At 39.9% G+C, this 144,179-nt stretch overlaps 4 protein-coding genes across 9 annotated transcripts in view; all 4 read right to left on the bottom strand.

The window, feature by feature from the left end:
• Positions 1–15,035, bottom strand: part of LOC124130833 (serine/threonine-protein phosphatase 6 regulatory ankyrin repeat subunit B-like) — a 38,175-nt gene extending 23,140 nt beyond the window's left edge. For 2 of the 3 annotated variants that reach the window (XM_048388236.1, XM_048388250.1), the window contains exon 1: positions 15,004–15,035. The gene's annotated coding sequence lies outside the window, so the exon portion shown is untranslated. Of the gene's footprint in view, positions 1–9,172; positions 9,191–15,003 lie in introns of those variants that run through there. The other variant, XM_048388242.1, reaches the window with a different exon arrangement.
• A 10,777-nt stretch (positions 15,036–25,812) lies between these two features.
• LOC125374611 (serine/threonine-protein phosphatase 6 regulatory ankyrin repeat subunit B-like) lies at positions 25,813–43,874 on the bottom strand. Its single transcript, XM_048385566.1, has 3 exons — positions 43,801–43,874; positions 35,506–38,890; positions 25,813–25,842 (listed from the first exon to the last, which is right to left on the bottom strand). The coding sequence occupies exons 1-3, from the start codon at positions 43,872–43,874 to the stop codon at positions 25,813–25,815; spliced, it is 3,489 nt and encodes a 1,162-aa protein (XP_048241523.1).
• A 12,708-nt stretch (positions 43,875–56,582) lies between these two features.
• On the bottom strand, positions 56,583–99,252 carry LOC124127873 (serine/threonine-protein phosphatase 6 regulatory ankyrin repeat subunit C-like). 4 transcript variants are annotated; one of them, XM_048388229.1, is made up of 6 exons: positions 98,942–99,252; positions 87,572–87,975; positions 87,051–87,134; positions 85,441–85,950; positions 61,583–63,159; positions 56,583–61,387 (listed from the first exon to the last, which is right to left on the bottom strand). In XM_048388229.1, exons 2-6 carry the CDS (start codon positions 87,939–87,941, stop codon positions 59,405–59,407), a joined length of 4,524 nt encoding a protein of 1,507 aa, XP_048244186.1. In that variant the 5' UTR covers positions 87,942–87,975; positions 98,942–99,252; the 3' UTR covers positions 56,583–59,404. The 4 variants fall into 4 exon arrangements, with proteins under 4 accessions (XP_048244186.1, XP_048244173.1, XP_048244180.1 ...); XM_048388216.1 differs by lacking the exon at positions 98,942–99,252 and adding an exon at positions 96,012–96,333; XM_048388223.1 differs by lacking the exon at positions 98,942–99,252 and adding an exon at positions 91,266–91,461.
• Positions 99,253–106,004: 6,752 nt separating this feature from the next.
• Positions 106,005–143,846, bottom strand: LOC124130888. The gene is made up of 7 exons (XM_046493938.2): positions 143,660–143,846; positions 132,517–132,681; positions 131,156–131,298; positions 130,139–130,251; positions 128,968–129,144; positions 112,849–112,957; positions 106,005–111,444 (listed from the first exon to the last, which is right to left on the bottom strand). Exons 2-7 carry the CDS (start codon positions 132,678–132,680, stop codon positions 110,360–110,362), a joined length of 1,791 nt encoding a protein of 596 aa, XP_046349894.2. The 5' UTR covers position 132,681; positions 143,660–143,846; the 3' UTR covers positions 106,005–110,359.
• Between the last annotated feature and the right edge of the window lie 333 nt (positions 143,847–144,179).

Below are 144,179 nucleotides of genomic sequence, written 5' to 3'. Positions count from 1 at the left end.
TTACATTGCCATGTATTTCAGTGTTTTGTTGGTAAGTATGTATATTGTCCATGATCATACTTACATTGCCATGTATTTCAGTGTTTTGTTGGTAAGTATGTAAATTGTCCATGATCATACTTACATTGCCATGTATTTCAGTGTTTTGTTGGTAAGTATATATGTTGTCCATGATCATACTTACATTGCCATGTATTTCAGTGTATGTTGGTAAGTATATATATTGTCCATGATCATACTTACATTGCCATGTATTTCAGTGTTTTGTTGGTAAGTATGTAAATTGTCCATGATCATACTTACATTGCCATGTATTTCAGTGTTTTGTTGGTAAGTATGTATATTGTCCATGATCATACTTACATTGCCATGTATTTCAGAGTTTTGTTGGTAAGTATGTAAATTGTCCATGATCATACTTACATTGCCATGTATTTCAGTGAATGTTGGTATGTATGTAAATTGTCCATGATCATACTTACATTGCCATGTATTTCAGTGTTTTGTTGGTAAGTATGTATATTGTCCATGATCATACTTACATTGCCATGTATTTCAGTGAATGTTGGTAAGTATGTATATTGTCCATGATCATACTTACATTGCCATGTATTTCAGTGTTTTGTTGGTAAGTATGTATATTGTCCATGATCATACTTACATTGCCATGTATTTCAGTGAATGTTGGTATGTATGTAAATTGTCCATGATCATACTTACATTGCCATGTATTTCAGTGTTTTGTTGGTAAGTATATATGTTGTCCATGATCATACTTACATTGCCATGTATTTCAGTGTATGTTGGTAAGTATATATATTGTCCATGATCATACTTACATTGCCATGTATTTCAGTGTTTTGTTGGTAAGTATGTATATTGTCCATGATTATACTTACATTGCCATGTATTTCAGTGAATGTTGGTAAGTATGTATATTGTCCATGATCATACTTACATTGCCATGTATTTCAGTGTTTTGTTGGTAAGTATGTAAATTGTCCATGATCATACTTACATTGCCATGTATTTCAGTGAATGTTGGTAAGTATGTATATTGTCCATGATCATACTTACATTGCCATGTATTTCAGTGAATGTTGGTAAGTATGTATATTGTCCATGATCATACTTACATTGCCATGTATTTCAGTGTTTTGTTGGTAAGTATGTATATTGTCCATGATCATACTTACATTGCCATGTATTTCAGTGAATGTTGGTAAGTATGTATATTGTCCATGATCATACTTACATTGCCATGTATTTCAGTGTTTTGTTGGTAAGTATGTATATTGTCCATGATCATACTTACATTGCCATGTATTTCAGTGTTTTGTTGGTAAGTATGTATATTGTCCATGATCATACTTACATTGCCATGTATTTCAGTGAATGTTGGTAAGTATGTATATTGTCCATGATCATACTTACATTGCCATGTATTTCAGTGTTTTGTTGGTAAGTATGTATATTGTCCATGATCATACTTACATTGCCATGTATTTCAGTGAATGTTGGTAAGTATGTATATTGTCCATGATCATACTTACATTGCCATGTATTTCAGTGTTTTGTTGGTAAGTATGTATATTGTCCATGATCATACTTACATTGCCATGTATTTCAGTGTTTTGTTGGTAAGTATGTATATTGTCCATGATCATACTTACATTGCCATGTATTTCAGAGTTTTGTTGGTAAGTATGTAAATTGTCCATGATCATACTTACATTGCCATGTATTTCAGTGAATGTTGGTATGTATGTAAATTGTCCATGATCATACTTACATTGCCATGTATTTCAGTGTTTTGTTGGTAAGTATGTATATTGTCCATGATCATACTTACATTGCCATGTATTTCAGTGAATGTTGGTAAGTATGTATATTGTCCATGATCATACTTACATTGCCATGTATTTCAGTGTTTTGTTGGTAAGTATGTATATTGTCCATGATCATACTTACATTGCCATGTATTTCAGTGAATGTTGGTATGTATGTAAATTGTCCATGATCATACTTACATTGCCATGTATTTCAGTGTTTTGTTGGTAAGTATATATGTTGTCCATGATCATACTTACATTGCCATGTATTTCAGTGTATGTTGGTAAGTATATATATTGTCCATGATCATACTTACATTGCCATGTATATCAGTGTTTTGTTGGTAAGTATGTATATTGTCCATGATTATACTTACATTGCCATGTATTTCAGTGAATGTTGGTAAGTATGTATATTGTCCATGATCATACTTACATTGCCATGTATTTCAGTGTTTTGTTGGTAAGTATGTAAATTGTCCATGATCATACTTACATTGCCATGTATTTCAGTGAATGTTGGTAAGTATGTATATTGTCCATGATCATACTTACATTGCCATGTATTTCAGTGAATGTTGGTAAGTATGTATATTGTCCATGATCATACTTACATTGCCATGTATTTCAGTGTTTTGTTGGTAAGTATGTATATTGTCCATGATCATACTTACATTGCCATGTATTTCAGTGAATGTTGGTAAGTATGTATATTGTCCATGATCATACTTACATTGCCATGTATTTCAGTGTTTTGTTGGTAAGTATGTATATTGTCCATGATTATACTTACATTGCCATGTATTTCAGTGAATGTTGGTAAGTATGTATATTGTCCATGATCATACTTACATTGCCATGTATTTCAGTGTTTTGTTGGTAAGTATGTAAATTGTCCATGATCATACTTACATTGCCATGTATTTCAGTGAATGTTGGTAAGTATGTATATTGTCCATGATCATACTTACATTGCCATGTATTTCAGTGAATGTTGGTAAGTATGTATATTGTCCATGATCATACTTACATTGCCATGTATTTCAGTGTTTTGTTGGTAAGTATGTATATTGTCCATGATCATACTTACATTGCCATGTATTTCAGTGAATGTTGGTAAGTATGTATATTGTCCATGATCATACTTACATTGCCATGTATTTCAGTGTTTTGTTGGTAAGTATGTATATTGTCCATGATCATACTTACATTGCCATGTATTTCAGTGTTTTGTTGGTAAGTATGTATATTGTCCATGATCATACTTACATTGCCATGTATTTCAGTGAATGTTGGTAAGTATGTATATTGTCCATGATCATACTTACATTGCCATGTATTTCAGTGTTTTGTTGGTAAGTATGTATATTGTCCATGATCATACTTACATTGCCATGTATTTCAGTGAATGTTGGTATGTATGTAAATTGTCCATGATCATACTTACATTGCCATGTATTTCAGTGTTTTGTTGGTAAGTATATATGTTGTCCATGATCATACTTACATTGCCATGTATTTCAGTGTATGTTGGTAAGTATATATATTGTCCATGATCATACTTACATTGCCATGTATTTCAGTGTTTTGTTGGTAAGTATGTAAATTGTCCATGATCATACTTACATTGCCATGTATTTCAGTGTTTTGTTGGTAAGTATGTATATTGTCCATGATCATACTTACATTGCCATGTATTTCAGTGTTTTGTTGGTAAGTATGTAAATTGTCCATGATCATACTTACATTGCCATGTATTTCAGTGTTTTGTTGGTAAGTATATATGTTGTCCATGATCATACTTACATTGCCATGTATTTCAGTGTATGTTGGTAAGTATATATATTGTCCATGATCATACTTACATTGCCATGTATTTCAGTGTTTTGTTGGTAAGTATGTAAATTGTCCATGATCATACTTACATTGCCATGTATTTCAGTGTTTTGTTGGTAAGTATGTATATTGTCCATGATCATACTTACATTGCCATGTATTTCAGAGTTTTGTTGGTAAGTATGTAAATTGTCCATGATCATACTTACATTGCCATGTATTTCAGTGAATGTTGGTATGTATGTAAATTGTCCATGATCATACTTACATTGCCATGTATTTCAGTGTTTTGTTGGTAAGTATGTATATTGTCCATGATCATACTTACATTGCCATGTATTTCAGTGAATGTTGGTAAGTATGTATATTGTCCATGATCATACTTACATTGCCATGTATTTCAGTGTTTTGTTGGTAAGTATGTATATTGTCCATGATCATACTTACATTGCCATGTATTTCAGTGAATGTTGGTATGTATGTAAATTGTCCATGATCATACTTACATTGCCATGTATTTCAGTGTTTTGTTGGTAAGTATATATGTTGTCCATGATCATACTTACATTGCCATGTATTTCAGTGTATGTTGGTAAGTATATATATTGTCCATGATCATACTTACATTGCCATGTATTTCAGTGTTTTGTTGGTAAGTATGTAAATTGTCCATGATCATACTTACATTGCCATGTATTTCAGTGTTTTGTTGGTAAGTATGTATATTGTCCATGATCATACTTACATTGCCATGTATTTCAGAGTTTTGTTGGTAAGTATGTAAATTGTCCATGATCATACTTACATTGCCATGTATTTCAGTGAATGTTGGTATGTATGTATATTGTCCATGATCATACTTACATTGCCATGTATTTCAGTGTTTTGTTGGTAAGTATGTATATTGTCCATGATCATACTTACATTGCCATGTATTTCAGTGAATGTTGGTAAGTATGTATATTGTCCATGATCATACTTACATTGCCATGTATTTCAGTGTTTTGTTGGTAAGTATGTATATTGTCCATGATCATACTTACATTGCCATGTATTTCAGTGAATGTTGGTATGTATGTAAATTGTCCATGATCATACTTACATTGCCATGTATTTCAGTGTTTTGTTGGTAAGTATATATGTTGTCCATGATCATACTTACATTGCCATGTATTTCAGTGTATGTTGGTAAGTATATATATTGTCCATGATCATACTTACATTGCCATGTATTTCAGTGTTTTGTTGGTAAGTATGTAAATTGTCCATGATCATACTTACATTGCCATGTATTTCAGTGTTTTGTTGGTAAGTATATATATTGTCCATGATCATACTTACATTGCCATGTATTTCAGTGTATGTTGGTAAGTATATATGTTGTCCATGATCATACTTACAGTGCCATGTATTTCAGTGATTCAGTTAGTTGTTTGCTTTGCCTGTAATATATAGTATATATAGATATATAGTTGCCAGTAAACTGGCAAGAAAGGGGGTATGTTATGTTGAGAAGGTGTTCCTGGACAGGTTACCGGGACATCTTTCGAACGCACCTGCTTCGCGGAATCGACTCAACGTAACCTACTTCGCGGAATTCGTATGTCTCCTTGGCGGGTTGAATGAACATGTGACTACTTGAACGTGGGAGATGAGATTTAGGGCTGATAGGAGTAGGACGCATCGCGAGATACTTCTACTCATTGCTTGCGTGTTTTCAGAGCACTACTAGGGTTATACTTCCAAGTGCATACTTCCATACCAGGGAAGATCAATTTCTACATAATGTGTTTATTATCCCCCGCCACGAAGTGGAAGGGGGATATAGGAATGGGTGTCGTCCGTCCGTCCGTCCGTCCGTTACATTTCGTTTTCGGAGCAGATCTTGAAAACCGTACCATATTTCTTCACCAAACTTCACACATAGATATGTCTAGTGGTGAACTGGTGCCTTTTGATAGTTTGAGATTTAATTATTTTTTTTTCGAGTTTCCATGGCAACGACTTCGATTGAGACTGAAAATGACGGTAGTCCTCCTTTCCGGAGCAGATCTTGAAAACCGTACTATATTTCGTCACCATACTTGGCACATAATGTCATCTCACAGTATTGAATACATTTCATTTTTTGTTGGTAAGTTCTGCATTGCTTGAGTGTATGTTCCTCCAAAAGTGTCATGGACACAGTTGTTGCATTCACTGACTAACTTCATACAGAAACACAACTCATTACAAATACAACAGTGTAACTGATCTTAAACCTACTCAACTGTATAAACAATATATATTGTTGTCAACCATACTCTGTACTTCACGTGCTTGATAATGGTGTTAGAACCTACACCGAAACCATCGCTCCTAATTGTAATAAAGAAGTTGTTCGTCCATATGTCTCATCCTTACTCATTACAAATTCAGTATCATATTCTATCATAAACTGCAGATGGAAAAAACACCACCAGTAATAACTTTTTTTTAGTGCTGCAATAAGGCCATTTACAAAAAGGCCCATAGTTCACAGGAGCTAATGCATTGCACACACCCGACATGTCATATTGACGGGGGATGTGAGTATTTCATGCTTGTAAATATCTTGTGGGTTTATTAAAAAGGGTTGAACTTCCATTTTCAGTTATAGTTTTCATTTGAGGGGTTTCTTCTCAATTTTATATAAGTCAGGATTTCTGTGTCTTCCATCACTCAGCCCAGCCCAATCATGAAGAGTTCTCCCCTTAAGCTGTTTAGAAGCCATACCAGTTCTAGCAGTAACAGACACCAGTTTTCCATTTCTCCTCAATCTCTCCGTAGGGGCGGTCGGGTAGCCTAGTGGTTAAAGCGTCACGCCGAACACCCGGGTTCGATTCCCGACATGGGTACAATGTGTGAAGCCCATTTCTGGGGTCCCCCACCGTGATATTGCTGGAATATTGCTAAAAGCGGCGTAAAACCTTACTCACTCACTCTCCGTAATTTCCTTGTTAAGAACCGTATTTCTTGTGTGCCAGCCTGGCCAATGATCAGAGTGTTGTGTTCATCTTGGATCAAATTCCATGAAAATACTTGTTCTTCAGTCAAAACTATCATTTTGAACCCACGTGGGTTGCAAATGTGTTGTTGTTTTCACGCTGACTTGGCATAAGTAGGTCAGCCAATCAGGTGGCTCGCTCGTTTCCGCCCGCGTTTGAAATCTGCTTGCGCTCGGGGTTGGTAGCATTTTCCCAGCTCGCGAAATAAACTGTCGATATTTTTGCAAATCCTGCAGTCGACCGTAATCTGACGACAGTTTACGAACCGGATTTCTATTTCATTGCGAGATTTTGATTGGACCATACATAGACTCGTTAGTCCAGCCAAAATGTAACTCCATAATACCAGCCTAGTTCGTCAAGGGTGCAAACTGGACTGTTATAGTCAGTTAACTCGCTTGCCTCGGGAAGATGAAGTATGGGTTGCTGAAGACCTATTCTACCCCGGATCTTCACGGGTTTTGACAGCAGTGGGCTCTGTAGCTCACCTGCTTTATATCAAGGATGTCGGTCATCATTTCAGTGTCCCTGAAACTTGCATATAAATATGTATTTTTTTGTTTTAAGTTTACACAACATACGGCTCTTCTGTTGGACGAGAGGTCGGTCACATGACCGCGAAATTGACGTTCATAAGTGTATGGTTGACACAATTTGATGTTCATACGTTTTTCACGAGACCAAATTCATGAAATGACGTACACACTGACGGACTACATCCACATTCCTGGGGCAATCCCAGGGAATTCCCAAGCACGAATAGACACAAAATCAAACCGTGAGAGTTCAACAACATGCCAAGATTTACCTAAGTGTAAAGAAACAACGCTTGCAGGCAGGGGAATCCCGATCAGCTGTAGCCAGGGTTTTCAATGTAGCGCCCAGCGCCATCACACGGCTATGGGATCGGTTTCAACATCATGGGTCAACACGTGATCGGCCAAGGTCAGGACGACCAAGAGTAACCACTACTGCCCAAGATCGTTACATTCGACTGCGCCACCTACGCGTAAGGACGACTATAGCCGCATCCCAAATACCCGGACTGCGTAGAATCTCCGACCAGGCCGTACAAAACCGTTTAAGAGCAGCAGGTCTACGAATAAGACGGCCTGTTCGACGCGTCATATTGAGTCTACAACATCGTCAACGACGACTGCATTGATGTCATCAACACAGGGTATGGCCTCAACTGCGATGGGGGAGATGTCTGATCCAGGGACGAATCAAGATTTCACGTCCGTCGAGGGGATGGAAGAGCACGGGTCTACAGACGTCGGGGAGAACGTTACTCTGGAAACTGGGCACAGGAAGTAGACTGGTTTGGTGTGGGTAGCGATTCACTGTGCAGAGTTGCGTCCCTTGGGTACGCCAGAAACCTATGATTGTGGGTTCGAATACTGGTTCGCCAGGTTTGTCAGCACCATACCCGTGTTCGTGGGTTTCACCGAAGTGGTAAACTTCTAAGACCTTCTAAAACTAACTTCACATGAAACTTTCAATCAACATCCACCTAACAGGAAACTCACCCTAAATTCCCATTTTACAAGAAACTCCCCCTCACCACCAACTTCACATGAAACTTTCAATAAACATCCACCTAACAGAAAACTCACCCTAAATTCCCATTTTACCGGAAACTCCCCCTCACCACTAACTTGACAATCAACATCCACTTAACAGGAAACAATCCCCCCAACACCCAATTTACTGGAAACTGTTCTTCAACACCCAATTTACTGGAAACTCCCTGAACACCAAATTTATGGGAAACCGTCCCTCAGCATCCAAAATGCTGGAAACTATCCCTCAACATCGAAATTATAGGAAACTGTTCTTCAACGACCATTTTACAGGAAACCGTCCAAGAACACCAAATTTACAGGAAACTCTTCCTCGATACCAACTTTACGGGGAACTATCCATCAATCCCCACTTGACATGAAACTGTCAATCAACATCCACTTTAAGGAAACTATCCCTCGACACCCCATTTACTGGAAACTGTCTCTCAACACCAAATTTACATGAAACCGTTCCTCAACACCAAATTTACTGGAAACTGTCACTTAACACCAATTTTACTGGAAACTGTCCCTGAACACCAAATTTACTGGAAACTATCCCTCAAAACCCAATTTACTGGAAACTGTTTCTCAACACCCTATTTACATGAAACCGTTCCTCAACACCCAAATAATAGGAAACTGCCCAAGAACATCCACTTTACAAGAAACTCACCCTCAATTCCTTCTCTACATGCATCCATATGTTTTGCCAATACTAACACAAGTACACTGTCTTGACCGAAGTATACTCACCACACGTCGTATAATTTGAAACAGCTAGAGCAGCTACTTAAAACTTCATTCAGGATTTCGCCAAATAGAATATTTTCTATGCATACAAAGATCTAATTCGCATAAACATGAAATTTAACAAAATATTTAACCTTCAAAAATGGAAGAAAGGTCTTACGTTCTTCTCGCTGAGGGGTGTGGTTGGGCTATGAGATCAAGGTACAGACTGATCACCTGATGTAATATATTTTACCCCTCGTGACAAGCAAAGGGGCCTGATCAGGGTTGTTGTGACTCTTATTTATATAAAAGTTAACTGACTGTACGGAATGAGACATACTTGTGTGTACTTCATAGTTTTTATAAATCTTGTTTTTTGTGTGAAGCGCGTCCATGATTACCAAATACATAAGGATTTGATCACGTTTCTGTTGTCAATTACTTGCCGTCCCCATAATGGACCTCTTTATAAACGAGGACATTTTTAAGTTGTGAGATAAGATCTGGATATTTTCCGGGGTTTACACACCTTGTACAAAGTCCAACACAGTACACGGTGACACAAGTTATATCGTTGCCATGGCTACCAGTCCATTTCACTAATGTAAGATCATATTTGCATACATAACGACTTTCGACTTTAGTTTGTGTGTTGTTTTATGCCGCACTCAGCAATTTCATACAGTTGTCCTGTATTTTGTGTGTTGATGGTTAAAAAAGCAGTTTGTGAAGTTATTATTAGCATTTAGTGCTCAGAACGAAATGTCTGACTTGTGACCGTCACCATGTCATCTTGTGGCATGGCATCGGCATTTGCGCTCCAGCCTTCAGTCATACAACACGTATTTAATATTCATGCATTCATCTGCCGTTTGTAGCATCCAACCACCCTGTTGTCCCCAAATACTAGCTATTTAAGCTTTGCACATGGGATGTTTGGCAAGGGTAGCTGCTGCATTGGGTTTGCTAAGCATGAGCTGAGCTCGTTTTCTGCAGTCCACCAGTACCTCCACATCCGCGATAATTTCATCCTCCAAATAACCAAATATCTCCTGTATCTCTTGTCTTAATTTCAAGCTCGGCCTATCATGCAGGACAGCCGAGCCCGGCCTAATTGGGTCGTGTTCTTTTATAATGTTGACATATTTATTTATAAGAATTGACTTCAATATGGTTTTGCGTTAATATAGAGGTACAGCGCTCGTAGCTGTATTTGTATTGCATCATTTTCATGGCTTGCAGAGACAGGTACCACAATACGAGGTGTGGACAGGTACCACAATACGAGATGTGGACAGGTACCACAATACGAGATGTGGACAGGTACCACAATACGAAATGTGGACAGGTACCACAATACCAGATGTGGACAAATATCACAATACGAGATGTGGACAGGTATCACAATACGAAATGTGGACAGGTACCACAATACGAGGTGTGGACAGGTACCACAATACGAGATGTGGACAGGTACCACAATTCAAATTCATTTACTCCTTCGAACCATCCTATCATAAATAGCATTATATGATTGCAAAGATCATCCACTGCACAGTCTATGAAATAAACACGATACAAAATACTCTTCGCGAACAGATACGGTAGACAGCAACTGGTGGTAAAGAGGTCTAATCAGGTGTATTTTCTGACATGCTATCGACATGCAAATGGAATGTCTACTGATAAAGATATATAACGAGACGGGCAGAATATTTTTTTCATGACCTCGTGTGAATAGTGCTTACAAGCACGTGTTACTGACAGTACATGGAACATTGAGGACAATCACAGAACAAATGTCTCTTCCAGTAGTACACGATGCTTAGTATCCGATCGCCATCACGTGTGGAGAATGTGCCCCTTGATGGGTTTGTGAAACAGATTGGGCGAAGTTACCTTTTGTAGTATATGCATAATATGGGCATACCAAAAGAAAACTATATTCATGTTCAGTTAATTCGTTGGGGGTCGGGTAGCCTAGTGGTGACAGCATTCGCTCGTCACGCCGAAGTCCCTGTTTCGATTCCCGACATGGGTACAATGTGTGAAGCCCATTTCTGGTGTCCCCCGCCGGGATATTGCTATAAGCGGCATAAAAATCAAACTTTTCAAAATCTTAATAAACTGCGGGCAAAAGAATGCATGCACCCATGTTTGATAGGGACTAAGAATAAAACAAATAAGAATTGGTTATTCGATGGTGATGTATTTTATATGGGTATCATAGATGTGGTTTGGACCTCAAGTTTGCAGATATGGTGACTGTTTTAAGCCAAAGGACATTTTGATAACGTTTGTATAGGTAAAATCCATTTTTGTTTAAGTGTATGTTTTCTTTTGCCTGCAGTTTTTAGAAAGAAATATACAAACAGACAACTAGCGTAGCACCAGTGCTGATTCATGGCCAAGTAGTTATTATTATGACAATAACTGTATGCAAACAGTAACACGATGTACACACACTGACATTGATGCACGGACAACATATTCTGATTCAACCTGCTGCAATAACTTGTTATTGGACCACAGATTCCGAGAGATTCATCTTCCAGAGTCAAGGGAGTAAACTGACGTGGAAACTGGACTTTTATAGTCAGTTAACCTCCTTGCCTGGGGAAGAATGGAGAGATTTGACTTAGTTTATTCTAGGTCATGTTGTTGAATGCTTTTGATGTTGAGAAGTGAACATGAGTTAAATAATTTAATGTCAGGATGCTAAAAGCATTTAGAAAACAAAAACATTAATACAATACTCTTACACACAAGAAATAGTTTACATGTCATGACACACATATTCCAGCATTGAAAAAAGTAAACATAACACAACGCTGACTGATAAGGAGGTCAGCCAATCAGGTGGCTCGCTCGATTCCGCCCGCGTTTGAAATCTGCTTGCGCTCGGGGTTGGTAACATTTTCCCAGCTCGCGAAATAAACTGTCGATATTTCGGTAAGTAAGGGACATCAATCGAATGTAGATGACTTGTACACGTGTAGAAATGTGTTATCGATCAATCTACGGCCAGAAATGCGCTTGTCAATAAGCGTACGATATAAAAATAGCCTTGGATATCGAATGTAAACAAACCGGCTAGATGGCGAGTGACGCTCATTTTCTCTACTTCGTTATAGGGGGTATATACTAGTATTTTTATTTACTGACCAATAACGAGTTCCTGTGATCCGATTCCATCACTTGCACTTATTTCAAACAAAATGGCGGCGCCAAGTCAAGACGATCTGATCGTTAATCAAGATCTATATATATTGTGATAAAACGTGTCTTACATCGTGAAGTGCATCACATCACGCGAGCACCTTGATAAGGTTTGGAAAATATCTGTTGACAACGAGTTGCCGTTGCACATGCTTTGCAAACCCTGCAATCGACCGTAATCTGACGACAGATATCTATTTCATTGCGAGATTTTGATTGGACTATGCATCGACTCGTTAGTCCAGCCAAAATGTAACTCCATAATACCAGCCTAGTTCGGCAAGGGTGTAAACTGAACATTTATTGTCAGTTAACTACCTTGCCTCGGGAAGATGAAGTATGGGTTGCTGAAGACCTATTCTACCCCGGATCTTCACGGGTTTTGACAGTGGGCTCTGTAGCTCACCTGCTTTATATCAAGGATGTCGGTCATCATTTCAGTGTCCTTGAAACTTGCATATAAATATGTAATTTTTTTTGGAAGTTTACACAAAATACGGCTCTTCTGTTGGACGAGAGGTCGGTCACATGACCGCGAAATTTACGTTCATAAGTGTATGGATGACACAATTTGATGTTCATACGTTTTTCACGAGACCAAATTCATGAAATGACGTACCGTATTTTCTTGAGTATAGTGCGCACTTTTTTTCCGAAAAAAACAACTGTGTAGAAGGGGGTGCGCATTATACACGAATTATGAGTTTGGATGTTTTTTTCCCGCCATGGAAAGACATTACCATGAGCACGAAACACCGGAAATACCATGTTAACAAATCCATACTAAAGTACGCAAAATAATTATGTAATTGCACTGTCTGTCTATAAAAAGTACACACACTGACGGACTACATCCACATTCCTGGGGCAACCCCTGGGAATTCCCAAGCACGAATACACACAAAATCAAACAATGAGAGTTCAACAACATGCCAAGATTTACCTAAGTGTAAAGAAACAACGCCATAGGCCGCTTGCAGGCAGGGGACATCCCGATCAGCTGTAGCCAGGGTTTTCAATGTAGCGCCCAGCGCCATCACACGGCTATGGGATCGGTTTCAGCAGCATTGGTCAACACGTGATCGGCCAAGGTCAGGACGACCAAGAGTATCAATACTGCCCAAGATCGTTACATTCGACTGCGCCACCTACGTGAAAGGACGACTACAGCCGCATCCCAAATACCCGGACTGGGTAAAATCTCCAACCAGGCCGTACAAAACCGTTTAAGAGCAGCAGGTCTACGAGTAAGACGGCCTGTTCGACGCGTCATATTGAGTCAACAACATCGTCAACGACGACTGCATTGATGTCATCAACACAGGGTATAGCCTCAACTGCGATGGGGAGATGTCTGATCCAGCGACGAATCAAGATTTCACGTCCGTCGAGGGGATGGAAGAGCACGGGTCTACAGACGTCGGGGAGAACGTTACACCGGAAACTGCGCACAGGAAGTGGACTGGTTTGGTGTTTGTAGCGATTCGCTGTGCAGAGTTGCGTACCTTGGGTACGCCAGAAACCTATGATTGTGGGTTTGAATCCTGGTTCGCCCCGATTATGTTTCTAGGTTTGTCAGCACAATACCCGTGTTCGCGGGTTTCGCCGAAGTGGCAAACTTCTAAGACCTTCTAAAACTAACTTTACATGAAACTATCAATCAACATCCACTTTACAAGAAACTATCCCTAAATTCAGACTTTACAGGAAACTCTCCCTTGATCACTAACTTTACATGGAGCTCACTCTCAATCCCCACTTTACATGAAACTGGTAATCAACATCCACCTAACAGAAAACTCACCCTAAATTCCCATTTTACAGGAAATTCCCCCTCACCACTAACTTCACAATCAACATCCACTTAACAGGAAACAATCCCCCAACACCCAATTTACTGGAGTGAGTGAGTTAAGATTTAACGTCACATCGGCAGTATTTCAGCCATATCGTGACGAGAAGTACATTAATAATACAAAGATTTGGCTAAATAAAAAGCTGTCAACGAAGGACAGTACATAACTAGGATATCACAGATTCAATTTAAAACTAGTTGAGAATATATAAAAGCCATAAGTATCAACAACACAATATAAAAATGGGCTGGGGATCGTCAGTAACTAAAGGGAGATCACCATACTAGGGACCATGGGGACCAATTTACTGGAAACTGTCCCTGAACACCAAATGTATGGGAAACTATCCCTCAGCATCCAAAAAACAGGAAACTATCCCTCAACATCGAAATTATAGGAAACTGTTCTTCAACGACCATTTTTACAGGAAACCGTCCCAGAACACCAAATTTACAGGAAACTCTTCCTCGACACCAACTTTACGGGGAACTATCCATCAATCCCCAATTGACATGAAACTGTCAATCAACATCCACTTTAAGGAAACTATCCCTCGACACTCAATTTACTGGAAACTATCCCTCAATACCCAATTTACTGGAAACCGTCCCTCAACACCCTAATTATAGGAAACTGTCCCTCAACACCAATTTTACATGAAACTTTCCCAGAACATCCACTTTAGAAGAAACTCACCCTCAATACTTTCTTTACATGCATCGCATATGTTTTGCCAATACTAACAAAAGTACACTGTCTTCACCGAAGTATACTCACCACACGTCGTATAATTTGAAACAGCTAGAGCAGCTACTTAAAACTTCATGCAGGATTTCGCCAAATAGAATATTTTCTATGCATAGAAAGATATAATTCGCATAAACATGAAATTTAACAAAATATTTAACCTTCAAAAATGCAAGAAAGGTCTTACGTTCTTCTCGCTGACGGGTGTGGTTGGGCTATGAGATCAAGGTACAGACTGATCACCTGATGTAATATATATTCCCCCTCGTGACAAGCAAAGGGGCCTGATCAGGGTTGTTGTGAATCTTAATAAATCTTAACTGACTGTACGGAATGAGACATACTTGTGTGTACTTCATAGTTTCGTAAATCTTGTTTTGTGTGTGAAGCGCGTCCCTGATTACCAAATACGTAAAGATTTGATCTCGTTTCTGTTGTCAATTACTTGCCGTCCCCATAATGCGCCTCTTCATAAACGAGGACCTTTTTAAGTTGTGAGATAAGAACTGGATATTTGCCAGGGTTAACACACCTTGTGCAAAGTCCAACACAGTACACGGTGACACAAGTTATATCGTTGCCGTGGCTACCAGTCCATTTCACTATAGGTATTTACAATGTAAGATCATATTTGCATACATAACGACTTTCGACTTTAGTTTGTATGTTGTTTGATGCCGCACTCAGCAATTTCATATAGTTGTCCAGTATTTTGTGTGTTGATGGTTAAAAAAGCAGTTTGTGAAGTTATTATTAGCATTTAGTGCTCAGAACGAAATGTCAGACTTGTGACCGCCACTACACGTATGTCATCTTGTGGCGTGGCATCGGCATTTGCGCTCCAGCCTTCAGTCATACAACACGTATTTGATATTCATGCATTCATCTGCCGTTTGTAGCACCCAACCACCCTCTTGTCCTGAAATACTAGCTCTTCAAGCTTTGCACATGGGATGTTTGGCAAGGGTAGCTGCTGCATTGGGTTTGCTAAGCATGAGCTGAGCTCGATTTCTTCAGTCCACCACTACCTCCACATCCGCGATAATTTCATCCTCCAAATAACCAAATATCTCCTGTATCTCTTGTCTTAATTTCAAGCTCGGCCTATCATGCAGGACAGCCAAGCCCGGACAAATGGGGTCATGTTCTTTTATAATGTTGACATATTTATTTATAAGAATTGACTTCAATATGGTTTTGCGTTAATATAGTGGTACAGCGCTCGTAGCTGTATTTGCATTGCAACATTTTCATGGCTTGCAGAGACAGGTAGCACAATACGAGGTGTGGACAGGTACCACAATACGAGATGTGAACAGGTACCACAATACGAGATGTGGACAGCTACCGCAATACGAGATGTGGACAGCTACCGCAATACGAGGTGTGGACAGGTACCACAATACGAGATGTTAACAGGTACCACAATACGAGATGTGAACAGGTACCACATTACGAGATGTGGACAGGTATCACAATACGAGGTGTGGACAGGTACCACAATACGAGATGTGGACAGGTACCACAATACGAGGTGTGATTGGCTTTGAGTCCTAATTGTTTTAGATTTATTCGCATCAATAAAACCAACGTGTACTTTAATCCATCATAACCCATTTCACAAATCAAGAAATACATACATTAGGATCTTGCTCAGTAGCAATTCAAATTCATTTACTCCTTCGAACCATCCTATCATAAATAGCATTATATGATTGCAAAGATCATCCACTGCACAGTCTATGTAATAAACACGATACAAAATACTCTTCGCGAACAGATACGGTAGACAGCAACTGGTGGTAGAGAGGTCTAATCAGGTGTATTTTCTGACATGCTATCGACATGTAAATGGAATGTCTACTGATAAAGATATATAACGAGACGGGCAGAGTATTTTTTTCATGACCTCGTGTGAATAGTAGACTTTGCAGTCGATACTGACTGCAGCCTCAGGTTGAATTACGTGCTTACAAGCACGTTTTACTGACAGTACATGGAACATTGAGGACAATCACAGAACAAATGTCTCTTCCAGTAGTACACGATGCTTAGTATCCGATCGCCATCACGTGTGGAGAATGTGCCCCTTGATGGGTTTGTGAAGCAGATTGGGTGAAGTTACCTTTTGTAGTATATGCATAATATGGGCATACCAAAAGAAAACTATATTCATGTTCAGTTAATTCGTGGAGGGTCGGGTAGCCTAGTGGTGACAGCATTCGCTCGTCACGCCGAAGTCCTGGTTTCGATTCCCGACATGGGTACAATGTGTGAAGCCCATTTCTGGTGTCCCCCGCCGGGATATGGCTATAAGCGGCATAAAAATCAAACTTTTCAAAATCTTCATAAACTGCCGGGCAAAAGAATGCATGCACCCATGTTTGATAGGGACTAAGAATGAAACAAATAAGAATTGGTTATTCGATGGTGATGTATTTTATATGGGTATCATAGTTGTGTTTTGGACCTCAAGTTTGCAGATATGGTGACTGTTTTAAGCCAAAGGACATTTTGATAACGTTTGTAATTGATCAAATCCATTTTTGTTTAAGTGTATGTTTTCTTTTGACTGCAGTTTTTGGAAAGAAATATACAAACAGACAACTAGCGTAGCACAATTGCTGATTCATGGCCAAGTAGTAATTATTATGACAATAACTGTATGCAAACAGTAACACGATGTACACACATTGACAGTGATGCACGGACAACACATTCTGATTCAACCTGCTGCAATAACTTGTTATAGGACCACAGATTCCGAGAGATTCATCTTCCAGAGTCAAGGGAGTTAACTGACGTGGAAACTGGACTTTTATAGTCAGTTAACCTCCTTGCCTCGGGAAGATGGAGAGATTTGACTTAGTTTATTCTAGGTCATGTTGATGAATGCTTTTGATGTTGAGAAGTGAACATGAGTTAAATAATTTAATGTCAGGATGCTAAAAGCATTTAGAAAACAAAAACATTAATACAATACTCTTACACACAAGAAATAGTTTACATGTCATGACACACATATTCCAGCATTGAAAAAAGTAAACATAACACAACGCTGACTGATAAGGAGGTCAGCCAATCAGGTGGCTCGCTCGATTCCGCCCGCGTTTGAAATCTGCTTGCGCTCGGGGTTGGTAACATTTTCCCAGCTCGCGAAATAAACTGTCGATATTTCGGTAAGTAAGGGACATCAATCGAATGTAGATGACTTGTACATGTGTAGAAATGTGTTATCGATCAATCTACGGCCAGAAATGCGCTTGTCAATAAGCGTACGATATAAAAATAGCCTTGGATATCAAATGTAAACAAACCGGCAAGATGGCGAGTGACACTCATTTTCTCTACTTACATATAGGGGGTATATACTAGTATTTTTATTTACTGACCAATAACGACTTCCTGTGATCTGATTCCATCACTTGCACTTGTTTCAAACAAAATGGCGGCGCCCAGTCAAAACGATCTGATCGTTAACCAAGATCTATATATATTGTGATAAAACGTGTCTTACATCGCGAAGTGCATCACATCACGCGAGCACCTTGATTAAAAACATGAAAAGGTTTGGAAAATATCTGTTGACAACGAGTTGCCGTTGCACATGCTTTGCAAATCCTGCAATCGACCGTAATCTGACGACAGTTTACGAACCGGATTTCTATTTCATTGCGAGATTTTGATTGGACTATGCATCGACTCGTTAGTCCAGAGAAAATGTAACTCCATAATACCAGCCTGGTTCAGCAAGGGTGTAAACTGAACTCTTATAGTGAGTTAACTACCTTGCCTCGGGAAGATGAAGTATGTGTTGCTGAAGACCTATTCTACCCCGGATCTTCACGGGTTTTGACAGTGGGCTCTGTAGCTCACCTGCTTTATATCAAGGATGTCGGTCATCATTTCAGTGTCCCTGAAACTTGCATATAAACATGTAATTTTTGTTTGAAGTTTACACAACATACGGCTCTTCTGTTGGACGAGAGGTCGGTCACATGACCGCGAAATTGACGTTCATAAGTGTATGGATGACACAATTTGATGTTCATACGTTTTTCACGAGGCCAAATTCATGAAATGACGTACACACTGACGGACTACATCCACATTCCTGGGGCAACCCCTGGGAATTCCCAAGCACGAATACACACAAAATCAAACAGTGAGAGTTCAACAACATGCCAATATTTACCTAAGTGTAAAGAAACAACGCCATAGGCCGCTTGCAGGCAGGGGAATCCCGATCAGCTGTAGCCAGGGTTTTCAATGTAGCGCCCAGCGCCATCACACGGCTATGGGATCGGTTTCAACAGCATGGGTCAACACCTGATCGGCCAAGGTCAGGACGACCGAGAGTAACCACTACTGCCCAAGATCGCTACATTCGACTGCGCCATTTATTTGAAAGGACGACTACATCCGCATCCCAAATACCCGGATTGCGTAGAATCTCCGACCAGACCGTACGAAACCGTTTAAGAGCAGCAGGTCTACGAGTAAGACGTCCTTTTGACGCGTCATATTGAGTCGACAACATCGTCAACAACGACTGCATTGATGTCGTTAACACAGGGTATGGCCTCAACTACGATGGGGAGATGTCTGATCCAGCGACAAATCAAGATTTCTCGTCCGTCGAGGGGATGGAAGAGCACGGGTCTACAGACGTCGGGGAGAACGTTACTCTAGAAACTGCGCACAGGAAGTGGACTGGTTTGGTGTGGGTAGCGATTCACTGTGCAGAAATGCGTCCCTTGGGTACGCCAGAAACCTATGATTGTGGGTTCGAATCCCGGTTTGCCCCGATTATGTTTCCAGGTTTGTCAGCACCATACCCGAGTTTGTGGGTTTCACCGAAGTGGTAAAATTCTAAGACCTTCTAAAACTAACTTTACATGAAACTGTCAATCAACATCCACTTTACAAGAAACTATCCCTAAATTCAGACTTTACTGGAAACTCTCCCTTGAACACTAACTTTACATGGAGCTTACTTTCAATCCCCACTTTACATGAAACTTTCAATCAACATCCACCTAACAGGAAACTCACCCTAAATTCCCGTTTTACAGGAAACTCCCCCTCACCACTAACTTCACGTGAAACTTTCAATCAACATCCACTTAACGGAAAACTCACCCTAAATTCCCATTTTACAGGAAACTCCCCCTCACCCCTCACTTCACATGAAACTTTTAATCAACATCCACTTAACGGAAAACTCACCCTAAATTCCCATTTTACAGGAAACTCCCCCTCACCAATAACTTCACAATCAACATCCACTTAACAGGAGTCAATCCCCCCAACACCCAATTTACTGGAAACTGTCCCTGAACACCAAATTTATGGGAAACCGTCCCTCAGCATCCAAAATACAGGAAACTATTCCTCAACATCGAAATTATAGGAAACTGTTCTTCAACGACCATTTTACAGGAAACCGTCCCAGAACACCGAATTTACAGGAAACTCTTCCTCGACACCAGCTTTACGGGAAACTATCCATCAATCCCCACTTGACATGAAACTGTCAATCAACATCCACTTTAAGGAAACTATCCCTCGACACCCCATTTACTGGAAACTGTCTCTCAACACCAAATTTACATGATACCGTTCCTCAACACCCAATTTACTGGAAACTGTCACTGAACACCAAATTTACTGGAAACTGTCCCTGAACACCCAATTTACTGGAAACTATCCCTCAACACCCAATTTACTGGAAACCGTTCCTCAACACCCAAATAATAGGAAACTGCCCCAGAACATCCACTTTACAAGAAACTCACCCTCAATACCTTCTTTACATGCATCCATATGTTTTGCCAATACTAACACAAGTACACTGACTTGACCGAAGTATACTCACCACACGTCGTATAATTTGAAACAGCTAGAGCAGCTACTTAAAACTTCATTCAGGATTTCGCCAAACAGAATATTTTCTATGCATAAACATGAAATTTAACAAAATATTTAACCTTCAAAAATGCAAGAAAGGTCTTACGTTCTTCTCGCTGACGGGTGTGGATGGGCTATGAGATGAAGGTACAGACTGATCACCTGATGTAATATATATTCCCCCTCGTGACAAGCAAAGGGGCCTGATCAGGGTTGTTGTGAATCTTAATAAATCTTAACTGACTGTACGGAATGAGACATACTTGTGTGTACTTCATAGTTTCGTAAATGTTGATTTTGTGTGAAGCGCGTCCCTGATTACCAAATACTTACAGATTTGATCACGTTTCTGTTGTCAATTACTTGCCGTCACCTTAATGGGCCTCTTCATAAACGAGGCCCTTTTAAGTTGTGAGATAAGATCTGGATATTTGCCAGGGTTAACACACCTTGTGCAAAGTCCAACACAGTACATGGTGACAAAAGTTATATCCTTGCCGTGGCTACCAATCACTTTAGTTATTTACAATGTAAGATCATATTTGCATACACAACGATGTTTCGACATAAGTTTGTGTTTTGGTTTTTTCCGCTCTCAGCAATTTCATACAGTTGTCCAGTATTTTGTGTGTTAATGGTTAAAAAAGCAGTTTGTGAAGTTATTATCAGCATTTAGTGCTCAGAACGAAATGTCAGGCTTGTGACCGTCACTATGTCATCTTGTGGCGTGGCATCGGCATTTGCGCTCCCACCTTCAGTCATACAACACGTATTTGATATTCATGCATTCCTCTGCCGCTTGTAGCACCCAACCACCCTGTTGTCCCCAAATACTGGCTATTCAGGCTTCACACATGGGTGAGGTGAGGTGAAAGGGGTTTAACGTCGCGTCCAAGATTATTGCACTTATATAGCGACGCGCGCGCGCGTGCGTGGTGTGTGTTGGTGCTTGTACTAGTCCGGACTATATTTACTTCTTCCACGTTTTTAATAGTAGTATATGTGTTATTTTACTGTTTGGCTAAATTTGACAGTCATCGCCAACAACTGAAGGGATGATGTAAATCCGACTGGGGTCCATGCAGGTAGCAAAAGTACTGTAAGTCCCCATGGTCCCCAGCGCGGTGATCAACCTTCAGTTGGTGGCGATCTATAGCCTGTTTTTATAATGTGTTGTTAAATGATTAGTTAGTTATCTATTTTTACTTGTTCTCAAACTAGTTTTACGAATGTCTGTGATGTTCTAGTTATTATACTGCTCTTTGTCAGCAGAATTTTAAACAGTTTAATATATATTGTTCATATCAAATTTTGTTTCGTCACGATATGGCTGAAATATTGCCGATGTGACGTTAAACTTTAACTCACTCACTCACTACTAGTCCGGACTGATGCCGATTTATAGTGCTAGCTCACTGAGATACCATACCGCAGTTTAACATGAATAGGTGAAATGGGGTTTAATGTCGCGTCCAAGATTATTGCACTTGTATAGCGACGTGCATGTACGTGTGTGTGTTTGTGTGGCTGCTTGTACTAGTCCGGACTGATGCCGATTTATAGTGCTAGCTCACTGAGATACCATGCCGCAGTTTAACATGAATACCCCACTCAGGCACAGTAAACTGACTCCGAGCCCCTTTTAGCTGCCCATATTATGCATATACTACAAAAGGTAACTTCACCCAATCTGTTTCACAAACCCATTAAGGGACAAATTCTCCACAAGTGATGGCGATTGGATACTAAGTGTAGCCGGGTGGTGGTGCTAACTCTGAATGAGTTATAGCCACATAAGTACCACCCACTTATAACCCCCTAGTATTCATTCTATACATATATACATACATATATACATGTTCATCTATTATCACCATCACTTCATTCTGTGTTCATTATATGCTGTCCTTGTCTGCATTTGAATGGCAGCCAACTAACATCAACCCTGATACCCTTATGCAGCCTCTGTGATTTCTCCAGCTTCACCTGGACTTCCCCCTATCTATTTTTAGATATGTCCACCACTTCATGTGACTGAAGCATCTTGACTTCCTTTAATACCTGTCAGATGCTACCTTTCTTCTGATTGGCCCTTTGGTCCACTTCTTTCAACTTCCTTTCTCACCTGCCCTCCTCATGCATTCTGCATGAACTCTTTATGGAGGGAGGACTCTTCTTTACAGGTGAGAAACATTTCAATATTCTTATCTCTTTCCATCCTGCTTTGGAAACAAATATATTCATAGAAAGGGTATCACAGCTTTTCATTAAAGTAAAATATATTTAATTGCATTATTATTTTATTTGTTATATCTAAATATTTGCCAGTTCACACATTTTGTGTTACATTAATTGAGCACATGGTCATCAACCATGTGCTTCAACCATGTGTTACCCAACGTATCCTTATACATTAATCTGTTTCCTTTTTGGCTTAAATTAAATTATAACAACTCTGCATGAACTTTTTATGGAGGGAGGACTCTTCTTTACATCTTCCCTCCCACCATCTACTACAAAGAAATATATATCATCATCCAAGAACTGCCTCATGTTTTGACTAGCAGCCCAGTGGCTGGACACATTACACCACGCCCGGCTACATAAGCATCATGAACTACTGGAAGAGACATTCTGTGATTGTCCTCAATGTTCCATGTACTGCCTGTAACAAGTGCGTGGAAGCACGTGATGCAACCTGAGGCTGCAGTCAGTATCGACTGCAAAGTCTACTATTCACACGAGATCATGAAAAAAAGTCGGCCCGTCTCGTTATATCTCTGATAACCTTTATCAGTAGACATTCCATTTACATGTCACTAGCATGTCTGAATACACGTGATTAGACCTCTCTGCCACCAGTTGCTGTCTACCGTATCTGTTAGCAATGAATATTTTGTGTATCGTGTTTATTAGAGAGACTGTCCACTGATTAAGTTTTTGTTTCTATGTGTTTTATTCCATCTCATGGATGTGTATCTTTGCAAGAATGTAATGTTGTTTATAATAGGATGGTTCGCACGAGTAAATAAAAATATCTAAAACTCGGTCCTTTGAATTGCTACTGAACAAGATCCTAATGTATGTATTTCTTGATTTGTGAAATCGGTTAAGATGGATTAAAGTACACGTTGGTTATACTGATGCGAATGGTGTATATAAATCTAAAACAATCAGGACTCTAAGCCAATCACATCTCGTATTGTGGTACCTGTCCACTAGGGGTGTCACGATTAATCGAAATATCGATACATTGCTATTGGTAAGCACTTAAGGTCAATAAATAGATTGTTAAATCAGTGTCCGGTCAATAGTATCGATTTCAGTTAGGAATATCGATAGTTTCGATTGTATTTACCATATCAATAAAATGTATGCAATGCTGGTCAAATTTGTTCAAATTCTTTTGAACATGAGTGGTGGTTATTTACACATGGTAATGTGGAAGTGTCTTTTTCTTAAATTATAAGGGTAAAGAAAAAACAAATCAGTCATATCTGAAACTTTACTTTATATTTGTTGTTATGGTTATCACATTCAGTTCCAAGGTGTAATTCAATTCTAAAATTCATCTAAAATGATACACTGAAAACTATCGATATTTATCGCAATTCTTGCTTGCAATGTCAATAGTTATCGCAATAGTTTCTTCAATATCAATAGTTATTGGAATAGTGATTTCCAGACCAATAGTCACCCCTACTGTCGGCACTCGTGAAGAGCAACCTCCTCGTGGTGAGTGCTGGGTAACGCTAATCGCTCTTCCCCCGTGTGGAACCGGGGTAGAATATTTCCACAGCCTCCCATTGCTGGTCGTAAGAGGCGACTAAAATGGGCAGCCCGTTTGCCGTGGGTTGCGTCCCTGTGTCGGCAGAGGAAGGGAGTCTGGTGGTTGAGGGCGACGGAGCCGGCAATAGTGTTCCTTAGCCCAACACACCACTTTGACCCTAACTTTGCCTAGACGGGTGGTAGGATGGGCCCGATCCTATCAATCGGCTGGTCATGCCGAGCCCTGTGCATGCATTTTGTGTAGCATTTTTATGTTAAAATGTTGAACTATTGTGTATTGTCTTGGCCAAATGATTTTTGCATGCCTTTCAAATGTATACAACATGGCTGGAATATTGCCGTTGTGATTTATAATCTTAAATCACTCAAATGTATATTTCCAACTTCGTACATTGCCTAGAGTCCTATGCCCAGAAGGCGGTGGCTCATGGGCCAATCTGGTGGAAAAATTGATCTTTTCTTTTTTTTCTGCTTGAGTATCTCATCCGAGTATCCTTGGTGCTGTAAGTCGGAGGTCCACTTGCATTTAGCATTGTCTTTATGATACTCCATGGTGGGTGGGGAGCTCGGATGATGAAACTTACACACTAAACATGGATTATGAAACCCCCCTAAAAAAAACCAAACGTCCTCTTGATACTGATCAAGATGTTAACGACCATAGACCGTCCAAATCCATCGACTACTGGCCACGTTTCCTGGTTATTGAAACTCTGGACAAGACGCCTATCAAACTGAACCCGTTTGCAATATCAAAGGGTATTCAGGGCATTGCAGGTGAGGTTAAAAACATCAAACGTTTACGATCTGGCTCTATCTTAGTAGAATGTAACAGAAAACCTCAATCTACTAACCTCTTGTCAACTGAACGGTTTGTTGGAGTCCCGGTTTTGATCTCTGCTCACAGAACTCTGAACACGAGCAAAGGGATTGTGAGAGATAGAGACAGATTATTCACAGACATGACTGAGATTGAAATTGTTACTGAGATGAAAGATCAAGGCGTTATCTTCGTCAAAAGGTTTACCACCCGCAAGAACGACCAAACTCAACCAACTAACACATACCTCTTTTCTTTTTCCGCTCCGACTGCTCCAAAATCAATAAAAGCAGGGTACTGCAGTATCAATGTTGACACTTACATTCCAAATCCTTTGCGATGTTTTAAATGTCAAAAATATGGCCATGGTGTGAATACTTGCACATTGACTGTTACATGTGCTCACTGTAGTGAGAATACGCATGTAACAGAAGAATGTGACAGCAGCTTTAAGAAGTGTGCCAACTGTTTGGGAAATCACTCATCTTTCTCCAAAGAATGCCCTATCTGGAAAAAACAAATGGAGATCAACAAAATTAAATTCACACAAAACATCAGTTTTGCAGATGCAAAAAAACTTGTTCAAACTCATGAACCAAATGAATCTTATGCGTTCATTACCAGGTCACCAGCTGAACCAACCCCCAAAGTACCCACTTCATCTGTAACAACATCTTCGACATACTGCCAAACCGACTTGACATGGGTTACCTCGGATAATCCTGTAATATTCTCAAATGAACAGTCAACTCAAACTGCAGAATCTCAACTTCAATCACAATCATCTACTCCATCCCAGAAACAATCATCATCTCAGTCAGCATCAAACCATAAATCACAAACAAATATGAAACAAGCTGCTAAAACCAAGGTAAAACCTGGAACGGAACCGTCTAAAAATTTTAACACTGGCAGACCCACAAAAGGATCAAAGAACCAGATACAACTTTACAACAAGTTTGGTTCTCTTGAGGACATGGATGTGTCCGAAAACATCCAGCTTAGGACACACAGCTTGTCGCCCTCTAGAAAAGTGCGGGGCAGATCCCCGGTAAACCCTCCTAAGAGTTAGTTTCTTCACATGTTGTACAGTGGAATTGTAGGGGCCTGAAGAATAATTTTAATGAATTACTGCTTTTAGTACAGGACTTACAACCATCAGCATTCTGTCTACAAGAAACCTATCTAAAGCAGACAGATACTTTTAACCTACGTCAGTTCATTGCATACCATTCTTTTTCTCCTCCTGGTGATAGGGCCACTGGAGGATCCTCCATCATTGTGAAGCAAAATGTTATCCATAGCCCTGTTATACTTAATACCAATCTGCAAGCCGTTGCAGTACGTCTAACTTTGCACGTTGCATTTACTTTATGCTCGCTGTATATTCCGCCTTCTTCAACTCTCCATCAGTCTGATCTTCAAAGTCTTTATGATCAACTCCCAAAACCCTGTGTCATCATTGGTGATTTGAATGGCCACAACCCTTTATGGGGTGGTACAAATACTAACACAAAAGGTAAGATTCTTGAGGAGTTTGTATCTACTAATGAACTGTGTATCTTCAATGATGACTCCCACACCTATCTGCATCCTGCAACTGGCACTTACTCTTCTTTAGATTTGTCTCTAACCGATTCTAATCTACTCAACGAATTCGAATGGACAGTCCACAATGACCTTTGTGGAAGTGACCATTTCCCAACAATCCTATCAACTGTAAATCCGACTGATGTTCCTCCTTCTACAAGATGGAATTTTACAAAGGCCAACTGGCCTTTTTTTCAAACACTGTGCTTAAATAAAATAAAACCCGAATGTTTCAGTGATATTGCTGATCCTATTCAGGTTTTTTCTGACGTTTTAAAAGACATTGCTGATGAATGTATACCAAAGTCCTCTACAAATCCACATATACGAAAGCCATGGTTTAACTCCGATTGTAAACAAGCTAGGAAAGCTAGAAAAAAGGCAGAAAAATACTTCTGCCATCACCCAACTGTCCACAATCTAAATAAATTAAAAATTTTGAATGCAAAAGCACGTCGTACGTTCAAACAAAATAAACGCCAATCTTGGCGTAATTATGTTACTAAAATAAATTCAAGAACTCCAATATCTAAGGTTTGGAATATGGTGCAACGAATAAAAGGTAAAGGCTCCAAATCTAGTGTTCACCATCTTAAAGAGGGTGACACATTACTAACTGATAAAACTGATATAGCCAATAAATTAGGAGAAACTTTAGCTAAACATTCTTCATCATCTAATTATGTCCCAAAATTTCAGAAATTTAAAGAACAACAAGAAAGAAAGAAAATCAATTTTAACTCTGATAATGGTGAAGATTATAATGAAGTTTTCTCCATTCATGAGCTAAATACTGCCTTATGGCAAGCTCATGATACAGCTACAGGTGCTGATAATATCCACTATCAGTTACTTAAACATTTACCTGAATCCTGTTTAGAAACACTATTAAATATATTTGATAATATCTGGACAACTGGTAATTTCCCTTCGTCATGGCGGAATGCTATTATCATTCAAATCCCAAAACCTGGACGGGATCACACTGATCCTTCAAATTATAGGCCAATATCGCTTACTAGCTGTGTTTGTAAGACCATGGAAAGAATGGTCAATAATAGATTAATATGGTACTTAGAAACAAATAATCTAATAACGAATATTCAATGTGGTTTCAGGAAAAATAGAAGTACTATTGACCATTTAGTTAGATTAGAATCATTTGTAAAAAATGCTATCATCAATAAACAACACACCGTATCTATATTTTTCGATTTAGAAAAAGCATACGATACGACCTGGAAACATGGAATTTTAAAGGATCTTCATGAGATGGGGTTGAGAGGCCGTTTGCCTTCTTTTATATCACAGTTTTTAACAGATAGAAATTTCCAGGTACGTGTGGGATCCACTTTGTCTGATTTTTACGATCAAGATCAAGGTGTCCCCCAAGGTAGCATCTTATCAGTAACGTTGTTTAGTATCAAGATTAATAGTTTAGCTAAGGTTTTGAATGACTCTATTGATGGGTCGTTATTTGTTGACGATTTTAATATCTCATGTCGAGGTAAAAATATGAACACGATTGAAAGACAGTTGCAACTTTGTCTGAATAAAATCAATGTTTGGGCAGAGCAGAACGGCTTTAAATTTTCTAAATCTAAAACTAATTGTATCCATTTCTGTCGAAAGTATCAACCCCATAAGGACCCAGAATTACATCTAGCTGGATCTCCAATAAATGTCGTAAAAGAAGCTAAATTTTTAGGAATAATTTTTGATCATCACCTTACGTTTTTACCACATATTAAATATTTGAAAGCTAAATGTCTGAAGGCACTAGATTTATTGAAGGTAGTTTCTAATTCCAAGTGGGGAGGAGATCAAACGACCCTCCTTCACTTATATAGATCACTTGTCCGTTCTAAGCTCGATTATGGCTCCATCATATATGGTGGAGCCTGTAAAAGCAATCTTAAACTTTTAGATACAATCCATCATCACGGTCTAAGAGTTTGTCTTGGATCTTTCCGAACCTCCCCTATTGACAGTTTGTACATTGAGGCCGACGAACCATCTCTTCAACAGCGCCGTATTAAACTTTCATTGCAGTATATCACAAAGTTATATTCTAATGAGTCAAACCCCGCATACAGCTGTGTATTTAATCCCCTTTATGAGGAACTGTTTAGTAAAAAGTCATCTCTTATTCCGCCTCTCGGAATAAGAATTAAACCTTTTATTTCTGCTGCTGACATAAACCTTGAAAATATATCTCCTTTCCGTCTGTTTTCCTCTCCTCCTTGGCAATTGGTAAAGCCACAGGTGGATCTTACATTATCTACACTAAAGAAATCTGACACGAACCAACTACAATATCAACAAGAGTATAATCAGTTAAGAAGCGAATATAACACTTACAAATCAATATTTACAGATGGATCCAAGGATGGAGGTGCTGTTGCCAGCGCAACCATCATTGGATCCAGAACTCTATCAAACAGGTTACCAGATGACTCCTCAATTTTTACAGCAGAATCAAATGCCATATTAACTGCTCTCAACTATATCAATAGCCAGTCCAAACATAATGAATTTATCATTTTTTCAGACTCATTGTCCTGTCTTCAAGCCATAAAAAATATGTCGTGTCAGCATCCAGTTTTACTTGACATAATTGAATTACACAATAATCTTGCAACTGGCCAATACGACATCGTCTTTTGTTGGTTACCCAGCCATGTTGGGATCGTTGGTAACACTTTGGCTGATGCTGCTGCTAAGGCAGCACTCAACAAATCTGTGACACCACTTCTTATACCCTATAGTGATTATAAACCTGTCATTAGATCTTACATCAGAGATCTAATGCAGAAGAAGTGGGACACCCAAGTGGGTATAAATAAATTACATGCAATAAAAGCAAATATCGGTTATACTTACTTGGGTTGTCAGTCCAGATTTGAAGAGGTCGTCTTAAGACGATGTCGTATTGGTCATTCTCGATATACTCATGAATATCTACTTAAAGGTGAGGATCCTCCATTCTGCATCCCTTGTGATGAAAGAATCACGGTCAAGCATGTCCTGCTTGACTGTATTGATTTTTCCATCACAAGGGATAAATATTTCAAAGTTTCAGGAATCAAGGATCTTTTTAATCAGGTAAGTTCTCATTTTATTCTTGGTTTTTTAAAGGATATTGACTTGTTACAAAAATTTTGATTATGTTTTGTATATAAATAAATTAACTTTTACAATTGGTAAAATAAATCAGTGACTGAGATCGTTAGTGGCTATATCCTCAAAGGGGGTTGAAGTAGTGTAAAATTATTGTCCCCCTGAGAGGGTATGTAAGACCACGTCTTTCAAAGTATATTTATTTATACCACGGTTTTAATCGTAGCATATGTGTTATTTTAATGTTTGCTAAATTTGTCAAAAATCGCCAACAGCTGAAGGGCAGATGTAAATCCGGCTGGGGTCCATGCAGGTAGCAAAAGTACTGTAAGTCCCCATGGACCCTAGCATGGTGTTCTCTCTTCAGTGGCTGGCGATCTATAGCTCATTTTTATCTTGTATTGTTTCGTATGATGTTATATTTTTATGGCTCCCTACTAGTTTTAGATATAATCTGTGATACATCTAGTTATTTTACTGTCCTTCGTTGACAGGTTTTTATTTCGTATAAATATGTGTATTATTAATGTACTTCTCGTCACGATATGGCTGAAATACTGCCGATGTGACGTTAAATCTTAACTCACTCACTCACTCACCCCTACTGTCCACATCTCGTATTGTGGTACCTGTCCACATCTCGTATTGTGGTACCTGTCCACACCTCGTATTGTGGTACCTGTCTCTGCACGCCATGAAGATGACGCAATGCAAATACAGCTACGAACGCTTTACATCTATATTAACGCAAAACCACATTGAAGTCAATTGTTATAAATAAATATGTCAACATTATAAAAGAACACGACCCAATTAGGCCGGGCTCGGCTGTCTTGCATGAAAGCCGAGCTTGAAATTAAGACAAGAGATACAAGAGATATTTGGTTATTTGGAGGATGAAATGATCGCGGATGTGGAGGTACTGGTGGACTGCAGAAAATGAGCTCAGCTCATGCTTAGAGAACCCAGTAGCAACCGTTGCCAATAAATGGAGAGACTGTTGCCCTGCAACTACCACTGCCAAACAACCCATGTGCAAAGCCGCCACCGTGGTCTTGTGGTTGAGCATCCGCCCGGAGAGCGGAAGGTCCGGAGTTCGATCCCCAACCGCGTCATACCAAAAGACATTAAAAGATGGTACTTGTTGTTACCCTGTCTGGCGCTCGGCATGAAGGGGCTAAAACAAGGACTGGTCGGCTCGGAGTCAGTTTACTGTGCCTGAGTGGGGTATTCATGTTAAACTGCGGCATGGTATCTCAGTGAGCTAGCACTATAAATCGGCATCAGTCCGGACTAGTACAAGCAGCCACACAAACACACACACGTACATGCACGTCGCTACATAAGTGCAATAATCTTGGACGCGACGTTAAACCCCATCCAACAACAACATATTTTATCAGTCATCTTAAGAATGCATGCACCCATGTTTGATGGGGACTGAGAATGAAACAAACAAGAAATGGTTATTCGATGGTGATGTATTTTATATGGGTATCATAGTTGTGAATTGGACCTCAAGTTTGCAGATATGGTGACTGTTTTCAGCCAAGGGACATTTTGATAACGTTTGTAATTGGTCAAATCTATTTTTTAAGTGCATGCTTTCTTTTGCCCTGCAGTTTTTAGAAAGAAATATACAAACAGACAACTAGCGTAGCACAAGTGCTGATTCATGGCCAAGTAGTATTTATTATGACAATCTCTGTATGCAAACAGTTAAACGATGTACACACATTGACAGTGATGCACGGACAACATATTCTGATTCAACCTGCTTCAGTAGCTTGTCATTGGACCACAGATTCCGAGAGATTTGACCCAGTTTATACTTGGTCATGTTGATGTATGCTATTGATGTTGAGAAGTGAACATGAGTTAAATATAATTGAATGTCAGGATGCTAAAAGCATTTTGAAAACAAAAGCATTAATACAATACTCTTACACACAAGAAATAGTTTACATGTCATGACACACATATTCCAGCAGTGAAAAAAGTAAACATAACACAACTTGAAAGGAAACTTGTTCATATTAATTGCACAAATTAAACCATTATAAACATCCTAATTTTACAAGTGAATATATTGCAGATTATACATGCTGAACGAGAAAGCTGTTAGTGTTACATGCAAACCTCTTCATGAAGCCCCAGAGAATTCTCAACAAAAACATATATGGTGAATCACTTTGATAGTGACATCAGTTAAGGCACTGGTATGCATGTTTCCTCTGACTAACAATGCAATATTTTGTAATAAAGTAATATTTGAGGTTGACATGAGTTGGCAAAACAAATTGATATTTGGATAAGATGTAAACTTCTTTGGAATATACTTGTTTCTTAATTGAAGAAGTTTACACACAAGCATAAAATGATACTTATTTTCTACAACATTAAGGTTACAAGATGTACAGATATTGTTAGACCTTTATAAATATACCTTTATAGATCTTTAAATCATAATAACCTGCCACTTTGATACTCACATCAGTTAAGGCACTGACTGCACACATGCCCAGTACAGTACAACTTTGAAACAGAAAGTCCCATGCAACTCTCTACCGTAATAGCCAAGGTATAAGCACTTCTGTTTTATAACATAACTTCAGTATGGGAAAACACATGCAATGCAGTACAACCTTGAAATCTTGAAAGTCCTATGCCTCTAGCTGCCTTACATAACAAGCACATCTGGTTTAATTACCTTGACATTCAATCTCAACCACGAACGATCAAGATATGTTTATAAAGTCTTGTCAAGTTCTATTTACATATAAATGTTTAAGATACATTGTGAACACACATTTTTAATGAAAGTACAATTCCTTGAATAAACATGATAAAGACAGACAAAATGAAATAACTTCAACCAGCAACTGCTACAATGTCGGACTTTTACACACTGTGATACAGGAATCATGACTATACAGGTGGTCCAAACATAACACCATTGTTACAGCTGCCTTAAAGCAAAATACAGATTACAAACATGCAAATTCTCCAAAACTCATCCACGTGCAAACCATGTGACCATGCCTGTGTGTGATCTGCATGTTAAACATGAACACAAGGTCTACGAAAGTGCAGGGTTTTCGTTTACGTGTCCTCTTTATTTGGACGACGTCACGTGACCTTCCCAGATCTGGTAAATCAAGTGTGACCCCCACAGCCCAGGACAGTAAAACCATACTCACTCACTCACTATTATTTGACCTCCAGTGACCTTGACCTTATATGGAGGTCACCAAACGTAAGAGATCACATATACTAAGATTCATGAAATTCCATAAATAAATACTCAAGTTATGGTGTACACAGGCTTTTTGAACCTCTCATGTCATCTAATCATATGTAAAAACATCCTTGGGGTATAAAGCTTTGAAGTCTGTAACATCTGTCAACCTCAAAACCAAGCAAATATATTAAGCAGCACCCCTGACGGGCCTAATTTAAATAGGAAATGTTACAAACTTTGCTCCTACAGCCAACATATCAATAATGGTAATCTCATTAAAGTCATATCAATTAGGTCACTTCAATTCTGTCCAGATTTACCACCATACAAAAGGATGATGCGTGGTTTTTTTAGTCACTCACGAGATGTCACTTTCCGGAAACTATTCTACTTCACTATATTGTCAACGTGATCTGTTGTCACTTGCAGTTTCTTACCAACTCTGTACACAAAACACCAAACTCGTGATCACAAATTACCCAGCCTTGATTTTCATTAGCCAGTTTGATTTGCTTCGCTACTCAGTCATGGAAATCAACCAGAATGCGAGTTACATGGCAATGTTGGGCTGTCGATATCAACAACATGGCGCCAGGCCCACTGATTATGTAAGAGCTTGTGAGATAGATAGCATGCCCTGTGTCCTGTAATTAGCGACAGGTACTACCATGGGGGATTTCGTGCACCGGATTATGGCTATTTACTGAGTGACTCACCATGTAATATTCTGGCAGTGGAGTCTTGTATCTTTCAGGAGACCATATTTTGGGGTTTCTACTTCAAATTTTTCACAACAACTGATCTGCAGAAAATCTTGCTCATCAAGGGTGCGTCCCCCACTTCTTGCGGCATACCAGTCATGATTACATATAACCAAACCATTCAGTGAATTGTTATTGTCTTATATATGGATAACAATTGAGTAACTGTCTTACAAATGCACTTTGTTTCCTGAATCCTGTGTAAGCATTTCTTTCTTCAAAAGGCTGTGCATCTTTCCTTTTCTGTACCAGTGTATCCAAACTTGCAGGTGAATGTATAGCATGGTAAAGAACAGTCCTGTTGATTTGTTTGATAGGAGACTGGATAGTGCTGGATGTCCACCCATCTGAGCTACACATTCAATGTCCTCATTACTGTCTGTTAGAAGTGTGAGGTCAGCTTTGTGCTGCACAAGGAGGTCGACCACATCTTTATGTCCATGAAATACAGCCTTCATAACTGGTGTGTATCCATGACAGGACATGTAGTATTATAGCAGTGTTCCCACCCTGACATGCAAGATGAAGTAAACTATGACCAGATGTATCCACCAGTGTAAGGTCAGCTTTGCTGGACATTAGGAGCTCAAACACACTTTGATGTCCTCTGACAGCTGCCACCATTACTGGTGTGTATCCATCTATCCCTCTACTGTTGATGTTAGAAGGAGACAGGACATGTTGTACTATAGCAGTGTTCCCACCACGACAGGCAAGATGAAGTAAACTATAACCATCTGTATTCACCAGTGTGAGGTCAGCTTGGTTGGACACAAGGAGGTCAAACACACTTTGATGTCCACTGACAGCTGCCACCATTACTGGTGTGTATCCATCTATCCCTCTACTGTTGATGTTAGAAGGAGACAGAACATGTTGTACTATAGCAGTGTTTCCACCCTGACAGGCAAGATGAAGTAAACTATTACCATGTGTATCCACCAGTGTGAGGTCAGCTTGGTAGGACACAAGGAGGTCAAACACACTTTGATGTCCACTGACAGCTGCCACCATTACTGGTGTAAATCCATGTATCCCTCTACTGTTGATGTTAGAAGGAGACAGGACATGTTGTACTATAGCAGTGTTTCCACCCTGACAGGCAAGATGAAGTAAACTATTGCCATCTGTAACCACCAGTGTGAGGTCAGCTTGGTTGGACACAAGGAGGTCAAACACACTTTGATGTCCACTGACAGCTGCCACCATTACTGGTGTGTATCCACGTATCCCTCTACTGTTGATGTTAGAAGGAGACAGGACATGTTGTACTATAGCAGTGTTTCCACCCTCACAGGCATGATAAAGTAAACTATTACCAGATGTATTCACCAGTGTAAGGTCAGCTTGGTTGGACACAAGGAGGTCAAACACACTTTGATGTCCACTGACAGCTGCCATCATTACTGGCGTGCATCCATGCCTCCCTCTACTGTTGATGTTAGAAGGAGATAGGACATGTTGTACTATAGCAGTGTTTCCACCATGACAGGCAAGATGAAGTAAACTATTACCATCTGTATCCACCAGTGTGAGGTCAGCTTGGTTGGACACAAGGAGGTCAAAAACACTTTGATGTCCCCTGAAAGCTGCCACCATTACTGGTGTGCATCCTTGTATCCCTCTACTGTTGATGTTAGAAGGAGACAGAACATGTTGTACTATAGCAGTGTTCCCACCATGACAGGCAAGATGAAGTAAACTATTACCATCTGTATCCACCAGTGTGTGGTCAGCTTGGTTGGACACAAGGAGATCAAACACACTTTGATGTCCACTGACAGCTGTCACCATTACTGGTGTGTATCCACGTATCCCTCTACTGTTGATGTTAGAAGGAGACAGAACATGTTGTACTATAGCTGTGTTTCCACCCTGACAGGCAAGATGAAATAAACTATTACCATCTGTATCCACCAGTGTGAGGTCAGCTTGGTTGGACACAAGGAGGTCAAACAAACTTTGATGTCCATTGAAAGCTGCCACCATTACTGGTGTGTATCCATGTGTGCCTCTACTGTTGATGTTAGATGGAGACAGAACATGTTGTACTATAGCAGTGTTTCCACCCTCACAGGCAAGATGAAGTAAACTTCTACCATCTGTATCCACCAGTGTGAGGTCAGCTTGGTTGGACACAAGGAGGTCAAACACACTTTGATGTCCACTGACAGCTGCCACCATTACTGGTGTGTATCCATGTGTGCCTCTGCTGTTGATGTTAGAAGGAGACAGAACGTGTTGTACTATAGCTGTGTTCCCACCCTGACAGGCAAGATGAAGTAAACTTCTACCATCTGTATCCACCAGTGTGAGGTCAGCTTGGTTGGACACAAGGAGGTCAAACACACTTTGATGTCCATTGAAAGCTGCCACCATTACTGGTATGTATCCATGTGTGCCTCTACTGTTGATGTTAGAAGGAGACAGAACATGTTGTACTATAGCAGTGTTTCCACCCTCACAGGCAAGATGAGGTAAACTATTACCATCTGTATCCACCAGTGTGAGGTCAGCTTGGTTGGACACAAGGAGTTCAAACACACTTTGATGTCCATTGATAGCTGCCACCATTACTGGTGTAAATCCATGTCTCCCTCTACTGTTGATGTTAGATGGAGACAGGACATGTTGTACTATTGCAGTGTTCCCACCACGACAGGCAAGTTGAAGTAAACTATTACCATCTGTATTCACCAGTGTGAGGTCAGCTTGGTAGGACACAAGGAGGTCAAACACACTTTGATGCCCATTGAAAGCTGCCACCATTACTGGTGTGCATCCATTTGTGCCTCTACTGTTGATGTTAGAAGGAGACAGGACATGTTGTAATATAGCAGTGTTTCCACCCTGACAGGCAAGTTGAAGTAAACTTACACTATGTGTACACACCAGTGTGAGGTCAGCTTGGTAGGACACAAGGAGGTAAAACACACTTTGATGTCCATTGAAAGCTGCCACCATTACTGGTGTGTATCCATGCATCCCTCTACTGTTTATGTTAGAAGGAGATAGGACATGTTGCACTATAGCCTTGGTACCACCAATACAGGCAAGATGAATAATTCCGTAGCTATTTTTGTCTTTCAAATTCAAGTTTGATATTGTCTGCAGTAACTTAAAACATCCCTCTGATCCCGTGTGTGCTGCAACCATGACGGGGGTCCTGCCATTCACATCAACAGAGTTTATAGAATTATTCCCAGGTTTCCTGGTTAACAGGACTTTCAGGGTTTTTTCCATTCCTGATTTACAGACAAGATGGAAGATGGTTTGCATTCCCTTGTCTCTAGTGTTAATATCAGCGCCTTCCTGAAGCAGATAACCTAGTATGTCAGAGTTGCCATTTACAGCAGCTACCAACAAGAGTCTGTTCAGTGTCAACTGATGGTCATGTTTCTCACTCCTGCTGAACAGCCATTTCAATGCTGTCACATTGTTGCTTTGTGCACATCCTTCCATGGCCTCACTGATCTCTTCTTCAGTGAACTCTTCTCCAGTTGTGTGTTCTATATCTGTAATTAGACGTGCATTATGTCCAAGAACTGCCCAGTACAGAAAACATTGTCCCTTCTCTTTCTTGTGAAACCAAGGTTTTTCCTCAGAATGAGTTTGATTAGGCTGGTGAAGCTGTTTTGTCCGATCACACTGAAGTTTGTTGAGCAGCTTGAAAACCGCGGCGTCGTGTTTGAGAATTGGATGTGTCACTGATTTAGAAAACTGTCCTTGTTTGATAGACTGTGCAAACCTTGTGGTAAGTAGGTCATCATAATTCTTTGAGACATATATCAAATGGAGATGATCATCAACTTTGGTTTCCTCAACCTTTTCACTCTGTACCCTTTCAAACAGAAAGTCATCACTGCAGTGCTTAAAAACAAAGATTGGACTGATGTTATACAAGGCACAGGCACAAGCATCATAGATTGAAGAATGAGCAAATCCAACAGTGTCTCCTCTCGTGAAGAATGTACCTCTCAAACTTTTAGCTGCTTTGTACATGCCTGAACGTGTAGCGTCAGACATCAGCCGTAAAACAGTTTTGACCAGGCTGTCGATTTCCTTATCCTCACCTTCACTGTCTAACTTGGTCAGGTCCAATTTGTCTTCACACAGTAGCATCAGAACCAGAATGGCTGATCGGTCATTTCTCTCTTCAAGCAAATGCTTTAGTTCTAGCCTGAGATAAAACAGAGGTTCTTTGAAAAAAGATTTTGCATTTTTGTAGAAAGATGAAAATTCAAAACAAAGTTTACAAATAAGAGGGAATCCAAAGATATTTGAACAGATTTCCAGCTCACTGTAATCAGGTATATGTTGCATGGAGCAGTCACCAAGAGCATTCCTAAGTTGTTCAAATATTGTCTTTTTCTCTTTGTCAGAAAGCCAGTATTTATCTTGTGTGGTTAAATCCATTACAGTTTGACCTTTGAACAGTTTGAAACCCTCGTACTGCAGTTTTGCAAGTCCATCATGGAAGTTGTATGACTTTGATGTGAAGATCACACGAATATCTTTTGTTTGAAATTCTGGTTGACTCTGCACTTTCTTTCTGGATTTACCAACAGCATTATAGCTTTCATGCATTTCTGACTGCAGCTTTTCCGCACTCCACTTTTGTTCTAAATGGAGGAGAAGGTTGTTTAGAAAGGATTTCACCTGTGATGTATTCGCAGATAATCCAACAGTACCAAACATGTCATCTACTATGAGGAATACTCTGGGGTGTCTAGTAAGACAGTGGTCTAAGTCAAACTTCTCAATATTGTCCACAAACACGACCTCGTAGCCTTTGTCTCTGTACTTGAACCTAACACCAGAGCCATCGTTGTCTTGCCTTCTCCTGAAGCCCCACAGATGGTCACATGTCCAAATTCCTTCAATTTTCGTTTCACGTCTTTGAAGGGTTCAGTTGGAAGAAAAATCTTCTTCGCTTCGTCTGTACGCAAATCAAGGGTACCTGGGGAGGAATGAAAACTATTTACTATGAACACTTGGAATGAAACATAAGAAACCAAAATAGATACCTCTTTCATACTGTGTGGAACACTTGATTGTATTGATTTTTCAATCACAAGGGATAAATATTTCAATGTTAAAACAATTAAGGACCTTTTTAATGATGTTAATTCTCGTTTACTGTTATGTTTTTTAAAAGAAATAGAGCTTTTTCATAAATTTTGATGTGCTAACTGTATTGTTTTAAAAATTGGTAGTGCAATTTTATAACTTAGATTGTTAGCGGCTATACCCTTGAGGGGGGTTGAAGTAGCGTAAAATTATTGTCCCCCTAAGAGGGTATGTAAGTCCCATTTCATTCCAGGTATTTTTCTGCATACCAGGCTTTTAAACGTAGTATATTCGTTATTTTAATCTAAGGCTTAACTGATACACTGTCGTCAGTGACTGAAGGGATGATATAAATACTGCCGGGGTCAGTGCAAGAAGCTAAGGTACTGTAAGTCCCCATGGTCCCCAGTATGGTGATCTCCTTTCAGTGGCTGACGATTTCTAGCCCATTTTTATATTGTGATGTTCATTAATGCTTACTGTTTTTATCATTCAAAACTAGTTTTAAATCAAGTCTGTGATATTCTAGTTATTCTACTGTCCTTCGTCGACAGGTTTTTATTTCGTATAATTATGTGTATTATTAATGTACTTCTCGTCACGATATGGCTGAAATACTGCCGATGTGACGTTAAATCTTAACTCACTCACTGTGTGGAACATCTTTTTGTGTAGGAGGAGAAAGGATCATCTGAATTTTCTCATGATGAAATATTTCAACTTTCACTGAAAAATCTTTTATGTCTCCACAGTACTTTAAACTGAACACTGAACATGACCATCTTTGATAAGTGACGAGTGCTTGGCATTGTGGCATCAGTTGTTGATACACACTGAATTGCAAGCATAGAGAAAACGATCTTTTCATACGAACTTGTTCCTGATTTAGTGTACACAACAACAACTTTATTTAGGAGATAAACATACTGTGTTTTCAATGTAGAGCTAGGTTACCTGTAGATTTAACTGAGCTAAATTGAATTTGGAACCGAACGCGCAGCGTGAGGTTTCAAATGTAAAATTTAGCGCGGTTAAATCTACAGGTAACCTAGCTCTACATTGAAAACACAGTGTTTATCTCCATTCTACCATGACTAAATAAAACGCGTTCTCTTTGGTGTTAGCAAATATATACTCAGTGAAGCGGCATGGGTTGAGTTCAGTGTTTTGAGTGGGTTATCAATCTGAATTACGGAATCACCGAACAAAATATGGTGCTGTATATACTCAAGCAGTTTGTTAACACCATAATACTTCACTCGAACATATGACAGGCATTGAAAGCATATAAGCACGGCAACTTGGTAAGCTAACATGAGGTGGGCATCCCTTAAGAAAACAAACCAAGCTTTGCAAGGCTTTCGCTCTACATCGCATGTCACCATTATGACGTCATACCGCTCATTGTGACGCAAAATATATGACGTCACAGTGGTATAAAAAAAAGCACCACAATTCCAAGCTCTCTGTTGTCTCCAAAACGTAAATACATTCCCTCTGTAGATTTCTATCGTGTTTTCTCCATGAAATGTATTGCCACACATCCTTTGAATATTTTAGTAACTGAATCTGTGCATTTTGTAACCTGTAATTGTAGATATAATTATTTAAATATGCCTACCGACAATGACTGAAAATAGTACTATTCTATGAATATTAGCTTCCACGATGATGCGGCCGTCAAACCAGCTGTTTCAATCAGAGGTTTTTTTGTGTGATTTAATAGCCTCTGATTGACCAATCAGAATCGAGTAGATTCCAAATTCATGGTAGAATATAGATTAGCAAACATGAACTGGTTCCCAGCTCTCTATGCGCGTCAACTTGGGATATGAAGAGACGGGGCCCAGCTTCTAGCAAACACTGCACATTGACTGGTACTCGGTACAACCAGTATGGAAAATGAAATTAAATTATTGAACGAGGCAAATCACAAAACGCTTCGCCCCCTTTTCCCAAAGCTATATCGGCGTTTGGATCACTACCATATATTCGTGTCATTAAACAAAAACGTGTTCCTCAATGGATTTTAGGTGTTTGTATTAAAACAATATTATTGAATCCCTGAGGACAAATTAATAAGGTAGCAATATGGTACATGCTGTCAGTATTTCAAGTAAATATAAAACGTCAACGCCAGAGAATAACCAGTCTCGATTATCGGCCGAAACCGATTCCATTGGACGTAAAAGTCAAAATGGCGGTTACAGTGATGTGAATGGATCACTGAAAATCTATTCGCGGAAAGCATCAGCGTGTTCCATAAACATCTAAGTTTTCTAGATATCGCAAATTTGACTTTATAACCATCTCCTAAAATACATTTTAAGATAAGACATCACGTATGTTATGATTTTAATTTGTCATATCTGTAATAGGGCTTCCACGAGTCTAAGTTTTGAAACTAGACTCGTACTCGAGTACCCGAAAATAGGACGCCCTTTAAGAATATTGGTTCATTAGATCAAAATTGCCATCTAAAATTATTAAAACATGTTATAGGTATAATTGAACTGCACTGAAATGTAAATAGAGAGTGTCCACGGAACTTGTTTATCTGTCAAAGTGTATGGAAGTGATCAGTGTTAATGTTTGCTTGTGACTGCACTAATCTTAATCACGACCTTCAAAAACATTACGCCACGTCTACAAATACTACAATACATATTGAACACAAACCAAGTTTTTTTTTTTTCTGACGATCAGCTTTCGACACCTGCCAAAAAGCACGAACAATAATTCGCAGGAAGAAAATCGATAATATGCATCACGATATACACGTATACACAGCTGCTGGGCTGCAAGACTAAGGCCGATAAATATTGAAATGTAGTACTATAAGTTTATTCATTCATGAGTTGGTCACGTTTTCAAACTGTACCAAACTGTCGTCCTGTCGCTTGATTTGTAAGCACTGAAATAACACATATATATCAGCTAATCAGTTATTAATCTGTGTAAGGGAATACACTTGGCATTTGATGTCGGAGCAAAGAAGCAATAATCGCCGTGATACATTCAGTTTCTTAAAGTCGGGAAAGAAAAACAATAATTACGTCTATTTTATGTGACATTCTCAATTGTTCTCATGTACATCTACTTTCTACAAAGAATACATTATTCAAACAATATTTTTTGAAGCTTTAATCAATATACTGATGAACAATTGAACATTGAAACAGAGTGATCTCCCCTTATCGAGTACTCGAGTCCTTGATAACGGACTCGAGTCCCAGTAAAACCGACCCGGCCCCGAGTACTCGAGTACTCGTTGAAGCCCTAATCTGTAAATATTGTTTTGTTGTTAATAATAATTATGTTCTAGCTGAAAACCGTTATCTTTGAATTTCGATTTAGAAGCTTCAATCGGGGTAGGAATCTGTAGTCAGGTGACAGCGATTGGCTATATTTAGTAGCGTATGCAGCATACCTCCATCATTGTTCATTACCAGCTTGGACTGAAATAAAACACAACTGGTGCACATGCAGTATTTAAAGCGCTACTGACCAAGTTCATTGCCAGTCACTCAGTCGGATTGTAAGCACGGGAACAAAATTCAATGAGGATGTTTATCGCTTCTAAAATAGATTTTTCTGGAAAAGCTCAGTTTGCAATTTTTATCATAACTGTAAGTAATTCATATTCCCTTATCGCCGGACTGGCTTGTTTCCACTTTATCAGTATTAGCACACATGCACTTGTCTTCATTATTCAATCATCGCGGTATTTCCTGATTCTGTTTCAAGTGTAGACTAACATATAGTCAGTCTTTTATCACACAATAGATTCTCGCGTCTACAATTAATACAATTAATTAATTCCCGATGCTGATTTCATATGGAATATGTGGAATAGAGCTGGCTAGAGATGGTTGGACTTGCTTTTATATAAATCTAGACTGGTTTTGTTTTTAAAATACTATATTCCACAGTCAAGGTGCGGGACTAATTCGAGTGGCGAGGACAAGTCTCCACGCAGCACTCATTTAACACCAGAATTTTGGGGTACAAGTCTTATCCTCAAAGGTAATGAGTGAGTGAGTGAGTTTGGTTTAACGCCGCTTTCAACAGTTTTCCAGTTATATCACGGCGTGTCAGTGATGCAAGTCTCAGACGTTTACCACTTCGGTGAAACCAACGAGCAGGGGTATGGTGCTGACAAATCTAGAAACATAATCGGGGCGAACCGGGATTCATAGGTTTCTGGCGTGCTCAAGGGACGCAACTCTGCACAGCGATCGCGGCGCCTTAGACAACTGGGCCACCCGTGCCCCCTAAAAGGTAATGAAGTACAGAAAATTTAATAACGTTTTGTTTGATGTCATGGCTTGTTTTTTCAATATCTCTTTGACGAAGTCAGAGAGACAATACATTGCTATATTGAGTAACATATACACATGACCATTATGTTAGTACCACCAACATTAAAAAATGACACCATAAAAGAATAGTTAACTGACAAACAGAACGCGTGGCACTACCATCCCAATAATGAAGCTGACACGAAGAACCGGTACCGATTAAAGCCTAATTCAAAGAAGTCTGATAACATCCATTTCAACAACGCTAAATAAAATCAGCACCACGAATCGGACTGTCACATTATGCAGCGAGAAACGACTATTGTCAACCTAGGAATCACCGCTGTCTCTGCAATCAGTATGTGGAGTATCCACCTCTCACTGATTCCTGTCGCTTGGCATCTCCCCATGCTGCTGGTCAGACGTCTGAGTTTCAACATTGAAATCTTCTGCCATTACTAGTGCAGTGCCTGTGTCAGTTCGTTCCGGTTTTGAACTGGAGGGACTCTAGCTCTCAATAGGAGGCCAGCGTAATCTCAACGGGTCCAGATCAGGTTCTGTCAATATTTTTTTCGGATTTTGATTTTAAATCAGGCAATGCTTACTTTATGTTCATGTGTATAAATTATTATAATGTGAACTTGACTCGACCCTTTAGGTCAGCTGGCCGGAGAAGGTGAGGTGAGGTGAGCTGAGGTGAGGTGAAATGGGATTCAACGTCGCGTCCAAGATTTTGCACTGAAATAGCGACGTGCATGCGCGCGGGTGTGTTGCTGCTTGTACTAGTCCGGACTGATGTCGATTTATAGTGCTAGCTCACTGAGATACCATGCCGCAGTTTAACATGAATACCCCACTCAGTCACATTATGCTGACTACGAGCCGATCAGTCAATGTTTTAGCCCCTTAATGCCGAGCGCCAGACAGGGTAACAACAAGTACCCCCTTTTAACGTCTTTTGGTATGACGCGGCCGGGGAATCGAACCTCGGACCTTCCGTCCTCTACCACTAGACCACGGAGGCGGTCTCTGGTCGGAGGAGATACAGGGTATTCATAAGACACATCTGCAATATTTATAATTATAATTTCCACCAGGTGTATTGGAATTCATGGGTGTCACGTGTTTTCACATGGACTGTACCTGTCTTTCCCCGAGTCCCCTTGTATTACCATTCATGAAGTGTTTTGCTATTTCCAGGATTCGAAAGATTCCGCTGGACGACGATTTTTGGCAGATGAAGAAGGCGAGCAATCCCGACTTTACTCCCGACTTTACCCCCGACTTTACCCCCGACTTTACTCCCGACTTTACCCCCGACGTTACTCCCGACTTTACTCCCGACGTTACTCCCGACTTAACCCCGACTTAACCTCCGACTTTACTCCCGACATTACTCCCGACTTTACACCCGGCTTTACTCCCGACTTTACTCCCGACTTTACCCCCGACGTTACCCTCCGACTTTACCCCCGACTTTACTCACGACTTTACTCACGACATTAATCCGGACGTTACTCCAGACTTTACTCCCGACGTTACTCCCGACTTAACCTCCGACTTTACTCCTGACTTTACTCCCGACTTTACTTCCGACTTTACTCCCGACATTACTCCTGACTTTACCCCGACTTTACTTCCGACTTTCACTCCCGACTTAACTCCCCGACTTTACTCCCGACTTAACTCCCCGACTTTACTCCCGACATTACTCCTGACTTTACCCCGACTTTACTTCCGACTTTCACTCCCGACTTAACTCCCCGACTTTACTCCCGACTTAACTCCCCGACTTTACTCCCGACTTTACTTCCGACTTAACCCCGACATTACTCCAGACTTTACTTCCGACTTAACCCCGACTTTACCTCCGACTTTACTCCCGACTTTCACTCCCCGACTTTACCCCGACTTTACTTCCGACTTTACCCCGACATTACTCCCGACTTTACGTCCGACTTTACTCCCGACTTTACCCCCGACTTAACCCCTCACCCACGTTCGTTTGTTGTTGAACGCTGAACAAAATCTGACACTTTGCATATAGAGATTATTAGCCAAGTGGTTTTCGGTATATTCCACTTCATTGTTGGGAATGTATGTTTTGTTTATTCCGTGTATATATTGACAATGTGGAAACTCACTGGGCTAATAATCTCTTGATCACATAATGTCATTCTTAAATTAAAGGATGTTTAAGAAGTAATCTGTCAGTGGAGTAGATTTAGAAACAGAGTTTAAGCACAATGTATGAGTGAACCGTCCAAAGTTTTGTTTGCATGTTGTTTAACGACGCACTTAGCAATATTCCAGCTATATCATGTATATGACGGTGGTCTGTAAATGATTGACTATGGACCAGACCAGTGATTGACATAATGAGCATCGATCCACGCAACTAAGGTACGATGACATTCATTAACCAAGTCAGCGAGCCTGACCTCCCGATCCCGTTAGTTGCCTCTTCCTGACTAATTCTAACCCGAAACATGGGAGAATATAAAAGCTCACTATTAAAGTTATATCACAGCTTGTCTGCTTGATGTGGGAGCCCAAAGTGACGCAGGTCTTAGATATGTACCTGACTTGGTTGATACATGTCATCGTATCCCAATTGCGTGGATCGATGCTCATGATATCAATCACTGGATTGTCTGGTCCAGACTCGATTATTTACAGACCGCCGTTATATAGCTGGAATAATGCAGAGTGCGGTGTTGAACGACAAACAAACAAACAAACAAACAAACAAACAAAAGATATGTATCACTTTGGTGAAACTGTGCCTTTTAGAATATAAATAACTCGGGTTACTGAGGCCCACCTGTCTTTCCGTTTCTTGTCCCGACGGTCGTGGTCCCCGGCTGCAAACGCCATGACACGTTGGCGAAAACAAACTCGAACACTGCTCTGATATTATTTAATTTATTGTCTAAATTTACAAATATGTATGTAAAAATATGATTTGTAATAACCATAATAGTTATGGAATGAAATGTACAATTGTCTCGACAGTGTCATTTGTCGCATTTCTGTATCATTCGAAAAAATAACTGACCCCACTGAACACTGTATATACACAACAACATAGGTAGGTGGAATTTTACATCCCTGTGATAGAAAAGCCTTTGTTTCCATCCCACGCGAGCAGCCACTTGAAATACTAGTACTTATTACAAAGAGAGTGGAATAAAATTACATCTTACGTCATCCCAAAGGGAAAGCAGGATTATGTATAGATAATATCTACTCCACTTTTTATAGGCATATTTTTATATTTCCTTGATACCCAAAACTAGTTCTCATCATATAATACTCAAAACAAGTTAAGAACACCAACAATTTGAAGGCTGTGACAGATTGACTAGTCATATGAAAAAATGGGTATTCTTTAACTTCTTTTGAGTAGTATGAGTCAAGTGTATATGTAGATCGAATAACAACATCTGCTTATCCCCTAGCAAACGTTGAGCAGTACATTTCTGTACACTATGTTCAAGAAATCGCGTTTCATAAAGGATCTCGCGTAGGCTTTCCTGAGTAGGCTGATCTGTGTTCTGTCAGCCTTTGATGAATCTACATTGGATGAATTTAACAGTGGTAGTTCTAAATATACACTCTTAATTGTATTCATAAACTACTCTATCACAAGCTACAGGGAGGCATTATGCTTATAAATAGTTACCAAATAACTGTACAAGCACATTCAAGACAGCTCACCATTGAACCACTTGGTCGTCATCTTTCCGGCGCAAGGGAGGTAACTTACTATAAACGTCAGGTTTCTAGAAAACTGGACTTTTATGGTCAGTTAACTCCCTTTCCTCGTGAAGATGCATGGTAGTGAAAGGGCGCAGTTAGAGGTCGGATAAATATTCATTATTTTAAGGTCACAGGTCTGCGTATTTTGTATTCGACAAAATAAACTTTTCAAGGGATTTATAAATTCAAGTCAACAAGTAACAACTCTGTCATATTTTACTCCGAAAATGAACGGCATGTCAATCGTTGGTATTAAAACGTGTTGAATATAGTGTCTAACTTGACATTTTCGAAGGCTCTGCGCATCTCCAACATTATGTTGGATTCGCTTCACAAAGACGTCTCTTGGTTGTGGGCTTAAACATCATTGCAGAAGGTGACATTGACCTGCTCCCCTATCTACAATGGTGGATATACGCTATACTCGTTATCACGTATCCCTGACCGATAGAGCCTACTATATGTCCCTCCACGTGGTGTCAGTGAGATAAACAGTGCCCCATATCAATAAGACATGTATTGATATGAGATGAAACATGTTTTTTGCAGGAACAGCAACTAGTTGAGAAGCAAGAGAGAGAAAAACTGAGGAAGAGCATGCTGGTAGGTTGATGGCATCCACTTAGTCAAAATATGCCCAGACTCTGTCACTTCCATGTTTGCATCACATGTTAAAGAAGTGAAGATGTGAGTTATCTCCCCTGGTCGGGTACTCGGGTCAGGGAAATAATCATGACCAAGTACTCAAGTACCCATCACAAACCTACATGATGCTTCCACACTCCAGCTTCTGACCATTATATTTGTTTGTTTGTTTTTTTAACGCCGCACTCAGCAATATTCCAGCAATTAACCATGGTCTGTAGGTAAACAAGTCTGGACCAGACAATCAAGTGATTGACATCCTGAGCATCGATCCATGCAGTTGGGATCGATGACATGCATCAACCAAGTCAGCGAGCCTGACCACCCGATCCCTTTAGCCGCCTCTTGCGACAAGCATAGTCGCCTTTCACGGCAAGCATGGGTTGCTGAAGACCTATTCTACCCCGGATCTTCACTGGCCCTGACCATTATGAAATATGAATGCAACGTTGTTCTAGTTGTCTGAGGCCTTCATTAAAAATCATATCTCCTTTCTGTCACTGTTATGGATGGCATATGTTTCAGGTGAAGATGTTTCCCTGTATATTATCTGTGTCATGTTTTGATTCACTGTCATACAAGCAGTATATGTGTGGTTCAGAGACAAGATGTGTGTGGCAGGGTGCATAAGGAGCTCCAGAAGTGGGAGCAAGGTCTGAGGTCGGAGATCCAACTGAAGCACAAGAAGTCCCAGATGTTGCAGGAAGAGAAGGATGCCACCATCTTGCAGGTAGATCTACGTCCCAATGTCTGTATAGAAGGCTTGCGGGCTTGATGTGTTGAAACAGGTGCCTGTGCCCAATGAGTAAAAGCTTACTTCGTGGGGATTTTGTTCATGACGTGTCAACGTACACTGATGGCATGGATCGTTGCTCATAATATCAATCACTGGTTTGTCTGGTTTGACTTGATTCTTTACAGGCAGCAGTCGTATAACTGATAGTGAAACAACAAAGAAAACAATTATGACCCTTGACATGATTCATTTGTATTTTATAATTAATATCAAACTGGATAGATGGGGCCTACTCTTAACTGAGACCATGTCCCCACAGATTTTTTATGTAGCGTTAAACAACTAATAAACAAACAAACAAACAAACATCTCCAAAGTTCCCAGCACCCTAGGCTGGTCATAAAGAGACAACTACGTGGATCAGACCTCACATTTGGTGACTTGATAGCATGTCTTCAAACTGTGGGTCAGTGCTCATGATGTCAACTACTAGTTTGTCTGGTCCAGACTCACATATTACAGGCTACCATCACTTTCCTGTGATGTTGCTTACTGCAGCGTAAAACAACAACAAACAACAGGGTGTCTTGATATAGCTGGAATATTGCTGACTGGACATAAAACAACGTCCATTCATTCACTAGTGTGTTGCAGGTGGTTTGACATTTTTTCCCCGTTGGGGCTAATCTGTGACCTGCGTCACTTTAGGCTTTTCTCCTACATTCATTAATTTGACATAGATGTTCCTCCTACATCTACTAAGTCCTATACATGATCTAAGCGTGTGTATATATGATCTATACATGATCTAAGCATCTATAGCCTATACATAATCTAATCATGTGTACTATACATGGTCTAAGCATGTGTAGCCTATACATGATCTAAGCATGTGTGGCCTATACATGATCTACGCATGTATAGCCTATACATAATCTAATCATGTGTACTATACATGATCTAGGCATGTGTAGCCTCTACATGATCTAAGCATGTATAGCCTATACATGATCTAAGCATGTATAGCCTATACATGATCTAAGAATGTGTATCCTATACATGATCTAAGCATGTGTATCCTGTACGTGATCTAAGCATGTGTAGCCTATTCATGATCTAAGGATGAGTATGTAGGGGCTAAGCATCTTATGCATGATCTATGCATGTGTAGTCTATACATGATCTAAGCATGTGTAGCCTATTCATGATCTAAGTATGTCTAGCCTGTACATGATCTAAGCATGTGTATCCTATTCATGATCTAAGTATGTGTAGCCTATTCATGATCTAAGTATGAGTATGTATGGGCTAAGCATCTTATGCATGATCTAAGCATGTATAGCCATTACATGATCTAAGCATGTGTAGCCTAGTCATGATCTAAGTATGTGTAGCCTATTCATGATCTTAGGATGAGTATGTAGAGGCTAAGCATCTTATACATGATCTAAGCATGTGTAGCCTATTCATGAACTAAGCATGTGTAGCCTATTCATGATCTAAGGATGAGTATGTAGGGGCTAAGCATCTTATGCATGATCTATGCATGTGTAGTCTATACATGATCTAAGCATGTGTAGCCTATTCATGATCTAAGTATGTCTAGCCTGTACATGATCTAAGCATGTGTATCCTATTCATGATCTAAGTATGTGTAGCCTATTCATGATCTAAGTATGAGTATGTATGGGCTAAGCATCTTATGCATGATCTAAGCATGTATAGCCATTACATGATCTAAGCATGTGTAGCCTAGTCATGATCTAAGTATGTGTAGCCTATACATGATTTAAGCATGTGTATGCATGATCTAAGCAAGTTATGCACGATCTTGCATGTGTTCAAAGGAAACTCCATAATTGTCATTGATCTAAAATACAAAATAATAGTGATAACTCTCATTTTCAGACAAGAGCAGTAGCTGAGGCAACGCAGAAGCTGAGAGATGAGGTTCGGCACAAGTATGACAATGATACAATCGCTCAGAAAGCTCTTCAAGCTGAGCTGTATTCCAAGATTGGCAGCGGTGTTGTTTCTGCAGTTAAAAATTCCTCAAGTTTTCGATTTGGATGAAGCCTTTAGTCTCTAATGCTGATTATATATCACTCCTGCTGAGGATCTTGTAGAGAATATACTTAAAGGCCAAATTAATGTTAATTGTTCATTATTTTGTGATCTAATACTCCTTTCTGTGAAAATTTAAAGTGAACTTATAATTTATTTAGTTGAAGGTGCACCTTTAGGCTTTTTGCTTTAATTCCAAATAAGAGATACAATTTGAGATTTGACTTTCTATTTAATGCCAATACTCATTTAAATGTCATCACATGACTGTTGTCTTGACAACAGGCTGTGTACTGATATCAATCAGGTGCAGATAATCCATATCCTCCTTTTATATATTTGCTTGATTTTTGCCTTTGAGTATATTCCAGCTTACACAAGTACCGTTAAACAAAAGATGAAACTATTTATTTTCCATTTACACAATTTATACATTGATCTGTTGATATGAATACGTTCTTTACTGATTAACTGATACAGAAAAATATGTCTCTCAGAAATATTAATGTATGTGTTTTGTTGTCATTTGTTATTTTAAGTGATGTTTGTACATAGTTTTACTCATTTTGTTTTACATTCATAGTGATAGTTGTTGTGAAAACATTTTCTGTGATAATAATCAATTTATCGTTTGCATACTTTTATTGTGTCTATCATCTAGGGCTTTTACTACCCGGGTACCCACTCCCGTATACCTGGGTACCCGCTGTAGGTCTTATTAGGTCTCAAGAGGTCTCAAATTGTCTGATTCAGAAAAGTTTGACTTTAGCCCTGGCATAATGTGTTTAGATACACGTATAAAACGATTTGGTGTATACACTGAAGTTGACTGAAGTTATGTTTTTATTCAAACATAAAAAAGTCAGAAGGAATGGGCGTAGTAGTCAGAAAGAACTGCGAACATTAGTGACTCGTAGTTTAAACAAACAGTTCTAGATTACTTTTGTCTTTAAACAATATATCACGTGACAAACCACGGGTCCGGGTAGTCCTATGGGTACCCGGGTCCTACTCACTCAGTACCCACCCGACCCGAGTATCCGAGTTACCCCTCCCAGCCCTACTGTCATCGTTAGGTTTCCATTATGATGAACTGTTGAAATTATAGTCGTATTTTGCCTTGGTGATTTGTAACTTGTGTTATGATATCCTCGACTAAAGCAAAAAAGTTAAACATGCAAATACAAGGACAAATTCAGTTTTGAGATAACTTAAGAAATCTGGGTAAACTTGAATATTCTTTTTACAGTTTTTGAAAACTCGGTGAACTCACGAATATATAGCATTGAAAAGGCGACTGGAAGCAGAGAGAAAGTTTAAAACATAATTTTAAAGTGTTTCTCCTTTTACAAAATCAAGGCAAATTAACCTCATAGAGGCCCAGCAAATAATTAGAGATTTTTAGTGGAAAAGAAATTGCTTTTTCAGTCCACTCTAATTTGTTCTTTTCATAAACATGTATAAAGTAAGAAAAGAGTGATGCTGGATGCCTTCCTAAATTGATGTTTTAAAGGCATGTTTCTCTGGCCAGCTATGTACTTTATGTTAAGCTCAGGTCTGTACATATCACAAGCAGGTGTATCATTTTATTGTGTTCCTGATAGAGGAAACATGGATTTCAGAGTTGAAGTGAGAGTTCTAAAATGAGTGAGCGAGTGAGTTGGGTTTAACACCGCATTTAACATTATTACAGTTATATCGTGGCGTATAAGCTTAATGTGGAAGTAAAGCCCGAAGTGATGCAGGCCTCAGACGTTTACCACTTCGGTGAAACCCACGAGCCCGGGTATGGTGCTGACAAACCTAGAAACATAATCCGTGCGAACCGGGATTCGAACCCACAATCATAGGTTTCTGGCGTGCCCAAGGGACGCAACTCTGCACAGCGCCTTTAGACGACTGGGCCACCAGTGCCCCGAGTTCTAAAATGAAGGGGAGTGTCTGCTGCAATTGCTGCGCGTCAGTTCCAAATTTAATTTCTGGGCTTTGAATACTCAATAACACCACAAGTCTAGAAACACATGATGTCTATAAAGTATCATCCTCATTTATCCAGTGTATCTTATATATTATGGTATGTCCCCTGCACCCATTTCCCACCATGGCTTTGTTTCGGAAGTGACGTCTACACCTCCATTTCTCTTACGTAGTACCTAACTTCTCTCGGTGATTCGACGACTAATTCCACTGAACAGATATGTTTGTGTTCAAAATGGGTTCCAAACAAGGCAACATCATTAATCACAAAAGACTAGATATGATACACTATATAGTCGAGAATATTAGAGTATTTGAATGTACAAAATTGATTGAACTTGTGGAGAGAATGGTGTAAAAGTGACTACGATTTGTCACATCATGATGTAACTCACATGTAAATTTGTTTTTTTGCAGGTTCAATGAATATGGATGTATATATTTTTATAACAGTGATCAATGTATTTACGTAATGCAACATTTATTTATTTTTTTTGCGAAGAGCATCAATCATAATATAAGATAGAAATAGTTAAATTAATTTTGATTTTCCCTGATTGCTCTACATTTGATTAGAAAAATGAAATGCTACTAATATGTAATAACTCTTAAATAGTATTTCATCCAATGTGTTTCATATAGCATCTGGCCACTGCACACTCCTTCCCTGACAGAAGTAGATGCATGTCCATATTACTGTAATATATAAACACACTTTACTTTTAACAGAATAAGCATTTATGTTAACCAGTCATACCGACCAAACCAAGTAACTTTATACTAAATAAACACATACAAGACCATATTATTTCAACATACCAATGGTAAATGTTTTTGTGTGAACTTTAAAATAATAAATTTGAGGACTAAAAAATCAGATGAACAATTTTGTCTTTGTAGGCAAATATTTGTTTCATGTTACTTACAGCTGTGTTAGACCCGTTAAGATTCCGGAGAAGAAAAGGTCTTCAGCAACCCATGCTTGCCGTAAAAGGTGACCATGCTTGTCCTAATAGGCAACTAACGGGATCGGGTGGTCAGGCTTGCTGACTTGGTTGATGCATGTCATCGATCCCAATTGCGGGGATCAATGCTCATGATATTAATCACTGGATTGTCTGGTCCAGACTCGGTTATTTACAGACCGTCATATATCTTGAGTGCGGCGTTAAACAACAAACCAACAAAAACAATACAGCTGCGTTAGGGAATCTTCTGTGCAGGTAGTGCTAGTCTGTAGAACCCTGGGGTTGTCAGGGTAGCTGAGTGGTTAGAGTGTTCACTTGGCTCCCCGAAGGCTCCGGTTCAATGCCCCACATGGGTGCTATAAGTGAATCCCATTTCTGGTGTCCCAAGCTGTGATATTGCTGGAATATCGCGAAAAGCAGCTGAAACCCAACTCACTCATGCACTCACTCACTCATATTTTAGTTGGGAAACCATGAACTGAAATTCTAAAGTGACTTCAGTGACTGAACTGAAATTTGTCTAAACTTCAAATATTTTAATAATGACATTGCAACAGAATTGTTACTCTTGTTTATATATGTATAAATTGGGGGAGAAAAGTTCATTGAAATACAATTTTGTTGTTAAGATATGATCTTTAGGATATGGAACACACTCGTCTGATAAATCCAATTGCATGGATCGATGCTCATGATATCATTCACTGCATTGTCTGGTCCAGACTCGATTATTTACAGACCACTGTCACATAGCTGGAATATTGCTAAGTGCGGCGTTGAACAACAAACCAACCAAATCATCTGTTACCATGGTTACATTGTTTGTTAACTTAATACATATCTTTTAAGTTACCATTGTTACTGCTGTAATGTTCTACACCACGTGAAGATCCGGGGTAGAATAGGTCTTCAGCAACCCATGCTTGCCGTTAAAGGCGACTAACGGGATCGGGTGGTCAGGCTCGCTGACTTGATTCATGCATGTCACCGCTCCCAATTGCGTGGATCGATGCTCATGATGTCAATCACTGGATTGTCTGGTCCAGACTCGTTTATTTACAGACCGCCATCATATAGCTGGAATATTACTACAGTGACTGTTCTTGTCAAATCTTCCTGTTTTGCTTTTCGGGGAAGGTTGCAGAGATTATCAAAAGTGTTGCTGTGGTTGTCCTAAACTAGCAGCTATCAGTCCTTACAGCTACCATGTTGACTGGCTATTGTATACTGATTGTGATCAGAACTGATTTAATATATTGTTCAGCATTCAAGACCTAGTATCTTATATTTATTACCTTGAAATAAAGGTCATTTGTAAATTTGAACTACATTTATATCTGTGTATGTGAGACTCTTGTTTAGGGACTTGTCATTTATTAGGGGGTGGGGGTCAGGATGAAAAAATGACAGAGAAAGGTGGGACAGGACATGTAAAATGTTACTTAAAGGGGTGGGGGGTGGAGGGTGGGGGGTGGGGGAAGGCAGCACATTATGATACAGTCTTTAGATCAATCCAACCATACCTTGAAATAGATTAAATTCAATGATGTATTGTTGATGATGTTTAGAATTGAAAATGTATTCCATTCTTTCTTCCCTTGATGAAATACAAACAGTCATTGTAGAAGTGAATCACAGATGACCACAGATTTTTCCAACAGTTTGTTTAAAGAAATATATAGACGAATAAAATGCCTCTCAGCTTACATTTAACAAACTGGATGAAAATCTATTAATTTACTGCTTTTAATTCATCAGCTGCTATTAAATTCAAAATGCTCTTTTCCAGTTTATTTGCATTGATTAATTATTGAAGGTGCATAATTATAAGCTTGAAAAGGCCTAGAGTTTGGATGCCTAATTTTAAAGGCATTAACATCAACAATGCAAATGGCCTTGAATTTGGCATTTATTATTTCTTGCAAAGCGTTTAAAATAGTTCCAGCAAAATATTCTACATTAGAGATAGTATAATGCTCTTGCAATGTTTGTTTAGAGTGTCATTTGCAACCATTGTAATGGTAGATTTTCAGGCATCAAAGGAAATATTAATTTAATGACTTATGTAGGCATGAAGAGAATCAGATCATTTTGGTTCATATGGATCTAGAATTTGGTTGTAGTCAATCTTTAATTGTATTTCATGCATGCATTGTTGGAACATGCCTTGTCTGACTGACTCACTGACGATGCTCACACAATCACTTCTTCCTGTTCAACGAAACCATTGCTGCCTGTCCACAATGCATATATTTATTTATTTGTACATGAAATAAATTTGAATGTCTGTGTTTCATGTCATTCTGACATTTATTGATAGAAAAGGAGTAAAGTTAATTTATGTCCCGACATACACCATGTAGTAAGCCAGGTGTTACTTCCTTTGTGGGTACAATGTGTGAAACCCGACCCCTAATATAGGTGTTAAATAATGTATTTGGAAGATGCTATCAGGAGAGCCTGGGTGAGAATTGGTACCCAGTTTTCTTTTTGTAAGAAGCGACTAAAAAGGTTGGATGGTCAGCCCAGTGACTTGGTTGATAGAAATTCCTCGTACCCACAGGCGTGAATTGTTGCACACACAAGTTCAAGGATAATACTTTGGGCATCCCATCAGTTGTATTATTTTATATTTTTGACATCTCCACCGAAACTAAAAGAAACAAAAGCTTCTTCTTTTTCATACATTTTACAATTCTTATGCTGCATATATTTTACGTCATCTTAACATTCTTAATATTCTGCTGGGCAAAAGAATGTATACACCCATGTTTGATGGGGGACCAAAAACGAAACAAACAATTGTTATTCGATGGTGATGTATTTGATATGGGTATCATAGTTGTGTTTTGGACCTCATGTTTGCAGATATGGTGACTGTTTTCAGCCAAGGGACATTTTGATAACGTTTGTAATTGGTCAAATCCATTTTTTAAAGTGTATACTTTCCTTTGCTCTACGTTTTTTAGAAAGAAATATACAAACAGACAACAAACGTAGCACCAGTGCTGATTCATGGCCAAGTAGTATTTATTATGACAATCTCTGTATGCAAACAGTTAAACGATGTACACACATTGACAGTGATGCACGGACAACATATTCTGATTCAACCTGCTTCAATAACTGGTTGTTTGATCACAGATTCCGAGAGATTTGACCCAGGTTATTCTTGGTCATGTTGATGTATGCTATTGATGTTGAGAAGTGAACATGAGTTAAATATAATTGAATGTCAGGATGCTAAAAGCATTTTGAAAACAAAAGCATTAATACAATACTCTTACACACAAGAAATAGTTTACATGTCATGACACACATATTCCAGCATTGAAAAAAGTAAACATAACACAACTTGAAAATAAACTTGTTCATATTAATTGCATAAATTAAACCATTATAAACATCCTAATTTTACAAGTGAATATATTGCAGATTATACATGCTGAACGAGAAAGCTGTTAGCGTTACATGCAAACCTCTTCATGAAGCCCCAGAGAATTCCCAACAAAAACATATATGGTGAATCACTTGATAGTGACTTCAGTTAAGGCATTGACTGCACACTTTCAAATTCGTTTTTTCATTGCAAACTGAAAGTCCATAGGTCCATAGTTCAACGTATTTATAGGGTATGCGTGTTTCCTCTGACTAGCAATACATGATGTATGTACAATGCAATATTTTGTAATAAAGTAATATTTGAGGTAAGATGTAAACTTCTTTGGAATATACTTGTTTCTTAATTGAAGAAGTTTACACACAAGCATAAAATGATACTTATTTTCTACAACATTAAGGTTACAAGATGTACAGATATTGTTAGACCTTTAAAAATATACCTTTATAGATCTTTAAATCATAATAACCTGCCACTTTGATAGTGACATCAGTTAAGGCACTGACTGCACACATGCCCAGGACAGTACAACTTTGAAATAGAAAGTCCCATGCAACTCTCTACCGTAATAGCCAAGGTATAAGCACTTCTGTTTTATAACATAACTTCAGTATGGGAAAACACATGCAATGCAGTACAACCTTGAAATCTTGAAAGTCCATGGCCTCTAGCTGCCTTACATAACAAGCACATCTGGTTTAATTACCTTGACATTCAACCACGAACGATCAAGATATGCTTATAAAGTCTCGTCAAGTTCTATTTACATATAAATGCTCAAGATAAATATTGTGTACACACATTATTAATGAAAGTACAATTCCTTAAATAAAGACAGACAAAATGATATGTGCTAATGACTTCAACCAGCAACTGCTACAATGTCGGACTTTTACACATTGTGATACATGAATCATGAAGATACAGGTGGTCCAAACAACACTATTGTTACAGCTGCCTTATGGCAAAATACAGACTACAAACATGCAAATTCTCCAAAACTCATCCACGTGCGAACCATGTGACCATGTATGTGTGTGATCTGCATGTTAAACATGAACACAAGGTCCACGAAAGTGCAGGGTTTTCGTTTACGTGTCCTCTTTATTTGGACGACGTCACATGACCTTCCCAGATCTGGTAAATCAAGTGTGACCCCCACAGCCCAGGACAGTAAAACCATACTCACTCACTCACTATTATTTGACCTCCAGTGACCTTGACCTTATATGGAGGTCACCAAACGTAAGAGATCACATATACTAAGATTCATGAAATTCCATTAATAAATACTCAAGTTATGGTGTACACAGGCTTTTTGAACCTCTCATGTCATCTAATCATATGTAAAAACATCCTAGGGGTATAAAGCTTTGAAGTCTGTAACATCTGTCAACCTCAAAACCAAGCAAATATATTAAGCAGCACCCTGACGGGCCTAATTTAAATAGGAAATATAACAAACTTTGCTCCTACAGCCAACATATCAATAATGGTAATCTCATTAAAGTCATATCAATTAGGTCACTTCAATTCTGTCCAGATTTACAAACCCACCATACAACTCACGAGATGTCACTTTCCGGAAACTATTCTGCTTCACTATATTGACAACGTGATCTGTTGTCACTTGCAGTTTTTTACCAACTCTGTACCCAAAACACCAAACTCGTGATCACAAATTACCCGGCATTGATTTTCATTAGCCAGTTTGATTTGCTTTGCTACTCAGTCATGGAAACCAACCAGAATGCGAGTTACAAGACAATGTTGGGCTGTCGATATCAACAATATGGCGGCCAGGCCCACAGATTATGTAAGAGCTTGTGAGATAGACTGCATGTCCTGTGTCCTGTAATCAGCAACAGGTACTACCATGGCAGATTTCGTGCACCGGATTATGGCTATTCACTGGGTGACTCACCATGTAATATTCTGGCAGTGGAGTCTGTATCTTTCAAGAGACCATGTTTTGGGGTTTGCAAATTGTTCACAATAACTGGTCTGCAGAAAATCTTGCTCATCAAGGGTGCGCCCCCAACTTCTTGCGGCATACTAGTCATGATTACATATAACCAAATCATTCAGTGAATTGTTATTGTCTTATATAAGGATAACAATTCAGTAACTGTCTTACAAATGCACTTTGTTTCCTGAATCCTGTGCAAGCATTTCTTTCTTCAAAAGGCTGTGCATCTTACCTTTTCCAAACAGGTGTATCCGCACTTGACGGTGAATGTATAGAATGGGAAAGAACAGTCCTGTGGATTTGTTTGACAGGAGAGAGTTTAATCAGTGTGGATGGTTCACAATTTGAAGATAACTGGTTGGAGTTGGATGTCCATCCATCTGAGCTAAACATTCAATGTCCTCATTACCGTCTGTTAGAAGTGTGAGGTCAGCTTTGTGCTGCACAAGGAGGTCGACCACATCTTTATGTCCATAAAACACAGCCTTCATTACTGGTGTGTATCCATGACAGGACATGTAGTATTATAGCTGTGTTCCCACCCTGACAGGCAAAATGAAGTAAACTATGACCAGATGTATCCAACAGTGTGAGGTCAGCTTGGTTGGACATAAGGAACTCAAACACACTTTTATGTCCACTGACAGCTGCCACCATTACTGGTGTATGGCCATGCATCCCTCTGCTGTTGATGTTAGATGGAGACAGGACATGTTGTACTATAGCAGTGTTTCCACCCTGACAGGCAATATGAAGTAAACCATGTCCATCTGTATTCACCAGTGTGAGGTCAGCTTGGTTGGACACAAGGAGGTCGAACACACTTTGATGTCCACTGACAGCTGCCACCATTACTGGTGTGCATCCATATATCCCTCTACTGTTGATGTTAGAAGGAGACAGAACATGTTGTACTATAGCAGTGTTTCCACCCTGACAGGCAAGATGAAGTAAACTTACATCATGTGTATCCACCAGTGAGAGCTCAGCTTGGTTGGACACAAGGAGCTCAAACACACTTTTATGTCCACTGACAGCTGCCACCATTACTGGTGTGTATCCATGTATCCCTCTACTGTTGATGTTAGAAGGAGACAGAACATGTTGTACTATAGCAGTGTTTCCACCCTGACAGGCAAGATGAAGTAAACTATTACCATCTGTATTCACCAGTGTGAGGTCAGCTTGGTTGGACACAAGGAGTTCAAACACACTTTGATGTCCACCGACAGCTGCCACCATTACTGGTGTGAATCCATGTTTCCCTCTACTGTTGATGTTAGAAGGAGACAGGACATGTTGTACTATAGCAGTGTTTCCACCCTGACAGGCAAGATGAAGTAAACTATCACCATCTGTATACACCAGTGTGAGGTCAGCTTGGTTGGACACAAGGAGGTCAAACACACTTTGATGTCCACCGACAGCTGCCACCATTACTGGTGTGTATCCATGTATCCCTCTACTGTTGATGTTAGAAGGAGACAGGACATGTTGTACTATAGCAGTGTTTCCGCCCCGACAGGCAAGATGAAGTAAACTATTACCATCTGTATACACCAGTGTGAGGTCAGCTTGGTTGAACACAAGGAGGTCAAACAAACTTTGATGTCCATAGAAAGCTGCCACCATTACTGGTGTGTATCCATGTGTGCCTCTACTGTTGATGTTAGAAGGAGACAGAACATGTTGTACTATAGCAGTGTTCCCACCGCGACAGGCAAGATGAAGTAAACTATCACCATCTGTATTCACCAGTGTGAGGTCAGCTTGGTTGGACACAAGGAGATCAAACACACTTTGATGTCCATTGAAAGCTGCCACCATTACTGGTGTGTATCCATGTATCCCTCTACTGTTGATGTTAGAAGGAGACAGGACATGTTGTACTATAGCAGTGTTTCCACCCTGACAGGCAAGATGAAGTAAACTATTACCATCTGTATCCACCAGTGTGAGGTCAGCTTGGTTGGACTCAAGGAGATCAAACAAACTTTGATGTCCATTGATAGCTGCCACCATTACTGGTGTGTATCCATGCCTCTCTCTACTGTTTATGTTAGAAGGAGACAGGACATGTTGTAATATAGCTGTGTTCCCACCCTCACAGGCAAGATGAAGTAAACTATCACCATGTGTATCCACCAGTGTGAGGTCAGCTTGGTTGGACACAAGGAGGTCAAACACACTTTGATGTCCATTGAAAGCTGCCACCATTACTGGTGTGTATCCATGTGTGCCTCTACTGTTGATGTTAGAAGGAGACAGAACATGTTGTACTATAGCAGTGTTCCCACAGCGACAGGCAAGATGAAGTAAACTATCACCATGTGTATCCACCAGTGTGAGGTCAGCTTGGTTGGACACAAGGAGGTCAAACACACTTTGATGTCCACTGACAGCTGTCACCATTACTGGTGTGTATCCATGTGTGCCTCTACTGTTGATGTTAGAAGGAGACAGAACATGTTGTACTATAGCAGTATTTCCACCATGACAGGCAAGATGAAGTAAACTAATACCATCTGTATTCACCAGTGTGAGGTCAGCTTGGTTGGACACAAGGAGGTCAAACACACTTTGATGTCCACTGAAAGCTGCCAGCATTACTGGTGTGTATCCATGCCTCTCTCTACTGTTTATGTTAGAAGGAGACAGGACATGTTGCACTATAGCCTTGGCACCACGAAAACTGGCAAGATGAATAATTTCGTAGCTATATTTGTCTTTCACATTCAAGTTTGATATTGTCTGCAGTAACTTAAAACATCCCTCTGATCCTGTGTGTGCTGCAACCATGACAGGGGTCCTGCCATTCACATCAACAGAGTTTATAACATTATTCCCAGGTTTCCTGGTTAACAGGACTTTCAGGGTTTTTTCCATTCCTGATTTACTGACAAGATGGAAGATGGTTTGCATGTTTTTGTCACTTGTGTTAATATCAGCGCCTTCCTGCAGCAGATACACTAGTATGTCAGAGCTGCCACTTTCAGCAGCTACCAACAAAAGTCTGTTCAGTGTCAACTGATGGTCATGTTTCTCACTCCTGCTGAACAGCCATTTCAATGCTGTCACGTTGTTGCTTTGTGCACATCCTTCCATGGCCTCACTGATCTCTCCTTGAGTGAACTCTTCTCCAGTTGTGTGTTCTATATATGTAACTAGACGTGCATTATGTCCAAGAACTGCCCAGTACAGAAAACATTGTCCTTTCTCTTTCTTGTGAAACCAAGGTTCTTCCTTAGAATCAGTTTGATTATGCTGATGAGTCTGTTTTGTCCGATCACCTTGAAGTTTGTTGAGCAGCTTGAAAACGGTGGTGTCTTGTTTGAGAATTGGATGTGTCACTGATTTAGAAAACTGTCCTAGTTTAATAGACTGTGCAAACCTTGTGGTAAGTAGATTATCATAATTCTCTGAGACATATATCAAATGGAGATGATCATCAACTTTGGTTTCTTCAACCTTGTCACCTTGTACCCTTTCAAACAGAAAGTCATCACTGCAGTGCTTCAAAACAAAGATTGGACTGATATTGTACAAGGCACACATACAAGCATCATAGATTGAAGAATGAGCAAATCCAACAGTGTCTCCTCTTGTGAAGAATGTACCTCTCAAACCTTTAGCTGCTTTGTACATGCCTGAACGTGTAGCGTCAGACATCAGCTGTAAAACAGTTTTGACCAGGCTGTCGATTTCCTTATCCTCACCTTCACTGTCTAACTTGCTCAGGTCCAATTTGTCTTCACACAGTAGCATCAGAACAAGAATGGCTGATCGGTCATTTTTCTCTTCAAGCAAATGCTTTAGTTCTAGCCTGAGATAAAACAGAGGTTCCTTGAAAAAAGATTTTGCATTTTTGTAGAAAGATGAAAATTCAAAACAAAGTTTACAAATAAGAGGGAATCCAAAGACATTTGAACATATTCCCAGCTCACTGTAATCAGGTATATGTTGCATGGAGCAGTCACCAAGAGCATTCCTATGTTGTTCAAATATTGTCTTTTTCTCTTTGTCAGAAAGCCAGTATTTATCTTGTGTGGTTAAATCCATTACAGTTTGACCGTTGAACAGTTTGAAACCCTCGTACTGCAGTTTTGCAAGTCCATCATGGAAGTTGTATGACTTTGATGTGAAGATCACACGAATATCCTTTGTTTGACATTCTGGTTGACTCTGCACTTTCTTTCTGGATTTACCAACAGCATCACTATCTTTTGTTTGAAATTCTGGTTGACTCTGCACTTTCCTTCTGGATTTACCAACAGCATCATAGCTTTCATGCATTTCTGACTGCAGCTTTTCCGCACTCCGCTTTTGTTCTAAATGGAGGAGAAGGTTGTTAAGAAAGGATTTCACCTGTGATGTATTCGCAGATAATCCAACAGTACCAAACATGTCATCTACTATGAGGAATACTCTGGGGTGTCTTGTAAGACAGTGGTCTAAGTCAAACTTCTCAATGTTGTCCACAAACACGACCTCGTAGCCTTTGTCTCTGTACTGTGAACCTAACACCAGAGCCATCGTTGTCTTGCCTTCTCCCGAAGCCCCGCAGATGGTCACATGTCCAAATTCCTTCAATTTTCGTTTCACGTCTTTGAAGGGTTCAGTTGGAAGAAAAATCTTCTTCGCTTCGTCTGTACGCAAATCAAGGGTACCTGTGGAGGAATGGAAACTATTTACTTTGAACACTTGGAATGAAACATAAGAAACCAAAATAGATACCTCTTTCATACTGTGTGGAACATCTTTTTGTGTAGGAGGAGAAAGGATCATCTGAATTTTCTCATGATGAAATATTTCAACTTTCACTGAAAAATCTTTTATGTCTCCACAGTACTTTAAACTGAACACTGAACATCACCATCTTTGATCAGTGACGAGTGCTTGGCATTGTGGCATCAGTTGTTGATACACACTGAATTGCAAGCATAGAGAAAACGATCTTTTCATACGAACTTGTTCCTGATTTAGTGTACACAACAACAACTTGATTTAGGAGATAAACATATTGTGTTTTCTATGTAGAGCTAGGTTACCTGTAGATTTAACCGCGCTAAATTGAATTTGGAACGGAACACGCAGCGTGAGTTTCAAATGTTAAATTTTGCGCGGTTAAATCTACAGGTAACCTAGCTCTACATTGAAAACACAGTATGTCTATCTCCATTCTACCATGACTAAATAAAACGCGAACTCTTTGGTGTTAGCAAATATATACTCAGTGAAGCGGCATGGGATGAGTTCATTGTTTTGAGTGGGTTATCAATCTGAATTACGGAATCACCGAACAAAATATGGCGCTGTATATACTCAAGCAGTTTTTTTACACCATAAAACTCACTCAAACATATGACAGACATTGAAAGCATATAAGCACGGCAACTTGGTAAGCTAACATGAGGTGGGCATCCCTAAAGAAAACAAAGCAAGCTTTGCAAGGCTTTCGCTCTACATCGCATGTCACCATTGTGACGTCATACCGCTCATTGTGACGCAAAAGATATGACGTCACAGTTGTATAAAGAAAAGGGCCACAATTCCAAGCTCTCTGTTGTCTCCAAAACGTAAATACATTCCCTTTGTACATTTCTATCGTGTTTTCTGCATGAAATGTATTGCCACACATCCTTTGAATATTTTAGTAACTGAATCTGTGCATTTTGTAACCTGTAATTGTAGATATAATTATTTAAATATGCCTACCAACAATGACTGAAAATAGTACTATTCTATGAATATGAGCTTCCGCAGTGAAACCAGCTGTTTCAATCAGAGGGGATTTATTGTGATTTAATAGCCTCTGTTTGACCAATCAGGATTGAGTAAATTCCAAATTCATGGTAGAATAATAAATAACATCCTTCTTCATTCAGGCCATGTATGCAATATTGCCAGATTCAAGCCCCCTGAACAAATTCAATCAAATTGAAATCTGATGTTTTACTCTGATATGAAAGGCTCCATGTGAAGACAACATGTTCTTAGGGGTCACATCATCGGGAAATATCATTTGGACTGAGAAATAAGCACCAATCTGCTCTCTGAGAATTGTTAAGTGTCTTGCACAACATCATTGTTAATATTTAGGAGTCTGTATACTCTTTGTTCCTTCGTCACCCATATATACATAAGGATGGCATGTTGGACCAGGGAAATAACATTCCGATTGAACATAGGCACCATTTGCACTCTGAGAATGGTAAGAGTCTTGCACAAGATATAGTAGACAACTGACCCTTCAGCCATGAACGCTCACCTCTCCCAAGTGTTCCTTGTCTGGTCTGTTCGGTGATGATGTTCAGAGTGTTGGCAACCTGGGAGTCCCCTGAAGGATGGTCACCTGTAAACACCAATTTATGAGGAATTATCAGTAAAAATGGTAACCAAATTTCCATGCTTAATTCGATTTTACGAGGCCACAACCTCATTTCTCTCTCTCTCTCTCTCTCTCTCTCTCTCTCTCTCTCTCTCTCTCTCTCTGTCATGGGGGGCAACAAGGGGGGCAACAAGGACAACCACCTGTACCTACCGAATCTGGGGACTGGTGGCTGGTTCAATAGCACAACGTCCTCCTCTGCTGTTAAGTTTTCTACATCTGAACTTTCAGATTCAACATCAGGAATGGCCATGTGACCTCCCGACTGCTCACCGGAAGTGGCCATGTGACCTCCAGACTGCTCACCGGAAGTGGCCATGTGACCTCCAGACTGCTCACCGGAAGTGGCCATGTGACCTCCAGGCTGCTCACCGGAAGTGGCCATGTGACCTCCAGACTGCTCACCGGAAGTTGCAATGTGACCTTCAGACTGCTCACCGGAAGTTGCCATTGCCAGATGGTGTCCACTGTCCTCGTCTGTACTGGCCATTACAAGTTCAGCTCTTCACATCGCCATGAAGCATCTATGAAAATAGAAGGGAATCTAATCATGTTATGACAATAAGTCAAGCTTGTATGACAGTAGGTAGCCTTGGGATCTGAAGCACAAGTGCCCAAGGTTGTAGATCACATCAGTGATGATGTTCAGAGTGTTGGCCACCTGGGAGCCCCCTGAAGGACGGTCACCTGTCAACACCAATAATGAGGAATCATTGGTAACCATGGTAACCAACATTTGAATTGATCAGATGTTTTCTTTCCACACTGAATAACTTCATTTAACATAATTACAGTGCTAAAGAGTATATTATTCTGAAGTTTTGGCTGTATTGGTCTTTTGCATTCTTTTGATTCTAAAACTTACCCTGTCAATAACAATATTGTTGGTGATCAAAACATGTTAATCATGAATCATGGTATGATTCTACACACACAGTCCAACAAGTATAGTCAGTGTTAGTTAATTATTACCCAAATTAGATTTGTATCGAGATGAGATATTTTCTCAGCTACAAAACCAAATATTTGTTTGTCATTTAAAAAATGTGAGCCTCAATTATAACATCGAAAACATCACTCGCCATCTTGCGGGTTTGTTTACATTCGATATCCAAGGCGATGTTTTCATTATGCGCTTATTGACAAGCGCAGTTCTGGCCGTAGATTGATCGATAACACATTTCTACACATGTACAAGTCATCTACATTCGTTTAATGTCCCTTACTTACCGAAATATCGACAGTTTACTTGGCGAGCTAGGAAAATGTTACCACCCACTGCGACGGAGTGTACGCTCTTATGAAAGAAATTAGCGCTAAATTTGAAGACAGTTATCTGGAGTGCCAGCAGTCTCTAAATAATGACATCAGATAATTGTTTCAAATGGTAAATATTTATTATGAACAAGTTTTTCATTTTATCATATACTTGTCATCTAAAGCTAATCTACTATTAGCTGGTTAATTTTAAACAATACATCACTATATTAATATTAATAGGCACATTTTCATGCATATTGCCTGTGCCTGATCACATTATGAATACTGGTCATGCTGATTAAAAATGAAATAAGTGAACATTTCATGCACCCCCCCCCCCCCCCCCCCTTCTGTATTCGCCCATGCATGATCATATGGATAATACAAACACGCCAAAATCTCATGATGTGCCATTATAATAACAATATGAAATTCTGAATTTTTACCAATGGCAGCTACTTCAATTTTCAGTTATGTAAAGTTCTTCATACATTCTTACAGGTTACATGAAAAGTATGTTGAAGATAGCAAAAGTACTATACCAGTTGAAGAAATTTTGGGACAGATCAAAAGTGTTTTCGGAAAATATATTAAAAATGCTTTTCCAAATATCACAACCAGGCACCGAATAGCTGGTGATTGAACACAAACACAATGTGAGATCTGAAAAGACACAAAACATTGAATTTGTCGCTGTCCATTTACACACATGGTGAACAGAGGAAGCCGTCTCCTTCCATCTAAAAGCACATTGAGTAGAAGTAAAAACTGTGTAAATCAATGACACACTTGAAAAAACATTGTCTTAGCTACTATAATAAGTATATTAATATTGTTACTTGCCATATTCATGAGAATAATTCCTACATTTTAACATGTACCAAATACCTTTGTTATGGTATGTTGAGGATTACATGTCTAGTTTTAAACTCTATTAATATTATGATTTGTGATGGAACAGTGAAGATGGTTAAGTTTGGAGTTTATACATATAATACATGTCATATTTACCTGTTCAAATATATTTCATCTGAACATGCTTAGCTCATTAATGATCGGCACATCAGTCTCCTTAATCCTCCTGTTGACATTCTTCTTTTCATCACTAAGAAGTATCTTTGTTCAGAAGGTGTTCTTGGACAGGTTACCGAGACATCTTTCGAACGCACCTGCTTCGCGGAATCGACCGAACGTAACCTACTTCGCGGAATTCGTATGTCTCTTTGGCTGTTGAATGTAACACGTGACTGCTTGAACAGCGAGATGAAATTTAGGGCTGATAGGAGTAGGACGCATCGCGAGATGCTCCTACTCATTGCTTGCGTTTTTTCAGAGCCCTACTAGGGTTATACTTCCTAGTGCATACTTCCATACCAGGGAAGTTCAATTTGTACATAATGTGTTTATTGTAAATATCTTGTGGGTTTATTAAAAGGGTTGAACCGTTTCCTGAACATTATAGTTTTCATTTGAGGGGTTTCTTCTGCTCATTTAGCAGAGCGTGGTTGCTCACCCATAGTTGCATCATGTCATTATAAATGCAAGATAGATTCCTAACGCAGAAATGACTAATAGGTTGTGTTTTGCTAGTTTTCAGTTTCTCGTAAGTGTTTTTGTGTGCATTTGTATAGAAATGTAAATGTTACACCGTTTCTAAGTACTTGACTAAGCGTGCTCAACAAGATTGGCTGAGCCAGTCAAGAAACCCACTGAAAGCAGTGGTGTAAAGTCCGTTGAACCTGATGTCAATCCAATAGGTGGATTGGACTAGTGAGTGTGAGTTGGGTTTTAACGCCGCTTTTAACAGTATTCCAGTTATATCGCTGCGTGTCACCTTAATGTTGGAGGAAAGCCTGATGTGATACAGGTCCCAGACGTTTACCACTTCGGTGAAACCCACGAGCACGGGTATGGTGCTGACAAACCTAGAAACATAATTGGGCCGAACCGGGATTCGAACCCACAATCATAGGTTTCTGGCGTGCCCAAGTGACGCAACTCTGCACAGCGAATCGCGGCGCCTTAGACGACTGGGCCACCCGTGAATTGGACTAAAAGGATTTTGCTTTTTAAACGGCAATAAACAAATGTTAAGTCCACATTTACAAAAGCAAAGAAAAAGTTGTATGGCTTGATAGATGGTGAAGATGAACCCTCACGTAGGCAGGTTAGGGATGGTATTTCACAAGTTGACTCAGTTCAGGCAAAAGCCATAGGTATCATGACAGACCTAACTCTGGCAGCTTGTTTGGACTTTGAATAGGCTAATGTAGTCCAGACTGATCAGGAGATGTGCCTGATTGAGGAAGAATTTAGTGAAGTCGTTGCGTATGCACAGGATTTTCTTGACAGCAGGACAGATGTTTCTACATTATCTAGACTCTCTCGGGTGTTTAAGCAGGGTTCTGAACAAACTAGTAGAAAGCCAACTGAGGTTAAACTTGTTGAAACTGAGGGTCCATTTCAGACCATAAATGTGGATAGACGTGAAGCCCATTCACCAAACAGGAGACCTGTAAATATAGATCCTGTTCAAATGGCAGACTTGTCGAACCCTTCCATTTCCCATTTTCATGCTATTGGCACAGATATGTTAAAACAACTTAATCGTGTTTCAATATATTGTCAGGTGATATTGTACAGTATGAAAGCTGGAAAGCTGCCTTTCTCTCTTGTGTAGACCAGGCTCCGTCACCTGCAGAGTACAGTTCAGGCAATATCTATCAGGTGCAGCAATAATGGTCATTCAGGGGTTAGCTAGGTTATCGTGCTGTTTCACATGACATTGCTTTAGAACGCCTGGAACGAAAGTATGGTGGCAAAAGGCGCCGGGTAGCTTTGCAGCTGGAACCAAGGCTGTGCCAAAGATGTTGAGAACTTCGCTGACGATCTCCACATTGCTGTAGCTAACGTAAAGGAAGCTGACAGGATCAAAGAGCTTGGCAATGGTTTGTTGTATGCAACATTGTTTAAACAAATGACAGAAGCCCTGATTGCACAGTATAACAGTATGAAAGGGATATGCCATGTATTTCAGTGTTTTGTTGGTAAGTATATATGTTGTCCATGATCATACTTACATTGCCATGTATTTCAGTGTATGTTGGTAAGTATGTATATTGTCCATGATCATACTTACATTGCCATGTATTTCAGTGAATGTTGGTAAGTATGTATATTGTCCATGATCATACTTACATTGCCATGTATTTCAGTGTATGTTGGTAAGTATGCATATTGTCCATGATCATACTTACATTGCCATGTATTTCAGTGTATGTTGGTAAGTATATATATTGTCCATGATCATACTTACATTGCCATGTATTTCAGTGTATGTTGGTAAGTATGCATATTGTCCATGATCATACTTACATTGCCATGTATTTCAGTGTATGTTGGTAAGTATGCATATTGTCCATGATCATACTTACATTGCCATGTATTTCAGTGTGTGTTGGTAAGTATGTATATTGTCCATGATCATACTTACATTGCCATGTATTTCAGTGTGTGTTGGTAAGTATGCATATTGTCCATGATCATACTTACATTGCCATGTATTTCAGTGTATGTTGGTAAGTATATATATTGTCCATGATCATACTTACATTGCCATGTATTTCAGTGTATGTTGGTAAGTATGCATATTGTCCATGATCATACTTACATTGCCATGTATTTCAGTGAATGTTGGTATGTATGTATATTGTCCATGATCATACTTACATTGCCATGTATTTCAGTGAATGTTGGTAAGTATGTATGTTGTCATTGATCATACTTACATTGCCATGTATTTCAGTGTTTTGTTGGTAAGTATGTATGTTGTCCATGATCATACTTACATTGCCATGTATTTCAGTGTATGTTGGTAAGTATGTATATTGTCCATGATCATACTTACATTGCCATGTATTTCAGTGTATGTTGGTAAGTATATATATTGTCCATGATCATACTTACATTGCCATGTATTTCAGTGTTTTGTTGGTAAGTATGCATATTGTCCATGATCATACTTACATTGCCATGTATTTCAGTGTATGTTGGTAAGTATATATATTGTCCATGATCATACTTACATTGCCATGTATTTCAGTGTTTTGTTGGTAAGTATATATGTTGTCCATGATCATACTTACATTGCCATGTATTTCAGCGATTCAGTTAGTTGTTTGCTTTGCCTGTAATATATAGTATATATAGATATATAAGAAAGGGGGTATGTTATGTTCAGAAGGTGTTCCTGGACAGGTTACCGGGACATCTTTCGAACGCACCTGCTTCGCGGAATCGACCGAACGTAACCTACTTCGCGGAATTCGTATGTCTCCTTGGCGGGTTGAATGAACATTTGACTACTTGAACGTGGGAGATGAGATTTAGGGCTGATAGGAGTAGGACGCATCGCGAGATACTTCTACTCATTGCTTGCGTGTTTTCAGAGCCCTACTAGGGTTATACTTCCATACCAGGGAAGATCAATTTGTACATAATGTGTTTATTATCCCCCGCCACGAAGTGGAAGGGGGATATAGGAATGGGTGCCGTCCGTCCGTCCGTCCGTCCGTCCGTTACATTTCGTTTTCGGAGCAGATCTTGAAAACCGTACCATATTTCTTCACCAAACTTCACACATAGATAGATCTAGTGGTGAACTGGTGCCTTTTGATAGTTTTAGATTTAAATTTTTTTTTCGAGTTTCAATGGCAACGACTTCGATTTAGACTGAAAATGACGGTAGTCCTCCTTTCCGGAGCAGATCTTGAAAACCGTACTATATTTCGTCACCATACTTGGCACATAATGTCATCTCACAGTATTGAATACATTTCATTTTTTGTTGGTAAGTTCTGCATTGCTTGAGTGTATGTTCCTCCAAAAGTGTCATGGACACAGTTGTTGCATTCACTGACTAACTTCATACAGAAACACAACTCATTACAAATACAACAGTGTAACTGATCTTAAACCTACTCAACTGTATAAACAATATATATTCTTGTCAACCATACTCTGTACTTCACGTGCTTGATAATGGTGTTAGAACCTACACCGAAACCATCGCTCCTAATTGTCATAAAGAAGTTGTTCGTCCATATGTCTCATCCTTACTCATTACAAATTCAGTATCATATTCTATCATAAACTGCAGATGGAAAAAACACCACCAGTAATAACTTTTATTTAGTGCTGCAATAAGGCCATTTACAAAAAGGCACATAGTTCACAGGAGCTAATGCATTGCACACACCCGACATGTCATATTGACAGGGGATGTGAGTATTTCATGCTTGTAAATATCTTGTGGGTTTATTAAAAAGGGTTGAACTTCCATTTTCAGTTATAGTTTTCATTTGAGAGGTTTCTTCTCCTCAATCTTATATAAGTCAGGATTTCTGTGTCTTCCATCACTCAGCCCAGCCCAATCATGAAGAGTTCTCCCCTTAAGCTGTTTAGAAGCCATACCAGTTCTAGCAGTAACAGACACCAGTTTTCCATTTCTCCTCAATCTCTCCGTAGGGGCGGTCGGGTAGCCTAGTGGTTAAAGCGTCACGCCGAACACCCGGGTTCGATTCCCCACATGGGTACAATGTGTGAAGCCCATTTCTGGGGTCCCCCACCGTGATAGTGCTGGAATATTGCTAAAAGCGGCGTAAAACCTTACTCACTCACTCTCCGTAATTTCCTTGTTAAGAACCGTATTTCTTGTGCCAGCCTGGCCAATGATCAGAGTGTTGTGTCCATCTTGGATCAAATTCCATGCAAATACTTGTTCTTCAGTCAAATCTATCATTTTGAACCCACGTGGGTTGCAAATGTGTTGTTGTTTTCACGCTGACTTGGCATAAGTAGGTCAGCCAATCAGGTGGCTCGCTCGTTTCCGCCCGCGTTTGAAATCTGCTTGCGCTCGGGGTTCCGCCCGCGTTTGAAATCTGCTTGCCCTCGGGGTTCGTAACATTTTCCCAGCTCGCGAAATAAACTGTCGATATTTCGGTGAGTAAGGGACATCAATCGAATGTCGATGACTTGTACATGTGTAAAAATGTGTTATCGATCAATCTACGGCCAGAAATGCGCTTGTCAATATAAGCGTACAATATAAAAATAGCCTTGGATATCGAATGTAAACAAACCGGCAAGATGGCGAGTGACGCTCATTTTCTCTACTTACATATAGGGGGTATATACTAGTAGTTTTATTTACTGACCAATAACGAGTTCCTGTGATCCGATTCCATCACTTGCACTTGTTTCAAACAAAATGGCGGCGCCCAGTCAAGACGATCTGATCGTTATTCAAGATCTATATATATTGTGTGAAAACGGGTCTTACATCACGCGGGCACCGTGATTAAAAACATGGAAAGGTTTGGAAAATGTCTGACAACGAGTTGCCGTTGCACATGCTTTGCAAATCCTGCAATCGACCGTAATCTGACGACAGTTTACGAACCGGATTTCTATTTCATTGCGAAATTTTGATTGGACTATACATAGACTCGTTAGTCCAGCAAAAATGTAACTCCATAATACCAGCCTAGTTCGGCAAGGGTGCAAACTGGACTGTTATAGTCAGTTAACTACCTTGCCTCGGGAAGATGAAGTATGGGTTGCTGAAGACCTATTCTACCCCGGATCTTCACGGGTTTTGACAGCAGTGAGCCATGGGCTCTGTAGCTCACCTGCTTTATATCAAGGATGTCGGTCATCATTTCAGTGTCCCTGAAACTTGCATATAAATATGTATTTTTTTGTTTGAAGTTTACACAACATACGGCTCTTCTGTTGGACGAGAGGTCGGTCACATGACCGCGAAATTGACGTTCATAATTGTATGGATGACACAATTTGATGTTCATACGTTTTTCACGAGACCAAATTCATGAAATGACGTACACACTGACGGACTACATCCACATTCCTGGGGCAACCCCTGGGAATTCCCAAGCACGAATAGACACAAAATCAAACAGTGAGAGTTCAACAACATGCCAAGATTTACCTAAGTGTAAAGAAACAACGCCATAGGCCGTTTACAGGCAGGGGAATCCCGATCAGCTGTAGCCAGGGTTTTCAATGTAGCGCCCAGCGCCATTACACGGCTATGGGATCAGTTTCAACAGCATGGGTCAACACGTGATCGGCCAAGGTCAGGACGACCAAGAGTAACCACTACTGCCCAAGATCGTTACATTCGACTGCGCCACCTACGTGAAAAGACGACAGCCGCATCCCAAATACCCGGACTGCGTAGAATCTCCAACCAGGCCGTACAAAACCGTTTAAGAGCAGCAGGTCTACGAGTAAGACGTCCTTTTGACGCGTCATATTGAGTCGACAACATCGTCAACGACGACTGCATTGATGTCATCAACACAGGGTATGGCCTCAACTGCGATGGGGAGATGTCTGATCCAGCGACGAATCAAGATTTCACGTCCGTCGAGGGGATGGAAGAGCACGGGTCTACACACGTCGGGGAGAACGTTACTCCACCTAACAGAAAACTCACCCTTAATTCCCATTTTACAGGAAATTCCCCCTCACCACTAACTTCACAATCAACATCCACTTAACAGGAAACAATCCCCCAACACCCAATTTACTGGAGTGAGTGAGTTAAGATTTAACGTCACATCGGCAGTATTTCAGCCATATCGTGACGAGAAGTACATTAATAATACAAAGATTTGGCTAAATAAAAAGCTGTCAACGAAGGACAGTACATAACTAGGATATCACAGATTCAATTTAAAACTAGTTGAGAATATATAAAAGCCATAAGTATCAACAACACAATATAAAAATGGGCTGGGGATCGTCAGTAACTAAAGGGAGATCACCATACTAGGGACCATGGGGACCAATTTACTGGAAACTGTCCCTGAACACCAAATGTATGGGAAACCGTCCCTCAGCATCCAAAAAACAGGAAACTATCCCTCAACATCGAAATTATAGGAAACTGTTCTTCAACGACCATTTTTACAGGACACCGTCCCAGAACACCAAATTTACAGGAAACTCTTCCTCGACACCAACTTTATGGGGAACTATCCATCAATCCCCACTTGACATGAAACTGTCAATCAACATCCACTTTAAGGAAACTATCCCTCGACACTCAATTTACTGGAAACTATCCCTCAACACCCTATTTACATGAAACCGTCCCTCAACACCCAAATTATAGGAAACTGTCCCTCAACACCAATTTTACATGAAACTTTCCCAGAACATCCACTTTAGAAGAAACTCACCCTCAATACTTTCTTTACATGCATCGCATATGTTTTGCCAATACTAACAAAAGTACACTGTCTTGACCGAAGTATACTCACCACACGTCGTATAATTTGAAACAGCTGGAGCAGCTACTTAAAACTTCATGCAAGATTTCGCCAAATAGAATATTTTCTATGCATAGAAAGATATAATTCGCATGAACATGAAATTTAACAAAATATTTAACCTTCAAAAACGCAAGAAAGGTCTTACATTCTTCTCGCTGACGGGTGTGGTTGGGCTATGGGATCAAGGTACAGACTGATCACCTGATGTAATAAATTTCCCCCCTCGTGACAAGCAAAGGGGCCTGATCAGGGTTGTTGTGACTCTTATTTATATAAACGTTAACTGACTGTACGGAATGAGACATACTTGTGTGTACTTCATAGTTTCGTAAATCTTGTTTTTTGTGTGAAGCGTCCATGATTACCAAATACATAAGGATTTGATCACGTTTCTGTTGTCAATTACTTGCCGTCCCCATAATGGGCCTCTTTATAAACGAGGACATTTTTAAGTTGTGAGATAAGATCTGGATATTTGCCAGGGTTTACACACCTTGTACAAAGTCCAACACAGTACACGGTGACACAAGTTATATCGTTGCCGTGGCTACCAGTCCATTTCACTGTAGGTACAATGTAAGATCATATTTGCATACATAACGACTTTCGCCTTTAGTTTGTGTGTTGTTTTATGCCGCACTCAGCAATTTCATATAGTTGTCGAGTATTTTGTGTGTTGATGGGTAAAAAAGCAGTTTGTGAAGTTATTATTAGCATTTAGTACTGAGAACGAAATGTCTGACTTGTGACCGTCACTATGTCATCTTGTTGCGTGGCATCGGCATTTGCGCTCCAGCCTTCAGTCATACAACACGCATTTGATATTCATGCATTCATCTGCCGTTTGTAGCACCCAACCACCCTGTTGTCCTCAAATACTAGCTCTTCAAGCTTTGCACATAGGTTGTTTGGCAGTGGTAGTTGCAGGGTAACGGTCTCTCCATTTGTAAGCAACATGGGTTGCTTGGCAACGGTTGTTGCCGGGCAGCGGTTGCTATTGGGTTCGCTTAGCATGAGCTGAGCTCATTTTCTGCAGTCCACCAGTACCTCCACATCCGCCATTTTATCCAAATAACCAAATATCTGTGGCTTAATTTCAAGTTCGGCAATCATGCAGGGTAGCGGAGCCCGGCCTAATGCGGTCATGTTCTTTTATAATGTTGATATATTTTTTTATAACAATTGACTTAAATGTGGTTTTGCGTTAATATAGATGTAAAGCGTTCGTGGCTGTATTTGCATTGCGTCATCTTCATGGCTTGCAGAGACAGGTACCACAATACGAGGTGTGGACAGGTACCACAATACGAGGTGTGGACAGGTACCACAATACGAGATGTGGACAGGTACCACAATACGAGATGTGGACAGGTACCACAATACGAGATGTGGACAGGTATCACAATACGAGACGTGGACAGGTACCACAATACGAGGTGTGGACAGGTACCACAATACGAGGTGTGGACAGGTACCACAATACGAGGTGTGGACAGGTACCACAATACGAGGTGTGGACAGGTACCACAATACGAGATGTGGACAGGTACCACAATACGAGATGTGGACAGGTACCACAATACGAGATGTGGACAGGTATCACAATACGAGATATGGACAGGTACCACAATACGAGATGTGGACAGGTACCACAATACGAGATGTGGACAGGTACCACAATACGAGATGTGGACAGGTAATACAATACGAGATGTGGACAGGTACCACAATACGAGGTGTGGACAGGTACCACAATACGAGGTGTGGACAGGTACCACAATACGAGGTGTGGACAGGTACCACAATACGAGATGTGGACAGGTATCACAATACGAGATATGGACAGGTACCACAATACGAGGTGTGGACAGGTACCACAATACGAGGTGTGGACAGGTACCACAATACGAGATGTGGACAGGTATCACAATACGAGATATGGACAGGTACCACAATACGAGATGTGGACAGGTACCACAATACGAGATGTGGACAGGTACCACAATACGAGATGTGGACAGGTAATACAATACGAGATGTGGACAGGTACCACAATACGAGGTGTGGACAGGTACCACAATACGAGGTGTGGACAGGTACCACAATACGAGGTGTGGACAGGTACCACAATACGAGATGTGGACAGGTATCACAATACGAGATGTGGACAGGTACCACAATACGAGATGTGGACAGGTACCACAATACGAGATGTGGACAGGTACCACAATACGAGGTGTGGACAGGTACCACAATACGAGATGTGGACAGGTACCACAATACGAGATGTGGACAGGTACCACAATACGAGGTGTGGACAGGTATCACAATACGAGATGTGGACAGGTACCACAATACGAGATGTGGACAGGTACCACAATACGAGATGTGGACAGGTACCACAATACGAGATGTGATTGGCTTGGAGTCCTGATTGTTTTAGATTTATATACATCATTCACATCAATATAACCAACGTATACTTTAATCCATCATAACCGATTATATCCATTATTAGGATCTTGTTTAGCAGCAATTCAAAGGACCGAGTTTTTGGTATTCATTTACTCCTTCGAACCATCCTATTATAAATAGCATTATACACATCAATGAGATGGAATAAAACACATAGAAACAAAAACTTAACCACTGGACAGTCTATCTAATAAACATGATAAACAAAATATTCATTGCTAACAGATATGGTAGACAGCAACTGGTGGTAGAGAGGTCTAATCAGGTGTATTTTCTGACATGCTAGTGACATGTAAATGGAATGTCTACTGATAAAAGTTATCAGAGATATAACGAGACGGACCGACTTTTTGTGTGAATAGTAAACTTTGCAGATCGATACTGACTACAGCCTCAGGTTGCATTATGTGCTTACATGCACTTTTGACTGGCAGTACATGGACCATTGAGGACAATCACAGAACATATGTCTCTTCCAGTAGTACACGATGCTTAGTATCCAATCGCCATCACGTGTGGAGAACGTGCCAGCTTCATGATGGGTTTATGAAACAGATTGGGCGAAGTTACCTTTTGTAGTATATGCATAATATGGGTATACCAAAAGAAAACTATATTCATGTTCAGTTAATTCGTGGGTCGGTCGGGTAGCCTAGTGGTGACAGCATTCGCTCGTCACGCCGAAGTCCCGGGTTCGATTCCCGACATGGGTACAATGTGTGAAGCCCATTTCTGGTGTCCCCCGCCGGAATATTGCTATAAGCGGCATAAAAATCAAACTCACTCACTCAGTTAATTCGTGGATGCATTTATTACCAATAATGTCGCTTGATCAACAGCATGACGGTTTTGACAGTTTTAACATGTTTAATGTTCACGGTAATTTAATGATTCAAGTTCTAATGGCTGGATTGAACTGACATGCATGTGTTAGGTCCTTTGTGATTTACGAAAAAAATACTAGATAATAAGCGAAAACCCAATCAACGGGCACCCAAATGAAAGTATTAAGATATCCATGTTTTTCTTTCGTTATTGGGACATCTACATTTTGACTGCATTTCAATTTAGTAGGAAATTAAAGAAAATATGTTCTGAAGTCGGTATCAGAAACCACAACCCAGCATGGAATACAAAGAGATGCTTGGGATTAACTGAATGAGAGTTGCACAGCAACATTCACGTTAAACTTTGAGGTCACTCAATTGAAACCTTGTTGCGTGACGTCATGGCCCTGTATAATGTTAAGAGTGAAATGTCATCCCATGTTAAGTGTGGTTTAGCGATGAAAGACATGATGCATGCCTTAACAATATCACGATTGTGGGAAAACATCGCTTTGAATAATTTTTCGGTTACACCAAAGTGCCAGCTTCATGTGGGAGAAACGCCTGAAGTGATGCAGGTCTTGGACATTTACCACTTTGGTGAAGTCTATGAACATGAATATGGTGCTGGCAAACCTAGAAACATAATGAGGGCGACCCAGGATTCGAACCCATGTTCTGGCACGCCTAATAGGAAGCAGAAAATTGATATGTAGACTTGTGCAGGCATATAAAATGTTGATAATTATTAAAGCCATATAGCCAATGTGATTAAGTTATTATTCATTTTCACAATTGTTCATATTAATTGCAGTCATCGCTCATATAACAGAATAGCATGATACAAGTAATGGATACAAGAACGATTCTTATCATGCTACATATTTCATAAGTCATCTTAACATTCTTAATAAACTGCCGGGCAAAAGAATGTATGCACCTATGTTTGATGGGGACTAAGAATGAAAGAAACAATTGTTATTTGATGGTGATGTATTTGATATGGGTATCATAGTTGTGTTTTGGACCTCATGTTTGCAGATATGGTGACTGTTTTCAGCCAAGGGACATTTTGATAACATTTGTAATTGGTCAAATCCATTTTTTTAAGTGCATGCTTTCTTTTGCCCTGCAGTTTTTAGAAAGAAATATACAAACAGACAACTAGCGTAGCACCAGTGCTGATTCATGGCCAAGTAGTATTTATTATGACAATCTCTGTATGCAAGCAGTTAAACGATGTACACACATTGACAGTGATGCACGGACAACATATTCTGATTCAACCTGCTTCAATAACTTGTCATTGGACCACAGATTCCGAGAGATTTGATCCAGTTTATTCTTGGTCATGTTGATGTATGCTATTGATGTTGAGAAGTGAACATGAGTTAAATATAATTAAATGACAGGATGCTAAAAACAAAAGCATTAATACAATACTCTTACACATAAGAAATAGTTTAAATGTCATGACACACATATTCCAGCATTGAAAAAAGTAAACATAACACAACTTGAAAGGAAACTTGTTCATATTAATTGCATAAATTAAACCATTATAAACATCCTAATTTTACAAGTGAATATATTGCAGATTATACATGCTGAACGAGAAAGCTGTTAGCGTTACATGCAAACCTCTTCATGAAGCCCCAGAGAATTCCCAACAAAAACATATATGGTGAATCACTTGATAGTGACATCAGTTAAGGCACTGGTATGCGTGTTTCCTCTGACTAACAATGCATGATGTATGTACAATGCAATATTTTGTAATAAAGTAATATTTGAGGTTGACATGAGTGGGCAAAACAAATTGATATTTGGATAAGATGTAAACTTCTTTGGAATATACTTGTTTCTTAATTGAAGAAGTTTACGCACAAGCATAAAATGATACTTATTTTCTACAACATTAAGGTTACAAGATGTACAGATATTGTTAGACCTTTATAAATATACCTTTATAGATCTTTAAATCATAATAACCTGCCACTTTGATAGTGACATCAGTTAAGGCACTGACTGCACACATGCCCAGCACAGTACAACTTTGAATCAGAAAGTCCCATGCAACTCTCTACCGTAATAGCCAAGGTATAAGCACTTCTGTTTTATAACATAACTTCAGTATGGGAAAACACATGCAATGCAGTACAACCTTGAAATCTTGAAAGTCCTATGCCTCTAGCTGCCTTACATAACAAGCACATCTGGTTTAATTACCTTGACATTCAATCTCAATCACGAACGATCAAGATATGTTTATAAAGTCTTGTCAAGTTCTATTTACATATAAATGCTCAAGATACATTGTGAACACACATTTTTAATGAAAGTACAATTCCTTAAATAAACATGATAAAGACAGACAAAATGAAATGACTTCAACCAGCAACTGCTACAATGTCGGACTTTTACACATTGTGATACAGGAATCATGAATATACAGGTGGTCCAAACATAACACTATTGTTACCGTTGCCTTAAGGCAAAATACAGACTACAAACATGCAAATTCTCCAAAACTCATCCACGTGCAAACCATGTGACCATGCCTGTGTGTGATCTGCATGTTAAACATGAACACAAGGTCCATGAAAGTGCAGGGTTTTCGTTTACGTGTCCTCTTTATCTGGACAATGACACGTGACCTTCCCAGATCTGGTAAATCAAGTGTGACCCCCACAGCCCAGGACAGTAAAACCATACTCACTCACTCACTATTATTTGACCTCCAGTGACCTTGACCTTATATGGAGGTCACCAAACGCTAGAGATCACATATACTAAGATTCATGAAATTCCATTAATAAGTACTCAAGTTATGGCGTACACAGGCTTTTTGAACCTCTCATGTCATCTAATCATATGTAAAAACATCCTAGGGGTATAAAGCTTTGAAGTCTGTAACATCTGTCAATCTCAAAACCAAGCAAATATATTAAGCAGCACCCTTAACGGGCCTAATTTAAATAGGAAATGTAACAAACTTTGCTCCTACAGCCAACATATCAATGATGGTAATCTCATTAAAGTCATATCTATTAGGTCACTTCAATTCTGTCCAGATTTACCACCATACAAAATGATGATGCGTGTTTTTTTTAGTCACTCACGAGATGTCACTTTCCGGAAACTATTCTGCTTCACCATATTGTCAACGTGATCTGTTGTCACTTGCAGTTTTTTACCAACTCTGTACCCAAAACACCAAACTCGTGATCACAAATTACCCGCCCTTGATTTTCATTAGCCAGTTTGATTTGCTTCGCTACTCAGTCATGGAAACCAACCAGAATGCGAGTAACAAGGCAATGTTTGGCTGTCGATATCAACAACATGGCGCCAGGCCCACAGATTATGTAAGAGCTTGTGAGATAGACTGCATGTCCTGTGTCCTGTAATTAGCAACAGGTACTACCATGGGAGATTTCGTGCACCGGATTATGGCTATTAACTGAGTGACTCACCATGTTATATTCTGGCAGTGGAGTCTTGTATCTTTCAAGAGACCACATTTTGGGGTTTCTACTTCAAATGTTTTTACAACAACTGATCTGCAGAAAATCTTGCTTATCAAGGGTGCGCCCCCCACTTCTTGCGGCATACCAGTCTGATTACATATAACCAAATCATTCAGTGAATTGTTATTGTCTTATATTAGGATAACAATTGAGTAACTGTCTTACAAATGCACTTTGTTTCCTGAATCCTGTGTAAGCATTTCTTTCTTCAAAAGGCTGTGCATCTTTCTTTTTCTGTACCAGTGTATCCAAACTTGCAGGTGAATGTATAGCATGGTAAAGAACAGTCCTGTTGATTTGTTTGATAGGAGACAGTTTAATCAGTGTGGATGGTTCACAATTTGAAGATAACTGGTTAGTGCTGGATGTCCACCCATCTGAGCTACACATTCAATGTCCTCATCCCTGTCTGTTAGAAGTGTGAGGTCAGCTTTGTGCTGCACAAGGAGGTCGACCACATCTTTATATCCATGAAATCCAGCCTTCATAACTGGTGTGTCTCCTTGACTCCCTCTACTGTTGATTTGTTTGATAGGAGAGAGTTTAATCAGTGAGGGTGCTTAACTGTTTGAAGATTCTTGGCTGGTGTGTATCCATGACAGGACATGTAGTATTATAGCATTGTTCCCACCCTGACAGGCAAGATGAAGTAAACTATGACCATCTGTATCCACCAGTGTGAGGTCAGCTTTGTTGGACATTAGGAGCTCAAACACACTTTGATGTCCTCTGACAGCTGCCACCATTACTGGTGTGCATCCATGCCTCCCTCTGCTGTTGATGTTAGAAGGAGACAGGACATGTTGCACTATAGCTGTGTTGCCACCATGACAGGCAAAATGAAGTAAACTATTACCAGATGTATCCACCAGTGTGAGGTCAGCTTGGTTGGACACAAGGAGGTCAAACACACTTTGATGTCCACTTAATGCTGCCACCATTACTGGTGTGCATCCATGCATCCCTCTACTGTTGATGTTAGATGGAGACAGGACATGTTGTACTATAGCAGTGTTCCCACCCTGACAGGCAAGATGAAGTAAACTGTCACCATATGTATCCACCAGTGTGAGGTCAGCTTGGTTGGACACAAGGAGGTCAAACACACTTTGATGTCCACTGACAGCTGCCACCATTACTGGTGTGTGTCCATGTATCCCTCTAATGTTGATGTTAGAAGGAAACAGAACATGTTGTACTATAGCAGTGTTTCCACCCCGACAGGCAAGATGAAGTAAACAATTACCATCTGTATCCACCAGTGTGAGATCAGCTTGGTTGGACACAAGGAGGTCAATCACACTTTGATGTCCACTGACAACTGCCACCATTACTGGTGTGTATCCATGTATCCCTCTACTGTTGATGTTAGAAGGAGACAGAACATGTTGTACTATAGCAGTGTTCCCACCACGACAGGCAAGATGAAGTAACCCATTACCATCTGTATCCACCAGTGTGAGATCAGCTTGGTTGGACACAAGGAGATCAAACACACTTTGATGTCCATTGAAAGCTGCCACCATTACTGGTGTGTATCCATATATCCCTCTACTGTTGATGTTAGAAGGAGTCAGGACATGTTGTACTATAGCAGTGTTTCCACCCTCACAGGCAAGATGAAGTAAACTATTTCCATCTGTATCCACCAGTGTGAGGTCAGCTTGGTTGGACACAAGGAGGTCAATCACACTTTGATGTCCACTGAAAGCTGCCACCATTACTGATGTGTATCCATATATCCCTCTACTGTTAATGTTAGAAGGAGACAGAACATGTTGTACTATAGCAGTGTTTCCACCCTCACAGGCAAAATGAAGTAAACTATTACCATCTGTATCCACCAGTGTGAGGTCAGCTTGGTTGGACACAAGGAGGTCAAACACACTTTGATGTCCACTGACAGCTGCCACCATTACTGGTGTGAATCCATGTATCCCTCTACTGTTGATGTTAGAAGGTGACAGGACATGCTGTACTATAGCTGTGTTCCCACCCTGACAGGCAAGATGAAGTAAACTATTACCATCTGTATCCACCAGTGTGAGGTCAGCTTGGTTGGACACAAGGAGATCAAACACACTTTGATGTCCACTGACAGCTGCCACCATTACTGGTGTGTATCCATGCCTCCCTCTACTGTTGATGTTAGAAGGAGACAGGACATGTTGCACTATAGCCTTGGTACCACCAATGCAGGCAAGATGAATAATTCGGTAGCTATATTTGTCTTTCACATTCAAGTTTGATATTGTCTGCAGTAACTTAAAACATCCCTCTGATCCCGTGTGTGCTGCAACCATGACAGGGGTCCTGCCATTCACATCAACAGAGTTTATAACATTATTGCCAGGTTTCCTGGTTAACAGGACTTTCAGGGTTTTTTCCGTTCCTGATTTACTGACAAGATGGAAGATGTTTTGCATGTTTTTGTCACTTGTGTTAATATCAGCGCCTTCCTGCAGCAGATACACTAGTATGTCAGAGCTGCCACTTTCAGCAGCTACCAACAAAAGTCTGTTCAGTGTCAACTGATGGTCATGTTTCTCACTCCTGCTGAACAGCCATTTCAATGCTGTCACGTTGTTGCTTTGTGCACATCCTTCCATGGCATCACTGATTTCTCCTTGAGTGAACTCTTCTCCAGTTGTGTGTTCTATATCTGTAACTAGACGTGCATTATGTCCAAGAACTGCCCAATACAGAAAGCATTGTCCTTTCTCTTTCTTGTGAAACCAAGGTTCTTCCTCAGAATCAGTTTGATTATGCTGATGAAGCTGTTTTGTCCGATCACACTGAAGTTTGTTGAGCAGCTTGAAAACTGTGGCGTCTTGTTTGAGAATTGGATGTGTCACTGATTTAGAAAACTGTCCTTGTTTGATAGACTGTGCAAACCTTGTGGTAAGTAGGCCATCATAATTCTCTGAGACATATATCAAATGGAGATGATCATCAACTTTGGTTTCTTCAACCTTATCACCTTGTACCCTTTCAAACAGAAAGTCATCACTGCAGTGCTTCAAAACAAAGATTGGACTGATATTGTACAAGGCACAGGCACAAGCATCATAGATTGAAGAATGAGCAAATCCAACAGTGTCTCCTCTTGTGAAAAATGTACCTCTCAAACTTTTAGCTGCTTTGTACATGCCTGAACGTGTAGCGTCAGACATCAGCCGTAAAACAGTTTTGACCAGGCTGTCGATTTCCTTATCCTCACCTTCACTGTCTAACTTGGTCAGGTCCAATTTGTCTTCACACAGTAGCATCAGAACCAGAATGGCTGATCGGTCATTTCTCTCTTCAAGCAAAAGGTTTAGTTCTAGCCTGAGATAAAACAGAGGTTCCTTGAAAAAAGCTTTTGCATTTTTGTAGAAAGATGAAAATTCAAAACAAAGTTTACAAATAAGAGGGAATCCAAAGATATTTGAACAGATTTCCAGCTCACTGTAATCAGGTATATGTTGCATGGAGCGGTCACCAAGAGCATTCCTATGTTGTTCAAATATTGTCTTTTTCTCTTTGTCAGAAAGCCAGTATTTATCTTGTGTGGTTAAATCCATTACAGTTTGACCATTGAACAGTTTGAAACCCTCATACTGCAGTTTTGCAAGTCCATCATGGAAGTTGTATGACTTTGATGTGAAGATCACACGAATATCTTTTGTTTGAAATTCTGGTTGACTCTGCACTTTCTTTCTGGATTTACCAACAGTATCACTATCTTTTGTTTGAAATTCTGGTTGACTCTGCACTTTCTTTCTGGATTTACCAACAGCATTATAGCTTTCATGCATTTCTGACTGCAGCTTTTCCACACTCCACTTTTGTTCTAAATGGAGGAGAAGGTTGTCTAGAAAGGATTTCACCTGTGATGTATTCGCAGATATTCCAACAGTACCAAACATGTCATCTACTATGAGGAATACTCTGGGGTGTCTACTAAGACAGTGGTCTAAGTCAAACTTCTCAATATTCTCCACAAACACGACCTCGTAGCCTTTGCATCTATACTTTGACCCTAACACCAGAGCCATCGTTGTCTTGCCTTCTCCCGAAGCCCCGCAGATGGTCACATGTCCAAATTCCTTCAATTTTCGTTTCATGTCTTTGTAGGGTTCAGTTGGAAGAAAAATCTTCTTCGCTTCGTCTGTGCGCAAATCAAGGGTACCTGTGGAGGAATGAAAACTATTTACTATGAACACTTGGAATGAAACATAAGAAACCAAAATAGATACCTCTATCATACTGTGTGGAACATCGTTTTGTGTAGGAGGAGAAAGGATCATCTGAATTTTCTCATGATGAAATATTTCAACTTTCACTGAAAAATCTTTTATGTCTCCACAGTATTTTAAACTGAACACTGAACATCACCATCTTTGATCAGTGACGAGTGCTTGGCATTGTGGCATCAGTTGTTGATACAAACTGAATTGCAAGCATAGAGAAAACGATCTTTTCATACGAACTTGTTCCTGATTTAGTGTACACAACAACAACTTTATTTAGGAGACAAACATACTGTGTTTTCAATGTAGAGCTAGGTTACCTGTAGATTTAACCAAGCTAAATTGAATTTTGAACCAAACGCGCAGCGTGAGGTTTCAAATGTTAAATTTAGCGCGGTTAAATCTACAGGTAACCTAGCTCTATATTGAAAGCACAGTGTTTATCTCCATTCTACCATGACTAAATAAAACGCAAACTCTTTGGTGTTAGCAAATATATACTCAGTGAAGCAGCATGGGTTGAGTTCCGCAGTGAAACCAGCTATTCCAATCAGAGGGGGTTAATTGTGATTTAAAAGCCTCTGATTGTCCAATCAGAATCGAGTAAATTCCAAATTCATGGTAGAATAATAAATAACATCCTTCTTCATTCAGACTTGTTAATAATGGCCATGTATGCAATATTGCCAGATTCAAGCCCCCTGAACAAATTCAATCAAATTGAAATCTGATGTTTTACTCTGATATGAAAGGCTCAACACGTTCTTAGGGGCACATCATCGGGAAATATCATTTGGACAGAGAAATAAGCACCAATCTGCTCTCTGAGAATTGTTAAGTGTCTTGCACAACATCATTGTCAATATTTAGGAGTTTGTATACTCTTCGTTCCTTCATCATCCATATATACATAAGGATGACATGTTGGGCCAGGGCAATAACATTCAGATTGAACATAGGCACCATTTGCACTCTGAGAATGGTAAGAGTCTTGTGCAAGATCAAGTAGACAACTGACCCTTCAGCCATGAATGCTCACCTCTCCCAAGTGTTCCTTGTCTGGTCTGTTCGGTGATGATGTTCAAAGTGTTGGCAACCTGGGAGCCCCCTGAAGGACGGTCACCTGTCAACACCAATAATGAGGAATCATCGTAACCATGGTAACCAAATTTTCACGCTGAATAGGAATTTACGGGGCCACATCGGGGACATCTCTCTCTCTCTCTCTCTCTCTCTCTCTATCTCTTGGGGGCACGGGTGACCAAGTCGTCTAAGGCGCCAAGATTCGCTGTGCAGAGTTGCGTCCCTTGGGCACGCCAGAAACCTATGATTGTGGGTTCCAATCCCGGTTCGCCCCGATTATGTTTCAAGGTTTGTCAGCACCATACCCGTGCTCGTGGGTTTCACTGAAGTGATAAACGTCAGAGACCTGCATCACTTTTGGCTTTCCTCCCACATTAAGCTGACACGCCGTGATATAACTGGAATACTGTTTAAAGCGGCGTTAAACCCAACTCACTCACTCTCTCTCTCGCAACAAAGACAACCAACTGTACCTACCGAATCCGGGGACTGGTGGCTGGTTCAATAGCACAACGTCCTCCTCTGCTGTTAAGTTTTCTACATCTGAACTTTCAGAGTCAACATCAGGAATGGCCATGTGACCTCGAGACTGCTCATCGGAAGTGTCCATGTGACCTCCAGACTGCTCACCGGAAGTGTCCATGTGACCTCCAGACTGCTCACCGGAAGTGTCCATGTGATCTCTAGACTGCTCACCGGAAGTGTCCATGTGACCTCCAGACTGCTCACCGGAAGTGTCCATGTGACCTCCAGACTGCTCACTGGAAGTGGCCATGTGACCTCGCGACTGCTCACCGGATGTGGTCATGGCCAGATGGTGTCCACTGTCCTCGTCTGTACTGGCCATTACAAGTTCAGCTCTTCACATCACCATGAAGCATCTATGAAAATAGAGAGGAATCTAATCATGTTATGACAATAAGTCAAGCTGGTATTACAGTATGTAGCCTTGGGATCTGAAGCACGAGGGCCCAAGGTTGTAGGTAACCTTTTCAGTGTCCCTGAGACTTGAACAAAATATTGTATGATACATATTGAGAAAGATATACCCTTTGAGATAATGAAAAATACCTATACCTTTCAAGATATATTTCAATGACAAATAGACTCCAAATACTTCTGATGAAGGCCATTTCTTCCTATATTTGAATTTATGAACATGATGCAAGATATGTTTTTATCTACCTGCTGTTGAAATATTTCTACATCTTGCGCATTTGAGTTGAATAATTTCATGACGTGCAATGGAGCGCGGATCGGGGTCTCTCTTTTCAGGGGATGACTTATGTAAAGTTTCAACTACTTTCGCGGAGGAAGCACAACGACGGTTATTAAATTGGTGTCAAGCGCTTCACTGAGTACCGCCGTTGTTGTTGAACAATGATTGTAACTGTGTTACACACTGTTCTGTTAAGACTCGATACACGCTCATGCATTGTGATTGGACAGTGATTAGTCAGACATGTAGTACTATTTAATGTAAGCGGTTTGGGGGAAGTTACAATATTCAGATGCTAGTGTGATACTTCCTGAATACCATGGAATGTGATGTGTCATAGAAACAAAGTGGAATATTCTAAGTTGTGTGGGGGGCACGGGTGGCCCAGTCGTCCAAGGCGCCGCGATTCGCTGTGCAGAGTTGCGTCCCTTGGCCACGCCAGAAACCTATGATTGTGGGTTCGAATCCCGGTTCGCCCCAATTATGTTTCTAGGTTTGTCAGCACCATACCCGTGCTCGTGGGTTTCACCAAAGTGGTAAACGTCGAAGACCTGCATCACTTCGGGCTTTCCTCCCACATTAAGCTGACACGCCGTGATATAACTGGAATAATGTTAAAAGCGGCGTTAAACCCAACTCACTCACTCACTCTAAGTTGTGTGGGCACTGAGTAAAATTGTCCAGTGGCAAGTTAGACTGTATGTAAGGTCACAAGAGTGTTCAATCAAGACCAGCTTTCATGTAAAGATCAATCATCACCCTGGACTCCATGTCTAGGCCATCTTAGAAGCTTGATCACTGTTGTTGGTAGGTAAATATATAATTATCACAGACATTTGCTGTCACAACTGTATTATTGTATTTGATACTGACCACTGCTATCATATATACTGCCACTGAATATTGTACTACCACTCTATTGTGTACTGGCATTGTATCGTAATTGCTGGGCAGTAATTTGTATTGATTGGTAAACCTAGTTATTTTTGTAATCCATTTGTTGTATACCCCTTGTTGGTTGTTTGGTGGTTTCACACTAACTTCTTTGAAGTACAGTTTTCTGGGTTAACATATTGTTTACAGTTGGGAATGGACACATCACACAATGTTCCTTTATTCGTTCCCTGGTTTTCACCCACAGTGCAACACAAAACCTGCGGTATGGTGGTCTACCTTCAGTTGCTGGCGATCTATAGCCTGTTTTTATAATGTAATGTTATGTATAGTGACATTGATTTTATGATTACATACTAGTTTTAAATTTATTTCTTTGATAAGTTTAGTTATTTTACTGTCCCTCGTTGGCAGGTGTTTTATATAAGTTTCAATATATGTATTATATTTAACTATTGATAGTCACGATATGGCTGAAATATTGCCGATGTGACTTAAAATTTTAACTCACTCACTCACTCACAAAACTTGCGAAGAAACCTGGCAAAGAGGAATGGAACACTTGTACTTTCATGTGTTGCCTTATTTGTTTCTTTCAGTATATTTCTGTCTGGTTATTCTTCGTCCCACGGATTCCAAAATACACTCTACACTAAGGCTGTTACGATTCACTCGCGTATTCGGTGAATCGAACCGTAACCATTCATGAATTGAATTCGTTATCCATGGCCACTAGAACTGAATATTTATGAATATTCTATCATGTATATTAACATACCCTGTACCTAAAAATCTCCATAACAACATATTATATGCATAGATTTCTTTCAATGACAACACTCTAATAATATTTAATTTGATAGTATTGTTTTCACTGGTCATTGTCGCATTTGAACAGATACTAGTACCCTGGATAAGTGCCTTACATAAATGTATAATTTATCAATAATTAACAAACCATGTAAAATAAATATAGAATACTAAACGAGCTCCCGTGTAATACCAATTTTATGAAACGAGTGAATAGTTCTGGTATCTGACGAGCGAAAGCGAGTCAGATACCACAACTATTCACGAGTTTCATAAAATTGGTTTTACACGAGAGCGAGTTTAGTATTTTATTTATTACTTGTCATTTATAATGTTTTTAGAATTATACTGTTGAGTGTAAATAGGCTGACACCTACACGATCCATGGCATAATCCTATTGAGTTTAACACAATAATACTTCAAACACGTCAAAAGTTGAAACGTATGAATTTAATATCATACAATGGTCCACCTTTAGAATTCAGGCGTTCGTCCCACAAAATTATCGTAGTGCTAAGGCTATCACAACTCACATAATTTAACTTAGACTAACGACTGTCGTTGCGCTAGAGTACGATCGCCTTGTGGAACGGGGCCTTGCACCTTAAAGTTTACAATCACGTCACAATACCCGATGACGTAATTTGTTGAATTTTGTTGCAAGTTCCATCGGCGAAACAATGCCATGTGACGTCAGCCTAGCAACAAGGTTGCTGGGGTCATCGAGTGTGCATAAGCTCCTCCCAGTGATCTATCATCTCCACACACAATGTCGTTGAATACGCCAAGGGATGTTGAGAGCTTTCAATATTTGTTCGTGAAACGTGTTCCGAGAGTACATAAGCACGCGTTTTGGTATTACACAATGTGTAATAAAGCTGTATGTTTATTAAACGGGTGATCTCTTCACGGGCAAGTAATAAATTATGATTTTATTGGTTCACTGAATAAAATAAATAAAACATAAACTGCTGACTTGTTATTGTTATTGTGAATTAATATTCGTATTCGTTACCCTATATTCGTGATATGAATCGTATTTGCCTCATAGTGTATTCGTTGCAGCCCTACTCTACACATTACCAGGTGATTACAGAAGAAGAAGAAGAAAAATTGTTTATTTTTGTCTCACCCATGGTCACAAAAGACATAACACCACAAAATAAAACATGACCACCCATTCAGCGTTATGAGAGACATTTAACATATAAACAAATTATTACAAACATACTACTGAACACACTCACATCGCAAGACGTTACGGAACACCCTGCAAGTCTTTAGCAAGTTGAGAAGTAAACGTGGCTGATGGTAGATACTGGAAACAGCTTCCTGACTGACACTTCTTGTGGTGCTAGTAGTCACTCAGTAATCGTACTTTCACTTTCACTTTCAGCGCCTTGACAGACCTACAGCAAAAATAAAGTGCCGCCCCATCTTCATTATGATCCTATCATATCAATTCTCTCCCTCTTCCTGCTTTTCAAAGGTATTTCGTGAGTTTGTGTTCGTGTACTGACTAATTACTCTCGGTGTTCTTAAACGAAAAGTCGTAAACGGGAATTCCAAAGCTATTTATAGCATCGTCCCGCAGCGAATATCAATAATTTATTCCATTTGCTGTTATTTAGGAGATAAACATACTGTGTTTTCAATGTAGAGCTAGGTTACCTGTAGATTTAACCCCGCTAAATTGAATTTGGAACCGAATGCGCAGCGTGAGGTTTCAAATGTTAAATTTAGCGCGGTTAAATCTACAGGTAACCTAGCTCTACATTGAAAACAGTATGTTTATCTCCATTCTACCATGACTAAATAAAACGCGAACTTTTTGGTGTTAGCAAATATACTGAGTGAAGCGGCATGGGTTGAGTTCAGTGTTTTGAGTTGGTTATCGATTAGAATTACGGAATCACCAAACAAAATCTGGTACTGTATATACTCAAGCAGTTTGTTTACACGTAATACTTCACTCGAACATATGACAGGCATTGAAAGCATATAAGCACGGCAACTTGGTAAGCTAACATGAGGTGGGCTTCCCTAAAGTAAACAAAGCAAGCTTTTCAAGGCTTTCGCTCTACATCGCACGTCACCATAAGACGTCATATCGCTCATTGTGACGCAAAAAATATGACGTCACAGTCGTATATAGAAAAGCGCCCAAATTCCAAGCTCTCTGTTGTCTCCAAAACGTAAATACATTTGCTTTGTTGATTTCTGTCGTGTTTTTCGACACGAAATGTATTGCCACACATCCTTTGAATATTGTAGTTACCTCATCTTTGCATTTTGTAACCTGTAATTGTATATATTTAAATATGCCTACCGACAATGACTGAAAATAGTACTATTCTATGAATATATGCTTCCGCGGTGATGCGGCCGTCAAACCAGTTGTTTCAATCAGAGTTTTTTGTGTGTGATTTAATAGCCTCTGATTGACCAATCAGAATCGATTAATATCCAAATTCATGGTAGAATATAGATTAGCAAACATGAACTGGTTCCCAGCTCTCTATGCGCGTCAACTTGGGATATGAAGAGACGGGGCCCAGCTTCTAGCAATCACTGCACATTGACTGGTACTCGGTACAACTAGTATGGAAAATGAAATTAGATTATTGAACGAGGCAAATCACAAAACGCTTCGCCCCCTTTTCCCAAAGCTATATCGGCGTTTGGATCTCTACCATATATTCGTGTCATTAAACAAAAAAGTGTTCCTCAATGGATTTTAGGTGTTTGTATTAAAACAATATTATTGAATCCCTGAGGACAAAGTAATAAGGTAGCAATATGGTACATGCTGTCAGTATTTCAAGTAAATATAAAACGTCAACGCCAGAGAATAACCAGTCTCGATTATCGGCCGAAACAGATTCCATTGGACGTAAAAGTCAAAATAGCGGTTACAGTGATGTGAATGGATCACTGAAAATCTATTCGCGGAAAGCATAAGCATGTTCCATAAACTTCTAAGTTTTCTAGATATCGCAAATTCGACTTTATAACCATCTCCTAAAATACATTTTAAGATAAGACATCACGTATGTTATGATTTTAATTTGTCATATCTGTAATAGGGCTTCCACGAGTCCAAGTTTTTGGACTCGAGTACCCGAGGGGTGAAACTCGACTCGTACTCGGGTACCCGAAAATAGGACGCTCTTTAAGAATATTGGTTCATTAGATCAAAATTGCCATCTAAAATTATTATAACATGTTATAAGTATAATTGAACTGCACTGAACTGTAAATAGAGAGCGTCCACGGAACTTGTTTATCTGTCAAAGTGTATGGAAGTGATCAGTGTTAATGTTTGCTTGTAACTGCACTAATCTTAATCACGACCTTCAAAAACATTACGCCACGTCTACAAATACTACAATACATATTGAACACAAACCAAGTTTGTTTTTTTCTGACGATCAGCTTTCGACACCTGCCAACAAGCACGAACAATAATTCGCAGGAAGAAAATCGATAATGTGCATCACGATATACACGTATACACAGCTGCTGGGCTGCAAGACTAAGGCCGCTAAATATGGAAATGTAGTACAATAAGTTCGTTCATTCATGAGTTGGTCACGTTTTCAAACTGTACCAAACTGTCGACCTGTCGCTTGATTTCTAAGCACTGAAATAACACATATATATCAGCTAATCAGTTGTTTATCTGTGTAAGGGAATACACTTGGCATTTGATGTCGGAGCAAAGAAGCAATAATCGCCTTGATACATTCAATTTCTTAAAGTCGGGAAGGTAAAACAATAATTACGTCTATTTTACGTGACATTCTCAATTGTTCTCATGTACATCTACTATCTACAAAGAATACATTATTCAAACAATATTTTTTGAAGCTTTAATCAATATACTGATGAACAATTGAACATTGAAACAGAGTGATCTCCCCTTATCGAGTACTCGAGTCCTTGATAACGGACTCGAGTCCCAGTAAAACCGACCCGGCCCCGAGTACTCGAGTACTCGTTGAAGCCCTAATCTGTAAATATTGTTTTGTTGTTAATAATAATTATGTTCCAGCTGAAAACCGTTATCTTTGAATTTCGATTTAGAAGCTTCAATCGGGGTAGGAATCTGTAGTCAGGTGACAGCGATCGGCTATATTTAGAAGCGTATGCAGCATACCTCCTTCATTGTTCATTACCAGCATGGACTGAAATAAAACAAAACCGTGCACATGCAGTATTTAAAGCGCTACTGACCACGTTCATTGCCAGGCTCTCAGTCGGATTGTAAGCACGGGAACAAAATTCAATGAGGATATTTATCGCTTCTAAAATAGATTTTTCTAGAAAAGCTCACTTTGCATTTTTTGTGATTACTGTAAGTAATTAATATTCCTTATCGAGGGAATGGCTTGTTTCCACTTTATCAGTATGATCACATCTGCAGTTGTCTTCATTATTCAATCATCACGGTATTTCCTGATTCTGTTTCAAGTGTAGACTAACATATAGTCGTGACATCTTTTATCATACAATACATTCTCGCCTCTACAATTAATACCATTGATTAATTCCCGATGATGATTTGATATTGAATATGTGGAATAGAGCTGGCTAGAGCTGCTTGGACTTGCTTTTATATAAATCTAGACTGGTTTTGTTTTCTTAAAATACATATATTCCACAGTCAAGGTGCGGGACTAATTCGAGTGGCGAGAACAAGTCTCCAGGCAGCACGAAGAAAGGGGCATAACTCCGCACGTCATAGGCCTAGAGCACGACTGGTGTGAATATGTTATGGATCACAACACTATATTTTCTGTTCCAACACAAATATCCATTTTGAAACCATTTACATTTTCGGTATGACCACAAATCATACAACGTCAAAACAAAAGTTAAACTGAGAAATAAGTCCATATATTCCCGAATTCACCTGATTGTGTAGGTATAATTTGACTCATTGAACACCAGAAATTTGGCGTGCAAGGTAATGAGTGAGTGAGTGAGTTGGGTTTAACACTGCTTTTAACAGTTCTCCAGTTATATCACGGCCTGTCAGCTTAATGTGGGAGGAAAGCCCGAACTGATGCAGGTCTCAGACGTTTACCACTTCGTTGAAACCCAAGTGCACGGGTATGGTGCTGACAAACCTAGAAACATAATCGGGGCGAAACGGGATTCGAACCCACAATCATAAGTTTCTGGCGTGTCCAAGGGGCGCAACTCTCCACAGCGAATCACGGCACCTTAGACGACTGGGCCAACCGTGTCCCCCTCAAAGATAATGAATTGCAGAAATTATAACAAAAGTTTGCCACTAACGTGGCTATATCCCCCGCCCCTGTTGCAAAATTTATGACATAATTAAATCTGAACTAACCCTAACCTTTTTTAACCGAGGTGGAACTTGTTATGGAAATTGTAAAAAAAGAAGAGTTTGGAACCCAAGTCCATCTTGTTGCCAAGGAAACGTAAGAAATAAAAATTTCTAAAATATTTTAATAGCAAAAGGCACCAGTTCAGCATGTATCTGACAAACCTGCAAAGTTTCATGAAAAAATATTGAACAGTTTATGAGTTATGCTCCGGAAACGAACCCTACCCTCACAGAACCTATAAACATCTTGTTGCCATGGAAACGTAAAAAATAAAATTTCTAAAATTTCTAAATAGCAAAAGGCACCACTTAGCATGTACTTGACAGACCTGCAAATCTGATGACAAAATATCGAACAGTTTCTGAGTTATGCTCCGGAAACGAAACGTGACGGACAGATGGACGGAGCCCGTTTCTATATCCCCCCCCCCCCCCCCCCCCCCCCCCCGCCAACTTTGTTGGGCGGGGTATAATAACGTTTTGTTTGATGTCATGGCTTGTTTTTTCAATATCTCTTTGACGAAGTCAGAGAGACCATACATTGCTATATTAAGTAACATATACACATGACCATTATTTAGCACCTTTTTGTGTACATGTGTGTGATTACATACATACTACTGAACACACTCACCACGCAAGACGTTACGGAACACCCTGCAAGTCTTTAGCAAGTTGAGAAGTAAACGTGGCTGAGGGCAGATACTTGAAACAGCTTTCTGACTGACACCTCTTGTGGTGCTAGTAGTCACTCAGTAATCGTACTTTCACTTTCACTTTCAGCGCCTTGACAGACCTACAGCAACAATAGGTTGCCGACCCATCTTCATTATGATCCTATCATATCAATTCCTCTCCTCTTCCTGCTATTCAAAGGTATTTCGTGAGTTTGTGTTCGTGTACTGACCAATTGCTCGGTGTTCTTAAACGAAAAGTCGTAAACGGGAATTCCAAAGCTATTTATAGCTTCGTCCCGCAGCGAATATCAATAATTTATTCCATTGGTTGTTATTATAGATTAGCAAAGCTGAACTGGTTCCCAGCTCTCTATGCGCGTCAACTTGGGATATGAAGAGACGGGGCCCAGCTTCTAGCAAACACTGCACATTGACTGACTGGTAACGGGTACAACCAGTATGGGAAATGAAATTAGATTATTGAACGAGGCAAATTACAAAACGCTTCGCCCCCTTTTCCGAAAGCTGTATCGGCGTTTGGATCTGTACCATATAGTCGTGTCATTAAACAAAAAAGTGTTCCTCAGTGGATTTGAGGTGTTTATATTAAAAAAAATATTGAATCCCTAAGGACAAATTAATCAGGTAGCATTATGGTACATGCTGTCAGTATTGCAAGTAAATATAAAACGTCAACGCCAGAGAATAACCAGTCTCGATTATCGGCCGAAACAGATTCCATTGGACGTAAAAGTCAAAATGGCGGTTACAGTGATGTGAATGGATCACTGAATATCTGTTCGCGGAAAGCATAAGCATGTTCAATTAACTTCTAAGTTTTCTAGATATCGCAAATTCGATTTTATAAACATCTCCTAAAATACATTTTAAGATAAGACATCACGTATGTAATGATTCTAATTTGTCTTATCTGTAAATATTGTTTTGTTGTTAATAATTATGTGCTAGCGGAAAAACGTTATCTTTGAATTTCGATTTAGAAGCTTCAATCGGGGTAGGAATGTGTAGTCAGGTGACAGCAATCGGCCATATTTAGTAGCGTATGCAGCATACCTCCATCATTGTTCATTACCAGCATGGACTGAAATAAAACAAAACTGGTGCACATGCAGTACTCAAAGCGCTACTGACCAAGTTCAATGCCGGGCACTCAGTCGGATTGTAAGCACGGGAACAAAATTCAATGAGGATGTTTATCGCTCCTAAAATAGATTTTTCTGGAAAAGCTCACTTTCCAATTTCTGTCATTACTGTAATTAATTAATATTCCTTATCGCCGGAATGGTTTGTTTCAACTTAATCAGTATTAGCACACACGCAGTTGTCTTCATTATTCAATCATCGCGCTATTTCGTGATTCTGTTTCAAGTGTAGACTAACATATAGTCAGTGACATCTTTTATTACACAATACATTCTGGCCTCAACAAATAATAGCTTTAATTAATTCCTGATGCTGATTTCATATGGAATATGTGGAGTAGAGCTGGCGAGAGATGGTTGGACTTGCTTTTATATAAATCTAGACTGGTTTTGTTTTCATAAAATACATATATTCCACAGTCAAAGTGCGGGACTAATTCGAGTGGCGAGGACAAGTCTCCACGCAACACGAAGAAAGGGTCATAACTCCGCACGACATAGGCCTAGAGCACGACTGGTGTGAATATGTTATGGATCATAACACTCTATTTTCTGTTCCAACACAAATATCGATATTGAAACCATTTACATTTTTGGTATGACCACAAATCATACAACGTCAAAAGAAAGGTAACCTTGAAACATATAAACTGAGAAATAAGTCCATATATTCCCGAATTCACCTGATTGTGTAGGTATAATTTGACTGATTTAACACCAGAAATTTGGCGTGCAAGTCTAATCCTTAAAGGTAATGAGTGAGTGAGTGAGTTTGGTTTAACACGCTTTAAACAGTTCTCCAGTTATATCACGGCGTGTCAGCTTAATGTTGGAGGAAAGCCCGAAGTAATGCACGTCTCAGACGTTTACCACTTCGTTGAAACCAAAGTGCAGGGGTATGGTGCTGACAAACCTAGAAACATAATTGGGGCGAACCGGGATTCGAACCCACAATCATAGGTTTCTGGCATGTCCAAGGGGCGCAACTCTCCACAGGGAATCGCGGCACCTTAGACCACTGGGCAACCCGTGCCCCCCTCAAAGATAATGAATTACAGAAAATATAACAAACGTTTGCCACCAGCGTGGCTATATCCCCCGCCCCTGTTGCAAAATTTATGACATAATTAAATCTAAACAAACCCTAACTTTTTTAACCGAGGTAGAACTTGTCATGTAAATTTTAAAAACAAGAAGAGTTCGGAATCCAAGTCCATCTTGTTGCCATGGAAACGTAAGAAATAAAAATTTCTAAAATAGTTTAATAGCAAAAGGCACCAGTTCAGCATGTTCCTGACAAACCTGCAAAGTTTCATGAAAAAATATTGAACGGTTTATGAGTTATGCTCCGGAAACGAACCCTACCCTCACAGAACCTATAACCATCTTGTTGCCATGGAAACGTAAAAAAATAAAATTCCTAAAATTTCTAAATAGCAAAAGGCACCAGTTCAGCATGTACTTGACAGACCTGCAAATTTGATGACAAAATATCGAACGGTTTCTGAGTTATGCTCCGGAAATGAAACGTGACGGACGAACGGACGGACCGATAATAACGTTTTGTTTGATGTCATGGCTTGTTTTTTTCAATATCTCTATGACGAAGTCAAAGAGACCACACATTAATTGCTATATATTAAGTAATATATACACATGATCATTATTTAGCACCTTTTTGTGTACATGTGTGTGATTACATACATACTACTGAACACACTCACCACGCAAGACGTTTCGGAACACCCTGCAAGTCTTTAGCAAGTTGAGAAGTAAACGTGGCTGAGGGCAGATACTTGAAACAGCTTCCTGACTGACACCTCTTGTGGTGCTAGTAGTCACTCAGTAATCATACTTTCACTTTCACTTTCAGCGCCTTGACAGACCTACAGCAACAATAAGTTGCCGCCCCATCTTCATTATGATCCTATCATATCAATTCCTCTCCTCTTCCTGCTATTCAAAGGTATTTCGTGAGTTTGTGTTCGTGTACTGACCAATTGCTCGGTGTTCTTCAACGAAAAGTCGAAAACGGGAATTCCAAAGCTATTTATAGCTTCGTCCCGCAGCGAATATCAATAATTTATTCCATTGGTTGTTATTATAGATTAGCAAACTTGAACTGGTTCCCGGCTCTCTATGCGCATCAACTTGGGCTATGAAGAGACGGGGCCCAGCTTCTAGAAACACTGCAAATTGACTGGTACCCGGTACAACCAGTATGGAAAAAGAACTTAGATTATTGAAGGAGGCAAATCACAAAACGCTTCGCTATATCGGCGTTTGATTCTGTACTTTATATTCGTGTCATTAAACAAAAACGTGTTCCTCAATGGATTTTAGGTGTTTGTATTAAAACAATGTTATTGAATCCCTAAAGACAAATTACTAAGGTAGCATTATGGTACATGCTGTCAGTATTGCAAGTAAATATAAAACGTCAACGCCAGAGAATAACCAGTCTCGATTATCGGCCGAAACAGATTCCATTGGACGTAAAAGTCAAAATGGCGGTTACAGTGATGTGAATGGATCACTGAATATCTGTTCGCGGAAAGCATAAGCATGTTCAATTAACTTCTAAGTTTTCTAGATATCGCAAATTTGACTTTATAAATATCTCCTAAAATACATTTTAAGATAAGACATCACGTATGTAATGATTCTAATTTGTCCTATCTGTAAATATTGTTTTGTTGTTAATAATTATGTGCTAGTGGAAAAACTTTATCTTTGAATTTCGATTTAGAGGTTTCAATTGGGGTAGGAATGTGTAGTCAGGTGACAGCGATCGGCTATATTTAGTAGCGTATGCAGCATACCTCCATCATTGTTCATTACCAGCATGGACTGAAATAAAACAAAACTGGTGCACATGCAGTATTTTAAGCGCTACTGACCAAGTTCATTGCCAGGCTCTCAGTCGGATTGTAAGCACGGGAACAAAATTCAATAAGGATGTTTATCGCTTCTAAAATAGATTTTTCTGGAAAAGTTCACTTTGCATTTTTGTGATTACTGTAAGTAATTAATATTCCTTATCGCCGGAATGGTTTGTTTCAACTTTATCAGTATTAGCACACATGCAGTTGTCTTCATTATTCAATCATCGCGGTATTTGCTGATTCTGTTTCAAGTGTAGACTAACATATAGTCGGTGACATCTTTTATTACATAATACATTCTCGCCTCTACAATTAATGCCATTAATTAATTCCCGATATCGATTTCATATGGAATTTGTGGAAGAGAGCTGGCTAGAGATGGTTGGACTTGCTTTTATATAAATCTAGACTGGCTTTGTTTTCATAAAATACATATATTCCACAGTCAAGTTGCGGGTCTTATTCGAGTGGCGAGGACAAGTCTCAACGCAGCACGAAGAAAGGGGCATAACTCCGCACGCCATAGAGCTAGATCATGACTGGTGTGAAACGGAGTTCTCATGGTGAGAAAATGCTATGGATCACAACACTATATTTTCTGTTGCAACACAAATATCGATACTGAAACCATTTACATTTTCGGTATGGCCTCAAAATCATACAACGTCAAAACAAAAGTAACCCTGAAACACATACATTGAGAAATAAGTCCATATATTCCCGAATTCACCTGATTGTGTAGGTATAATCAGACTCATTTAACACCAGAATTTTGGGGTACATCCTCAAAGTAAATGAGTGAGTGAGTGAGTTTGGTTTAACGCCACTTTTAACAGTTTTCAAGTTATATCACGGCGTGTCAGCTTAATGTGGGAGGAAAGCCTGAAGTGATGCAGGTCTCACACGTTTACCTCTTCGGTGAAACCCACGAGCACGGGTATGGTGCTGACAAACCTAGAAACATAATCAGGGCGAACCGGGATTCGAACCCACAATCATAGGTTTCTGGCTGCCCAAGAAACGAAACACTGCACAGCGAATCGCGGCGCATTAGACGACTGGGCCACCCGTGCCCCCCTCAAAAGTAATGAATTACAGAAAATAAAACAAGAGTTTGCCACTAACGTGGCTATATCCCCCGCCCCTGTTGCAGAATTTATGACATAATTAAATAAAAAAAACCTAACCTTTTTTAACCGAGGTGGAACTTGTTATGGAAATTGTAAAAAAAAGAAGAGTTTGGAACCTAATCCATCTCGCTGCCATGGAAACGTAAAAATATATATTTAAAAAAAAATTCTAAATAGCAAAAGGCACCAGTTCAGTATGTACCTGACAAACCTGCAAAGTTTCATGAAAGAATATTGAACGGTTTATGAGTTATGCTTCGGAAACGAACCCTACCCTCACAGAACATAAGTCCATCTTGTTGCCATGGAAACGTAAAAAAATAAAATTTCTAAAATTTCTGAATAGCAAAAGGCACCAGTTCAGCATGTACTTGACAGACCTGCGAATTTGATGACAAAATATCGAACGGTTTCTGAGTTATGCTCCGGAAACGAAACGTGACGGACGAACGGACGGACGGAGCCCATTTCCATATACCTCGCCAACTTTGTTTGGCAGGGGATAATAACGTTTCGTTTGATGTCATGGCTTGTTTTTTCAATATCTCTTTGACGAAGTCAGAGAGACCATACATTGCTATATATTAAGTAATATATACACATGACCATTATTTAGCACCTTTTTGTGTACATGTGTGTGATTACATACATACTACTGAACACACTCACCACGCAAGACGTTACGGAACACCCTGCAAGTCTTTAGCAAGTTGAGAAGTAAACGTGGCTGAGGGCAGATACTTGAAACAGCTTCCTGACTGACACCTCTTGTGGTGCTAGTAGTCACTCAGTAATCGTACTTTCACTTTCACTTTTAGCGCCTTGACAGACCTACAGCAACAATAAGTTGCCGACCCATCTTCATTATGATCCTATCCTATCAATTCTCCTCCTCTTCCTGCTAGTCAAAGGTATTTCGTGAGTTTGTGTTCGTGTACTGACTAATTGCTCGGTGTTCTTAAACGAAAAGTCGAAAACGGGAATTCCAAAGCTATTTATAGCTTCGTCCCGCAGCGAATATCAATAATTTATTCCATTGGCTGTTATTATAGATTAGAAAAAATGAACTGGTTCCCGGCTCTCTATGCGCGTCAACTTGGGATATGAAGAGACGGGGCCCAGCTTCTAGCAAACACTGCACATTGACTGACTGGTACCGCGTACAACCAGTATGGAAAAAGAAATTAGATTATTGAACGAGGCAAATCACAAAACGCTTCGTCCCTTTTTCCGAAAGCTGTATCGGCCTTTGTATCTGTACCATATAGTCATGTCATTAAACAAAAAAGTTTTCCTCAATGGATTTTAGGTGTTTGTATTAAAAAATATTATTGAATCCCTGAGGACAAATTACTAAGGTAGCATTATGGTACATTCTGTCAGTATTGCAAGTAAATATAAAACGTCAACGCCAGAGAATAACCAGTCTCGATTATCGGCCGAAACAGATTCCATTGGACGTAAAAGTCAAAATAGCGGTTACAGTGATGTGAATGGATCACTGAAAATCTGTTCGCGGAAAGCATAAGCCTGTTCAATAAACTTCTAAGTTTTCTGGACGTCGCAAATTCGACTTTATAAACATCTCCTAAAATACATTTTAAGATAAGACATCACGTATATAATGATTCTAATTTGTCATATCTGTAAACATTGTTTTGTTGTTAATAATTATTATGTGCTAGCGGAAAAACGTTATCTTTGAATTTCGATTTAGAGGCTTCAATTGGGGTAAGAATCTGTAGTCAGGTGACAGCGATCGGCTATATTTAGAAGCGTATGCAGCATACCTCCATCATTGTTCATTACCAGCTTGGACTGAAATAAAACAAAACTGGTGCACATGCAGTATTTACAGCACTTCTGACCAAGTTCATTGCCAGGCACTCAGTCGGATTGTAAGCACGGGAACAAAATTCAATAAGGATGTTAATCGCTTCTCAAATAGATTTTTCTGGAAAAGCTCACTTTGCATTTTTGGGTGATTACTGTAAGTCATTAATATGCCCAATCGCCGGAATGGCTTGCTTTCACTTTATCAGTATTAGCACACATGCAGTTGTCTTCATTATTCAATCATCACGGTATTTCCTGATTCTGTTTCAAGTGTAGACTAACATATAGTCGTGACATCTTTTATCATACAATATATTCTCGCCTCTACAATTAATACCATTAATTAATTCCTGATGCTGATTTCATATGGAGTATGTGGAATAGAGCTGGCGAGAGATGGTGGACTTGTTTTTATATAAATCTAGACTGGTTTTGTTTTCATAAAATACATGTATTCCACAGTCAAGTTGCGGGACTAATTCGAGTGGCGAGAACAAGTCTCAACGCAGCACGAAGAAAGGGGCATAACTCCGCACGTCATAGAGCTAGATCATGACTGGTGTGAAACGGAGCTCTCATGGTGAGAATATGCAATGGATCACAACACTATATTTTCTGTTCCAACACAAATATCGATACTGAAACCATTTACATTTTCGGTATGACTACAAATGATACAACGTCAAAACAAAAGTAACCCTGAAACACAAAACTGAGAAATAAGTCCATATATTCCCGAATTCACCTGGTTGTGTTTGTATAATTTGACTCATTCAACACCAGAACTTTGACGTACAAGTCTTATCCTCAAAGGTAATGAGTGAGTGGGTTTGGTTTAACGCCGCTATTAACAGTTTTCCAGTTATATCACGGCGTGTCAGCTTAATGTGGGAGGAAAGCCCGAAGTGATGCAGGTCACAGACGTTTACCACTTCGGTGAAACCCACGAGCACGGGTATGGTGCTGACAAACCTAGAAACATAATCGGGGCGAACCGGCCGGGGAATGGACCCTCGGACCTTCCGCCCTCTACCACTAGACCACGGAGGCGGTCTCTGGTCGGAGGAGATACAGGGTATTCATAATACACATCTGCAATATTTATAATTATAATTTGTTTGCACATGGACTGTACCTGTCTTTCCCCGAGTCCTCTTGTATTACCATTCATGAAGTCTTTTGCTATTTCCAGGATTCGAAAGATTCCGCTGGACGACGATTTTTGGCAGATGAAGAAGGCGAGCAATCCCGACTTTACTCCCGACTTTACACCCGACTTTACACCCGGCTTTACTCCCGACTTTACCCCCGACTTTACACCCGGCTTTACTCCCGACTTTACTCCCGACTTTACACCCGACTTTACACCCGGCTTTACTCCCGACTTTACTCCCGACTTTACCCCCGACTTTACCCCCGACTTTAATCCCGACTTTACTCCCGACATTAATCCGGACGTTACTCCCGACTTTACTCCCGACGTTACTCCCGACTTAACACCGACTTAACCTCCGACGTTACTCCCGACTTAACTCCCGACTTTACTTCCGACTTTACTCCTGACTTTCACTCCCGACTTAACCTCCGACGTTACTCCCGACTTAACTCCCGACTTTACTCCCGACTTTACACCCGACTTTACACCCGGCTTTACTCCCGACTTTACTCCCGACTTTACCCCCGACGTTACCCTCCGACTTTACCCCCGACTTTAATCCCGACTTTACTCCCGACATTAATCCGGACGTTACTCCCGACTTTACTCCCGACGTTACTCCCGACTTTACTCCCGACATTACTTCCGACTTTACTCCCGACTTAACTCCCGACTTTACCCCGACTTTACTCCTGACTTTCACTCCCGACTTTACTTCCGACTTAACCCCGACATTACTCCCGACTTAACTCCCCGACTTTACTCCCGATTTTTACTCCCGACTTAACCCCGACTTTACTCCCGACTTAACCCCGACTTTACTTCCGACTTTACTCCCGACTTTACCCCGACTTTACTTCCGACTTTATCCCGACATTACACCCGACTTAACCCCTCACCCACGTTCGTTTGTTGTTGAACGCTGAACAAAATCTGACACTTTGCATATAGAGATTATCTTCCACTTCATTGTTGGGAATGTATGTTTTGTTTATTCCGTGTATATATTGACAATGTGGAAACTCACTGGGCAAATAATCTCTTTATCACATAATGTCATTCTTAAATTATAGGATGTTTAAGACGTAATCTGTCAGTGGAGTAGATTTAGAAACCGAGTTTAACCACGATGTATGAGTGAACCGTCCAAAGTTTTGTTTGCATGTTGTTTAACGACGCACTTAGCAATATTCCAGCTGTATCATGTATATGACGGTGGTCTGTAAATGATTGAGTATGGACCAGACCAGTGATTGACATAATGAGCATCGATCCACGCAACTGAGGTACGATGACATTCATTAACCAAGTCAGCGAGCCTGACCACCCGATCCCGTTAGTTGCCTCTTTCTGACTAATTCTAACCCGAAACAGGAGAAAATAAAAGATCAGTATTAAAGTTGTCTGTCTGCTTGATGTGGGAGCCCAAAGTGACGCAGGTCTTAGATATGTACCTGACTTGGTTGATGCATGTCATCGTATCCCAATTGCGTGGATCGATGCTCATGATATCAATCACTGGATTGTCTGGTCCAGACTCGATTATTTACAGACCGCCGTTATATAGCTGGAATATTGCAGAGTGCGATGTTAAACGACAAACAAACAAGCAAGGAAACAAACAAAACATATGTATCACTTAGGTGAAACTGTGCCTTTTAAGTATAAATAACTTGGGTTGTTGAAGACCAACCTGTCGTTCAGTTTCTTGTCCTGACGGTCGTGGTTCCCGGCTGCAAACGCCATGACACGTTGGCGAAAACAAACTCGAACACTGCTCTGATATTATTTAATTTATTGTCTAAATTTACAAATATGTATGTAAAAATATGATTTGTAATAACCATAATGGTTATGGAATGAAATGTACAATTGTCTCGACAGTGTCATTTGTCGCATTTCTGTATCATTCGAAAAAATAACTGACCCCACTGAACACTGTATATACACAACAACATAGGTAGGTGGAATTTTACATCCCTGTGATTGAAAAGCCTTTGTTTCCATCCCACGCGAGCAGCCGCAGGCCACTTGAAATACCAGTACTTATTACAAAGAGAGTGGAAGAAATTACATCTTACGTCATCCCAAAGGGAAAGCAGGATTATGTATAGATAATATCTACTCCACTTTTATAGGCATATTTTTATATTTCAATGATACCCAAAACTAATTCTCATCATATAATACTCAAAACAAGTTATGAACGCCAACAATTTGAAGGCTGTGACAGATTGTCTAGTCTATGAAAAAATGAGTATTCTTTAACTTCTTTTGAGTAGTATGAGTCAAGTGTATATGTAGATCGAATAACACATCTGCTTATCCCCTAACAAACGTTGAGCAGTACAGTCCTGTACACTGTTCAAGAAATCGCGTTTCATAAAGGATCTCGAGTAGGCATTCCTGAGTAGGCTGATCTGTGTTCTGTCAGCCTATGATGAATCTACATTGGATGAATTTAACAGTTGTAGTTCAAAATATACACTCTAAATTGTATTCGTAAACTACTCTATCACAAGCTACAGGGAGGGCATTATGCTAATAAATAGTAACCAAATAACTGTACAAGCACATTCAAGACAGCCACCACTGAACTACTTGGTCGTCATCTTTCCGACGCAAGGGAAGTAACTTACTATAAACGTTAAGTTTCTAGAAGACTGGTCTTTTATGGTCAGTTAACTCCCTTTCCTCGTGAAGATGCATGGTAGTCAAAGGGAGCTGTTGGATGTCGGATAAATATTAATTATTTTAAGGTCACAGGTCTGCGTATTTTGTATTAGACAAAATAAACTTTTCAAGGGATTTATAAATTCAAGTCAACAAGTAACAACTCTGTCATATTTTACTCCGAAAATGAACGGCATGTCAATCGTTGGTATTAAAACGTGTTGAATATTAAAAGTTGTTAACTTGAAATTTTCGAAAGCTCTGCGCATCACCAACTTTATGCTGGATTCGCTTGACAAAGACGTCTCTGGGATGTGGGCTAAAACATCATTGCAGAAGGTGACATTGACCTGCTCCCCTATCTACAAATGTGGATATACGCTATACTCGTTATCACGTCTCCCTGACCGATAGAGCCTACTATATGTCCCTCCACGTGGTGTCAGTGAGATAAACAGTGCCCCACATCAATAAGACATGTAGGTTCTTGAACTTTCTTATCGAAGCCTCGTTCACAATTATACTACTAAAAGGTAAAGAACCACCAATTTGTCATATTACTATAGTTATCAGCCATGGCATGGCATATTAAGCATAGTAATATGAAAAACATCGGTTGGTTCTTAACCTTTCCATGTGGTGTATGTCCGGTCACAAATAATTCATCACAGCAGAGAAGCTAAAATAGATCTATTTCATGGTCCCTGATGACAGACACCGTTTTGATTTTTTGCTGATTTCAAAACAACAGGATTTCAACATCATATGAAATACTTTCAATTGCAATTTACAGTCAATTAGGAAAGCATAAGTGCTTAGGATAAATACTTGACAAGTATATACACTCTGCGATGTCCCATCTTCGACGACATGGTGCCATAAAACTGGTGCCAGTCTGGCGCCTTGCACATCACAGAGACCTCAGGTCATCATTTGCATAGATTCAGAATTTTGCTGGACGAAAAGCGATAACGGAAAAATGGGGAGAAATCAATTTCAGGTCCATTAATTTTAATCATTTAAAAACCCAAACAACCAGTTTGGTTTGGAAGTTGGCTATAGACTGATTTGACTTTCGGGGAGGGAGGGGAAGATATTTTTATATAAAAAAACATGATCGGCAGGACTTTTTGGAATATGGAAGACAAAATTCGTTATAGGTTGTTTCGTGTATATAAAGTCCATGGAAAGTCGGACTATCTGCAGAGCCCGTGTGCTGGACAACCAGGTTCGGTATAAGCGAGTTTGAGTTATCGCCCCTTTGAACAGTACTCCGGTTATATCACGTCTTGTCCGCTGGATGTGGGAGGAAAGCCCCCCCCCCCCCCCCCCACACACACACACACACACACACACAAGTGATGCAGGTTTAGACGTTTACCATTTTGGTTAAACCCACAAACACCGGTAAGGCGCTGACAAACCTATAAACAAGGGAATCTTGGAGGATTGGGTCACACGGTTATAAGAAACATTTGACATACAATATCATACAACAGTATAATTGATTCAATTATCCACAGTCTGAAACCCAGGACACATCCTTCACACACGCCCGAAATACTGAGACAAACGGTGACGGTTTGGGGGTTGGGGAATTGTTCCGAAATATATTCACCCCAGGACCCGGTTTCATTAAGCCATCTTAGTTAACTTTGAAACAGTATTAGCACAAAGATCGATTTGTACAGCCGGGCCCAGCTGGTTGACGGAGGTGCGTGAATACGACATGTTGGTAAAAGCACCCGAGAGACAAGGCTCTTATTACAGATATAAGACACGTGAACAGCACTTTCAGGTATACTTGGTTTCACAACAAGGACTATGTACAGATATCAGAGGTACCTATTCTGGAAGTACAGTGGTCTCGCTTCACCACAAGACTAAAACCGCTGGGTCTCGCGGTTGAAAAGCACCATATCAAATTTAAAGATGGCAAGTGTAATTACAGTAACGCTGTGCAGCTTCCGACAACCAACCAACTTTGGAGAGGCTGGTGCTAACGGTAAGGCAATATATGCTTACCCTTGTGGCGAACACCTGGGCCCACTTGCACAAAGTGATCTTAGCGCTAAGACTATTGTAAGCCTATGTTAAAGTATGGGAGTTACGATCATCTTGGCGCTAAGATCGCTTTGTGCATGTGGGCCCTGGTGTCATCACCGACTTTCTGTTATCATTCGTATAACTCACACCATTATGTCCCTCTGACGTTTTACATTTACATGGGATCTTGACAGGGGCCATCTCGCAATCAGTTTGATCACAATCACCTCATTGTCATCGAAGTTTACAGTGTATTAATCGTGCAGTTATTACAAGAGACAAACTATCTCCGTTTTACAAATGCCACTAATTACATGCATTGACTGAACATGGGTACTAGGACACAATCACATTTAAAGGTTTCACAGATCTTTCTGAAGAAGACAAGATTTTGGACGGTGTTCGAATTATGTTTCCGTGGAAATGTTAATCAATCCAAGTTTCATGAAAGCAAACTACATAACAAAACTATATTGCCTTACGATGCTGAGTTTGTGGGTTTCGTTCCAGAAACTATTACGAGTGGTGAACAAGTCTCTGAGAGCCATAAATAACCATGAACCGTTCCACAAAGCGATCTTAGCTCTACGCCTGGGTTAATGATAAAGCACCCAGTTATGATCTTAGTGCTAAGCTGGCTTTGTGGTGGCGGCCCAGGTGATGAGAATGGGCACCAGGAACACAGCTACATAAATTACACGATGTGTCAGCTTTGAAAATTGGACGTTTAACGCCACATTCAGCAGTCTCACGACGGAAGTCCCGAATGAGCTTCATACTCATAGGCGAATCACACATGGATTTCAGCGTGACGAGCAACCACTGTCTGTCCGTCCGAGCATGCGCAATGAATATGATGAATCGTAAAGAAAGTCATGTAAATAGAAAGTAACTAAAGCCACATAAAATATTACTTGTTTCTCAAGACGTATTAAGAAAATAGGGTAAGTAGGTTTAAATTTCATTTCGATTTCGGTAACACACAAACCTTATTTCACACTTATAATTTACTGAAACTAAAGTAAAGAATTTTCCAATTTGAAATCACGAACAGCACTGCTGGCCGAAAGAACGGGTTACATCAAAAAGTGCAACTTAAAAGCAAATAACCCTAAACATGCGGAACATGTATCGAATAAAGCGTGCTGTCTAAAAAGAAATAAATTAGGTGGACTGGTGAAGAGAAACGAGAATTTCGTGTGGCTTTAACATTACAAGGTACATTTGTTCAGCTGTATAATTCTACATAAACGAATAAATGGATCCTCCGTGCGTACTTGTCGACATAGTCTGCATACGGTACGGATGCCCTTGTCTAGTCCATGCTCTACCTGTAGTATAGATTATCAGTGGAGCTTATACCTCTCAAAAAGCAACGTCACTTGCCCACAAAATGTTCACTTCGATCCTTCAGAATCAGATGAAGCTCTCAGCCATCGCTTCCTTCTCGTGAAGCCTGAATGCCGGCCCCTCTGCCGGTGCGGCCACGTTGTTATAACTTGGCGGTGGTTGCTCGCTACTGTAACCGCGCGACCGGTCACGTTGTTCGTAATAGTCCCGCCTGGTGTCACCGCGGTCATTGTCATAATGATTCTGAGAACGGCCGAATCTGGCATTATCATGTCTATCATCGTACTGTTTGTTTGGGCGATCATACACATCCCTCGATTGACCATTCCCGCCATAGTCGTATCTACCGGATGGCTTCGTTTTGGAAGCTAACTCTTTGTGTTTCCGGATAATATCGTCGTTATCATCATGGCGGAATCCGTGATTCTCATGAGCTCTCTGCGTCGGCGTGTTTCCGTATTTGTCCATTGGATCATAATGACGACCGCCGCTCTCCCTCATAGGCTCATTTGGCTTCCGGTGGCCATCTTGCCTCCGGTTGCCATAGTAACCACTGAAGCCATCATCATCAGCCCCCGAGTAGCCGCTGTCGGCTCCCCCTGTGGAGTGAGAGGACCGGTCACTATCCCTGTGGGGGATTTGGTCAAACGGTTTGGCCACACCAGGACCTGGACTTATGTTGTAGTAGCTGTCGCTGGACGACGTTCGACCCCGATTATTGTCCACTACAGTGATGTCGGGATATAGATGACCATTCCCGTAGCCCTGTTCTCTTTTCTCCTGCACGCGAGGTTGGTAATTATCTCCCCTTCTCTGAGGTCGGACAGGCTGTCTGGTGTCAGAGTGCACGTTGCGTCTGGCTGAGCTAAAACCACCGTCATCCTCCACGAACGAGGTTTCAACTTGCCTAATGTCTACGCTGTCGCCTTTAGCACTTGTTACACTGTGCATGCGTATTTTATCATCGGGTTTCTCTCCCGCTGCTTCCGAACTGTCACTTGCCTTGGGCTGGCGTCGTTTCTTCCGCCGGAAGCTCTCGTACAAGCGGCCTGCTTGCGCATAGTTGTAAGTCTCGGGCCGCTCCTCCCCGATATCGTCTAAGGGCGAGATCTCGTTTATGGTCCATCCATGCAGCACATCTCGTATTTCATCTGCAATAAACATAATGGAATCAGAGTTGCATTGGCATTCTCAACAAGGGCGAGCGTTAAAAGTACCATTCCACGACGCTAGTGTACAGTGGCGTATGTTCACCTAATCGATTAAACAATTTCTGAAAAAGAAATTCCCTTATGATACATAACGTGGACCCTTTCGCTATATTAAATAGCTTATTACAACGTCCAATCAAACTCCTTTTGTGTATACATTATGTTTGTTTGTTTGTTGTTTAACGCCGCACTCAGCAATATTCCAGCTATATGACGGCGGTCTGTAAATATTTGAGTCTGGACCAGAAAATCTGGTGATTGACATCATGACCATCGATCCACGGAATTGGGATACGATGACATACATCAACAACGTCAACGAGCCTGCCCACCCGATCCCGTTAGTCGCCTCTTACGACAAGCATGGGTTGCTGAAGACCTATTTTAGTCCGGATCTTCACGGGTGAGATACATTATGTGTCAAGTTACAAGTGAGTGAGTGAGTGAGTATGGTTTTACGCCGCTTTTAGCAATATTCCTGCAATATTCCAGCAATATCATGGCGGGGGACACAAGAAATGGGCTTCACACATTGTACCCATGTCGGGAATCGAACCCGGGTGCTCGGCGTAACGAGCCAAGTTACAAACAACATGAAATCGGTAGCTTTGGTTGGAGGTTTTTTGTTTGTAAAGGCTATTTTTATCACAGCTAAACTTATTAATTTTGTTTATTTTCTAACAACGCACTCAGTAATATTCCAGCTACATGACAGAGTTTTGTAAATAATCGAGTCTGGACAACATAATCCAGTGATTGATATCATGAGCATTGATCTACGCAATTGGGATACGATGACATGCATCAGTAAAGTCAGATAGTCCGTTCCCGTTCCCGTCATTCGCCTCTTTCTGACCAATTCTACCTTGGATCTTCAAGGGAGAAAATGAAAGATCAGTATTCCAGTTATATCGCAGCCTGTCAGCTTGATGTGGGAGGAAAACCCAAAGTGACGCAGGTCTTAGATATTTAGCACTTTAGTGAGTGAGTGAGTTTGGTTTTACGCCGCTTTTAGCAATATTCCAGCAATATCACGGCGGGGGACACCAGAAATGGGCTTCACACATTGTACCCATGACGGGAATCGAACCCGGGTCTTCGGCATGACGAGCGAACGCTTTTACCACTAGGCTACCCGACCGTCCCTACCACTTTAGTGTAACTCGGGTATGGTGCTAACAAATTTAGAGAGATAATCCGAGCCGATCTGGGATTAGAACTCTAGGTCTTGGTTTCTGGCACACCAAAAAGAAGAAACTGTGAACATACACGTAGCATTGCGGCGCCTTAGACGACTTTGCCTTTGTGTATATAAATAAGTTGTTCCAGCCAGACAAGGCTTACCTTCTGTTATTGCTGGGATTTTCCCTCGTAGTATTTTGTCTTGCGGGTTTTGCACACGTTTAATCTCGTTCAGGGTGATGTCCGCAAAGTCGAAATTCAGCTCAGTGCACTGTTGAAACAAGGGCAGAAACTCATCATATGATATCTGAAGTCAAAACCTTTCCCAGGATGACATCTAATATGTAACCACTGTAACTGATTTTCTCTTCAGCAGAATGTCCTTTTGGTGAAAACCTGGGGTCTTGTTTTACGCAACTTTTTCCCTTATTCACGCATTATCCCCTCGAGGGACACCAACATTACATTGTGCCCATGTGTCTCAATGGAACCCAGTCTCTCAGCGTGACGAGCTGACACTCTCACCACTGGACTAAACCCAAGGAAACCATACGTTTATTTTTTCTGTTTCATTTTACTGCGACTATATTTCATGCTGCTGGGCAAGGCGAATAATCTGAAACAGTATTTACCGAAGTAATTTGTTTTGTACATACTTATAGATGCACAAGAAAAAATACCCATATATACAAAATATACAATTTTGTATATTTGATATTTCCAAAATATACAATTTTGTATAGTTGGTATTTCCAAAATATACAATTTTGTATATATGGTTAGATTTTACCACTGCTTCATTCAATTTCCTCACCTCTTATAGAATGTTTCACATAATATGTGGTTGCAAAGTTTACTAATGATACCGAACAGTATAATTATTGCATGTGACAATAATGCTTTAATACTATTTTCATTATGACAACTATATGATGTTATGAAATAATTTGTATTTCGTTATGTTTTACAGATCTTAATAACAGTTTGATCAATATAAAATGCGTACGCCAGCAACAAGTAGTTGAAAGTAGTTTTAAACATTGATGTTTATCGTTCCAAAGCTCTGTTCTCCAGCTCAGTTCATCTTTGTTTACGAGAACGTTTTTAATATGGGCAATTTTCTTCTTTCGGGACATTGGAGCAGTCATAATATTCATAACATCATAAATATTAAGATTACAGGCAATTTTAACAACTTTAGTACTTTTACATAGTAACCATTTTCTTCATCAAAGCGTTACAAGTACTGTTATTAAATCTTGGGGTAGTCTAAAAACATTAGCATGTAATGTAACAAACGGGGAGGAGAGACCCATGTCTCCATTAGTGGCTATACATGGAGGTACCGTTACTAACACCAAGAAATAATTTACCGGCTCTATTTTGGATTAGATTAACGTTTTATCCTCATATACCAGAGCCATAGATCATTACCGGCTCAACAAGACTTTCATACAGTTTCATAAAAAAACATCATAAGACATACACCCAACAGAATAAGACAAAGCATGGCTGGCAGAATTGTACAACTCTTTCACAGTTTCACATATCTAGATGCTCGTCAACCCGTAGTCCCAGATAACGATATGATTCTACATAGACCAGTGTTTGCCCAGCGTAGAGGAATCTGGTTAATCTGTATCACTTAACGAGTTTGAATAGCTTACTCTGCCCACAGTCGAGAGCAGCACAGTAATTAGTAGTTTAGACCAGGCGAATACACTGGTCACACTTGACTGGTCTGTCTGATGATTCGGCCACCTGCCAAATGGGATGTCTGACAATTGGGTGTGAACCTTACAGAGGAAGTTATTTTATGAATGCGTCACCTGTTTCAAAAGAGATGACCATTATCTAAGTAAAATACTTCTAAGATCATAAAGGACATAACATTTAATAAAGTGAAATTCATTTTCGACAAACTTTTATGAACAATTTTAAAACAGTGCGGGCAGATTCTATTTTCTAAAAGGTTTGGGGGGTTGTAAATCGTCCTGTTTCGATCCAGATCTAAAACTAGCTAAAATGCGACGGTGGTCCCTGTATTTAAAACATAAGGAGCAACAACGTTACGATCATGAAAGTTCTTAATGTATTGCCCTTAACGTTATGTTTATCGTTCCAAAGCTCTGTTCTCCAGCTCAGTTCATCTTTGTTTACGAGAACGTTTTTAATATGGGCTATTTTCTTCTTTCGGGACGTTGGAGCAGTCATAATATTCATAACATCATAAATATTAAGATTATAGGCAATTTTAACAACTTTAGTACTCCATGAACTTTTACATAGTAACCATTTTCTTCATCAAAGCGTTACAAGTACTGTTATTAAATCTTGGGGTAGTCTAAAAACATAAGCATGTAATGTAACAAACGGGGAGGAGAGACCCATGTCTCCATTAGTGGCTATACATGGAGGTACCGTTACTAACACCAAGAAATAATTTACCGGCTCTATTGTGGATTAGATAAACGTTTTATCCTCATATACCAGAGCCATAGATCATTACCGGCTCAACAAGACTTTCATACAGTTTCATAAAAAAACATCATAAGACATACACCCAACAGAATAAGACAAAGCATGGCTGGCAGAATTGTACAACTCTTTCACAGTTTCACATATCTAGATGCTCGTCAACCCGTAGTCCCAGATAACGATATGATTCTACATAGACCAGTGTTTGCCCAGCGTAGAGGAATCTGGTTAATCTGTATCACTTAACGAGTTTGAATAGCTTACTCTGCCCACAGTCGAGAGCAGCACAGTAATTAGTAGTTTAGACCAGGCGAATACACTGGTCACACTTGACTGGTCTGTCTGATGATTCGGCCACCTGCCAAATGGGATGTCTGACAATTGGGTGTGAACCTTACAGAGGAAGTTATTTTATGAATGCGTCACCTGTTTCAAAAGAGATGACCATTATCTAAGTAAAATACTTCTAAGATCATAAAGGACATAACATTTAATAAAGTGAAATTCATTTTCGACAAACTTTTATGAACAATTTTAAAACAGTGCGGGCAGATTCTATTTTCTAAAAGGTTTGGGGGGTTGTAAATCGTCCTGTTTCGATCCAGATCTAAAACTAGCTAAAATGCGACGGTGGTCCCTGTATTTAAAACATAAGGAGCAACAACGTTACGATCATGAAAGTTCTTAATGTATTGCCCTTAACGTTATGTTTATCGTTCCAAAGCTCTGTTCTCCAGCTCAGTTCATCTTTGTTTACGAGAACGTTTTTAATATGGGCTATTTTCTTCTTTCGGGACGTTGGAGCAGTCATAATATTCATAACATCATAAATATTAAGATTATAGGCAATTTTAACAACTTTAGTACTCCATGAACTTTTACATAGTAACCATTTTCTTCATCAAAGCGTTACAAGTACTGTTATTAAATCTTGGGGTAGTCTAAAAACATAAGCATGTAATGTAACAAACGGGGAGGAGAGACCCATGTCTCCATTAGTGGCTATACATGGAGGTACCGTTACTAACACCAAGAAATAATTTACCGGCTCTATTGTGGATTAGATAAACGTTTTATCCTCATATACCAGAGCCATAGATCATTACCGGCTCAACAAGACTTTCATACAGTTTCATAAAAAAACATCATAAGACATACACCCAACAGAATAAGACAAAGCATGGCTGGCAGAATTGTACAACTCTTTCACAGTTTCACATATCTAGATGCTCGTCAACCCGTAGTCCCAGATAACGATATGATTCTACATAGACCAGTGTTTGCCCAGCGTAGAGGAATCTGGTTAATCTGTATCACTTAACGAGTTTGAATAGCTTACTCTGCCCACAGTCGAGAGCAGCACAGTAATTAGTAGTTTAGACCAGGCGAATACACTGGTCACACTTGACTGGTCTGTCTGAAGATTCGGCCACCTGCCAAATGGGATGTCTGACAATTGGGTGTGAACCTTACAGAGGAAGTTATTTTATGAATGCGTCACGTGTTTCAAAAGAGATGACCATTATCTAAGTAAAATACTTCTAAGATCATAAAGGACATAACATTTAATAAAGTGAAATTCATTTTCGACAAACTTTTATGAACAATTTTAAAACAGTGCGGGCAGATTCTATTTTCTAAAAGGTTTGGGGGGTTGTAAATCGTCCTGTTTCGATCCAGATCTAAAACTAGCTAAAATGCGACGGTGGTCCCTGTATTTAAAACATAAGGAGCAACAACGTTACGATTATGAAAGTTCTTAATGTATTGCCCTTAACGTTATGTTTATCGTTCCAAAGCTTTGTTCTCCAGCTCAGTTCATCTTTGTTTACGAGAACGTTTTTAATATGGGCAATTCGGGACATTGGAGCAGTCATAATATTCATAACATCATTAATATTAAGATTACAGGCAATTTTAACAACTTTAGTACTCCATGAACTTTTACATAGTAACCATTTTCTTCATCAAAGCGTTACAAGTACTGTTATTAAATCTTGGGGTAGTCTAAAAACATTAGCAGGAGTAACAAACGGGGAGGAGAGACCCATGTCTCCATTAGTGGCTATACTGGAGGTACCGTTACTAACACCAAGAAATAATTACGGCTCTATTGTGGATTAGATAAACGTTTTATCCTCATATACCAGAGCCATAGATCATTACCGGCTCAACAAGACTTTCATACAGTTTCATAAAAAAACATCATAAGACATACACCCAACAGAATAAGACAAAGCATGGCTGGCAGAATTGTACAACTCTTTCACAGTTTCACATATCTAGATGCTCGTCAACCCGTAGTCCCAGATAACGATATGATTCTACATAGACCAGTGTTTGCCCAGCGTAGAGGAATCTACGTTAATCTGACTGTTGGAATATTATCTATGCATTATCCTGTCTAAAAATCTAGATATATTTACAATATCATGTATGCATTTTTGAATCCTTGTATTCCGGAGTGGTCTTCATATAAACTTCTTGACCAATGCGCTTCATGTACATTTTCAGAAAAACATAACATAACATGGGAATACCGTTCGAATTGAGCCTCGCTCAATTTCCCTGTGCGCTGTGATTTTTTATTTATTTTTTTTAAATGAAAATTTTACAGGGACTAGCTGTGCTACCACACATGTTAAACCATTTTTACAGTTTTGTCTAATTTTAGCGATAATGAAAACTGAGTAGAGATAAGATATATTGATGAACAACGTCTTTATTACAGTTAGGAGCGACGTTTAGGTGTATGTTGTAACACCATTATCAAGCAAGTGATGTTGTTCATCCACAGATCTTATCCTCTCTCAATACTCCAACTTCTAAATTCCTCGCAAAGAAGATAATGATACTTGTTTTGAATCTTGCCATCGTACAAAATATTCTTCGCACAGTATTCAAGAAACAATGTAATATTAATATCATACTACGCCATCAATATATGTTGTGCAATATTTGAGAGGTTGGCGCCTGTCGGGACGGTGTGAGATGCTAAAACTGTTCTTGTATAGTCTAGTATCCTTTGGCTAGTGACAGCTACCACTGTTTATTCCCATTCAAGTTGCTAACGGTGTTTCATCTAAACAGTATTATGGGAACGGAAATTAAAACATTACTTCATTCGTTATGCTACCATTTTTGAATATATGTCCATGAGATTAATCTGTTCATTTTTCCGTATTTTTATTACGGATCTTATAGCTTTGTGTGGCACAAACGATCAAATAGTAAGATGACTACAATTAAAGGGCATTAATAACGAGAGGCTGTTCACATATATGTACATCATATATGTATCACGCGAATCATTTCTGATTTTACTCGACGTAAGAGCTAGAAACGTTACCTACTTCCGGCGCAGCGGTTCTAGATGTTGGCGCTATCTAGATTGGGTCCCTGACACATGCAGCTCTATTTGATGGGTGTATTGTACTTAATAAGCTGAACTTTTATAAATCTATTTTTTGCAAATATATACTGGTCACTCCAACTAATCATTGTTACTAAAATATATAGGATTGTTGTCTATAACGTGTCCATTCGTATGTCTGTTTTACGTCTGTTCTACTAATTATTGACACTAAGAAACTCGTACAATTTTTTAAATCATTACTAAACGTGTTGTACTTGTCTACATCTGAATTGAAAAGTGGGAGAAAAGTTGCTTACTGTATTTTGCCGCCTTTGATGGTTCTGATGATCAAGATGACAACGTCAAAATCTAAGTGTTCAGGAGTCGATGAGGATTCAGGAGTTTTTGAATTGATGCAGAATCAAGGTTGGGGGTTATTATAGGCCTAATAGTGCACCACGTGATTTATGTCCAGGCCCCCGTGACATGCAGTTGTCATGTGACATGTAATTAACTAATTGAATTGCAAAAACAATTCCGACAGCAAATAACCGCATCCACAACAACAATGCGTGGATGCAAAGAAAGAAACCATTTTAAACCCCTTTCTGTATATTTGTATTTGTATTCCTTTCTGAAACTATCATTCTACAAACAGTTGTGTTCACCGCCCATTGTGATACTTCTACTTAAGAAAATAAAAAAGGATGTTTATTTAGTCATTTGACATGCGTTCATTGTAAACAAGGATTAGTGTGAAAGGATTACTAAGTTTGTCATCCAGTATAATGCACTTCCTCGATTAGCATAATTAGAACAGAGTTTGTAATTAGTTATATCCTGACTCCAGTTAACCAAGGCAGCTACATCAGTTGTGATTTATGAATTTGTGGAATCTTAATGAAAATAACGACCGCCTGTCACAAAAATGCAAACGAACATTGAACACGCACAGTTGCAGATTTTCCTTTCGTACATTTGAGGGTGAACGTGAACGAAGCCGTGCAAGATGCTTTACAGCGATTTGTCTTCAGAACACATATTGAGCTCAGGTAAGTTTATTAATGATGATATTTTCATTCATTCATAGATATGGCGATCATGAGCGCTGACACTATATGTATTCGCAATAGAACATTTGGAAGACTAGACACAAATTGAGTCACAATATGACAACATCAAATCAAAGAATTTGTTTAATGCAACAGATTTAAGGCATTGAAATTGTACATTATTATAAAATACATGAGTGTCGCTACGTCTCATGTCAAATACATCAATGAATTCTTTATAAAAAAAATTAATTTAATATTACTATGAATTTATAGCTAAAATTATGGAGTCTTGCATGTCGAGCCAACAAACTATAGTACATATTATTCACCTGGGAATTTCTGTTTACTGTGCTTGCGGTGGGGTCAACCCTATTCCAAAAATGGACAGTTCCAAATACTACTGCATAAAATATAAATGCCAATTTGGAGAAAATTACCAAATGAATGAATGCAAGTAAAACTTAATCCAGGGAAAAAGAAAACTGTTCAATATCACGTCAAAGTGTGCCCAAGTGCAAAACCTAATCTTAAAATGAAAGGACTTTGGTGTTAATATTTCAGTCAGATTATGATATTGGCGAGTTAACGAGGTAAGCCCTATGATTAATTGTCTTAAATACCTTTCTGGTGTCCACCGCCGTGAACCATACTCAATCACTCAGATAAATAACCCCTTTTACATAAGTCATGAACAAGCATATATATATTGCCAATCTTTTGCTCCCATATTTTGGATAATTGTACCAAAGAAAAAGAATTAATCCTAGAATGTCTACACATTAATTCATTACGGACGCTGAAATAATGCCGATGAGACGTTAATTTTTACCTCGCCCACTCACTGATTACGGACTATTTGTGGGCCAATAAGAGCCAATAAGAGGTACAAACCAAACAACCAACCACACCTACAGAGCCCGTACGACGGCGTCCTCATGCCAACACCACAAGCATCAGCCACAAACACCCAAACCCAACACTACCCGCCAACATTCGCCACACCCAAACCAGTCGCCGCATCCACACCCGCACCTAAACCAAAACTCACTAAACCTACCATATCTCACCCCAACACCATACAATCTACAGCCACCAGGGCAACAACAACCACACACGAGCAAGCAACACACGAAAAACTAAACATTACTAAACCCATTGAAATACCCAGTACACCTACTCCAACACAACCAAACACCCACACAACTCCCATGGATAGTGAGGAAACCAATCTAATTAACCTAGATGACTCCCAAACCACAACTGATCAAAACATAAATGATAAAACATTTTCAGCCCCCAAAACCCTGAAAAATCGCAAACGCAAACCCCAAACTCAACCTGAACCCGAAACTTTAACCACCAAACTAAATAGCTTCACACTCCTACTAGTATACATGCTTAAAGAAATCAAACCAGACCTTAAAGCCACTAACCTACACCAGGTAGCACATAGACTAAATCTAACTACCCAAACCTACCAAGAATTCTACGATAGTTACAACCTAGCAATCGCAGGACTATAAACCAAAAACCAAACCAAAATCGTAATCTCCAAACACTAAAAGCCCACATAATGACAGGCCTAAATATCTTTCAGTGGAATGCGGCCGGGCTTAACTCCCACAGCCACGAATTAAAAGCTAGATTTAAACTAAAACAAGGACCACACATAGCGTGCATCCAGGAAACTAAATTCTCCAATAAATCCAAATTTCACCTACCAAACTACAACATAGTCAGACATGATCGACCTAAAACCAAAATAATAAGAGCATCAGGTGGCCTACTAATACTAATTAGAGAAGACATAAGCTACGAGGAAATCAAAATAAACACCCCAAACCTAGAAGCCAATGGTATCCAAATCACCCTTAAAAACCAAAAAATAAACATCATAAACATCTACCACTGGCAACAACAGAAAATCCAACCGGAGGATCTAAACATACTCACAAAGATAGGCAACAAATCTACCATCTTTCTAGGAGACTTCAACGCCCACCACCCTTCCTGGGGCACGGGAGATAAACTAGATAATCACGGCAAACTAATATCAGAATGGATAGAAACAAATAATTTAGTACTACTAAATAACAACCAACCTACCAGATACGACAAAAACAATAAAAACATGTCGGCTATCGACCTAACCATATGTACAGCAGACTTAGCTCAAAGTACCCAATGGGAAGTTCACGACGCCCCCCTAGGAAGTGATCACTTCCCCATAAACATAACCATAGGAAACACTAACGTCCCAAATCAATCCGAAAGTTCAGAACCTAAATTTAACTACAACCAGGCTAACTGGGATAAATTCCAAGACATATGCAACCAAGCTAACCTAGTAGAACTAGAAAATAGTGACCCAGAAATATATTGCCAAAACCTAACGGACTTCATAATAAACGCAGCCAAAAGCGCAATCCCCTTTAAAAAACCCAATAAATCGGGTAGGCCCTCTGTACCCTGGTGGAACGAGGAAATAGAACTAACTAGACAAAAACGTAAAACAGCCTTCAACAAAGCCAAACCAGTAGCTCACCAACTAAACCACCAGGTACAAAACCTAGTTAAAATAGCAAAAACTAGAGACTGGAAAAAATTCTGTGAGGGATTAAACAACCGTACAGACGCCAGAACGGTCTGGCGTAAAATCCACGCCGTTAGAGGCCTAAAACGTCACCAAAAGACACCTAACATAAATAACTCAACAACCCCTAGCGAAAAAGCAGACAACCTAGCAAACCACTTTTCGGCCACAAGCAGTAATAACAATTTCAGTGACAAATTCCAACTAAAACTTAAAACAGAAACCAAACCTAGCCAAGACCCAAATAATGACGCCCTAGAAATAAATCAGCCGTACACAATAGAAGAACTCAATTATGTACTCCAAAATAGGAAAAAGGGAACAGCCCCAGGACTAGACCTAACCTCCTACCAAATATTAAAAAAACTCCCCCCTAAATTACTCCAGACACTACTCAAACTATATAACCTAATCTACATAAAAGGCCATGTACCAACCCCCTGGAAAGAGGCGCTAATCATACCTATTCCCAAACCCGGTAAACCAACCAACCAAGCTAACTCTTATAGACCAATCTCTCTTACTTCCAACCTTTGCAAAGTAATGGAATCCATGGCCAAAAATAGACTTCAACACTATCTATCTCAAAATAACATAATAAACTCAGATCAAAGCGGTTTCACTCCTGGCCACTCCACCCTAGATAACCTCGCTCGTCTCGAACAGGATATTAAAACCGGTCAACTAAACAAACAATACACAACAGGCATCTTTCTGGACTTCTCTAAAGCCTTTGATATGGTATGGCATAACGGATTAATCCAAAAACTTAAAAAAATAGGACTTAAAGGTCAAATCGTAAACTACATCCAAAGCTTCCTCCAAAACCGCAAAATTACAGTGGGTATAGACCAGGCCTTGTCAGAGCAGTGTCCCCTGGCAAACGGCACCCCTCAAGGCAGCATTCTTAGCCCCACACTTTTTAACATAATGATAAACGACCTATTTGATGGCTTATCCCCCAAAATAAACACCTCAAAATTTGCGGATGACGGAGCCCTATGGATCCGCTCCAAAAGTATCTTAACATCTCAGGACTTACTACAAAAATCCCTAAACAAAATACAAAACTGGGCAGACAAATGGGGCTTCTCCCTAAACTCCGAAAAAACGACAGGAATAGTATTCAAACACAAAAATATGAGACGGGCCTCCCCTCTCCTCAAACTAAACAATAAACCAATCATATTTCAAAAGCAAACTAAATTCCTAGGTCTAATCTTCGACGAGCATCTCTCCTGGGATGCTCACGTCCAAAACCTAACCACCAGATGTAGCAAAGATCTAAACACACTAAGATGCCTAACCGGCTCCAACTGGGGAGCCTCTAAAGATACCCTCCTCAGCCTCTACACATCCCTAATCAGATCTAAACTAGACTACGGCTGTGCCATATACGATACCCTAAACGAAACCCTAACCAAAAAACTAGATTCAATACAATATCAAGCCCTCAAACTAGTAACACGTACTCAACATGGCACCTCCCTCACATCACTTCAGGCCCTTACAGGAGAAATGCCACTAAATTTACGTAGACAACACTTAACACTAAACTTCTGGGCAGCATCTCAATCAAACCCCCTTCTCCAAAACATGCTAAACCAAAACATACGTCCCCAAAACCAGGCACTAACTAGAAAACACCCTCTACTCACCCCAATATCCCAACGAATAATAAACTACCATAACGAACACCAAATAGGAAACCAACAACAAAACTGCAAACAATCAAACGTATTCACCCCAAAACTTAAAATCCCCAAAATAGACACATCCCTAGCCAACACAATAAACAAACAAACCGACCCAAACCTAGCTAAAAGCACATCACTAGCTTACATCCATCAAAAATGGCCAAATTGGTGTCACATATACACAGACGGATCCGCTGATCCGATCACAAATCACACAGGTTTCGGAGTCCATATAGCCCAACCAGTCAAAAATACTCAATCCTTCCGACTCCCAAACAACCAATCTATATTCACCGCAGAGCTCATGGGTATCGCCACGGCGCTCCACAGCCATCACACCAAAAACCAAAAAAAAATCTTAATACTCTCAGACTCACTAAGCGGACTTCAGGCCCTCCAAAACAAAAACACCAAAAACCGCCCCAAATTAATAAACCAAATTCTCAAAAGCGTAAACAAACTAACAGAGGCAGGCAAAAACATACAACTTATCTGGATACCAGCTCACGTAGGAATTTACGGGAATGAAAACGCAGACAGAGCCGCAAAACAATCCCTAAAAATACCAGACATAAGCCTTAAGCTACCAATATCTAAAGCAGAAATCAAAAGTATAAACAAACGTAAAATCACCCAAAAATGGCATAACCTCTATCAAAACACAAAAACCCAAATCCTAAAAACCCTCAAAAAACCCCTCACCAAACCAAAAATCCTCCATCCCTCCAAAAAAATCGATAGAATAATCACCAAACTCCAAACAGGACACACCAAACTAAATAACCACCTTCTAAAACTAAAAAAACACGCAAACGGGAAGTGCCCACACTGCACTCACCCAGAAACAATAGACCACGTACTACTACATTGCACCCACTACCTCACACAACGTACAACATTACAAACCAACCTAAATCCAAATAACGCTCTTACCTTAGAAGCAATCCTTAACCCCCAAAATAAAATAGAAAACTTCAAAGCCCTAGGCATTTACCTAACCAAAACAGAACTAATTAACCGTATTTAAAACTTCACTAAACCACCAACACTAAACATCCAAAAAACATCAACTCACCCCCACACACTCCCTTAGTCCCAACCACTCCCCCAAGGCATGTATTCCAAATCTCAAAATTTCAAAACTTTATATGAGCAACCACTAAACCCCCCTCCTTGGTTGCACTCCTCTCGCTACCACTTTTATACCACTAAATGGCCCGGCCGGGCCCGTGTGCGAAATACGCTCCAGTCGGAAAGCGCACGTAAAATCTCCTAATATAAGTAAGTAAGTACAAGCCACGTGAAAATGTAGAGTGAGACCAACGTAGCCATTACACATTTTTACAAGATGGAAAACATCTTTGCTGTTAGTGATTACATATAAAGAAATCTAACCAATTCACAGGCTATACGTTGTAGAACTGAATGCAAGTCATTCCTACCTGATACCATTAATAATTGGAATAGTCACCGGAAAAAGAGGATTATTAAACTTAGACAATGTTATATTCAGTTAAGCCATGATACCAGATTTTGTCACTTTAAACTTCCATCGGCTTAAAAAACACATCTCAGATAACACATCATGCATGCTCTTGTGGCTGTCACAATGGTACACTGCATTAATTTTTACACATGCCCCAACTACAATATATTTAGAAACCAATTCTAAAGGTTAAGTGAGTTTCTAATCAGTGGTTTATTGGAAACAATTTGAACAGTGCCTAATTTAGCTATTTTGAAATCGGCCATGTACATCCGACGTTCGGGTGGATTTGCACATATATAATAACTAGTAGTAAGACTTAATACATACTTTGAGACACATATTAAGTATTAAAGAGTTAAATAACTTTTCTTAGGAAACCCCTTTCCATCAACCGCACTGTTGACCTATCTTTTTTGTTCTGTTTTGATGTATTGATGTATTATTTAATACAATATGTATATCTCCCCTCATCCCAATGTTAATAAAAGGAAGCTTGGTGGGGACTTTTGGGATATAAGAAATGAATACAGACTGCCATATTGTCTGAATGTCTTAACAATCACCGGGTGTGACCACGTAGACAGGATATCATTCGGGTTTCTCATAATTACTCCATGAGCATGCTTGGTATTGTAGCTTGGGGATATTAAATGTAAGTTTGTTATCAGAGGAGATTGATAGTGAACTTTTAGTACCAGTTAGATATGATATCTATATGACTTCTTTCTGTTTGACAAAGGATTAAGGGTATATGTGTGGGTAATCCTTCCACGCTGATGAAAGAAAGTCACTCTACTAGTTCATGTAATCTACGTCAAATAAGATCAGAACACATGCATTATTACAACATACTCAGGATACCAATAACAACGAAATGTACAAATTAACAAACATGATCAATATTATTATTACATGTTAATGCCATGTATGTAAATATAGCTATATAAACATATGTTTAATTTTTCAGCTTGTGTGAAGTCGTCCATAAATACAAGAAAACATATATTTTCCCAAAATTATATTACCCTCAAAAGGGCAATTATATTCATGTTACATTTTTTCAGTCTCTTTTTTAATTCGAATGACGTAACATTTATGTTACTTTGATTTTATTAGACCCATGTTGTTGTTACAGACCCAGGGATTGACTAGGTTCATTACATGTCATAAAAGTGCCGGGACATAATATGGTGGCAATACATTCTCTAATTAACACCTGTCACAAAGGGACGGGCAATTTGGGTTTGTCCTCAGGGAATGTGTTATGCAATTTGTGTATTCACGAAATAACATTCAACAAATTATGTACATGGTCCTGTGATGTAGGATTGATGCATTCGTACTTTTTATAAATAAATGAATTGCATTTTTTTTCTTAACCGTGTGCGAAATACGCATAATGTCGGAAAGCGCAAGTTAAATACTGACTTCATCCCAAAATAAATCACAAACCCTCTCTTATAATTTGTATATTATTCTATATTTTAATTATGTAAATCACGTTCCTGTCACTTTTAAAGTAGAATATGTTAGTCACTCAACCAATTCCATTATTATTTTCCCAAAGATCAAAGATTAAAGCAGTTATCAAGATTTATTTTCCATATCTTTAAAAATACTTAATCTTTACATTGAAACTGCCATCATGATGTATTATTATTATTATTATTATTATTATTATTTTTACTATTATTATTGATGTACATATGGTTTGCACCCAACCATGCGCGTGCCAAATTATACAGCGTCAAGCTTTTAGAGCGCCAACTAAGTTTTCCAAAGTAGAAATTAAGCCAAATGAATATATATCAAGTTTCTTTTTGCTAGAACATATGCATGCTGTTGTGTTTTTTCAAGGTAATCTTCGTTCTCGCATTGATAACAATATTTAAAGAACAAGTATTATAAAATATAATACGGGAATATATTACACACGTTATTTACGCATCCGGTTGCTCATAATACAATTTTCCCCAAGGACTACCGTTTTACAAAACGCGATTTTCCGCGTTTCCGCCGAGATTTCACATTATAACAATGTATATCCGACAGCTCAGAACAAACCAAATTCAACACTTTTAAGTAGTGATAAAATAGTTTTCATCCTCTGTGCAATCCACTCTGTTGGCATATGTGCACGAGAGCATGTTACAAAACACATCGCGGCCTCCCCGTAAAACAAATCCAAGCTCAAACACTTTCAATACAGAAGTTACCGCCAAAGCAATCGCCCCCAACAGCTAATCCCCTCTGTGCATTTGACCATAAAGTCTACTCACATACCAAGCACCGCGCCAGGAAAAGTACCAGACGCCTCAACCGCCCACCCGTCAATATCATTGCAAGGACAGGATGTACTCCCGCTAACAGTGTGGAGTACTAATTAAACCTTCCAGTAATGTTACCCGCCACTAAATCAGTTTTTTGTAACTTGCTGATACTATTTTGCACATACAAAACATTTATAGAGCAATACATAGCAATTATCCTCCTTTACCAACATATACAAAGAAACACAGTGCTCAACTTAAAACACTTCAATTTGCACATATATCATAATTATACACAGATACATAATAATTATCTCCCTTTACCAATATATACAAACAAAACAAATTTGGATACACCATATATACAAATTTGTATATTTTGTATATGTCATATATACAAACTTGTATATTTTGTATATATCATCTTTCCAATCTTGTATATCCTTTGGAAATATCATCTTTCCAAAGGATATACAAGCTTGTATATATGGATTTTTTTTGCAGTGATGATAGCCATAATGATAGACTTACAAGAAAAGCAATTCCAATATCACAGTATCGAACAACAACAACAACAACAACAACAACAACAACAACAACAACAACAGCATTGTTTTCAAATGATGGTTTCATTTATTTCTCAGTCAAGAGACGATTGTGGCTGAGATATTGAAGTGGCAACAATAAAAACAATCAACACAAGCTGTTACAATGTTACAGGCATCTTCCCGAGGCAAGAGAGTTAACTGAATTTAAAAATCCAGTTTCCACCCTTACCGGACTAGGCTTGAATTTCTGGGCTCGATCGTAGCACTACTAGTGGCTATTACCAGTTATATCCCTTCTAAGCCTCTCCTATGGACCAATCAGATTCCACCTCTCACATCACTTGCATTTGCTCCAAACAAAATGGCGGCGCCAAGTCAAGACGATCTGATCGATAATCAAGATCTATATTGTGATAGAACGGGTCTTAAATCGGCAAATGCATCAAATCACGTGAACACCTTGATTAAGAACATGAACAATTTTGGAAAATATCTACTGTCAACGAATTGGCGGTGCACATGCTTTGCAAATCCTCCAATCGACCGGAATCTGCACGACAGTTTATGAACCGGATTCCGATTTCGGTGCCGATTTTGATTGGACTATGCATAGACTCGTTAGTCCAGCCAAAATCTAACTCTATAATAACAGCCTAGTTCGGCAAGGGTGGAAACTGGACTTTTATAGCCAGTTTACTCTTTTGCCTCGGGAAGATGTGGTTTAGGGGACATGGGGAAACATCCTATCGTGTTAAGATTATTCATCATTCCGTCCTGATTTATCAGCCCTACTTACCACTGGGGCCATGACAGTTGTGGGAGAGCTCTCTGTGTCAGAGCTGAGATTGCCACCGGGGAATCTGATGACGACCTCCGCGAACTCCCACTCTGCGTAATGGAGGGCGGGTGTCTGCATCTCCTCATCCGGGAATATCTCCGAGTGCAGCCGCTGCAGCAACGTCCCGAACCGGAACTGCAACAATGACGTCTCCATTCAAAATAGTTGATTGATTATCAAACATTAAAAATGACTTATGACTTTGTTTTAGAAAAAAAATAGCTTGTTTTTTAGGCACATAGAATAAAGTTCACTACATTTCTTCGAAAAGTTGTCTCGTTCCTCTTTTAGTGAAAGAAATTGTATGTCTTGAAGCAGTCACCAAATATGTATTTGTACTTTTCTATTTCCATTCTGAACTGCCCGATTATGCACGTTTCCACGTAGTCAACTATGCTGCTCTGGGTGAGTGAGTGAGGTGGGTTTTAACAGTATTCTAGTTATATCTTGTGTCAACTTAAAGTGAGAGAACGTCCGAACTGATGCCGTTCTGAGACGCTTGCCACTTCGGTGAAACCCACGAGCACGGGTATGGTGCTGACAAACCTAGAAACATCATAGGTTTCTGGCACTGCACAGCGAATTGCGGCATCTCAAACGTCTGGGCCACGCGTGACCCCTCGAAGTTAGAAGTGTTTTCTTTTTACTTAATGTGCGCTCTTTCTTTTGTCACGAACAACTGAAACACGTCACGGTCGACATCTTCAAATAGGTGAAATGGGGTTTAACGTCGCGTCCAAGATTATTGCACCTATAGAGCGACGTGCATGTACGTGTGTGTGTGTGTGTGTGTGTGTGTGTGTGTGTGTGTGTGTGGCTGCTTGTACTAGCCCGGACTGATGCCGATTTATAGTGCTAGCTCACTGAGATACCATGCCGCAGTTTGACATGAATTCCCCACTAAGACACAGTATACCGACTCCGAGCCGACCAGTCCTTGATTTAGCCCCTTAATGCCGAGCGCCAGACAGGGTAACAACAAGTACCATCTTATAAAGTCCTTTGGTATGACGCGGTCGGGGATCGAACCCCGGGCCTTCCGCTCTCCGGGCGGACGCTCTACCACTAGACCGCGGAGACGGTCCGTATACGTAATAGGTTAAGTCATGTTTAACCGCTTACTACTTACCCTGAGGACGAAGGGGTGGCCTTTGTTCATAGCGTTCTTTGCCGCATCGCATCCCATCTGGATACGACTGAGAATCTTGGGATAGGTCTGGTTGATTAACAGCACCCAGTTTCCTAGACAAAAACAGTTGTTTTTTTCTGAACTAGGACATGTGTAGGAAAGCATACTATATGTGAAACCCGATGATTGGTTGGTTTGTTGTTTAACGCCGCACTCAGCAATATTCCAGCTATATGACGGCGGTCTGTAAATAATCGATTCTGGACCAGACAATCCAGTGATTAATATCATGAGCATCGATCCACGCAATTGGGATCGATGACATGCATCAACCAAGACAGCAAGTCTCACCACCCGATTCGATGACATATTTTAATAACATTGAATGTATGATAGAAATCACAATCTGACACTTTGCATATAGACATTATTAGCCGAATGCATTTTGGTACTGTCTGCATCATTTTTTATTCCGTGTATATATCGACGAAGCGGAAACTGGGCTAATATTCTCTTTATCACATAATGTCATTCTTAGAATAAAGGATGTTTAAGACGTAACCTCGGTCAGTGATGTAGATTCAGAAACCGAGTATAACCACAATGTCTGAGTGACTGTTGTTTAACGCCGCACTCAGCATTGTTCCAGCAATATGACGGCGGTCTGTAAATAATCGAATCTGCACCAGACAATGCTGTGATTGACATCATGAGCATCGATCTACGCATTTGGGATACGATGACATGCAACAACCAAGTCAGCGAGGCTGACCACCCGATCCCGTTAGTCGCCTCTTGCGAGAAGCATAGTCGCCTTTTACGGCAAGCATGGGTTGTGCTGGAGACCTATTCTACCCCGGAATCTTCACCAGTAGATGACAGAATGGAGACATCCTAGACTGGATACGAAATTACAAGCAGGGTCAATGAAAAACTCACTGCACCTTCCTCCTTACGAAGACGATTCTTGCAAACAAACATAAGCTTTGAACTTTCTTTTCTCCATCTACCACTTACTGTCGTTGGGAAGGATGCCGCACCCGAACGAGGTGGAGCCGCATCCCATGCCGGAGTGCGACATGCACTGCAACACTAGGGGGCGCTTTATCAACTCTCGTTTGAATATCTCAATCTCCTCAACGGTCTCCATACGGTACACCCTGTGGAGTCAACACAATATGGCTGTAAGTACAGTAAACTACGGTTATAACGAGCACGGTTATAACGAACAAACGGATATAACGAACTAACTTTTTAGTCCCGACTATATGCTGTAGTTATGCTGTATATATGCTTATAACGAATTACGGTTATAACGAACTAAAATTAGTAGTCCCTTTGAGTTCGTTATAACCGTAGTTTACTGTATAGCCACAGTGATTGTGCCTGTATTACTTCTCTAACACTGTAAACAAGGTAAATATGTGGCACAATGCAAATTTCATTGATCAGGTTGTTCAACCAAAGTGCCAGTGTCAACAAACGGATAAGACGTTCTGTTTTGCGTATACAGTTTTGCCCACAGATAATGCACAGTGGCAAGTCTGTCTCACCACGAGATGATATATTCATGATAAATCAGTGCACGTACTGTGGAACTACATAACGTGTTATTACATGACTTGATAATGAAGTGTGGTCAGATCGTATAATGCTTGCTTTCATATTTAATGCCTGGCTATGAATGCCGTGACAACGAGCGTTGCATGACCGTGTTTGTACTTAACCGTTAACGAATATACAAGGTTGTGAAAGCAACCTTTTTTTTCCTTTTGTTGGAGGTGCACCTGTTTTCAGAAACATGATAGTTTATGCTCATGTTTATGTCCTGAGAGTGAATGTTATTTCAGCGCTATCACATCGGCCTATAAATAACCGTTGACTGAATGCATGATCCGCGCCATCAAGCTCATTCCCAGCACGTGACACCTTTGTTAAATCTTATTTAACATGGCTGCCGTCAGTGTTGGAGGACATACTGTTAAACCTGCGTAAGAGGGTGTGTGTGTGTGTGTGGGGGGGGGGGGGGGGGGGGGGGGGGGGGTTGGTTGGTTATGGGGGATGGGTGTGTGCTAGGGCCTTGATTAGGGATTAGGGAGATGCCCATTGCAGCTAGCTATGTTAGCTATGTGGGTATGGTGCCTACAAAGCTAGAAACTTAATGATGGCTAATCGGGATTCGATTCACGACCATATGCGTCTGACACAGCTAAGGTAGGCAACTCACAGTGAATTGCGGAGTCTTAGTCGACTGGTGACCACGAACTCACAAAAAAACATATGGTTTTAAACCAGAATGTATGACTGCGATGCAGTACAACTTCTTTCCGTAAAGTTTACGCTACAATTAATGTTACCACCGTGACACAATGACGTACCGTCTCTGGGGGATGACGTTGACAAGCCCCGCCGCAGACTCCACCCCTCCCCGTTTCTGGAATCTGTTGGGGGGCGTGGGGGTGACCAGACGAAACAGCACATACGGGTTGTTGATGACGTCCTCCAGACCCGCCAGGTAGAACGCCGTGGGGAACCCGTCCATCCTGAAACAGTGAGTGAGTGAGTGAGTGAGTGAGTGAGTGAGTGAGTGAGTGAGTGAGTGAGTGAGTGAGTGAGTAAGTGAGTATGGTTTTACGCCGCGTTTATTCCAGCAATATCACGGCGGGGGACACTAGAAATGGGTTTCACACATTTTACCCATGTCGGGAATCGAACCCGGGTCTTCGGCGTGACGAGCGAACGCTTTAACCACTAGGCTACCCGACCGCCCCCACTGAGCGAGTGAGTTACGTTTCACCCAAACACTTGGCGATGAAAGGCCTTAATATTTTTTTATATTTATGATCGAATATATTGGTGTTCGCTTGCACGACGATCTGACCCACAGTTTGTGTGTTTGTTTGTTGCTTAACACCATACTCAGCAATATACCATATATATGAAGGCGGTCTGTAAATAACCAAGTCTGGACCAGACAATCAAGTGGTTGACATCATGAGCATCGATCTTCGCATTTGAGATACGATGACATACGTCAACAAAGTCAGCGAGTCTGACCATCCGATCCCTTTGTCGCCTCTTACAAGGTAAATCGCCTGTTACGGCAATCATGGGTTGCCCAAGACCCATTCTAACCCACAGAGGATACTCGTGATAAGCGTCTTAGTGTAAAGGCCATATGTAGACATATTCAGAAAAGAAACTTCGCCGAAAGACACTGTAAACCAGATCGCACAGACAGGCAAATGACAGGATTGGGTATATTATGGCGATGTGCGATAAAGATGGTGAAACATGGTATGTTAAAACGCTGTAACTCCGAAAACCGTAACTTCTAGTGACATAATTCTGTATTCCGAGCTCAATAATACACATATTTGAGGAGAGTCTTGAAAAAATGGACACTTTACAAATAAAATATAAAGTGTATTGCATTTTGTCTTTTCAGGAAGGGTCAGGAAAGAAATGTGTAGGGTCCTTAGAAAATGACAAGTTATTTGGGGATGTCATTATTTTCAGTACATCAATAACTTCGTTTGCGTACCTTCGTAATATATAGGCAACTGCCTGTTCTAACCCGGCATCCACACGGAGGGGTATTGTATGTTAAAATATGGACAATTCTATTAGAGCTATTGGTTACCAAGGGTAACGTTTAACGTCACGCCTACATCGATATATAAACATATCATTTTTCTGCAAAATATTTGTGGTTAACATCTGAATTTAGCTCTAAACACTGTTTTTCCCGCTTGGGGATTCTCATATTGCCATTCGGCTTTTCCAGTGCATACTGGAGATTGCATCCTGTATATCAGACATAGTAATGTCATAGTCAAGTTCATTATCAATATCAGTAGTTGCATCAATGAGATTGTCAGTTATACCTGAAATGAAATCATTTACATGAACATAAAAATCAAGTGAGTTTGGATCATGGTTTGTTCCACTAAACATTTCTTTAAAATGTTCAATCCACACAAGTGGTGTAATGTTTATTAATTGTGATTTTGTTTTTGGTCTCAATAACGACCAAAAAAGTTTCACATTATTAGATTGGAGTGATTGTTCCAGTTTGTTTACAAACACATGTGTCGAGACAGCTGACTTGCGCGAGCAGAGTTCCTTGTAGTGTTTACGTGCAGAAATGTAGGTCAGCCGGTCGCATGCCTCGTTGCTTGCATGAAATGCACGCAGCAATTGACGAGCTGTCAATCTTGCCAGCAAACATTCCTCATCGAACCAGTCACAATGTTTTTGTCCAATTCTAGCTCCGTTACACGGTTTTCTAAATTTAACACAGCAATTTTCAAGAGTGTTCTGAAAACAGTTAAAAGCATTATCTACATCATTGTTAATGATTTGAGTACCCTTGTACTGATTAGTATTGATATTACTACATGCACTTGTTGCGCAACATGTTTGAATGTTTGAATACATATATTGCATAATGGGCCTGTGGCCTGACTTACTGAAATAAACCACTACTATTGCCATTCGGCTACATCTATGGACTCAAGATTTGACGATCTCAACGTGCCTAAATGTTAATATATCGTTACTATGATTACATCAGAAGTTCATATACACAATAGTTAAATAAAACCTCATTAGCTCGAAATCCTAGGCACCATTAACACAAACATCGAGACTTCCGTAGTTCGAGATGAGCGGAGTGGGATCCGATCCGATCCCCATAGCGCTCGTGGCGTAAACATCGTTACAGTCTGTGCAACACTGTAGAGTTACGGCAGTCGTAGCTCTTCGAACGCTTTAATAGTGGATTGGGCCCCTGGATCGGGCCGGTTATTCTTATTGGAACACTAATATTACACCGTTACAACGATACTAAGTTAAAGGGGTTCGAAATAACGAGCGTTCACTGCATTTCGTAATAACCGACAAGGTATCCCATGAAGGTAGTCGCATCTATGGCACCGACCATACGAAATAAAAAGTGTTTAGAAAAACATATAATTTTGTTCACTGGACATGCTGGATGTTCTGAAATATGTTGTAAAAAAACCTCAAAAATAATCGTCTGATTTTAGTAAAATATATTGTATTTCGTGAAACAGCGCCCGAACAAGATTCTCTTACACAAATCCGATTGATAAAAACGGTAGTTATACCGTGGATCAATCTTTATTGTTCTGGATGATAGAATCTCATCGTTACCAACATCTATAGGGCATTCAACTGTCGCCTCATTATAGCGTTATTCGATAACCAACAGAGGCTTCACAATAGTACCCCGCTCTTCCGACAAACAAACACATACTAAACTATGTACTGGAAACAACTGTGGAATGCCGCTTTGTAAACGTCTGACTAACGTCAATACACACCACGAGGTGATGTCAACACTTGATTGGCTTGTTGGTAAATCAATTTCAAGTATCATAAACGATTCACTGACATCACGATATTGTATGACTGGTTTGAAGTGTGTCAAATAAAATAGAAAAGTATTTTGAATACCTCTAAATCTAAACAGATGTTATTGTGATTAATACGTGTTGTAAGTTAGCTTCAGTGTGAAGCTGGTAGGGGTGGCGGGAGCGGGGGTTGTGGGTTTGTGTATATGAGGGTGTTTTGGTAGGTGGGGCTGGTTTCTTTTCGGTTTCAGACAGAATAGTTAGTGAGTGAGTTGGGTTTAACGCTGTATTCTAGTTAACAGTAATCTAGTTATATTGCAGCGTGTCAGCTTAATGTGGGAGGAAAGCCCGAAGTGATGCATGTCTGAGAGGTTTACGACTTCGGTGAAACCCACGAGCACGGGTATGGTGCTGACAAACCTGGAAACATAATCGGGGCGAACCGGGATTCAAACCCACAATCATAGGTTTCTGGCGTGCCCAAGGGACGCAACTCTGCACAGAGAATCTCTCAGACAGAACAGTTTGTCTTCAGTCGGTGCTCCCCTGTAGGTGGTAGACACCCAATAATTTTTTTTTCGAGCATCATATTTATCAAAGATTATCAAATGGTCGGTACCTTAGTAACGTATCCATGGCTATATCTACCTGGTACATGTTAGAGACTCGTCACTTTCACAAATACACCATATAGACAAATGAGTCAACTCCGCTGTAACTTATAAACATTGCGACCCAATTGCGTGGACCGATGCTCATGATGTCAGTCAATGGTTTGTTGGGCCCAGACTCTATTATATACAGACCAACGTCATATAGCTGGAATATTGCTCAGTTCGGCGTTAAACAACAAACAAACAAATAAATATTGCGAAACATGCATATGAACTTGTTTATGGCCTATCTCCTGTCTGGCATGTCGAATAAGAATGTTTTGTTTGTTTGTTTGTTGTTTAACGCCGCACTCAGCAGTATTCCAGCTATATGACGGCGGTCTGTAAATAATCAAGTCTGGACCAGCAGTCCAGTGATTGACATCATGAAGATCGATCCACGCAATTGGGATCGATGACATACATCAACCAAGTCAGCGAGCCTGACCACCCGATCCCGTTAGTCGCCTCTTACGACAAGCATAGTCGCCTTTTACGGCAAGCATTGATTACTGAAGACCTATTCTACCCCGGATCATCACGGGTCGAATAAGAATGTGATACCTTTGTCTTATCTGAAACAGACAGTATCAAAACGAGCAATTTGTTTTGTTTTTGCTATCTACTGTTCAGCTTCAGCAAACACATCCTGATATCTAAGCCAGGTCTCTAGCTCGGCTCCTAAGGTAAAGATGTCACAAGGGCTACAGGCATGCGAGTGAGTTCTGACATCTTACTCAAGTGTTACTAAACGAGATTGATAGGGTGACAAGCAGACTGTCATAGGAATGTTTGACAAAACAAATTCACAGCTGTTGATTTTTGAATAACATTGTGACAATTATTTATAATACATTTAAAACGAATGGTTTGCAAAACTATTTAAATTAATTTAAATGATTTGGAATGAACATGCAAGTGCGAAATAAACATGTACTTCGGGTTATCATTTTGTTTGTTTGGTATATTTGTTGTTTATTGCTGAACTAAGCAATATTCCAGCGATATGACCATAGACCGCCGCCGTGGTCTAATGTTAGAGCGTCCTCCCGGCCGCGTCATACAAAAAGACGTTAAAAGATGGTACTTGTTGTCTGGCGCTCGGCATTAAGGGGCTAAGACAAGGACTGGTCGGCTCGGAGTCAGTATACTGTGTCTGAGTGGGGTATTCATGTTAAACTGCGGCATGGTATCTCAGTGTGCTAGCACTATAAATCGGCATCAGTCCGGACTAGTACAAGCAGCCACACACACACATACACGTGCATGCACGTCGCTATATAAGTGCAATAATCTTGGACGCGACGTTAAACCCCATTTCACCTCACCTCACCTATATGACCATACAAACCAAGTGATTGAGATCATGAACATCGATCCACCCAACTGGGATACGAAAACATGCATCAACCAAGACAGCGAGCCTGACTCGACATCGTTAGTCGCCTCTTACGACAAGCATGGGTTGTTAAAGACCTGTTCCACCCCGGATCTTCACGGGGCACATCGGGTTATCAACATAGTCAACAGACCCGTTAGGATCCGGGTTAGAATAGGTCTTCAGCAACCCATGCTTGCCTTGAAAGGCGACTTTGCTTGTCGTGAGAGGCGACTAACGGGATCGGGTGGTCAGGCTCGCCGACTTGGTTGATATATAACTGGAATATTGCTGAGTGCGGCGTTAAACATGTTAAACAACAAACAAACACACAAACATAGTTACCATGAGCAGAGTACACCAACATAGAGTGTTGTTTATACTGGCATTTACATATATAGCATGTAAACAACATTTCCCCGAAACACAATATGTTGACTATTTCTGAAGGGTGGATGCACCCCTCTTCAATACTTGAAACTGCAATACTTCATATCACAAACGGACTAAATTTATGTTATCAGTTTTGAGATGGTCCCTCATGAGTTTATCTTCAGCCTGTACACATGTGACGTCACGTTAAGTCAGTCCTGATTGTTTACTCTGCTGTATCAACAGCAAGGGTTGGTTCGTGGCAAGTTTATTCCCAACGGTGTCACGTGACTCCCACTCCAGATAAAACTACCATGCCGCCATGACGGCTGTTGCTATTCGAATATTTATTACAACATTTAGGAGTACCGCTATATCTTCTACATGCACCTTTACTTCAGTTGGTTTAACCATACACATAATTCACACATTGCTTTTTCAACATGAAACCTCAAAGGCAAATGCTAATGTTTAGCTGTCACATTTGTGTAATATTAATCATGCTTAGTGACGACGAAACAGCAAACAATCAGAATATGGTCTCTGGCCCGTGAAGCTCCGGGTAGAATAGGTCTTCAGCAACCCATGCTTGTCGAAAAAGGCGACTATGCTTGTCGAAAGTGGCGATAAACGCGATCGGGTGGTCAGGCTCACTGACTTGGTTGATGCATGTCATCGATCACAATTCTGGAATGTTGCTGACTGCCGCGTTAAACAACAAACAACCACAACAACAACAAAAACAACAGCTGAGCAAACACATGTAACTTTGTTCAACATGTTCAAAGTTTAAGGTTTTTGTCGTATGACGTATATTGCATCTGATAAATGTACTCTAGTGCAGTTTTATGTGTGCTGCACGTGTGTCCCGTGCTGCACGCGTGTCCTATGCAGCACTTGGTATTTGACTGTTTTAACGAAGACAGATAACTCGTGATATTACAAAAAGGACTGCCGCACGAAGAACCTTGTCTCGGGTCTTAGTGGACATTTCTTTTATTTATAGAACTTTCAAATGAAAGAAAGTTTAAATTCACCATGTGCCAAAGATAATGGTGCAAATAAAGGTCAGTGATTTCATGTAGCAATAGATATACAATATGCATACACTAGTTTCTGAATGTATATTCAATAACACGTGGTGATCAGCTAAAACCATTGTTCTGTCTGCGAAAAGACATCCCAGGAACCATGGTAACGTTACAGACAATATGATATAGTTATCTAGTCATAATCGACAAAGATGTCTCAATAATAAATGAATACTATCACGCAGGGCCAAAGTTATAAAGACACAGTTTGTATTCTCATAGCATACACGAAAACGCTAAAGCTTAATCAATACAATGAGTGAGTGAGTTTGATTTTACGCCGCTCTTAGCAATATTCCAGCAATATCACGGCGGGGGACAACAGAAATGGGTTTCACACATTGTACCCATGTCGGGAATCGAACCCGGGTCTTCGGCGTGACGAGCGAACGCTTTAACCTCTAGACTACCCGACCACCCCCTTAATCAATACAAATAACATTTATCAATGAATAGCAACTTGACCACATCCTACATTATGCCCTCTTAGTCTTCTTGGCGTGGGTATGAGATCGTGTTCAATGTCCTTCATAGGATAACGATTTATTTAATTGTTCAACTTGAAATCCTGTGAGACGAATTATAGGACAGTTTGGAAGAAGAGCAGATCAGTATAAAATTACACCAGCTTATAACGCCTATTAATGGATTGTATTTGTCAATGGCCTTAAATTAGAGTACCTATTACGTTATTAATACCAGTCTTCCTTTGAGACGCCCCCTGACCTTGGTCAAAGACACGTGAGGTTGGTGACCCAAGGTGAGACATGACCCGTGGTCTTATTGTCATTGTCTTACGTCACTGGGGTAAGACGATTACATTCGGACATGAGGTAATCCGGCGCTTCAGGCGTGGACGGTGTTGAACAATTTGTAAAGACTTGAAAAGAACTATTTTTACCTCTAAGATAATGGTGTATTTGCGGAATGTAGGAATGAGTGACGTTTGGGCTATAATCACGACAGTGATAATTGATTATATGCTCAACATCACAAGTTCCCGTGACACTAATATTTTAGTGTATTTTTCAAACAAGTAAAGTTTGGTTTTCAATATTGTAGTACATGTATGGAATCAAGTCACAAAAGACGCAACTGCTACAGAAAAGCATGTATTCCATGCAAAAGTTGACTTTTATGCAAGCACCATGCATTTCACTACCCAAGAATGGGTATAAAAACATGTGCGTTAACGGGATTCCATATGCATTGTTTGGCATCGTGCTGACAACAACCACTCAGAAAAACAACAAAATTACGCAATTATTCAACATTACGAAATGCCACGCCTGCCCGAAAATGAGCGTCTGCGAGCCATTGGTATGCTTGAAGCAGGATCGAGTCAACGTGATGTTGCAAGACAATTTAACGTCCACAGAAACACCATTTGATGTTTATGGCAACGTTGGCAACAGACGAATGCAGTCAGAGACCATCCTCAGAGTGGCAGGCCACGCGTAACCAAGAATCGACAAGAAAACCGGATTCGAATAACACACCTACGGAATCGATTCCAGCCAGCAACAGTGACTGCAAGAAGCATCCCTGGCCTTCGACGAATATCTTCACAAACCGTACTTCGTCGCCTCAGATGTGCAGGGATTGTCGCCAGAAGACCCGCCAGACGTCCCATTTTGACAGGAAACCACCGTCAAGCACGTCTACAGTGGTGCAGTCAGCGTCTACACTGGACGGCCATGCTGTGGGGACAAGTTCTATTCACTCTTTTCATCTCAGCCACAGCGATGGACGGGGTGTACCGACGTCGAGGTGAGCGGCAAATTAAACCATTTGAACACTTACAGGAGTCTTATCTGTTGCAAACCGAAATTGTTTCAGATTTGTTAAAAGACATAACTTTGCATTAAATCTTATTCAATATCACAGGAACTTTTGTTGTTCAGTATATACGAGTGAGTATGGTTTTACGCCGCTCTTAGCAATATTCCTGCAATATCACGGCGGGGGACACCAGAAATGGGCTTCACAATTTGTACCCATGTCGGGAATCGAACCCGGGTGCTCGACGTGGATTATATGTGAACCAGAGGTGGAGTATATATAGGAGTTACAGATCAGACAAATGTATACATGGTAAAAGAAACATAAACATGACATAGTTTACGAGTTACCACTTACTTTTTGAAACTGACAATTGACTCACTTGCAGAGCGTGTGAGTGTGCTTTGCCTGGGTGAATGAAAGAATGTTTGTTTGTTGTTTAACGCCACACACGGCAATATTCCTGCTTTTTGACGTCAGTCAGTAAATAATCGAGCCTGGACAAGACAATCCAGTGGTTGACATCATGAGCATGATCTGCGCAATTGGCATCAACCAAGTCCACCTGTCCATCTGATCGCGTCAGTCGTCTCTCACGACAACCATGGGATGGTGAAGTCCAATTCTCGCCCAGATCTTCACGGGCGAGTGAATAAATGAGTTAGAAATTACATGTAACCGTGACAAGAATATTTTACAACTTTTCCATACTCATCCAAATAAAAATCATGCATAACATGCATAAGATATAATAGTGACTATGCACCGAGACGATGGTTCTGCTAGAAGAATTCGTAATCGATGAATATTTCTTTCCGGTAAACCATATCGATTACAACAGTATTTTCATGACACCACTATCAATGGCTTTAAGAATCACATTGAAGCGAGGCCTTGAGTTTCTTAAGATATCCAACAAATAATCACTCTATATATTGGGTACACATACATACATACATGTATGCATCCATCCATCCATTCTAGTCGATGGCATTGGCACTGGTATTTAATTCAATCATGCTCCTTCTCTACGCAAACAATGGTACGTGTATACAAGCATGTTATCCAGGCCTGACGATTAGACTAAAGTGAGGTTGAGTTTGTTTGTTTGTCTATTTCCAGTCTACGTCTAGACGTATAATGCGTGTCTAGGGGGATAGCATATGTTATGCATACCACTGTCTAACTGATAATGAATTAAACAAAATTACATAAGAGTTTGAAAAATAACGTCGGTTTGGAATGACTAGAATGAAACTTGTCAGGACTGTTAATTCAATAAACTTACTTAGTGTTCACGTGATGAAGGGGCAAGAAGCAGACCTGAAATGTCTTTACGAACAGTAAAGATGTTGTTATTAATAAAAGGTGCCTTGGCTTCACATCTTCCAACTTCTAAATGTCCATCAAAGACTTGATATGACTGCCAACTGATCGAGCCTTGTCCCCTACACGAATGTATTTCAGATACATGTCAATTCCGATTGCTGTCACGCGCGTCATAAAACTGACATAGCGTTGATGAAACGAAGCGTGACAGCTGAACATACCTGTGTCTGAACTACGTGACTGCAGCAGTGTATGATATTGATTTCAGACAACTGTGTCAGAGTGGTGCAGTACAAACAGACATGTTATTACAACGTACATGTCGTCCCCTATATGGTTATATATGTACTGATGTACATGCTAATGTTTTAAACAATAATATGTTGAGTTCGTATATAACAGTTTATATACATCTTATATTTTACATCTTTTTATAACCCCATTTCCAACTAACGACAATAAAATATTATGGCAAAGATTTTCATGAAATATGTTTGAAGGCATAACATTGCGGTAACACTCTGCTACATTAATGTGAATAGTTTGTATGCATGTTAGACAATATATAGTCTTGGAAATGAACATATTTTACAAAATAACAGTTGTTAATTATCTTAATAAAAATATAATAAAGTGGAGCCCAGAGACTCTTCATTTTCATATTTTCCTGATACTTCAGTAATCTAGACATGCTAAACATTATAGACTTGCATGGGCTGTATTGGATATATTTGTATCAGGGTGTGTATGACAGACAATGTGTATAGACGAAGGTGTGGGTTGAAGAAGGTATTATGGTACAGTCGTGCCTCGTTTATACGGACACTTGCGTCATTTCACAATTCGTCCGTATAAACTGTATTGCTGTTTTGCGATTGTGAAATGACTAATCACATTGAAAATGCCGATGACAAAACTTACACACATTTACACTGTTTTGTTTAATTGTCTAATGTAATTACGGAATACGCCAAATATTGAATTAATATGAGGCTACGTCGAAATCTTTACCATTGAATAAGATTCTTCTAAATATTTATCCGCCTTCGAGAATGAAATCCACGTGCAGACATGACATAAGCATTGATAAGCATGATATTGATAACGTTTTTGATTGTGACGACAGCAAAAGTATAGTGAAGGAAATGTTTGCTCGTTTTAGCGACAGCGGTTAACATGTCTGGGTACAGACTACATTTAACCAGCGTTCATGCCTCACTAACTAAACTGTAGCGTTGTTGAACACGGGACACACAGTCTATCACAACCACAACACCGGCATGCTATCGCGGCGACAAATATTTGAATTTCGCCTATCAACAATACAGCTCTTCACAGACATGACATGCGCGCACAGAAAATCTCAAGATGCTATGAATTTCGGGAATAATCTCAAATCTATCCTTCAATATGTTTGAATTAACGGCTAATCCTCTTGTAAAATACACGCACCAAAATAGCCCGTGTTTCAATCTACCAGTACACTGTCATTGTCGGCCATGATGGCGACCCTCACTGAAACACGATTATAAACTCACCTGTTGTTGTCGGCGAAGAACAAAGACACAGGTAGGTATATATGACGATGAAAACGTGAAATTCAGATGAAGGTATCCTTAAAATATCCACTCAGCCACCAGGTAGGGAAATCGCCGCCATATTTGTTGTCTCTCTCAGTCTGCTGCAATTAGGTCATATATCGGAATAACATTCCTACCTGTCCCGTCAGCCTAATCGGTGTAAAGGTAAAATGGTACTCGTGAAATAACATGCATGGATACAAAATATCACAGCTATCTTTTTACCGCATTGTAGTCAGTTTGAATTAAATAATATTTCCCACGTCTACCATTTTAAAATCCAATACTTTAGTTTGGTAAATGAACATTTAATATTGTCAATTAAATTAATTATTACGACTATAAATTCAGGTAGATAACTTTGTGGCGGATCAAATCACAAAGGTGTATTAATAGAACAGGACACCGGTCTACACATATCACACACATTGCATTGAAAGGATATTTACTGAGTCACCTGCGTAGGTGTGTAACGCTC

This window comes from Haliotis rufescens, unplaced genomic scaffold (genome assembly GCF_023055435.1).
Source record: "Haliotis rufescens isolate VD_foot unplaced genomic scaffold, xgHalRufe1.0.p SCAF_10, whole genome shotgun sequence".
In the NCBI taxonomy this organism is placed as follows: domain Eukaryota; kingdom Metazoa; phylum Mollusca; class Gastropoda; order Lepetellida; family Haliotidae; genus Haliotis; species Haliotis rufescens.
Note: the sequence above shows the minus strand (reverse complement) of the source record. Positions and strands in the feature narration are given on the sequence as shown.

Excerpts from the sequence above, each read along its gene's own strand:
- LOC124130888 (XM_046493938.2), bottom strand. The coding sequence starts at position 132,680 with ATGGACGGGTTCCCCACGGCGTTCTACCTGGCGGGTCTGGAGGACGTC. Across the intron at positions 131,299-132,516 it reads AACGTCATCCCCCAGAGACG|GGTGTACCGTATGGAGACCG; the intron begins GTACGTCATTGT and ends TTGACTCCACAG. Across the intron at positions 112,958-128,967 it reads CAACTGTCATGGCCCCAGTG|TGCACTGAGCTGAATTTCGA; the intron begins GTAAGTAGGGCT and ends TTGTTTCAACAG.
- LOC124127873 (XM_048388229.1), bottom strand. The coding sequence starts at position 87,941 with ATGGCCAGTACAGACGAGGACAGTGGACACCATCTGGCCATGACCACA. Across the intron at positions 63,160-85,440 it reads ACCAGAATTTCAAACAAAAG|ATAGTGATGCTGTTGGTAAA; the intron begins ATATTCGTGTGA and ends TTCAAACAAAAG. Across the intron at positions 61,388-61,582 it reads ATGTCCTGTCTCCTTCTAAC|ATCAACAGTAGAGGCACACA; the intron begins ATAAACAGTAGA and ends TCTCCTTCTAAC.
- LOC125374611 (XM_048385566.1), bottom strand. The coding sequence starts at position 43,874 with ATGGCAGAAGATTTCAATGTTGAAACTCAGACGTCTGACCAGCAGCAT. Across the intron at positions 38,891-43,800 it reads ATGCCAAGCGACAGGAATCA|GAGAAGGCAAGACAACGATG; the intron begins GTGAGAGGTGGA and ends GTGGGGCTTCAG. Across the intron at positions 25,843-35,505 it reads ACACTGCTATAGTACAACAT|ATAGGGCATTCTTTGGAGAA; the intron begins GTCCTATCTCCT and ends TGTTTTTTCCAG.